This window comes from Solea solea, chromosome 3 (assembly GCF_958295425.1).
Source record: "Solea solea chromosome 3, fSolSol10.1, whole genome shotgun sequence".
Taxonomy (NCBI): Eukaryota; Metazoa; Chordata; class Actinopteri; order Pleuronectiformes; family Soleidae; genus Solea; species Solea solea.
This window is the reverse complement of record NC_081136.1, coordinates 22,222,933-22,328,562: the sequence shown is the minus strand read 5'-3', so window position 1 is coordinate 22,328,562 and position 105,630 is coordinate 22,222,933. Positions and strand designations below refer to the sequence as shown.

General features: G+C 39.6%; 5 protein-coding genes and 1 non-coding gene across 8 annotated transcripts; 1 reads left to right on the top strand and 5 right to left on the bottom strand.

The window, feature by feature from the left end:
- Positions 1–13,442: 13,442 nt before the first annotated feature.
- On the bottom strand, positions 13,443–57,951 carry LOC131456994 (ankyrin repeat and SOCS box protein 13-like). 2 transcript variants are annotated; one of them, XR_009239963.1, is made up of 7 exons: positions 57,815–57,951; positions 56,207–56,394; positions 55,778–55,934; positions 55,532–55,666; positions 54,644–54,835; positions 53,711–53,903; positions 13,443–13,514 (listed from the first exon to the last, which is right to left on the bottom strand). XR_009239963.1 is itself a non-coding variant. In XM_058625723.1 (6 exons), the coding sequence occupies exons 1-6, from the start codon at positions 57,855–57,857 to the stop codon at positions 53,776–53,778; spliced, it is 843 nt and encodes a 280-aa protein (XP_058481706.1). In that variant the 5' UTR covers positions 57,858–57,951; the 3' UTR covers positions 51,345–53,775. The 2 variants fall into 2 exon arrangements, 1 of the variants encoding a protein (XP_058481706.1); XM_058625723.1 differs by lacking the exon at positions 13,443–13,514 and having other exon boundaries at positions 51,345–53,903.
- Positions 57,952–58,046: 95 nt separating this feature from the next.
- asb13a.1 (ankyrin repeat and SOCS box containing 13a, tandem duplicate 1) lies at positions 58,047–65,950 on the bottom strand. Of its 2 annotated transcripts, none has more exons than XM_058625462.1 (6): positions 65,880–65,950; positions 63,836–64,023; positions 61,469–61,625; positions 61,258–61,392; positions 59,095–59,286; positions 58,047–59,014 (listed from the first exon to the last, which is right to left on the bottom strand). In XM_058625462.1, the coding sequence occupies exons 1-6, from the start codon at positions 65,944–65,946 to the stop codon at positions 58,857–58,859; spliced, it is 897 nt and encodes a 298-aa protein (XP_058481445.1). In that variant the 5' UTR covers positions 65,947–65,950; the 3' UTR covers positions 58,047–58,856. The 2 variants fall into 2 exon arrangements, with proteins under 2 accessions (XP_058481445.1, XP_058481446.1); XM_058625463.1 differs by having other exon boundaries at positions 59,106–59,286.
- A 419-nt stretch (positions 65,951–66,369) lies between these two features.
- LOC131456420 (rab GDP dissociation inhibitor beta-like) lies at positions 66,370–84,116 on the bottom strand. Its single transcript, XM_058624751.1, has 10 exons — positions 83,958–84,116; positions 79,747–79,854; positions 79,392–79,488; positions 77,671–77,805; positions 76,748–76,946; positions 76,519–76,650; positions 75,530–75,629; positions 74,459–74,630; positions 70,680–70,879; positions 66,370–67,743 (listed from the first exon to the last, which is right to left on the bottom strand). Exons 1-10 carry the CDS (start codon positions 84,000–84,002, stop codon positions 67,597–67,599), a joined length of 1,335 nt encoding a protein of 444 aa, XP_058480734.1. The 5' UTR covers positions 84,003–84,116; the 3' UTR covers positions 66,370–67,596.
- A 2,623-nt stretch (positions 84,117–86,739) lies between these two features.
- ankrd16 (ankyrin repeat domain 16) lies at positions 86,740–93,901 on the bottom strand. The gene is made up of 7 exons (XM_058624752.1): positions 93,368–93,901; positions 91,539–91,759; positions 91,367–91,409; positions 90,584–90,692; positions 90,332–90,493; positions 88,595–88,673; positions 86,740–87,142 (listed from the first exon to the last, which is right to left on the bottom strand). The coding sequence occupies exons 1-7, from the start codon at positions 93,706–93,708 to the stop codon at positions 86,979–86,981; spliced, it is 1,119 nt and encodes a 372-aa protein (XP_058480735.1). The 5' UTR covers positions 93,709–93,901; the 3' UTR covers positions 86,740–86,978.
- On the bottom strand, positions 93,211–93,297 carry trnay-gua (transfer RNA tyrosine (anticodon GUA)). Its single transcript is given in 2 exon segments — positions 93,211–93,246; positions 93,261–93,297. It is a non-coding gene; the product is annotated as a tRNA-Tyr (tRNA).
- A 245-nt stretch (positions 93,902–94,146) lies between the features above and the next one.
- glt8d2 (glycosyltransferase 8 domain containing 2) lies at positions 94,147–105,183 on the top strand. The gene is made up of 10 exons (XM_058623627.1): positions 94,147–94,999; positions 96,524–96,568; positions 97,454–97,546; positions 98,011–98,212; positions 99,035–99,152; positions 99,235–99,319; positions 99,587–99,699; positions 100,675–100,841; positions 101,475–101,587; positions 103,613–105,183. The coding sequence occupies exons 2-10, from the start codon at positions 96,550–96,552 to the stop codon at positions 103,789–103,791; spliced, it is 1,089 nt and encodes a 362-aa protein (XP_058479610.1). The 5' UTR covers positions 94,147–94,999; positions 96,524–96,549; the 3' UTR covers positions 103,792–105,183.
- The last annotated feature ends 447 nt before the right edge of the window (positions 105,184–105,630 follow it).

The following is a 105,630-nucleotide window of genomic DNA, read 5'->3' as shown; positions in this document are numbered from 1 at the left end:
CTGAGGCTCAAACAGACAAGGATTGTTTTGTATAAAAAAAAAATTCATCATCCTTTCACTTGATCCTCGGGCATGAGAGCATTTTTGGTTCAGGTCCGAAAATACAAATACAGCTGTTTTTATGATATTTGTTAACTTTTTAAAATTTAAAACCTATGTTTTTCCACGCTGCCTACTCTTGCCTTTACTTATGTAACAATTGCGTAACCGCAGAGATGATGAACCCACAGGGGCTGTATTAAAGTTTGCTGGGGAGTTCGTTGGCCTCACTTTCCCCTCACACTCACACTTAGCGGTAGCAGTAGCAGTAATGGCTTCCTGTGACAGTCTGCAGCAGCAGGAAGTTTAGTCTGGACCGTGTCACTCAAGTATCTGGACGGTTGCTGGGCTGCCTATAGGAGACTGTTTCTGCGTCAGTTTCATCAGATGGTGAATGTGTTTTTTAGTTCCTGCTGCCTCTGATGCACAATACAAGATAAAATATGTAGTTATACAGCACAGAAGGAAAGACAGGCTACCCGCTTTAATTCCTTACTACTCCTACCTCATAAACATACATAGTCACAATGTTTACAATTGAAAAGGTCTAGTTTGTAAGAATAAGTGACATGTAAGAGTATAGATTGTAAGAAATGGAGGACTTCTCTGCTGACCCCACCATTTCTTAAGCACATTGAACTATACGGCCTTCCCATACCAGAAAGGATGTTAATTTTCTTCCTCTACATATGTTAGACACTGGACCTTAATATTAGATTGATTAGATGAAATACATTGCTTTTTCAAACAAATCTTTGCACAGATCCCACTTCCACGAGTTATCTACAAAATCGGTCTGATATAACGTCACAAAAATGACACCGGGCACTGGGATGAAAATGTTTTTCATTGTCTATTGTCTATTTTACTGTGGCGGCCCATGTCTATTTCCAAAAAGAGTGCGAAAAGGCCAGACGTCATGCGTGGCCCTCACATGCACTGCTTTACCATGCTTGGGTTATGTAACTGGTGAGACACTCTTCAGTAATCTCTGTGGGGCAGGGTGCTCTGTTTTTACAGCCTGCTTGCTGATGCTCCCTGCCAAAGATACACACCCTCCTTTCACCAGCACTTCTTTAACACCAGGACTACATGTGCGTACAAGAGGATTCATCTGCACCTCATGAGTCAAAAGGTGAAGCTATGGCTCTCCTGCAGTCATGCATGCAAATACTGGTTTCCACTTACAGTTGAGCACCATTCACTTGTAAATGTTAAATGGTCTGTATTTATATAATGCTTTTTCTAGCCTTGATGACCACTCAAAGCTGCTTTACACTAGAGTTTTGCCATCCACACGACGACTCGCTCTACCACTGAGCCCCCGTCGCTCGTGCCTGTCATGTCATCACAGACAGTGGTGTTATTCAGCAGCTCGGCTGCACAACCTGTGGCTGTGGCGTGAGTAATGAAGTCTGGCAGAAAGAAGGGAGCATACCGTTCTCTGCTCACACTCCGCACACTTGTTTGCAAGGTGGTGTCTTCAATTGTCTCTGTCTGTCTGTTAAATGCAGAGAATGCAAACACACACATGCACAACATTCCTGATTTTTCTTCTTCCAGCAAATCAGTCATTTTGTTGTCATTCTTTCTTTTTTTTCTTCTTCAGTAATGTGGTTACACAATCATGAGCCAAGCTTTTATTGTGGCTTTACTTTATCAGGATATACTCAGCCTCATCATATTGTTTCTTTGATATTCAAATATTGTAAGGAAATATGACCTTTAATGTAGTCATGGGAAAAATTTAAAATAAAAAAGCAATAGCTATATATACATAAGAAATCTTGGCATTACTGTGGTCATGGAAGCCTGGTTTCTGAGAAAAAACTTTTTCACACAGTGGATAGGCTTTTTCATCAAAATACATTTTTTGTAAGTAATCCTTGAGGATGTGTCCAAGTAAAAAAAAACCATCATCTTTTCTTAGCCATGTTTTCAAAGCTGTAATGCATAATGTTAAAATGTAAACAATTACTTTAAAGTCAAGCCATTTCCAAATGAGGTCATACAATGCTGATTAAGCTCAATGCGACTCTGTTTCCCCACAGCGATACCAGTAGAGAGAGACATACACTGAGACCTGATTGACTTGATCGGCTTTGTGTGACCTCGTTTGATAACGGTTTGAATGTTGCAAACATTTGTTCCACGTTTACAAGTTACGAAATACAGCTTTAAAAACTGTCGGTACAATTCTTTGGTCAGATTCATTGGCTTTTTTTTGCAGAATGACTTCAAATGTATTTGTAGCTGCAGTATTTCAGTATTGTTGTGTGTGACGTGAGCATAAATACACCTCCATTTGGAGAGCACAAACACATCTTACCTCATCTGCTGGATTTAGCATTTCAAATGGCACCAGGTTGCATCACATTCAAAACTTCTCTCACTATTTTAATAGAGCCCTGTGCTTGTGTTCGGGTGGTGTTATAGTACAATAATCTCCCAGAGGGCAGGGTTGCAGGGTGATTAAAACACATGCCATTCCCATAGCCGCAAACTGTATGTCTGTTCATTGTTTATAAATGGACAAGTTGTCCTGTGTCGTTGTTCTGTCGCCAGGCAGGTCGTGATTCCCCTCTCCATTGTGTCTCTTATCCTCGCATCTCCCATCGTTCTGCTGTCTGCTTCTACACAAATGACCCGCTCTTGTTTCGGTCCTTGTTTTGCTGCAGTTTCTGCAGATAGTAGCTGCTCTGGGTGGAGATGCAGGTGAAACAAAGGTTTGTGTTTGTCCCATTTGATCATCAATCCAGACAAAAACAGCCCACACATTCTGCTGCTATGACAAATGTGTTATTTGGGTTGTTGTTGTTGTTGTTGTTCGGCACCGATGGATGGATAATCTCTGTCACGTTCCTTGTCTGACAGATGCACACAGTACACTTCTGAAAGAGACGGCTCTCAATTGACTCCAATGTAAACCCACTGACATTTAGACATAAAAGTATGAGGTTAGGGTAAGGGCCCAGAAAAGGACTGAGGTTAAAATAGATACAATTCCAAACATTCTTTTATGTTCCTAACCTTCTTTTATTAACATATAAGTGTTGTCTATATGAAGCACATTTGCACGCTGCCGACCACAGCCGTCAGGAGCAACCTGGAGTTAAGTGTCTCGTCCAAGGACACATACCGATGTGTAGACTAGCAGAGCCGGGAATCAAACCCACAACCTTCCAACCGTTGCAATGAAAGAAACACAGAAGGAAGTCATTTCGAACGTTGCCATGCGCACATAAGTTGAATTTGATTGTCGCTGAAGTGAGTCGATAAATTGATTCACCTCTAGTGCTTTTAGACCGAAGTCCAACTGAGTGGCGTCGTCCAGCAACCTTAGCTCAACCGAACTACATGGAGACATACTGTCTGCCCCTGCTTTACACTTCAAATACAGTACACTTTATATGTTACACTGAGACGCACTTCATCCAGTGAGTCAACAATATTAATAGATATATCAGTGCTCTCTGCAGGGTCTGCAGTCACTGGCCAACAGGCTGCCTGCTGCTATTATTGTCAGCAAGTGCACTGCAGACACCAGTCAGACACTGGCTGCCTGGTTACACTGCTTATTTCCTGTTTACAGACATGTGATTCCAAATTCCGATGCCAACATGCACACGGATATGAGAGCAAAACAGCAACGCTGTCTCCGATCGGCGTGTTTTGAGTTGCACTCCCAAACAACACATCAGCACATCAGGCGGTAGTCTAACTGCATAATAAAAATTAAAAAAAAAAAAAGTGGAAGAAACTGGAAGACCTATTTGTTTAACATTAACATTTTTTTGTGCAGCAACGTTTTGAGAGCAGTAGGAGAACAATAAGTAGTGCATGTTTAACACAACTCATTCACATTAAAAAGTTACAACTGTAAAGTGTCTTGAAATAATGCATGTTGTGATTTAATTTAATTGAATTCATATGAACAGCAGCATTAGTTTATCTCATTACTGGGTTATTACACACTTACTCGCTCTAGATCACCATATTGACCATAGCTTGCGACCCGTTCGGAACAAGGGCCTTTCCCTGTGTGGACATGGGTTTTCTCTGGGTTCTCCAGTTTTCTCCCACAGTCCAAAAATATGCAGAGGTTAATTGGACACTAAACTGACTATCGGTGTGAGAACGAATGCTCGATTGTCTTTCTGTGTTGACCCTACCTTGGACTGTCCGGGTGTACCCCGCCTTTCGCTTTATGTCAGCTGGTGATTAGTTCCAGGGGCCATGCGACCTTCACGTGGATGGATGGAGGATTTCCGTATCTCTTCATGTGAACTACTTGACCGGTGCTGAAAAAAACATACAATCACTCAGATTTCCATTCTCAGTGCATGGTGACAACATTTCAAAAGATGCCAACACTGCCATTAGTCCTCAACAGGGCAGTGTGTCCAATGTGTTATTTTTCAAAACGTATAGTTATTTTGCCAGCCATGGGCTATATACACAAAATGATGTTACATAAGTGTCAGATTCAAATGTTTAGCATTTTTCACAAACGCTGTGCAGGAATGCTCCAACTTCTATTAGCAGCATGGTAGCATGTTTCATAAGAGTTGTTTTTTAGTTTGCTCGTCAGGTGAGTGAGTGTAAAACTGGAAAGAACATGTTGACCTGGATACTCTGCAGTGTTAACATAGTAGCACAGTAGTGTAACATATACACTGAAAACATGTCCATTTTTTAGGGGAAAGGGGGTTGGTGACACTCATATGGGAAATGAATGTGCTCTGGATTGTACAGAGCTGTCACACAAGAATGTCAGGTCTGAGAGCCATTAGTGATGCCGACCGTGTAGGTCGGGGCCAGAGGTGAGGGGCCTTCCCCCCCATTAATCTGCTGCTTTTTAAGTTTCACCCCTCCATTACGGGTGAATTTGTTGCAGTGAGTCATTTGTGTTAAAGCCTGTTGAAGACTTGAAAGTGGGACTTCATCGTTTGTATGAGGCTGACCAAACACTTCAAGCAACTAATGCCTGTTTGCCCCTGAAAGTGGAAGATACAATCTTAGGAATAGCTTGAGCACTTAAATACGGGAACTAGGCCGAGGTGGCTGTGCACTTGAAATCCATCTATGTTGTGTGGATGTGGCCTCATTTGTGGATCCACGCCTTTGTGTTTACTTTTGTCTGGTTTTAAATGATGATTAGAGCCATCACAACGACTGAAAAACGGGCTTAATGTATACAGCAGGTTTTAAAAGCAGGCCGAGCGGAGGTCACGCTGAAGAGTCTTGTAGAGTACATTAAAGTATGTGTGACACATCAGTCTTTGATGTGGGATCAGTGTGACTCCTACTGAGTTACAAGCTACAGGGGGTCAGAGGGGAGAGCAACAGCTGCTCTTGTCATCAGGAGCTTTCTAGAACCAGCACTCTGCTTTGCAAGAGCACAGCGTGTGTACACTGTGCTGCTAACTACTTACATGCTCAGGTTTATTATAATGTGTGACTGGGGCAACCAGGTTATCTGACTAAGTTAACCACCAGATTAGTGTATCAGAGTTACATGAAATAGCTCCCACAAACCTAAAATATATAGAAGATCCTGATTCACAAAAAATGGACTAGGCAAAATCAGCATCCACCAGTCTACTGAGGTCCACTATGGTCTGCATGATATCGTCATCCTACAGACCCCATGCACATATTTGTGTTCATATGTGCATGCTTCAGTTTTAGCAATAAACTGGAATAAAGTAGAAAGGTTACACATGCATGTATTGTCAGTGATTTTAGTGTATTAACTTGCCAGGTGATAGTTAGAAGGCTAACTTTTAAACTGGTTTAAGTTTAGCTCTAATTTTTTGTTTGTTTGTTTTGTTTGTTTAGCTGCTACTACCGCCCTAATGTAATGACAGATACCATGTGCTAACCAGTTGTGGGTCCCTGCAGTTTTTTGGGAAATACTGCATTGAAAGTGAATTAAATCCTTCTTTTTTTTTTCTCTCGTTATTTCTTATTTACCACTAGTAGCAATTTGACCAATTTGTGCTTTACAATCTAAAACTAGTGCAACTTAACCCACTGTCACAACATGTGTGAAGTCACATGTTTGTATTGCTAATCTTTGCGTGAGCAATCCTTTTATATTACCTGAAGCGATGATGTGATTATAACACATCATCAAGACAGGATCAAGAGTCTTTGCCTTTTTTTCTCATGGGAAAAATGACACAAATTAACAAACACACACTCACGTGCACACACACAGACGTATACACACAGGCGTAGACACACGGCTTTAATCTTGACTCTATAGTCTCACCGTTGATGGATGATGTCATTCACCTGTGGTGTATTTGGGCGACAAAGGGTCTTTTGTGTCTGTGTGCACACACACACACACACTTTGCTTCCTGTGTGTAGCGCACGTGAGCAAAGCAGAATGAATTGAATGCACATATGGCGTTTATTTGCAGTGGGAAGCATGTCATTTGTCACGAGTTCGCCTTGTCGTTCATCAAGACCTGAGAACAGTAAGCTGCTGTGTTGTCACAATGTCACCTCTCTCTTATTAAAGTGCTTTAATGAGACAAACCTGGGTGAGTTAGGTCCAGATTGACAGGTTTCCATTCAGATGTTGGAAGAATTAGAATTTCTAAATGAGAAAACATGGCTGCACGATAACAGAGTCCTCCTCAGCTCAGATCAGTTCAACCTGGACCGTCAGGATGTGGTCCACCACTGTGAAAACACACGTACCAGAAAGCTGATGAGTACTTTGTTTATTTCTCTAAATGAAAACAGTAAACCATGTTTAATGAAGGGGTGCTGCAACAGGGTAGGAAAAGCAGGCAGTAGCCTTGGGCCTGGAGCTGAGAGGGGCCCCCCGAGAGCAGCTGATTACTTTAGTCCACGGCAGCGAGCAATTTTGTGAGAAACTCCATAAATCCTACAAAGTCACCATGTTTGGAAGCCACATGCCCACAGGCTTCCTGCTAAAGTTTTTGTCATTTCAGAACAGCAACAAACATAAACCATGAAGCCCGTTAAAGACCTCTCTATTCTCACAGAGTATACACACAAAAAATAGTGTCCATGTCAGTTACAAAATAACATATTCTATTGTACTGTCATACCTGGAGCATGTGCAGTGAAGTGGACAGTCTCCACTTTCACAAATATTAGGCTGCACATGGACGTCTGCATAGGGGACGGTGACACATCCCATTCCCCAAGTCCCTTTTGCCTGGTCCCTTGAAATGGCTTTGGTTCAATTATTAAAGTAAGATCATCAATTTAATACTTCCTACGTCATTAAATCTTCACATATAGTGTAGTGATGACCTCACCAAAACCCACGAGGTAGGGTGGAAGTTGCAGTAAAGCACTAATGGGGCTTTTCCATTATACAGTTCTAGCACTAATCGTCTCTACTGTACTCGCTTTGCTATCAGGCATGTTTTCCATTACTTCATAGTACCTCCTCAGCGTGAAGCTAAACACACCAGACTCGAAATTAAAACGTGCTTTTTCAAGTCTTTTTAACCGATCTATAGTTCAGCGTTGTTCCGTTTGATTCTTATGACTCTTCCAGTGATGACACTCTCTGCCGATCAGTGGCCTGCAGTCTGCTGTCATCACATTTTAGTATTAGCAGGTACCAATAAAAGCACCAGGTACCAGGCACTAGCCCTAATAGAAAAGCAGCAGCAGTAGAGTCAAGTCGATTCGGGGTGAGGAGTGCTTGAACTGTATAATGAAAAAGGGCCAATGGCAACTGTGTTGATTGCAAAAAGAACTTGGTTTGAAAGTCTATGGGAAACTGCTTTTCAACATCTCACTTGATTTGTAATGGCAACATGTTCCTGATAAGTTGAAGCTGGTGTGTTTACTCTCATTGTTGCCTGGGAAGTTTCACAATAAATATGAAAAAGTATGTTTTTTCCTAATAGGTGTAACCTACAGGAGACTAATGCATGGGACTCTAGTATGATGGGTCAGTGCTTATTATTGTTGATGTGATAAACAGACCATTAGCTTGTGTCTGGAGAGTTTTTCAATGTAGTTTTCGGAATAATTTTTCCAGGGTTTGTTCAAACTCCAATTGTTTTTCTCTCTGGTCCATTCACAGGCTCACAGGTCTAAGCAGGTGAGTCTAGGCAAGTCTCTGCGCTGTCCCAGTTTACACTTTACAGGAGGTGATTGTATCTGTTGTTGATGTTAGAGCAAAGGAAGAGAGGAAACACAAACATAGGTGTCATAAGGAAATAACACCTGCCTGATCGAACTGAGATATCACATTAATCAACAGCAGGTGCACTGATATGGCTGAGATTAGTCTGCAGTGAGAATGTGTGATTGCACGTACAACATGTGCAAACACAGAGACGAGCACGTTCACCTACTGATCAAAAACGAGAGCATTTACTTCACTTAGGGAAACTTTAATTTGCTATATAAACTAAATAATAATGAGAGGTTTCCCTTTCTTTTGAAAGTACTTGAAATATATATTTTGTATTATTACTTTAATATGGAATGGAGTAAATACACTCTATGTTAATAGTCCTTTGCTGACTCTCTGCCAGTAATCAACAGACTCTAGGGCTGTTGTAAAATTCATCTTTAAGAAACTATATATAATATAGTGGTGTTACAGGTCCAATCCATTCACAGTCATCACTGGTTGAAACGCGGCTCCGCTCCATGCATGGCGTATCTCTTTAATGTTGGCTATTAATTAATTATTTTAAGGTTTTGTACATATCTGCAATGTACAACTGTTAAAAATGTTACTTACTGTATAAGATCCTTTCTCTCACCTGGAACTAACATTCTTTTTTTTACCTCACACAAAAAAAGAGAGAACAAAGTAATATTTACATTAAAAATCTTCTACCTGCGGATGAATGGTCTCAAATAACGACCAATGGTCAATCAAGAAAATTCTTAGTCGGAGGCAGCTCTAATGGACACTTCTTTATATCTTCTGTTCTCTACTGTTTTTCACTTTAATTAGATGCTCCTGAGTCTGACACACATTTATCAATGGTCAGCCAGTCCTATGTTCAGCTATGTTGGACTGTTCATGTTTATGTGTAGTATTTAACTGCCCAGCAAAAAGTCTGCTACAGTTGACTAGTAGAGGTTTATTCCTTAACGATATATAGATACAGATATTTTGTTTGTATTTCATCTGAAAGCTCATGGATACAGAGGAATTATCCTCCCGTTTACAGTATGTTTGTATGCACAAGGCCATTTCTTCACATGTGTTCATGTTGGAGAAGTAAGCAGTGTCTAAGGTTGAAGTCTAGTTCACCAGCTGATAACAATGTGAGATCAGTGAATATGTTATTATTTATGATGTCTTCCTTTAATGGGCATGAGGTCGTGCTGGAGCTGTGTGACCTCATACTCCGCTGCCCTCTGAGCCCACCAACCTCCTCCCACGTGAGCTCCACTCACGTGGGAGCTTCAGATGAGCTGAGAGGTATGAGCTCATGTAAACTGCAGCTCCATCATACAATCTGTGTATGAGACACAGCTGGCACATAATGAGAGCTTATCCAAATACTGATAGGGAAAGACCACCTGCTTGGGGAGACTCTGAAAGACCAAGTGGATATTGTGTGCAACCCAACTAGTGCAAATGTTATCTGAAAGGTTGGTAAACAGGTGGTTTGATACCAAAGCATTAACATTTATATTACTACTACTACGACTTTGGTCCCCACTAAAGCATATTCCAGTATGTTGTTTGTGTGGGAGTGTGTTGGGCTCCTCCAATGGATACGCCCCCCCAGGGTTTCAGAGCATGTTGAATGTTGCTGGATTTGAGAGGATTTAAATTACTTTTTAAATTCTTCAAATGTAGCATGATAAGTAACACATTTTCCTGTGACACAATCAGAAGATTGCCTTAGTTCCAAATTGACCTAGCTTAATGAGAATTAAGCATCCCATAGTTCTGAATGTAACAAGTATGGAATTTGATTTACACATAATAGTGAAATGTTAGCACTCTTAGCTGTGGTCAAATGTTAAATGAATGCTTTTTTTCTTAATTAAAGCTGCCGTCGTGGTTGATTGTTGAATTTTACCCTCTACTCTTTCCTCTTTTCAGGTTTCTTTGTAGTGTAGTGTACGTTTTAATGATATTTTGAATATGAATATATGCACAAATAAATCAAAAAATAATGCCTACTTGTGCCTGTTAGTAGCAGAAACAGTGGATTTATATTATATAAAGCATCTTCAAGTGATACTAATTTGCATCATGTGCTACCAGTTTATAATATCCAATACCCATCAATAAAAACACATACAAATTCATTATTGTCAGTTTTGTAGGTTGAACAAAAAGCAGACAGAAGTTCAGTAGTTCTTAGCTATTTGAAAAGATATCATTGCTGGATGGAAACTGACCTGTGCTCTTATCTCACTGGGCCAATGGATAACAGGTTTCACAGCAGCAGAGCCAACAGAGAGCTGAGCCAAATAAGCCCACAGACTGTTACTGTGTGTTACAAACAAAAAGGTCGACTAACTGAAGAGGAAATTAGCACCAACACTTTACTCTATAAAGTTGGAAATCCACTGCACAGGCTGCATAATCAGTGTTACAACCGACTTTCACGTACTTTATCCCGTTAGTCACATTCACACTCAATGGTGTACCCGCCTGATGCTATCAGCCATTAGAAAAGCAGTGTCTGTCATGGCTGACTACATAACAGGAGAGCTAATGTGGCTAAAGTGATGGAGATGTGATGTCTGCCATTTTGGGTGTGCCTTTTCCAACCAAAGAAATCAGCAACTAAGGAAACAGTTTTGACCATGTGGAGAATGAGCTAAAGGCACAAATGTGGTTTGATTGGCTAGTGCTTGTTAGTATATTTAGGGTGATGATCTTATCAAATCCCCAAAACTAGACACTTAAATGGATCGTACACTCATGGAAACAAGTGTGCGTATGCATACAGATGGTGGTTTTATTACTTATTATGAATATTTCCACTGTAGGTGACATATAATGTACTAAGTCAACAGTGATTGCAGAAAGTCTGGACATTTTAATGTCTATCTGTCAGGATTTGGGACAAACTTGGAGTTGGGACATATTTTAAAATAACTTTCTTATGTCGTCTTTTCATACTTTTCACTGCATACTTGTTCTATTTAATGATTGTCTGAATGCCACTTTTCCCCATGCTCAGAGAAAACTAGCTCAAAGCTGCAGTCTTTCAACACAAATGTTAATTTAGATGACATCACTAGTATTACATCTAGCATATTTTGTTGTTGCCATAATCACATCACCATTGTTTTCGTGATTTGTAATAAGTAAATAATAAATGGGCTTTAGCTCCAGCCTACAACCATTGAGAATTCACAAATGATTTTGTCAAATAAATATCATCATACCTGTTGATGTTAGGTATTTTGTTTGCCTTTAGCTGAAGTGATTGGACACTGCAACATCACATTACTGCACATAACAACGTGCACACAAATTACTGTCTGACTAATTGTGCTCAGTACATTCTGTACTGATGTGAATAAGATGCATGTGCTGGAGTCATGGACACAATTAAAGGGGCTGAGGTGTCCACCACGTATTCACAATTACAGGCCTTGGGTCATAGCAGGTGTTCCGTATTCACAGCTGCACCTGCGGTGATGTCATTCCCTGGAGGTGTGGCTTTACTGAGGTTATCACACAGAACCGTGCAGCAACAGGTTTGACTTTGAGTCTGAGTTAGAGGAGAGACAACTGCTGTGGAACAGTGTGTACTGAGTAGTCTACTAACCCCAACCCGCAGTAACTGACACGTTTCTTGGCCCTAACCCTAACCTCATACTCAGACTTTTATTTACTGGAAGTGTGGTCATCATGAAGTTGCAGATAACAATAATGTTGTATACATTTTCCATCCATCCATCTTCTACCGCTTTATCCTGCACATCAGAGTCAGAGGGGGTGCTGTGCCAATCTCACCTGACATAGGGCGATAGGCGGGGTCACACCCTGGACAGTTCACCAGTCCATCACAGGGCCACATAGAGACAACAACAACCATCCACTCTCACACTCACACCTTATCCCCATATTGCATGTTTTTGGACTGTGGGAAGAAGACGGAGAATCTGGAGAAAACCCACGCACACATGGAGAACATGCAAACTCCATGCAGAAAGGTCCTTGTTCTGACCAGGTCGCAAACCCAGGTCTTCTTGCTGCAAAGGCAAGAGTGCTAACCATTACTGTATATATTTTCATTGTGTGTGTGTGTGCAGGTGAAGAAAATGTTTTTCTGCTCGAACCATTTTTGGAAATTAGAAATAAGCAGATGGTTGTACCTAGTGTACAGTAACAGGCCACTGCTGTGATAAATCCTACACTCAGCATCAAGTTTGTTTTTGGCCACTGGGTTCACAGCACACTGCTACTATTGATAGAGGCTGATACTTAAAGGAATGAAAAGTGTAACTGAAGCTCCATTATGAAGCCACATTCCTCACTGATCCAAGAGGAGATCTGCTCTGTGATTTCCACAGACAGGGCAGAAGGCCAAGCTAAGAGGGTTAGGTAGCTAAGTTGAGTTTTCAAACTCATTCCTTGACCTTGATCACATATTGTTGATTGTTGGTATAGGTATATTTATTTTTCTATCTAGAAACATCTATGTATATATATATACATATACACATACATGTATATATTATACGTATTTGGTGTTTTAATTACAGTAACACATTGTTATTTACTTAAGTTTAGATTTATGTCTCTGTTTTTAATATTAATAGATTTATTTTGCATCATAAATATGTTATTATTGAAATTCTGTCAAACATCACCATGAATATCTTAATTGTGATATCATGATGGAATATTGTGTTGTAATAGTATGCTCATATTGGCCACCCACTACTGAACAGTTGTTTTTCCCCACTTTTTTTCTCTAGACCCGCCCCCTGTTGACTAGACTACACCCTCATTGGCCCCCGGGTCATTTAAGTTTAACACTGGGTGGGATCAGGACGCAGTTAAAGACTGAACCTTGTGACTTAAATTCAACTATACTGTATCCTATTAAAATACCTACAGGTTGCAGCCCAATATGTGTAATGTTTTGTACATTTCCAATCTAGTTGAAGGACGCCCTCATTCATAGCATACAGTACGTTTCACTGAGACGACATTAGTGATGACTCTTGTCTATTAAGGCTCCCAGTAAGTAATGATAGTGTGACAGACTCCGCATGAGCAAGACCAGGACACTGGAACTGAAGCAGCTACATGAATAGACACAAAAAAGGTCCATTCTTCCCCTGTAAAACACCACAAAAAGAAAAAACTTGAAGGGTAACAGAGATTTTATTGCTGAAATGTGATCTCCCCACTCAACTGCTCATCCCAAAGAGGAGTGGGGGGCCCTTGTCATACAAACGCCAACTACAAGCCACCCAAGCAGCAGCGAGCCTGGAGTTCTCTTCGATCCACACAGATGTCACTGCTGTAAACAAAGCCAGCAGAGAGAGATATGAGCTCTTGAAAATCTTTCAAACCCTGTAATACAAGGAGCTCACGTGAAAACACTGTAAACTTTAGCGGAGGTTCACTCCGAAACACAGACCATACACAGACACCCTGTACTAGAGTGGCCCAGACACCATAACAGCAGTGTTGCTTCAGATCTCAAGGCACAGAAAACAGAGAGCTTATGCATTTTGCAGTATTTTAGAAATATATCCTTGTGTATGTGTATATGAACTTCAGTTGCTTACTCAATGCAAACAATACTCCTTCTCTTATTTCATTAAAAAAAACATTAAATCTTGTGAAATAATCTCGTTGTCAGCATGAGGAGTTTTGGTAGGCTTAGGGTAGAGCTGTTGCTCTTTCAAGTCACAGGGTGCCAGCTGAGGTAATCAGGCATCAGATCTGGATTCCTCTTGGGAACCTTCCACACAAGGTTTTACTGGTACAACAAACTAGGAGAAACCTTGGGGTAGACCTCAAACCTGGTGGATTACATGTCCAATCAGGCCCGGGAACACCTCTGAAATAGTAAAGGGAACTGGAGAGCATTGCTGGGGGAAGGGTTAGTTTGGAACACCATGCTTAGCTTGGTGGCACCAAGACACAACAAACAAATGAATTAATCAGTCAAGAGCGTGTTCAATTTTCAAAGATTTTACAATATGGTATTGTCAAAAAATGTTCACTGTGTAATTTAAACCCACGTGCATATAGCACCAAATCGCCTGAGAGGTAATGTGAGGAAGTACAGTGTTTACAACACAGATAACAAAGATAAGATATGGTTTATTACTCAAGCACCATATTGATTTGTGTAACCAGAAGTAACCATATTTGGAAGAACAGGGGTGGAGCATGAGAGCTTGTCCCCTGCACATCCACTTACACCTGCCACCACGCACCTGTTAAATGGGACTGCCTTCAAAAATGGATGTTTGGCTGTATTGAAGAGGACCCAAAACTAGTGCTTAAGACCATATATACTTAAATGTTTTCTGATATTTTATATTAAGTGAAAAGTAGATTTGCGTACAAACTGAGTTCTTTCTGCAACCAGCAAAGTCACCCTCTGATGGCATTTAAGAAAATACAGGTTTCAGACATTTCCGAATTGGCTTCACTTGGCGAACCCAGATAATTATTTTATTTTACAGTATATACATTTTTTATTCTTATTCGTTTCGTCAACAGACATATGGGTACCATTACCTCACCTCACAACAACTGCAAACCAAACCACCTTTACTGAGCAGCTAACTCACCAGCTCCCTACTCTCTCATAAAAAAACAATTGTTTCATCCACAAGCAAATCCACTAATGGAGCACGTGAAGCAAATCACACTTACTTTGCTCTAAAAATATAGACAAACTGGGCCCATGCACTCATTTTAACATCATCCAGTGTTTATTAATAACTGTCAATCCTTGGGAGTCATAACAATGTAATGCATAAGTCCCTTTCAGGTTTATATGACCTGGGTTCCCAGAGCACTGACACTAATGGAGTAGTAGGTTAAAAAAAAAAAACTCTCACAATGACTTTTTTTGTCTTGCCGGAAACAACCCTGGCTTTTGCACTTGCAAAGCTTTCATTTTAACCTTTACACTTCACATGTACACACACGCTCTCTGTGTTGATCCATGTGCCGAGGAAGCCTTTGATCGGGGTTTTAAAACAAAGGAAAGCCTGTTTTTGAAAGTCCACCACAGGACTCAATTAGCACTTTGGAGAGTGGAGTACATGGGTCAATGTGTGGCTCCCTCCCTTCCACAGTTTCCTGAGGAAAAGCTGAATTGAGTTGACTCTACACAGCAGTGGCCTGGGCCTTCTCCTCTCAACCCACAATTTTGACAATTTTGCTGTCAGCTGCTGCCTTTTGGTTCCTGGCTTTCAAGGCTTCAGACAGTTGTCTTCACTGCTTGTCCTCCAGTCTCACTCACGTGTGCTCCAATTTCCCACATGTTGTCCTGAAAATAGTCCACATTTGGCTGACTGAGGTGCTGAACTTTTGTCTGTCTCCACTGCCAAATGCTCCACATGTGTAAGCTCCACTCATGTCTCAGATGATGACTGTGCGGCCTGACTTTTATGTTCTTTATCCCTTATGTCATGACATTCGCTGGGTTTTGTCTTTACCCTGAGAAATCAAAACCTTACAGCAAACTCCCACATACAGTATGAGGTTGACATTTCTTCTTACTTCTCACTTTTCACACTGTCAATGATTTTGCAGTGGCAATGATAGCTGAACTGCATTGTCAGTCTGTTTCTTTGTATAGAAAAGTAAACTTTTCTCAACTTCTGCATGTAGCGTATGGCAGCCTCAGCAGATCCACTTGTGACCCATTTCACATAAGGTGGAGTACACCCTGGATATGTCGCCAATTCAACCTTTCACTATCATGGTCCAATTAACCTCTGCAGGTTTTTGGACTTGTGGGAGGAAACTGTAGAACCCGTGCACAGGGGGAGAACATACTAACTCCACACAGAAAGGCTCTCGGTCAAACTGGGATTCAAACTGGTGACCTTCTTGCTGTGAAACAAGGAAGAGTGCTAGCCACTACTCCACCATCAAATCACATTTACATTACATTACATGTCATTTAGCAGACGCTTTTATCCAAAGCGACTTACAATGGAATTGAGTACAATCAGCCAGGGGTGGAGTTGAACATGCGACCATTGCGACCACGATGTCTTTCGCACACAGGGTACCGGTCTTAAACACTGAGCCACTCCACCCCCGTTTACCCATTTAAGCTCAAACTGTTCTCCCTGCTGCCAATGTTGCGCGCACAAAACATGGACATCACCATCACATTAGCATCATTAGTAATTCTTGGTAAGAAGTAGCCAGGACAGACACTACTACAGTTTAAGGATGAGATTAATGAAAATTAAAATTCTTGAAGTCCTCCATGGCCCAAGTCCTCGTTGAGGTAGCTTTGAGCAAGGTACCCAATCCCCAATGCCCATTGTTAATTGGACAATCTAAATTGGCCCCAGACACGGGGTACCACATCCAGTGTACTCCTATTGCCTGTCCCAACCCAGGATAAATGGGAGGGCTTTGTCAGGAACTAAAAATCGTGCTGTGGACACCCCTAAAGACCAAAAGAAAGAAAATCATTTTTAATTTTTGGAATGAGGACATTCCATTTGAAGAGAGGGAAGAATGTGAGAAGAGATTTATTTTTTACAAGATTTGGTTCTGTTTTTGAAGATTCATGTTTAATTGGTATAATCTAATCTGGTTATTTGTTCTGTTGAATGGATTGAGAACAATGTTGTGTATTATTATTGTATTATTTTATGCTCATTGAATTGAAAACATTTTGTGGAATGTGCAGAATGTGTTGTCCGACAACAACAAGGGCCTTTAAAAAAAAAAACTGTCTTCAAATTTCCGTTCAGTAAATCGGGGAACAGGTAGAATTCCAGCATGAAAAAGTAATAAGTGAGGTATGTAGGGTTAATGGGTTCTTGGCAGCTCCTGTATGATGACGTTGACAAGATTTGTGAGTCGTCAGCATACTGTATGGTCATTTATTGTAGGGTCGGGAGTTTGTTGGTGATAAAATGAAATTGTGAGCGGACCATTTGTATATTGACACATAAAGCTTTGGGAATACAGGGTTGTAATAGGAAATATTACCGAGGTTAATGGTTTGAGTTCCCGTCATCAGCCAATTACGGTGGTGCCTGCCAGTCGGAAGCCGTCTTTCAGTCTTACTAGAGACTCCAATTTTAATCACGCTCAGTAAATTCACATCAAAAAGCATCAGTATCATGTATCTGAAAAGTGACACCATCTGGCTGACCCATTACCAGCACTGCAATCCCTATATAATTTGTAGGAGCAGTATAACATACTTTATTTGACAGTTTGACTGGCAGAGTGGGGGCACAGCGGTCAACAGCAAATGCCCAGCACATGGTTTTGCATCCACATAGTAAAGGGACATAAAGGCCGATGTGTAAATGAATATTACACAAACAGAATAAAGTCAGTTGGGAGCTTGTCAGTGTCCAACAAAGACTATTCACTGACAGGGTTATTACACAGCATGAGGTCCTCAAATGTTTCCTGAAGCTGGATACGTTTTCCAAAGCAGGAGCACAGAAGAAAGAATTAGGGACAAGGGCACTGGTTTTGTGTTTGTTTTTTATCAGAAACTGTGGTTTCAGATGAAAAACTGGCAGCTTTATAAGACCTTATATCCTGTTTATAAAAAAGGGAAAGGACTGTTGCTATAAACTAGAGCCAGACTGATTAATTGGTAGGGGCGATTGATTTCCATTTTTGGAAGGAATTGATTGATAACGAGGCTAAGAGCAATAAAACTTTTTTTTATTAATTTACTCCAGAAGTTTATTGGACACAATGTCATGTATATTTTTAATATTTAGTTTATACATTCTTTATTAAAAGTGCACTGCAGTGCTGACACAAAATGCAGATTGAAATGGCAGACCATTAATGTTGTTAAAGAACTATTTATTTAATAATTTTGTTATTATTGTCTTTTTTTGCTTTTGGCTTGTCTCTCTCTAGGAGTCCCTACAGTGGATCATTCATTAATGCTGCCTGTCCTTCCTGACGCAACCCTCCCATTTATCCAGACTTGGGACTAGGAGTACACTGGATGTGGTCCCCTGTAACTATGAGCAATGGGGAATGAATGGGTATCTTGCTCAAGGGTACCCCAGCCCTTGACCTGGCAGGGATTTGGGCAACCCTCTGGTTATAAGCCCCTTTCACTTGTCCATGGGCTGTCCTATTATCATTTTTATTATTATTATCAGGGATGATAATGTTACCTTGATTGGTTATTGTTTTTCAATGAGTGGTCGACCTCTACTATTAGGCAAGGGATGTTAGAACCAAATTATTCATCAAAGACAAAGTTTTGCTGAAACCCCAGTGACATGTTTACACTCTCAACGCCTGCTCTCTGCAGAACGTTGTGTTGCTCTCCTGTCTGCAGTGAGCTTCTCCAGATCCTCACGCTCTGTGTTGTTTTGATCTCTACTTTGTTGCTGCCTGTCATGTGTTTGGCAGCTCTAATCTGGCTAAGCTCAGCCTGAGATGTGTGTGTTTTCTGGGATTCTCTCTCTGTGTCCTTTCTTGCATCGCAGCAGGAGCGGGGGGTGGGGGTGGGGTTCCTTTCCTCTGCAGCTTGCAGTAAGCGTGAGTGTCCTTGCTGTGAGATCAGTAGGTCAATGTGACCTCTGCTCCGACCTGGACACGTGGCCTCCCCCTCTCCTCAGTGACCACACACATAAACGTGCAGGTATTTTTGGATCTGGCAACTCCTTTTATTCAGCCATGGTTCAGGAGAGGCCTTTGCCCCAAATTTAACCCTCTCCCCGCCTGCCTGCATTTGCTCCACTGATTCACAGGAATATAATGAAGGCCAATTACCTCTGATGAAGCCTTAACATGAAAGGGTAACACCTGCCAAACGAGACTTGAGGATAATAACAAGATACGGCAGAGGCAGGACTCAAAGTACTTTTATTTTAATGGTAGTGTTCCAAATGAAACAATAAAATTACATGTCGGGCCTAGTTTGGCACGTGTTTGTTGTCATAAGTGTTTGGGAAAAGCCAAAGAGAATTTTCCAAAGTGTGTTTTGTTATTTCATGTTGTTGTCTGGTGTCACCAGGACGACAAGAACCTGACATGGTAAATACATAACACTTTGCCATCTCATCTTGACGGAGCTTTCAACTGTGATGGTTTAAAGTTGAAAGTAATTCAAAATTTGCTTTAAATTTAAATTTAAATTACATTTGCACTTAAAGGTCCAGTGTTTAAGAATTAGTGACATCTAATGGTGAGAGTGCAGATTGCTTACCACACCCCTTCCCTATTACAACAGGGACATATGGTGGCCTTCGCATACCAGAAAGAGAGTTGTTAATTTTGGTTTGCATAGCAGGAAGAAAGCCAAAGTCTTTGGTTTGACTGCTCAGAGTGTTTATATAAACATGGCTGCACAAGATGACAGCCTCCATAAAGTAAGACCCTTGTCTAAAGTGAATGTGGAAGGAAGTCCACTGCAGCTGGGAGGATCAGGCCTCTTGTACTGGAACCTCCTGTGTGGGACCAGTCAGCTGCCAGGATCCACCTAGACTCTCTCACACATTATTCACTCAAGCATGCACACCTGCATCTCACATTCAAAGGCAGATAAATTACGCATCATACTAATAATGTTACACTGTTTCTTGAGGAGGAATAATAACATCATCAGCAACAACAACGAAACCCACCAAAAGTTACACACTGCAGCTTTAAGGCTTGGTATCAGAATGAGGTTTTAGTTAGTGTAGTTGTGTTGAAGTAAGGGTAAGTCCTCACGTCTATAGAAAGATGTGTTTCAGGTATTACTCATGTTGTGGGGACACAAATCTGTTTACACGGTCACATTATGGGGACTTCAAACAAGTATAGTGATGGTTAAGGTTTGGCAAGTCTCTAGGAAATGAATGTCTGCATTGACACTACATTGACTTATGTAGTGTCTTCTCAAGTCATAGAAACAAAACTGTGTGTGTGTGTGTGTGGGAGAGAGAGAGAGAGAGAGGGAGAGAGGTGATGTCACATGCCAGGGGGGAAAAAAACACTGCTTTATCTGATGAGCTTCATTACCTGGTACCACGTGTCTCCCTCTCTTGCTTCACTCTCCTCACTCCCACTGGAAACTGAGAACCATGCAGGGAGCTTAACTCCTCACACTAAATCCTCCCTTTGTGAGCAGCTGATGCAGGTGAGCCAGTGGTACCATTTGTCTGTCGTTGCTCAGATTGCGATCTGTCAAAAATGCCCAGGCAACAATGGCCTCCTTCACAGGTAGCTTGGAGAGGTGAGGAGAGAAGGCAGGTTACAGCTCAACTCTGGACAAAGCTGTGTGTTTTAAACAAGCACATTTTGGCTGAAAGAGCCTTTTTCTTTCTGTTTTCTTACCAAAATGAAGGCTACTTAACTTCTATGGCATTACAGCTATCATTTTATGTTTTTGTTGCACTCCTAGGAAAGCTGCATGTTTTTTTCCTTTTCTTTTTTTTTTACCTTCTACAGGTCAGGTCATGCAAACCTCTTTGTGGAAGGTACAGCTTCCTTTGTTTTCGCAATGATGACTATTTTTAAATGTTGCATAAGAACATAACTGTAATCAAGCAAAACACTATTTTAATGAATGACTTTTGCATTTTTCTGTCCAAGCAAGACAGAGTTTGTCCAAACCCAACCTGAGCCTGATGCAACCTGCTGATGTAAGCTTCACTGAGTTCCTGTTACCTGTCCCTGACACTTAACTGTTACCATGGTAACTGCTTATTTACCCTTAAAATTACCACGGTATACGTATGTATCCAAAAAAACTGGAAATAACTTTGGGGTGACCGGTGCCAATGTGCAAAAAGACTACAAAAGTGCTATATAAATACGGACCATTTAACTTTCTGGTTTGAGAAATGAAGCCTATAAGAAGTAGTAATTAGCCTCCAGGTGGTGACTGATGGTTGCATAAAGAACTCTACTTGAGTGGTCTATGGGAAAATGTTCTTCTTCTTCTCACTTCATTTATAACATAAATAAACATTTTCCTGAGGAGTTAATGTTCATAATCTCTAGTTTCAGGTCTTTAAGACATGATGGGGAAATCCAGTCATTGCAGAAACAATGAAGGCAGTAACAGTGTGAAAACAATAATATAACAATTTATATATACATAGACAAAAGGTGTATCATTATTTACAGCCTAATTTACACAACATTGCACAGTAGGAGTAGGAATATTGAAGTGATTATTGTGTGTCATTGGTGTCATGGTGTCATTATGGTCCCGACCCCAAAACAGAAGATCCATAGTACCAATGGTGATGCAGATACTATAATTAATGAAAACTAAGAAAATTCTGAAAACTAAAATTGAAAAAAACATTTACTGAAATAAAAATAAAAAATAAAAAATATATATATATATATATATATATAACTGCATTATGCACATTTTGCACTTCAGGCTAATTTAATTATATTTAATTATTATATTTGACTCAGAGATGGTCTGTTCTAATACACTTTAAAAAGGTCATAATACTTATTATGACCTTTTTGCATGTTACAAAAAAAACTAGAATTTGCTTATTTAAACCAACCCGCTCTAAAAGGCTTTGACAGGCTTTGAGAGGGATGCCATTCACCCTGTTGTAAGCTAAGCTAAGAACCATCAAAATGATCCTTATTTGAAGATGAAATTGTAAAGCTTTAAATTCAGTACACTGTGACCGCTGTGTCATTTTCACATTGTGATGGTTCACTAAAGCACATTTCTCTCAGGCTGTCTGAAAAAGACTTGTCTCTTGTCAAATAGAAATAGAATAGCATTTTTTAGTAACAGGAGTCACTATGTTGCATTTATCTTGCACCTGAACTGTGATCCAAACATCGTTTTCTTCTGCAGTGTTGTTTTTAAACACACCTCCCAAACCCCATTTATGTTGTGTTTCCACCAGCTCGCCCCGACTCACCTCCACTAGCATAGTACCTGAAAGGCATCACAAACCGTGTCGCTGTATTTCAGTCCAGTGACTGTGTCAGGCAGAGTCTGTGCTCCGGTCATGGAGGAAGTACTGAACAAATAGTTCGAATGAACTGATTCTAATGATTCAGTTGCACTGAAAACAACTGCTTTCATGTAGTCATGCAGTGATTACTCCGTCCACATTGTACTTTTTTTAATAGTGGAAACGCAACCTAAACCGTGCCGTGCCGGGGCGAGCCGGGACCATAGTGGAAAAGGGCTATTGGTTTGATTTCCACTCACATGAGACAGAACTAATACACCCTATCATACTCCACCCAACACACGCCCTCACCCTCCCCTTCCATCAGGTCCTTAGTTAGTGTAGCTTGGCACTCTGACAGACGGGGCTCATGCAACACTGAACAATGACTGGCGTCCGACAGGCTGTGGAGCTGTAATCACGGAAAAGAGTGATCCCAACAGGCATTCTGTGTGTGTGTGCATAAGCAGCTGCTTTTAGGCTACTGTGTGCGCGCTAACACGTGTTTTAACTCCATCCCATGTTGTTATATTTTCCCCCTGCAGCTCGTGGCTCCGTCTCACAGTAGCCAGCAATAACAGCAAACTGAAATCTCCAGCTGATAGTTTGTTAAAGTGATCCCTGGTGGCCCGGGGTGGAGGGCAGACAGCCGGCGCTCTGGTTGTGGATAAGCAACATGTTTCACAAATCCTTCAAAAGCCTCAGCAGGCGAGTTACATTTATTTTGCTCTAGCTGCTCTACAGACAGGTTCCTGTTGGCAATGAACTGTATTTGGATGGAGCGAGTATTAAATTTGTCATTACCGTGATCTCATTGGGCAACGGTGGTTCAGTGGTAGAGCGGATCGTCTTTCAACAGGAAGGTTGTGGGTTTGCGCCTTAAGAATGTTGAATGGGTATGAAAGATGTGTGGTAGCAATAAATTCTCTGCACATAGATGTGTAAAGTAGAGTAAAAAAGTGCTCTTTAAAAACTGACCATTTACCATGATTGTCATCTAACTCATGAGTATAGAGAACAACAATGTTCTTGAATGCATTTGTCTAACTTTTAGATACAAGATACTTTTAGATAGTTTTAGGTGTCAAATGAGTTCACACAATTCTCAGAATAGTGGTGTCTAAATCTTGTGTCACCCGGTGACATTCCCACGCTGCACACTGGAAATGATTTGCCTCAGGCAGAGGCAACAACAACATTGTACTAGTTAAGTGAGATGGTTGCAAGCAGGTTGGAGTATCACTAAAAAAACAAAAAAAAATCAACTGTTTGAACTGTTTGTCATTCAGCGATCTTATGGGATAAATGCTTCTTGCCTCCAACCACCCCTGCGCTCCCTCTGTATACACACCTTGTCATCTTCACTGGAGCATTAGATGCAAAGCTAATTCTGCAGGGGAAGACTTTGTGAGGAGGTTTTTGGCATAATTAACAAAGCAACACAATGTTGCTTGTACAAGTTAAATATAAACTGTATCAAATATTGTTTAAGTCACAGAAACTTCTCACATCCATCAAAGATCTGTATAAATGCTTTAATGTAGAGGAGGTGTGAAAACAGAACTGAAGTGTGTAAATGAAAAGAGGACAAAAAAGTCGTTCAGTGATGCAGTTTAATGTAACACTACTGTATCTGCAGCAATGATTTCAATCACTTCCTGCTTTTCTAGACAGTGTATGATTTCATTTGTACACTGCATAGCGGTTTGGAGTATAGTTCTGTGTGCAAGTACAAACAAAGGTTAAGAGGGATATGAAAGCTTGGATGTTCACGAGGAGTAGAGAGTGTCTGCTAAACACCAAGCATTTCCCACTGAACCCACTATATTGAATACTATAAATATCAAAATATCAGAAAATGAATTATTTAAATGTCCTACTCTGTTTGTGATGCATTATTCCTCATCTGGAATGAAAAGACTCCCAGCAGCTCGTAACAGCTCTGACACTGAAAAACTGACACTCAGTGCAAGAGCAGAGAAAGGTAACACCAACACAGGATATTAGTAAAAAACAGACGAGGGGAAGAAGAGACGTGAGAATGTTTTGCGTCATGTTTCAGTGAAGTAGGTCATTTTTTGATTTAATGGTACTTCTTTTGACTGCTCTGTCCAGTATTCGAGGCAATCAGTTTAACCATCTGGATGCTTTAACAGTGGGGGAGTAGTTGAGCTCATCTCTCCAAATGAGGATTTGTGTTTTGTTTATTACTGAGATGAATAAGGCAACTGGGTTGAACAAGTGCAGTAGGAAAAACAAAGAGGCTGAGGGGCAAGAGAAGGAGTGTGAAGAGAAAGAACAGAGCAGGGTTGTGGAAAGAAGAGGTCAAGCTAAGGTTTTATTATTTGTAAGGTACTTTTTTTAAGATTTAGAAGTAGATTATGCATCCAATATCAAGAGAACATAGCTTGTCTTTGTTTGTGTTTTTCATATGTTATCATGGCCCCTTGGTAACAGTTCTTGTGGAGCATCTATAAAAATATGTATTTGTAACAGGGCCCAGTTTATGCTTTGTTCTTCTCATTACATGTCATTTAGCAGACGCTTTTATCCAAAGCCACTTACAGTAAGTGCTTCAAGTAAGCCAAACTATAAAGTGCTACTCATATGTGCGATGTACAAGCAAGTGCTTTTGTGTGTGTGTGTGTGTCTCGTCGTCATCGTCTTAGTCGAGGTAGAGTCGAAAGAGATGTGTTTTTAGTTGGCAGCTGAAGATGTGGAGGCTTTCTGCTGACCGGATGTCGATGGGGTGCTTGTTCCACCATTTGGGAGCCAGGACAGTGAACAGTCGTGAGGTTGGCGAATGCCTCTGTGATCCTCTCAGTGAGGGGGCAGCAAGCCAGTTTGCCGATGCAGAGCGGAGTGGGCGGGCTGGGGTGTAGGTTTTGATGGATGTAGGCTGGATGTAGGCTGGACCGGATCCGTTTGTTGCATGGAACGCAAGCACTAGAGTCTTGAAGAGGATGCGAGCAGCTACAGGAAGCCAGTGAAGGGAGCAGAGGAGCGGTGTAGTGTGAGAGAATCTTGGTAAGTTGAAGACCAGTCGAGCTGCTGCATTCTGGATGAGCTGCAGAGGTCGTATGGCACGCGCAGGGAGACCGGCCAGGAGGGAGTTCCAGTAGTCCAAGCTTGAGATGACAAGAGCCTGGACCAGAACCTGTGCCGCCTTCTGGGTTAGAGGAGGTCGTATCCTTCTGATGTTGTGCAACATGTATCTGCAAGATCGAGCTGTTGCAGCAATGTTGGTGAGGGAGAGATGGTCATCCAGTTTCACACTCAGGTTCCTTGCAGTATGAGAGGAATAAAAATAAACTCGGTCTTGTCGAGATTGAGTTTCAGGTGATGGTCAGACATCCATTGAGAGATCCGTTATGCTACGTGTGTTTCGGACTGGGGAAAAGAGAGAATGAGTTGGGTATCATCAACATAACTGTGATAGGAAAAACCATGAGTGTGAATAACAGAACCAAGAGAGTGGAGAGGGCCCAGGACAGAACCCTGAGGGACCCCAGCAGTGAGAGGACAAAGTTCTGACACAGATCCTCTCCAGGTTACTCTGTATGTTCAGTTTCGAAGATAGGATGAGATACCCAGTTCCTGAAGGGAGTCTTTTGTCTGTAGTCTTTTCCAAAACTGACCCCCTCCATTGTTGTCTGCCTGTGTTGCATTCATTGTCATAGTGTAGCATGATGTCGTACCGGCAACGGACGACGTCACGCTATGCAGCCACAGGCTTTAGTGTTGGTGTAGTGATGGACTGGCGACCTGTCCAGTGTGTACCGTGCGTTTCGCCCTGTGCCAGCTGGGATTGGCTCCTGTGACCTGCGACCCTTATGTGGAGGATGTGGTCCACAATGGATCAATGATCTCCAGAACATTTTTTGTAGTTCATATATGACGAGTGCAGAAAGACATTTTGTGGGTGAGATGTGTCCACAAAAGCAGTAGAATCTCTGCAGGATATAGGCGGGGGGTGGAGCCTCAATCGAACAGGACACATGAGCTCACTCAAGCACTCACCAGAAATTATACTAGGTAGCTGGCACCCATACATCACACAACCTCTGTAGATTCTCAGGACCTTGAACGTGATTAGGTGGGCTGGCACTAGCTGGTTAGCATGCTGCTTTGAGTAGATAAAAAGTGGCAGAAACAGGGGAAAAAAACAAGAGTCTGGTTTTCCAGCACCAGCAGGGATGACAAGCAGGCAATGGCCTGTGGGTCCAAGGGTAGACATGTCCCCAGGCCCCCTGAAGACTGATTAAACAGACCATAGCAAGGGCAATTTTAGAACCTTAAATACTGGTACATGAACAAGATAACCCCAAATGAGGCCCCATACTACTAGCTTGTTGGTAAAAGCTTTATAGTTTCTACATGGGAATCTTTGAAACATGAAGCACACTTGCTTTAGGTAGGGGAGAGACAGTAGTAAGTGAAATTCTGTTGTTGAGCAATTTTTTAAAATGAATGTAGAGCCTTTTTAGTTTGGAAAGTCCATACTTGGTGAGTGAAGAAATAAAGTCTGAAGCTGAACTCACAATGTTTTCTCTGCTGTTTAAACTAACATTGGACTTGTAGCAATTCAATTCTTTCTTAATGTCCCTTGTGCTTGTGTACGATAAATGCCTCCTGCCCATCACTTTCCATCAAAGTTAGGAAACTTGTCTAAATGTCCTTCCTGCCCTCACACTTCTTTTTTCCCTCTCTGTCTGTCCCCCCCCCCCCCCCCCCCCCCTTCCACTGTTCACATGTTAAAGATGGAAAACAGCTGCCTACTGCTTGGATTTCCCAGCATTCCAAGTTTTTTTCTCTTTTCTTTTGGAAGACTCCACTGTCTGACAGGCCTCACCTGCAGATTTACACACTTTGCCGTCTGGGAGGAAACAATGACAGAACGCAGACAGATCCACTGCTGACCAGAGCCTTTGATCTGAGGTTTAGCACCTAATGCCTGACACACACACACACACGCACACATACGCATACATACTAATGCCTTTTATGAGTCTCATTTGTTACAGTAAGATGACTGAGAAGTAAGATGACTGTTTCAGTGACTGAGAAGGTCTGGCCTCATTTCTATCAGATGATGCACCAACATCACCAAATAGGTTCAATGTGAAAAAAAAAACATCACATAAAGCTCTGAAAGGACCACTGTGTTTTCCACAGCGGCGTAGTGTTTCCAGGGACTTGTTGCATAATTTGATTAAGTGAGTGCAATGGCAGTAGTATCCAGACTCCCCCTTTTTAAAAAAACATCAAACTAGCTGGCTGGATTATGTTCACTCCAAAATGTTTTCTCACACTAAAAAATGGTGATACTTGTTAGCAATACCAGTCGATAACTGCACTCTACCTCAGCGATTGCCAAAGTGTTGGCTGTGGCCCCCCTCGCGAACGGTGCCAGTACTGCAGATGGGCCGTGAAAGGTCTATTCATTCATCATCTACTGCTTTATCCTCCATATGAGGGTCGTGGGACACTGGAGCCAATCCCAGCTGACATGGGGCAAAAGGCAAAGTACACCCTGGACAGGTCGCCAGTCCATCGCAGGGCCACACAGAGACAAACAACCATTCACTCTCACATACACACCTATGGTCAATTTAACCTTTGCATGTCTTTGGACTGGGGAAGGAAGCCGGAGAACCTGGAGAACAGTAAAAGTAGCAGCCATCTTGGGATCCTGAACTTTGACGAAACCCAAGCACACACAGGGAGAACATGCAATCTCCTTGCAGAAAGACACTCGTTCCTTGAAACCAGGTCTTTTTGCAGGTACGACTACAACTTTAACACAGCATAAGATATGCAGTAGATACCAGCCTCCGAGAACACTTTTATTTGATTTAGTTTAGATTACTATAAGCTTTAAGGCCAATCTTTTACAAATAAAAACATTATAAACATTGTATGTTTATGAATGACTTATTTTCGCTCTCTCCTTTGACACCCCTGGGAAGTAGCAGGTTGGTGGTTGACAGTTGCTCTCCTCTGTATTTAATAATTCATCACTTCTTGTCTTTCCTCTCTCTTCTCCAATTCTTCTTCATTAGTGTCGTTAAGTGGCAAAGAAAAACTGAAGAATTGGTAAGAAAATAAGACGCAACAATAAAGACATTAAGGTTATAATAATCAAAACACGTATCACAACCTACATAAATTGGCTTAAATAATATATACATTTTTATCCACACATATTATTATTGGACAAACTTATTCAAATGTTAAAAATGTACAACTTTGATTCAAAACACTAAAAATACAATGCCATAACGTGACAATGCACCATACAATTACTAACTGACCTGCACTTGAGTAGGTCATTTTAGAACTCCATAATTGAATAATTGTAGAAAAGAAGATGCAACCATCTGATTTGGCGAGATGTTAAATGTCACTGGTTACCTCAGCCCCAACACTCTGACTTCCAGGAGGAGCCATTTGAAACCTGATGCTGGACATGGACTGAGGCAGTGAGACAAAGGAGGCTTTTCACAGCACGACTGGGCCCTTTCACATCTCCAGCTTCTGACCTCTGACCTCAGGTTAACAGCAGAGTTATAACAACACGACTCACACGAAGGTGCAACATGTGACCACGAGGATTTAGGGGGAATAAAATAAGTGTGTATGAATGTGGAGAACTGTGGAGTCGTTGATGTTTGAGAAAACATAACGTGAGAGTAATACAAAATGTGAGGTGAGGCATGTTTGGTTTTCTTGGATTCGATCAAAATGTGCTATAAACCGATGGCCAACATTTTAAAGACGCAGCAAATTTTCTATCAATTCCATTTTTTCTGGTTTGAAGCATAGCATTAGTTCTGTTTTACAAGACAGACCAATGAGTCTGGACCACACTTTGATATTCAAAAAGCTTTAAATGTCCTGTTTGACAGGTGTTGTTTAATCTTTAGCACTATTTTGTATGCCAGGCAACTTTCTTTAAGTTCAGTGTGTGTATGTTGTTTTTTTTAATTTTAAATCATTCCCAAAAAAGGATCGATAGTGAAGGTTTTAGTGACTATTTAGTGACGCAAATGTGCATGTGGAACATTTTGGTTGTTACACAGATGGCGCGACCAGAGATTATATGCGATTTGCATGGTGCTCAAAAATCTGGAGGGATGTTCGTCATCCTGAGGAGCATAAAACATGGTCAACATGGTCAAAGAAAGATAGATGCTGTGAAACTGAGCCGAGCCGCTGCTTCATAAATCAAAAAGTAATTACATGCATGTAAAGGCCTTCCAGACATATTTTTACTATGTGCAGCCACACTGTGCATGAAGATCTGCATGGCTTCCATTAATGATGAGGACTAATTTATAGACAATATGTGTACTGATTAATACCTCTAATGGTTACTGAGTGACAAGTTATGACGTGCAGTAGCATATTCATGGTGGAACTTCCCTCACCATATCAGTGGGCTATGATTATTACATTCATTTGCACCACAAACTCAGAGCTGGCTCATGAAATAAGCAGCATGGGACCTTGGGTGCATCATTTTACTAGTTATAGTTGGGAAAAAAACACATATTAAAACCTCCTCAGTTTCTCACAGTGTCAACACACTCCCCTATTTCACAAAGTAAAAGTCCAGATCACCACCAAAATCTAATTATTCCTTCCTTGGGCCATAACCGACATCCGCCCCTCCCATGCTGCTCACAACACACAGACAAACAAATGCAGCCAAAATCATATCACCATCATTTTCAGGGCTGGTCACACCCAGACGTGTGGCTAGAAATGATGGTGCTCATCACTAATGAAAACTAGACCTACTTAAAGGTCCAGTGTGTACATTTTTGTATAAATTGTATTATTTTATTTGGCAGAAATGAAAGCTAAATGAATTATACTTAATAATGCATGTACAATAATGTATATGAGTGTACTTCTTCTTTTTATCAGCAGCTCTACAGAGGTTGCCATGTCTTTACAATAGCCCACAATGGACAAACTTGGTATTTTGTGTTTTAATGCTTACTGTCTAAGTCTACATAGTTTCTACAACACACTTGGAAGGGAAGGATGAGGGATATTCAGCTGTAAAATGCAACTACATTTTACACACTCTACCTTTAAGTCTGCACTATTTTAAGCAAAAATCAGAGCCTGTGAGATAAAGAAGCATACGTATTATAAAAATATATACTGCAGACTTAAGCAGATGTAGATTTTATGAGGTAAGTCTTTTGTTAAGTGACAAAAATCAGTAGTTTTTCCCATACATATATATCTACCCAAGGATCAGGTTTTGTACTTGAAAACATGGCAATCCCTGAATTTCGGATCAAGCAGTTTTTCCAGCTAAATGGACAACTGTCATCAGAGCGCTCATATTAAAACCTCCTTTCTTAGCTACATTTGATCCTGCAAATCAAATCAAACTTTTTTTGTATAGCTATAACACATGTGCAAGAAAAACATGTAAAGCAGACAGGATTAAATTACTGCATCTGTAATGGACCAGAAGGATAAGAGCAATTTAAAATGAGCTTTTATTTCCCAAATAATTCCTCTTTGAAATTAGAGGAGATGTTTTATTATTAGATTATTTCATTCATTCAAAACAGACTGTATTTGTCTTTGCAGACAGTGACTTACTAACATTAGTGGCGGCTTTTTGAGGAGAAAAGGTTAAAAATTCCGTCCATTTTCTAAGTTGCTTTATCTTCCATCAGAGGGTCGCGGGGGTGCTGTGTCAATCTCAGCTGATGGGTGGGGTCAATTTAGAGTGACCAATTTACCTAATCCCCATATTGCATGTTTTTGGTCTGTGGGAGGAAGCCGGAATACCCGGAGAAAACCCCCACACAGATGGGGAGAACATGCAAACTCCATGCAGAAAGGCTCTTGTTCTAACCGGGGCTCGAACCCAGGCAAGAGTGCCAACCACTACACCAACCATGTGGCCTCTAAATTCTAAGAAACTAATATTAAAAATGTAAATATAGTCAATATTTTTGTAGCGTGGGTGTAAGTCTGGAGCAGAAGCAGAGGTATTTAGGCATTTTTTAACTGGACCCTGTTTATACTGCTGTGTTCAAATGGTGTCGTTAATAATGTTTACAAGACAAAATCCCTCGTCATATTCACGACCTGTAATCTCTAAGATTTCTGAAATCTCTAAATTTAGGATGTCCTGTAAACAACTTTGCAGTTACTTCGCAATTAGTTCCCCCGAGTTCCAAATGTATGCAGCGATAATAACGCAAGTAACAAACAGCTCAATATTGACAGAAAGTAGTTCAAAGCTTATATGCACATATTATGTCATGTCATGTCAGTATTTGAGTATTTTTTGGCCTTTGTTTTGGTCTGACATGCTGGGGCATCATTTTGAATCTTGCAACTTTAAGCACAGGTTCAAACAGGTACAACAGAGACAGTACATGTATCTACACTACACTAGGACACTTGGATTAAGGTGTATATGAAAGTGTTTTATAATTATCCATGTTTTGCTTTAATTATACTTAATCTGGTAAGGTTATCATACAGGTTGATTTATGTCTCAAGTCTAAACTTTGATCACATCAACATAAAGCATTCATGGTGATTTAACACAAAGCCGTTGGTCTGTGAAGGTGAATTCACATATGTGTTTACATAAAGCACATGGACAAACACGGCAGTGTGAGCCAGGCGAGCAGACGTTTGTTCTGCAGAGGGATTATATAATAACAAGAGCAACCAAAGGTGGATGATAAAAAAAATAAAATCCAGCATTTCAGAAGAGAGGTGTAATCCAGGTTCTTCTCCTTTAAAAACCATTAAGACCTCGCACTGCAGGCATGACACATTTGATCTGTGCTGGATTTCTTTTATCTAAAGCCTGCCCCACACTAGAGTACTTTCAAATCGGACTAGATTTTAAAAACGGGGCAGACCACCGACTTTGTAATCGATGTTCAATGTTTTAAAACAGAGACAAGACGATCCAGTCAGACGCAGGACCAAACACTTTGTTTTTAATTAAATTATTTCAGGGCGGAGATTCCAGGGCTTTCACAGACACTCGCATGATTTAACGTGACTTCAGAATAGAAACAGTCATGGGCTGTCAGTGTTGTCAGTTAATAGCTGTTATGAGAAGACAGAATTCAATGTAAACAGAGGGAATCTGAAGGGAAGATGGGTCTCCCAACAGAAATAAACAAATGAACTGCGATTGCTGAAGTTCAGTGGTAAATCTGGATTCATTAAAGTGTTAAAGTAACACAGGAAAGCAACTCTTACCCGTGTATCTTGATTCTGGTGATTCTAAATCAAATGAATGCAAAGAAAGTTAGATTGTATCCTGCTACACTGAAAGTCACTCATACCCCCAGCACATTGTTCTTATCAGGTCTAAAGTCATTTCTTAAGCCAGAAAACATCACATTCTCATGAAGACATGTTTTGATAAAGTAGCTACAACTCCCATTACACGGGATAAAACATCAATTGATTGATAAGGGTGGACCAACATGGGGTGCAGGGATGGGTGGGTTATAATATTTTTCGGTTGCTGTTTGCTTGTAACAGAAAGTGATGCCCTAATAATAAAAAAAAAGGAAGTTATGAACTTCACATTATAGTCCACATCTATTTACTATACATGCAGTATTCGGTCAAACAATGAGCATGAGCTGTTCATCAAAACGTGATTAAAACAAACAACAGATTGGCTCTAAATGTATTGTGATTAAATCATTAATGCCAACAGCCCTAAAACAAATGTAAGTTATTATTTAAATACAGTCATGAACTGACCTTCAAACGTCCTTCACATTGGGTGGACACCACAGAACATGAGTTATAGTGTCCGCGTCACTTCCAGCATGCAGGACGTCTTAAGCTTAAGCCCACACAATCCACCAGGATATACAGCGCATTCTGTTATTGATTTTAAATGTAATTAATCCAGTTAATCCACAAGAGACAACAGTGGAGGACATCCAGCAGCTTGTTATTTTCCTGTTTGTCAAGCTTTGTATGAGAAGAGACTGCGAGCATTGAAGAAACACTGGTCACAAGTGAGTTAGATGTGTCTGTTGCCCAATCATCCTACTGTACCGTGCCATTTTACTCCCTAAGTACCTTAAGGAATACTGTACGTACTGTTCCAAAACGAACCATTCCACTCGCTGGAAACACCCCTCTGTACACTCAATTATAATAACTTATATTGACATGAACATTAGAGCTTATGGTCTACATTAGTACAAAAACAACAGAAAAGGAGCCACATAGGTCATGAGCTATTTTCCTCCCACTGCTTTCCAGGTAGACCCCCCCCCCCCCACACACTTGACATCCTCAGTCTATTTAGGTTGGCAGCGGATGTCAGCTGCACCACGTTTGCAACTTTCTGACAAGCTGTTGACACTGTGACCTCCCCCCCCCCTCCCAAACCTCCCCGCCTCAATCCTGGCTTGCCTTTTAAGAATGTGTCCTTTGACCCTTTCGCTGCACAGCCTGAGGACAGCAGACCTGCCCGCCACCTGTGACACTCAGCTCCACTCACAGGAGACAAACTCGCGCCACCGCCAGAATATAAGTCGCTCAACAGTTCCATGGCGTGCGAACGTATTTCTGCTGAAACCGATCTGCTTGAAGGAGCCTGAAGAACTTTAACTTGTCTTGTAAAATATTTCATAGAGAGCTGAGCAATGTTTAATGCTTCCAGCTGATGAAATGTCCTTCAACTGTTCATTAAACTCTCACGAAAATGTGTATAAACCAGGTGCAAGGAAAATGGACTTGGGTGTGTATAACCAAGGTTTTTGAGCTCAGGTTAACCTGCTAAAAAGGTCATTTAAAGGTCGTTTGTGATGTCATGAACCTGCCAGAAAGAACCCACAATTCACTACAAACATACAGTTATATGAAGACAAGAGAACCGACACACATTGCAGAGTCATTTGATCGTGGAGTATCCAATGCCGATTTAAAACATTCACACTGGAGTGCGGCTTGGGCTGCATTTTTACTGTCGATAACAAAAGTTATCATTACATCCAAGAGGAAGCAACAACTAGACCCATGAACACACACACTGATACACACAAGCCACACACTTCATGAGTTATCAGCAGCACTAATGAGTGCAATAAAATGTCAGACTCACCATCAACAACCATCAGTTCCACTTAATTAACTCTTGTTGAAATGTAACCGCTGATAATTATTCCCATAATCCAAGCATGGTGATTTATTTTTTAGTTGTTGTGGAGGAAAAGGATGAACATTTTGTTGCGTTCAATGTCCTGTAATAATAACAGACCCCAGTTCTAAACAGAACCATTAGGGCAATCACTCAGTTTCTACCTATCTATAGAGCTACTACTAGTAGAGCTAAACCTGGGTTGCCAGGTATTGCATCTTTTGCTATAAATATTTGAAACTGCAAACTATTTATTATGTTTGGAACAAATGTGGGCTATTTGTTTTTTTTTTCTCATAGCCAGTGCTGTTTTGTTTGTTTACTACTTTGTCACTTAGTACCCAGGTAGCCTGGAAAAGGTATTAAGTGGGCATGGGCTTGAAGGTGGGCCAACATGGTTGGAAACCATGGACATGGATAATATGAGTGATTATCAGCCCAAATGTAACCCTTATGGGGCCCACGTGGACATGCTGGCTGGTTTAAGTTTCCTAATCCGGCTCCAATTTTCCTTGGTTACTCTAGTAAAGTCCAGCAATTTGGATCAGTTTTATTATTTTTGTCCGATATTCACAAACCACAACATGCCTCATATAGAGCTTAACAGAGTGTAACATCCAGTTTGATCCTTAACGCTGTTGAACCCCACAGCTACACTGAATTCCTAGACGTTGGACACTATGAATATAGTAAAACACGCTCCCACCCGCTCACACTCCATCTCATTTGTGTCTGTTTTCCCCTCTGATGGAAAATGTAGTCCATTCCCACCATACTTTCCTCTTTTTTCTTTTATAGTTTGGCTGCAACGATCCCAATATCTTTAACCACTGCGTCGATTACCTTAGCAGACGGCCATGCACTAACACGCTGCAGGGTCTCAACGCACAATCCAGACATTACCCAATATCCTGAGAGGGCTCAAGGGGGGTACATGCCGCTCATTTACACACATCCCAAAATCCACCGCGTGACCGGTCGACAGGTCTGCGGTTGGAGGTCACATGGGAGATTCATTAAGACAGTTATGAATGACACATATGGAACACACCACTTTATGCTCTGTAGGAGTAATTTAAAGGGGAAAAATCCACTGGCAGACGTGTACACTGTCACATATGTGGAAGTCACTGCATGTCTGGAACTTGTTTTTTGTGGTTAGAATTTAGTTTTCAGGGGCGACAAACTTACTCCAGCCAGAACGAGAATGTGACTTTATAAGACAGCGAGGGCCCGTCTCATGCAGGAGTGGAATGTCCTGGACAAAAACAAATTCATACAATGGGTTCTTGATCCTGACCTCATGAACTCCGTCAATAATGGTAAACGTAACGTTCCCACTGTAGAATGTTCCTTTAAAGAAATCCTCATTTGTGACAAAACAAAACTTTCAAAGTGGCTTCCCCCACTGTCATTTTGTTTCTAGCAATATTTTACTGTAGAAATGTGGAGAATTTGAAAGCTCAGTGATTCTGCTCAGTGTTCAATAACACAAAAAAAATGTACAGGATTGGTGATATTCAAAGGTAAAAAAAAAAAATAATAATTTAAGGCAGCAGTTCTGCAACAAAACAAAGTGATGAAAATACCTGTAAAAAAGTGTTTTTCAGGATTGTCTCTTCTGAATGTGGTGGGCCTATAAAGTATCTATCTAAAGTATCTAAAATACCTATAGTAGTAATTGTTGGAATTGAATATCTTTAAAACATCTGGTTATGTTTAGGTGGTAAATGCATCAGCAAAAATGTGGTTTAAACACTTTTATTTGTTAAAAAATATGTAAGAACGATTGTAACAGAATCATATTGGCATTGGTTGATACCCAAGGTTGTGATATCAGTACTGAACAAGAACAACTGATATTAGTTAGGGTAGACAAATGGGTCAGCCTTAGGGTAAAGGGCAAGTGTTAAAGGTTGAGGTTGACATCATATGTAATGTGATTAGGCTCCGTCATGCATCTTCCATAGGCAGGATTACTCCTGACAGGTTATACACATTTCCAACTGGAGTAAGTAAAAGAAAAACATGCAGATAACGTACCAGAGAGGATGTCACTGTCATCGAGTTCACCTGATTAGATTCACTCAAAAATAGATTAGAAATAGAAATAGGTTGTTTTTTAAAAAAAAAAAAAATATTATATTATTTGTAAAACTGGGCCACACAGTGTCATAGTAACACTGTTCCAGACATGGCCAGTGGTCATTTCTGGCTTCTTCCATTTGATTTTCATCAATTGATAAATTTTTAGCCGCTTCATGTGAACGTCCCTCATGATACACATTGGACCTTTGAATTTTTAATGGAAATTATCCTTTTAATGATCATCCCCAATAGTTTGCTTTGGGTTAGGTAATCATCCATCCATCTTCTACCGCTTTATCCTCCACATGAGGGTCGCGGGGGGGGGTGCTGTGCCAATCTCAGCTGACATAGGGCGACAGACGGGGTACACCTTGGGCATCACAGTGCCACATACTTAGAGACAAACAACCATTTACTCTCACACTCAGGGTCAATTTAGAGTGTCCAATTTTCCTAATGCCCATATTGCATGTTGTTGGACTGTGGGAGGAAAGCGGAGAACCCAGAGAAGACCCATGCACACACAGGCAAAGACCCTTGTTCTGACCGGGTCGTGAACCTGGGTCAAAATCATATTAAGACCAATATAATGTGTGTTTGTGCCAGGTATTAATCTTGTTGTGGGGACCTAAATCTGTTTACACAGTCCCATTATGGGAACAAAAAAAGTCCCCATTATGTCAATGATTACATTTGAAGCTGATTTCAAGTTGTTGTATGATTACGTTAAGGTTAAGGTTAGGGTGATCTGAAACCAAACTCTACTTATGCTGCAATCACATGAAATAAGATTTTAACCATTAAAAAAAAAATCATGTGTTAATAAGGAAACAAATAAAAGAAAAAGAATGTAATGCGAGAGTGCAGGTGCTCCCTTACCCTCCTCTTCCTCACACATGCTTCAGACACAGGTGTGAGCAAACATGGAGCAAGACTGCTGCTCACATACGTACATATCAATTTGTGCTAATTGTGTCTTTGAGCTGTAAGCTAATGCCTTACTCTGATTAATAGCTGTATAATTATCTGTTTTACAGCTCAAGCATTGTACAGGGTCCCCCAAACATTGACCTTTAACCCCTGACCCTGAGCTGATTGGAATTTGACCCTCAACCGTCCATCTTCCTCTGCCCCTCTATATTTGAACACACTGAGGAGGGTTCAATGCAGATCTGTCATCTCACAGTTGACACCATCTCTCCCCTCTGTCCTTGTCTTCTTCCTCTGTCAGTTAACAGTGGAGCCTAAATGACTGTGGCCAAAAATACAACTTTCCACAGGAAACGCTTACTCACACTTTTCCAGGCTGGCTGTGAACATTGGAAAAATCAGTGAGGGAGAAGAGGGCAGGGAAGGGGACAAGTGTGGGTCCTGGAGACTGTCCACACCGTCTCCATCACCATCACCAGTGCTTCCCTTCACAAATCCATTTAATGTACAATTCTTCTGAGGTACATGAGGTCAGTAGTGTGAGGTGGACACGGTAAGTGGGTTAGCAGCTGGTCCTGACATCAGCAGAGCTGCTCCTCTGTGTGTGTGTGTGTGTGTGTGTGTGTGTGTGTGTGTGTGTGTCTGTGGGGGGTATCTGCTTTTTATCTCATATTCCTACACACACACACACACACGCACACACACTCCTGGTGTAAATGCTGCATTTTAAATTTTGGGGGCGAGCCAAAGTGAATGTTATATTTGTACATTTTGTACGGAAGAGAAAGATTTGCATTAAACGTTATTTCATGTGTCGCCTCAACTTTTTTTTTTTTACTTTTATATGTTCCATAAAATTCATATAAATCTTCTTCAAGTAAACATAAATCTTTCATGAAGTATGTGGCAATATATGTGCTAGAAAAAAGAAATAAATAAATAATCATATACATATATATGTACATATATATACATACATATATACATATATACATATACATACATATACATATACATATATACGTATATATATATATATATAAATAATAAAAGAGATAATAAAGAAAATAGATAATGACATATTATATATGTACATATACTGTATAACATAAATACATACATATACATGATGTGCAGGATGACGGAAAACAAAGAGAAGAGAAAAACAAAGTTCTCAAATACTGAATTCAAAACAATCACTCGGTTGTGGTGAAATGTAACACTAATGAGCATGTTGTAAAGGGCCAGTGAGTAACATTAGGAAATTGGATATACTACCAATAAGTATATTTGATTACGCGAGTGTATAACTGCTTTAAAATAAAACATATTTGTTAGAATAAGCCTTTTATATATACTGTAGGTAAGGGTCATGCTTTGAGGAGGCCACCATCTTTCATCTACAGCAGCCCAAATCGACAAACCAGCCAACGTTTACTACACAAAAGATGATCTAGTCATCTGTGTTCAAACCGGGTTTGGTCAGGATTAGGATCCGCTATGTGCCACTTAATAATAATACAGGATCCTGGCAAATGTGTTGCACTGTGTTGTTGTTTGGTTGAACCCACTTTTCAGACATTTTCATGGAAACATGAGCCTCTTTTGAGAATTTCTTCATCATGTAAAATGTTAGTTCTTCAGAAATGAGGTTCTGGTCTCCATAAGGACTACTGACCCTGACAAGGTCTGTGTCCACGCACACACGCACACTCTTACATGTTTACCATTTATAACAATGTCCTGAATGCAATATTATTCACATCCATGATTATTCACTCACATTCTGCTTCACTGACACTGATGGTTTTTGCAACGTATTACAAAAACAGAGGACATCAGCGGCAATGTTTGAAAAACAGACAACACAACACATATACTGTATTATGTCGTGTGGTTTTATCCATGCTTTGGATTCTTTGTTGTGCTTACAATTCATGCGGAAACCACACTGGATATGAAGAGTCAGTTCACAGACAATGCAATTATCATATCATTTTCCACTTTCTTTTCTAGTTTTTACATTGAAATAGAACCATATTTGTGGTGCATGCGGACTTAAAGGTGCAGTGGGTACAATTTAGCAACATTCATTGGTTAAGTTTCATGTTGCAGCTAAATATCCCCCACCTGTGTGTTGTTGAACCTATGTAAAATATGTGTAGTTTGTCCTTTATGGTCCAAAATGTCCACCTTCGTAGAGCCAACCCTGCTGCTGATATAAATATAAATATAAAAGGTTCGATCTTGGGTAATGAAATGAAAAACAAATCATTAAAATCAGGTAATGAAGCACAATTATTTTACCTTTAATTTCTGCCAATTTACAATCATTTCAGTTACATTTTACACACTGGACCTTTAAAAAAGGGGGCTTTGTATGGGCACAAATAATCTAGAAATCTTTACCTTGTGTTTGCCAAAAACAACCTTAGTCTCAGTTATGTAAAAATAATGAAGTATCATGTTTGATGTATGGAATGCAGTTCAGCAACTCAGGCCTTATGCAAGTTAATGAGCACATTCTGACTCAACCAAGGCATTTACAATTGGAACATTCTTCCTCCTCCCAGACTCTCACAGGACTTACATACTTCTCTCCTGTGATTTAGTGCAAAGTGACAACATACTGCGCTGTCTCCGACAGTAACTGCATGTCTTTGCTCAGGTTATAAACATCTAAATAATACCTACGGACAGAAACTGGTTAAAAACATATGTTATTTTACAGCTGCTGTTCTGAACTTTAGCATAGACAGGGAGTACAATGCTGCTGTTGACACACTCATGACTCAAAATATTAGTGATTAAATCAATTTCAATTTCAACTAATTTCAAGTAATTTTTAAACATTTAACTAACAGTGAAAAATTGTCTTAGCTCACAATGGATAAAGAGCCTATCTTAAATTGTAAGCTAAATTAGCAAATGGTGTGAATATTTAGGCTATAATTAGATAACTCAATATATTTCACTCGGTTCTCTATAGCTACAAAATCAATGAATAAATTGCTTATTGTTAGTTAGTTAACTAATAAGCTTTACAAATAGCCTAGTATAAATATTTAGCTGAAATTGATAAATGGTTATCATAAAAGAAAGTAATGGTTAGTTCAAATATTCAGTTAAAACTCATAAACTGATAATAAATAAGCTAGTTAGCCAAAGGTATGAGCAACCTACATATTGGGGAAAAAGGTTTATATTTAGACCAATGTCAAATTGTTAAATAGTTCAATTCAGTTGGGTAAAAGTAACGTTATAACGCTTTTAGAATGAATTAGTTATTTTTGCCCACATGCCAATTAGTGATAGTGTTTTTGACCTCTGCATGGAACCCATTGTTAACACATTAGTGGACAAAACACACACAAGCCACACAAGTGCAGGAGCAGCACTTACAGTATCTGTGAGTGGACAGCAATGGGGATTGGGTGCCTTGCTCAAGGCCTCAACCCGCCCTTGGATTTGAACCAGGGACTTTCTGCTTAAAAGTGCAATTCCTTTCCTCTTGACAATAAGCTACCTCACAATAATGTTTCGACCTGGTTTTGAACTGGGGGACCTTCTACATTTAACTAAAAGTATAGGTGCCACTACTGAAAGGGCCCGGGCCCCTGTGGCCACACTCATGGGATTAATGCCAAAATCACTCAAAAACACAGAAAGGTTGTAACAGAGATTTTAAGCTGAAAGTATGATAATAATAAATATAATGATTTCTTTATAATGATCTGTTCTGGGAGCTGTTCTGTTCTTTGCACGCATTGGCCCACATTCCCATGAAGCCCTATTAATAAATGTTATTAAGCAGCATATTTGGAACCTGACATTCATCTGCGTGGGCTGAAGGATTCGATGGAGAAATAACAATGTGAACTGATGTTGATTTGTGCTTCTGGCTTCAAAATAGACGAGTACAAGCTGTTCATGCTCGTCACAGCTGGATTTGTAAAAGTCTCACAATAAACGAGAACGTTTTATTTATAGTGTGTGCATTTTTGACTCGCAGGGACTTATCTTTTATACTCCATAGGTTGTATAACACTTAAGTTATGCGACTACACTTTGAACTGCCACTTAACTATTTGGTATGTGATATTCTACAAATGCACAGGAGAACGTAAAGTGCGAGCAGACAGGTGCTCTGCAGTGTTCGGATGCTTGGTCCTTCACTGTTGAATGTGCAGGTTTGACAGAACGACAGGACACGATGTTCCCTGGTGTTGTTACCATAAGGTTACACAATGAAGTGACAGTGACAGGACGAGCAGAGGAGAAATATATGAGGTTAAGCGGCGTTTGTTTACAATACAGGCAGAAGTGAGGCTTCCCAAAAATGTTACAACGTTTTACATTAGTGAAATGCTTTATGCATGTATAAGCACATCATAACCTGATTACTTGTTTTTTTTACATGCATTTAAAAAGGGTCTGATCAGATTTATTTAATCAGAGTGAGAAAAATGGCAGGGTAAATGTGGATGTCCTGAAAAAGAATAATTATGTCATTGATGCATCACTAAGGGTTAGAGTTAGACTTTTAGGCTTTAGTACCTAAATTGCACTGTTGGTCTGTGTCCAGACCCAGAACCAAGCCTTCATTTGCCTTAAACTAGGTTTTTTTTAATTGCCAGTTGCAGGAAGTAGCAACCCCCAAACCCATAGTCATTGAAACAACTTTTCTCATCATCATCAGTAAAAAAACTGTTGGAAGTTGAGGAGAATGTCAGCCTCACTGTTTAAAAGCAAGGCAATGATGAAACATTTCAATTCAATGTGTATGGCCCTGTTCAGACCTGTCCTCAGTCATCTGATCACATGCGGAAACCCCTTAACTTAGTACCTTAGACTTAACCTGATCATCCCTGTTCCAGTGTCCATAGTATTATTTATTGTAGTATTGTTATTTTTATTGTTTGCATTTGTATATATATATATTCTAAGTAGAGCTATCCACATCTGCCATTATAATCAAAGGGAATCTCAGAGAATCTCAACACTGTAACACTGTAAAACATTTTCATCTCGAGCATTGGAGTGTCCAGTTTGAACAAAGCATTAAAGAACTGCTGGTCAGACGACTTCTGTTGAGGGGTCAGTCTGTAATTTGTCCGGACCGAGTGCATTCAATCAGCTCAGTATTGTGTACACGTGCCTCATGAAACCACCTTTGAATGTGGATTTTGTGATCTTATCCAAGGACACATTCAGGACACTGTGCTTAATGTAATAGACCAGACCAGAGCAGCACAAAATGTGAGCTGCAGGCCACAGGTTGGCCCAACGAGAGGTACAATTTCATCCACCAGATGTGAAAATAATGACATAAACTGAAATGTTTTATTATCCTAACATCAAAAACATTGTATACAGTAATGTAACTTTGTATTTAAGGAGACTTGGGACCATTACCATCTTAAAGGTACAGTATGCAGGATTTTTTTGGGTGTTATAAATCACTTGACTGTTCTCGTTTGACGTGAGATAGAACAACACTTCTGCACCTCCACAGACTCTGTTTACACACATTTGACTTTCACTGCACTGCATTAAAATTCATTTGGTGGACAAATCACTACTTCAGTACTGGCAACAACTGCCCACACTGTAAAAAAAAAAACAATCAATCAAGTCCCACAATCAATAAAATAAAGCATGTGTCAGTGTCAGCAGAGAGTTTCAGCTTTGCTTTGGCTCTAACAGTTAGAAATGCAACTCATTTTCCTGCAATCCTGCCTACTGCAGCTTTAACACAAATACACCATCATTTGATTGACATACTGTAAAAATAAGTACGCTAGAAAATAAAGTACTTTGTTACTGGATATTCCACTGACATTAAAAGACAACTGATAATCATGACATGTGAAAGACGGTGTATTATTGCCGCTTTCTTGGATGTAATATGAAGGGAGAAGTTCAAGAAATGAGGAAAACAGACGTCTGTGAAGCCACAAAAGGCCCATTTTGTGAATGGTAACTTGCAGGAAAACACAGCGGAGATGATGGTGAGAGACAGATGTGGACGATAAACACTGTAACTGTAATAATGTATTGATGACTGCAGTAAATTAAAGACTTCTGTATGCGGTTTCTTAATTGTTTACAGCAGGAGTCCAGCTCGAGGATCCCAGTCAGTCTGTCTGGTCTCCACCCTCATGTCTGCTCCCACGCTTACAGTCAAACTGCTGTGCTGCTCTCAGAGAGTTTTATTCACGTGTCTCAGGGCAGCACCCAGAGTTACAGAGAGAGAGAGTGCACGGACACTTCAAAGGTAGCTCGATAATGGAGACATCTGGTTGTATTTAGTGAAGGGATTCCCCTGTCGCAGAGCTGCAGTCGCTCCAGTGTGAATGAAGTCAGCAGACGCTCCTTCCCAGACGCTCTCCCTTTTCCCCCGTCTTTGTCTCTGCTGCAGTGACGCACGTCTCCTCAGTGGTCGCCCACTGGATCGCCCGCTCTTGTTTTTCAGGGACGTCCATTCTGCACTTCTGTGGAATGACCATCTAGTTCCCATTCGTCCTTGCTTTTTCATGGTAAAGCTGAATGAATAATCAGCTTGTCCCGTATCCTTGAGCAGGGAACTCCATGTCCTCGCCTGTCCTGTAGCCTGAGGGATTGTTTTCTTTCTCTTGCGGCCCCCAAAACTGAACGTAGAGGGAAATGATGTGTCTAGAACAGAGGTGTCCAGATGTTATCCCTGAGAGGGCCACTTTGTTATCCAGAGCCCCAGACATGTTCAATCCTTCATTGTCTGCCAATTTATTCTCCACATGCCATCGCGTAGTCCCCCCTAGACATGTTGTGGCCACAAAATATGTGCATCTGCAGCCACTAAATAAGAGCTCATCAATAAACATAAGTTTATGGCCACACACTAGCATCACACACAGTTTAAGATAGCAACAGGGTGAGGAAGCCACTACAGGTTACACTACAGGTTTTTGAGGGGATGAATGGATGTTTACTGTACGTGTCATAAAAATATGTACTCCCAAACTGTAGGACATGCAAAATTCCACTGGGCAGCCTGTGGCCAAGTGGAAAGGGAACTTGGCTTGTAACCGGAAGGTCGCCGGTTCAAGCCCCCACCAGGTCGAAAGGGCTGGGGTACCCCGGAGCAAGGTACCCAACCCCCATTGCTACTCAGTGTGGCAGCCCACTGCTCCTAATTCTAGGATTGGTCAAAATGCAGAGAATAATTTCCCTAAGGGGATTAATAAAGTATCTAAAATTGGGAAAAAAAAGGGAAATGTGAATAAATGGCACTGTAAATGCAAAAAAATTTGATGCACCAATAAATAATATTGACCACAAAAAATTTGTATCACTGGAGGAGGTCCACAATAATGGACATTGATATTACTCAGTGATGTGAAAGGTACATTGACTGGATACAGGTTTGAAATATACTATTAAAATGCAAATTTGCTGCAAAAAACCACATCTGGTGTGCAAAAACCTTCAGTACCGCTTAATCCTCCACATGAGGTTCCGCAGGGGATGATGGTGCCAACCCCAGCTGACATAGGGCGAAAGGCAGGGTAAAATGGAGTTCTTCATGGAGTTCTTCAAACTCCATGAAGAAAAGGCCCTTGTTCAGAATTCTCGCCTCCTGCACGTTTAGTGTTCTGAAAACTAACAAGAACTTGATCACACACAATAAAAAAAAAACAGCGATGTCTGCGTCACAGGTGAATTTCTATTCACAAGCTCCAGTGAAAGGCCGGAGGCAGCAAATGGCTTTCATCTTTTTCTTCTCCACATGGTTTCACTTCTGCCATGACTTTATGACGGGAGTGTAACAGCTGTCGTGTCGGGCACTTAACGTCTGTGGAAATCAGCTTTCCATGTTCAAAGTATCACTTCATTCACTCTGCAAAACTAACTCCTGGTGTACAGGTTCAGCCAGGATTCACACCTGAGAAGAAAAGAGCTAGAAAAGACTAAAAAAAGACTCCCAAAAATCACTGCCAATCACCAATTGGCAAAGAATTCTGTAATCAAGTCCTAATACAGAGATAAACACACAGAAATGTCTGGGCCAACTGGGATTAAAACACTACACCTTCCTGCTATTTGGTGACTGTGCCAACCACCACCCCCACTGTGTGGCCATGGCAACAACAAAACAAAGATGTATTGTTATTGTTAAAAAAGTTATCGCGATTACTTAAGTACTTTAATCCAAAGAGGATGACATGATGCGACAGTATTACATGAGATACCATCAAACCTTGAGTTTTTTTATTTTTTTTATTTTATAGTAATCTATTTTAAACCCTGGGTCAGGTATACTGCATAGTAAATTAATAGACTGCATTAAAAGAGACAATTGATGATCTTTTAGTGGTTATATAATTTATATCATTTATATGTGACTGCTCACTTTACATTATTATACAGTATAATAACAGTGTGAGTCCCATTTACATGGCAATGTAAAGTAATGACACATCACATTCACTCATTTTTATAATAACACATACAGTATGTCACTGTGCTCTGTCTTCTGAGCCCATCAAATCCACTCTCTCGATCTACTCCCCTCTTTTCCTCTCCCTCTCTTTAGATTCATAGTTGTTGTTATGATGGAGACGTTTCTCACGACACAGAAGGAGGTGCCGTTTCCTGACACATGAGAGAGTAAATCAGCGTGGACAAATTTACGAGCCACGACTGGAGAGTGACCACAGTGACAGGAGCTGCTTTTCTCTTTGTCCTCTGAGTCTGAACACAGCTAGAGCAGCTGAGAGTGAAAACAATGACGCTACAAGCAACTCATTCCTTTATCTATGGCGCCGCCTAGTGGCTCATAGAAGCAACTGATTTTACAGTTTCCTCAGCCTGAATTTACGATGCCATTGATAAAATCCACATTTTATTTCACACAAATGTCCCTGTGATGTGAAACTAACACACGATGGGATGGTAGTAGCCTAGTAGCTTTTCCAAGACAAGGTTATTTTCATGCTTTTCCAGCACCTTACTATGAATTAATATGAATAAACACATATTTAAAAAGGTTATTTCACACTTTCTATCACATTAAAAGAGATGGAATTTGGCTGTAAACAACCAAAATCATATTTTATAATAGTTCTCTTTCTTTGTTTCTTTCTTTCTTATTGTCTACAGTAATTCAATCAGTTTTCAAACATTGAAAACACAATATAAACAAGTATTTTCAAGGACAAATCTTTGGATTAACATTCATGATAAATGGCTTTTTAAACCCCTTGGTTCCCGAGATCAGCGGCTTTTAAGAATTCAAATGATAGTTGTTCTGTACATCTGTTAAAATCCCTTGAAAATCATTGTGTTAAAATGTTTGTGACTAAAATAATCCTTTGAATATGCACAACATAGTATTTTCTGCTGCCTGATGTCTCCGAGACATCTGAATTATCACCACCTTTATTATGGATCAATCAGTTTGAGTGTTTTTTGTCAATTATTAAAAAACATTATAATAAAAACTAGTAGTTGGGGCCCTACTCAGGATTGTATTGCTCTGCAAAAAATGTGGAAACCATACATCAGATTTGGACATATACAGTATATCTATCTATAAATTCCAGGAACGTCTGTCTGTCTGTCTGTCTGTCTCTGTGTCCGTGTGTTATTCGCATATCTCTCGATTTCAAACTTGACAGGTGTCTTGCTATGGGCACGAGTAAGTGCTCGGATAAGTTTGGATAAGTAATGCAAAAGATATATCGTTAACTATATCGCTAAAAGAAGCACACATTGGCTTTCGCCGCTCTAGTAGCTCAGTAGTAACAGTTACATTTTATTCAGTAAATCAACAATTCTGTACAGATAAATATTAACAACAGATACATCAGTGCATTAACCCTGACTTTATTCACTTTCAGAAAAACACTGCCAACACAGCAGCCACTCTGAAGCTCAGCATCCCTTTTTTTTTTGCAGCACAAGCCATTTTTCATCTTGGATAAGTGGACATACCCTGCATGCTTGCCCTCCTCGCTGCTTTTTTCCACTCTCTTGAAACCACTCATGTTTGGCAGAGGTTATTTTCAGCCACACCAACTGTATCAGGGTCAAACGTTTTATTTAAAAATGGTCTTAAAAGGAAAGAGGTCAAATCCATGCTCGAAAGCTTGTTGTTTACGGACTAAAATTAACTACACAGCATTTTTGTTTGGTCTTAAAAGTGGTGTAAAAAACATCAAACGTGTATTGATGGATGTTTGTTGATAAGAATGTACTGGCATGATTACAGCGTGCGGTGGAGGAGCAGCCTGAGCACGTTCATCTCAGAGAAGAGGGAGAGAGAGAGAGCCAGATGTGGGGAGTGAGGAGAAAGATGTGGAGGAAACAATGCTTTTGAAGGCTTTGTTAGGATTTGTCAGTAAACACAGAGCTGACAGGAGGCTACAGACTGTGACTGCCTGCTGGCAGCTGCACATTCAGGCAAGAGACAAGTTAGATAAGAATCCTGGAGCCTGACGTCAGTAAACTGCACATGGACAGGGTTTAAGTCCAGGACACACTCACCTCTAATCTCAATCTACAGTTTACAGTGTGCTCTGAAAGGACCAAATTAGTGATTTTGCACATGTCTAAAACACAACAGTCTCTTTCTTGCACATCATTTTGATGAGGTGCTACAATGTTTGGTAATTTTGTTATTTTCCAAAGTGCCTGTTGCCAGATGATGAGCTCTCATAATCCCTGCCATGTTAAAGCTTTGATGTGTGTAACTGTAACTGTATATCTCGCCCTGCCTACAGTATCATCCGTATCACTGTAGCAGGACATGTGTCATATTGGCAGATGCTTAAATTTGTGATATAGGCCTCGGTGTCAGACATGAAAAAGTTTTCTCAAGTTGTCTTTGTTGAAATCCTCTTCCTGTCCTACTGATAGGCATCAGTGACTGGTTGTCTGTGCCTATAACCCTCACAATACTGCAATAAACATGCATAATCATTGTATTTGACCATAACTGACTGATTTGCTGGCATACAACAGACCTGTGCAGTTTAATAGGATCATTTTTGTACAAGTGATTTGAATTTATTACTTGAATTTAAGTGAATGTTATATTATTCTATATACTGACATTAAATAAAGCACAAGCACAAATAATAATCAATGACATTTGCAACATCACGGCAAAATAAACAGTTATTAACTATATACAAAATGTGCACGTTGTTGGGCGTGTGAGGAGTCGGGTATATCTGTCATACTGTGCTCTCAGCTCTAAATTTATAAGGGAAGATCACAGCAACAACATTTGATTTCCTACAGAGATGTAGACATTTGAGTGAATAAAAATTCTTAAGAGTAACATTACATTGTTTGATTATGATAAAATTAAATGTAAAAAATGGTATGTGCAAAAGTTTGGGCACCCTTTTAATCACATTCATTTCAAGACCTGTAGGGATTTATAGCTGAGAGGTTGCAGCACAAAATTGCTTTGATTAGCTCGGGAGACCTTCAGTTACAAAGACAGGTGGAAACAACCATGAAAAAGGTAGTTTAACAGAGGTAATTGCTCACTGTGCTTGTCCTAGGTTCTTTTTTAGAGTGTGGCAACATGGGGGCATCTAAACAACTCTCCACTGACCTAAAAACTAAGATAATTCATGTACCCTTAATTAGGAGAAGGGTACAAGAAATGTCTCCACAGTCGGAAATGTAGTGCAGAAATGGAAGGCCACAAGAACATCTGGCTACTGATGGTGTAGTTGTTCATCGTTCCACAATCCAGCTTACTTTGCACAAGGAAAAGCTCATAGGAAGGGTGATGGCATTGGTCCGTCCATTCACTTTTACACGCTACGTTTTCTGTATCAACTTTCCTTACTTTGAAGCAAGCCATGTCTTCTCATTCCCACGTCTCTCTTCCGGTGAACAATCGATTTGATCAGCTCATTAGAGTGACGCTATGATCATGCTAAACGATTGCCGTATTAACTAGATTAGTTGCGCCTGCAGTCTGTGACTGTGACTGTCGGGAGAAAAAAACAAACAATGATCCACGAAGATTATTACATTCAACTACACATCAGAAAGACTACATCAACCATAGCCAGGCTTATTAAAAAGACGAAGGCTGCAGTGAACAATGCTTAGACACTCCTTTCTGGTGTTATAAGGCATTGATAAAATATGCCAAATAGAAGAAGCTGAACAATTTCCTTCTACGCGGTCTTCATCACATTCTTGTATTCGAAGTGCAACACAAGATACAAGACACTGAGGTTTTCTGATGATATACAATAGACTTCATTGGTTGGGTTATATCTGAAGGATGGAGGATGGGGAAGTAATCTCAGTAGGCCACCCCCACTTGAAATGTAAAGACATCTGCAAGAAGGACGTATCGACCCTGGGAATTGACATCTGTGTGTGGCAGCAGACTACAGAAGATCACGGTAAGTGGTGCCACACTGTACAGAGGAAAGAGAGGCTCCACCAGTCGGCCAGAGACAGGACGCCACTACGACCACTGCAACAGGGACAGGGGAGGTCAGCCCTGCACTGGCCTTCAGCTACACATGACCCTGCTCCAGACACAAACTAGGGCACATTATTCATGGTCTATCTTGACCAACAGTGGCCTACAAAAAATATTATTACTTCACATACCATCCAGGCCAAATGGAGCACAGCTGAAATTAAACTTTGCGATGAAGAAAGATGATGTATTATTGTTGAAGATCACTGGGCTAAAACGGCTTAAATTTACTGTATGTGTTTGGTCTGAGGAGAAACAGGGAAAGACTTCTTGGAAAAGTGCCTTATTGAACGTCCATGGGTATATTAAAGTTATGAAACCTTAAATGATCAGAGTAGGAGCTACGGAATAAACTTTGAACAGGGTTCCCACACCTTGGTGGATCTTTCATGGACTTTCCAGAACAAATTTCCTCAAATTTAATTTTTTAATTTGTGCTGACAGACACATTTCAACGGCAGAGAGAGACAATGTACAGTGCCCACAACCCTGTTGGTTCATACATACATCAAGCAATGCAGGGCACATGCAACAGTAGGTGGCGTCGTAACAAACAAGGGCACATCAGTGGCGGGACACATTTACCTAAATATCATCTTAACTTTTTTCTTGCACAACATTCAAGCACTTTCAATGATCCATGTCTATTTAGGGTGATATTCAAAAACTTTCAAGGGTCTTGGATTTTTTTATTCCATCCTTTCAAGGATTTCAAGGACCCGTGGGAACCCTGTATGAACTACACATACTGTAAATTACTTGTCACGCATATCTTCCTGCAAACACCAGTAGCTAACTAAACTCCCTGGGCAGCAGCGACAATGTAATCAGATTTAAAGAAGACAAAAGGTATAAATAGAGAGCCAGGAAACTGTCTGCTCTGAGCTTCAGTGTCTGTATAAAAACACCAGGCAGGAATGTGACATGAAGCCAAGTAGCATCTGGAGAACTTCACCCCCAGTGATGCTGTGACAACTTCCCTGACTGGCATTGCTCTTGATATTTAAAAAAGGTACAACATTCTGCTTCATAAGATGTCAGAAAACAATTAATACATTCAGCAGGTATATACAGACGAGTACTGGTAACACCCCTTCTCTGTGTGTGGTTGATTTGAGTAGACTCCGAAACCGCTGGACTCTGTATATTAATATGCTGCGTTCAAATGGGCCGTTCACAAGACAATCGTTGATCTTGAGTGAGAGAGGTGGGATACAACTTATACACCCACATTCACCCCGACGGTCAAGTTAAAGACTTCAACTTATCGAACATCAACCAGGATGTGTTTGGACAGTGGGAGGAAGCTGCTTTACCTGTAGAAGAAGAGCATGTAAATTTCACACCACGTTCCACAGTTGAAAAGGGATTCTAATCTGTGATCTTCTTGCTGTGGACCTACTAAAATGTCCTCACCATGATTTTGAGCCAAAATCTGTCCTCAGGACCGTATAAGGACACAGGCACATGCGCACACACAGACTTTTTTTAAATTTTTTTTATTTGAACTGCATGAGTTTACCGACTGACCTCATCATACGTCATCCATATCATGTCCATCCACATCTACAGCTTGTTCTTCAGTGTGTATACTACAGCAGCATGGAATATGACCACTCCTTTAAACAATGACATGACTCTGGTTAACTATGCTTTTTTTTAAGTGTCTCTCTTTGTTTGCGTTCCAAAGTGCCCAAAAAAGCTCTGCGATTTCTCTGAGCTCACGCACTCTAATATTAGAAGCACGCTGTTCTCTCCTGTTTATATTCATCTGAATGTCAGACGTTGATAAATGCTTTTTAAGACTTTTACAGATGCAATTTATTAGTTAACATTAAACGCTGGTTGATTGTTTGCCAACAAAATCAGGTTAGCCCCAAAAAAGTGACTGCTGCTGACGAACCGGAGCAGTGGTGAGAGCAAACAGTTAACAGTCAGTTATCTTCTATTATTGCACAGTACAACTTCAGAACTAAAACTAATAAATGAAACCCACCCAAGCTTAACTTTTTATGATGGCACCCCCTTTGAGCCTGATTTCAATTCTGTTGTTTAAGTCTTTTGCTTAACAGAGTCACGCAATATGACAATTTATGCTCTGTTGAAGGCTTTTCAGCCATCTCTATTGTAACCACTCACACCACATCTTCTTGCTTGATCTTTAACTATTATCATTGTATCCATTTATTTTAAAATTTTTTCTCTGGATATGATTAAAGAAGAGTTTTTGAATTTACTTTCATTGGTTTAGTTGAGAGCTGGTCGGAACTGCATGGAGTTTGCATGTTCTCCCCATGTGTGTGCAGGTTTTCTCCAAGTTCTCCGGCTTCCTCTCACAGTCCAAAAACATGCAATATGGGGACTAGATAAATTGGAGACTCTAAATTGACCGTAGGAGTGAGAGTGAATGGTTATTTGTCTCTATATGTGGCCCTGCCATGGACTGGTGATTTGTCCAGGGTGTACCCTGCCCTATGTCAGCTGAGATTGGCACAGCACCCCCCTGTGACCCTCCTGTGGAGGATAAAGTGGTAGAAAATGTATGGATGGTTTAGTTGAGCTACGCATTTGACTACTTGGGACTTGGGATCCAGTTGAACGTCACATGCTTGAACTCTTACTGGCATCATATTTTGGAGTTTTAGTCCAACTTTGATAAAATCAGTTAAATTCAATTTCAGTCTCACTGACATGTTTGGTTTTAGAAAGACTGACAGCATACAAGCTTTTTCTAAACTAATTTAAACTTACTGACTGTGATGGTGACGACCACCAACAGAATATGACATACTGTATGTACATGAGACAGAGCGTTCTCTGCGGCCCCCGCACTCTCTCTCAAACATATCAGTGACTGCAGTGACCTTCCCACATTCAAAACACTCTGCCTTCAATTTGTAAATCTAAGGACATTTTATCTGTGTGTGAAATTGTGTTTTTTTTTCCTGTGTTGGATTTTATGACATTTAAACATACAGTATGTAAAGTGTATTTGAGTAACCTGTAAAAGTGCTATATAAATATAAATGTATTATTCTTATTATTATTATTATTATAATAATAATAATAATAGGAAAATTGTACAGGTGCGCCATAAGAGAGTAAAGTGTCAAGCAATACTTTCATCTGTTAAAAAACATGTAATCTCTGTCACTCAACAAAGCTTTAAGGCTTTTTATTGCCAAAGTATATTCAACTACATTGCTTAGGTCACATTGGATTCCTCAGACTATGTTGAAAACTAAGTTCTACTTCAATCTTTCCATCACTCACTGCTTGTGGTGAACATCATTCTGAATCCGCATGAGCTGCACCGTAGCTGTCCAATTTATATGTTTTAAAAAACAAAACAAAAAAACAACCCAGTGATTGAGTGGTTTTACAACCTGAAGAGATCCTGTATCATATTTTTCCACTTCACACAGACAATACAACAAAGAGGAAGAATCAGGTTGTGAGAGAAAATGGCTGAAAGCATGTGGTGTGGCTTTTTACGAGTAGGGAAAAGCATCCAGCATGTTACTGTTAGAGCCAAAGGAAACATATAATATATTCTGGTGAGTCATGCAGAAATCATTTTAAAATGAGAATCGTGGGAATCGGTGCATTATTGGACTGATCTGGGCACAGAACTGAAGAAGTGTTCCAGTCCAGGTAATTGAAAACTGCACAGGCTAATAAATGCTTCATGTTGGCATGAAAGTAGATTCTTGAACCTAATTAGTATCACATTTGTTAGTGTGCATGTGAATCAAATGTATAAAGTTCTTACAGGCAGATATAGTGCACAAAGTTTAAGACTTGTGCTCTGTCTTTGAAATGTTGCTTTCAAGTCTTTCAAATAAAATCTGAGTGTTAAATAAGAAGCTTGTCAGAAGACAGTGTTTGACACTAACCTATTGTTAGCTCTGTCAACCTGCAGTCTTTCTTTGAGCGTCGTTCCTCCTCCTCCAGGAAGCTCTCACTGATAGCAGAGGAAGCTGATGATGAGTTTTGGTATCTCCAGCTGACCTATGACCTTAAGTGCACTGGTGCCCAGCCTCTTCCTCACTGCCAGCCTGCTGAGCTGCTGCAGACTCATGGGAGTGGCTGAAGATGGGAAACAACACATTGTTGATATTGATTACAGTACAGTAATTGATTAGGGCTGAACAAATAGTCAAAATTGTAATTTGAAACGACACAATTAGCAAATTGCAAACACTGATTGATCGATTTTTCAGTGTTCTGTGCTTGTTTAAAAAAAAATGCAGTATATAAATGTTAGAAGCAGTTCAAATCTTTAAGTTTCCATCCTTGTGTTAGATGGAATTTCATTTGGTAAAGCTCCATCTTGTTGGGCCGGGGTCCTCGTGACTTCAATTTTATCATGCGCCCCTTTTAATGTCAGTCCGAGCAGACCCTAAGTAAACCGATCTATGCAGACCTGCAGTTTGATTCCACACAGGCATTCCAGTCCAGTTGGTGGCATGCTCTTGTTTTCATCCAAAGACACAGCAAAGAAGCCGGTAAACACTGGTTTATATAGTCAAACTATTTTATACTCAAAATAGTCAAAATATAGTCAAAAAATTGGGTTTCAAAACTGGCAGTAGAAGTAGTCAGGATAATTATATTATACACACACATTTGGACACATTTTACATCATGAATTACAATGGGAAACTGCTCTATATATTTTTTGGAGGTGAAAAATTTGCCTTGCTTGCCACCTGCTGGTGCTACATTGGCACTGAACTAGAGTGCAAAACCAACTACACAAAACCTGGCTGCTTTAAGAAGAATAACCTGTGTTTAACATGCAGTGCTGACTTTTAAGAATCACCTACTCTCATAGAACTTGAGGCAGGTGGCGGAGGGAGATCCTGGTGTTGTGTAGTCCACTGGTTTCCTGTCCTGCTGATCTCTGGCGTGGATGTTGGCCCCGAACACCACCAGCGTCTCAATCATCCCCAGCTGCATGTTTTTAGCAGCGTGGTGCAGTGGAGTTTCATGGAACCTGGCAGAATTCACTTTAGCACCTGCATGTTATGGATAAGGATATGTCAGTAATTCAAGCTGAAATGTAAAGGTTTTAGTCTTAAACTGAATACACAGTATAATGGTAAAAGAAAAGTAACACCATCAGTGTTGTATTGGTTCCCTTGTAGGTAAGGCTACAACAAATAAAAAAATGTATTCATAATTAATCACCTACTAAATTAATCATCAACGATTTAAATGATCACTTAATTTATTTGGGTGTTTTATTAATTACAAATTAGTTCTTTGATTTCAGCTTCAAAAATATGAACATGTTCTAGTTTCTTTTGACAGTAAACTGAATATTTTTGTGGACAGAACAAGATATTTAAGGAACTTGTCATTTTAAGATTGGTAAGTAAATATTCACTATATTATAGCTTTGGCATGGTACTAAAATATGAATTACTATACACTAATGAAACAATTACATCTTAAAGATAGGAACTGTCGTTCATTTCATGTCGCACATCCATTTTTTAGTTTATTACATTTTTCTGTGTCAGTGAGAATAAAAATATCTTTTAACAGAGGGTTACAGATGGTTAAATAACAAAAGGCAGTAAACTTTACAGAATCATAAAAATATCAATAAATAAATAAAAAAATATACAGCACTATTTTAATATATAAAATATAATAAAACCTAGAAAAACTTCTGAGTACAAGCAAGTGACTGATCAAACTTCACTCACCTGCATTAAGCAGCACTTTAACGCAGTCTGTCTTCTTGTTCACACAAGCTACATGTAGCGGGGTGCCATAGTAAAGGTCGTACGCCTCCAAAGAAGCTCCTGTGGCAACCAGGAGCTTAACACAGTCCGAGTTACCTGGAATGAAGTTTTGTGGCTCATGAGAATTAACATCAGACAAGAGAAATAGTGAACATGATTCCATTGGACACTTCAACACTCTTGAGGTGAACTGAGGCACACACTCACCTCCCATGCAGGCCTCGTGGAGAGGTGAGGCTGTGCGTGAGGTGAGAGCGGGGTTGGCCTTGGCACCGTGATCCAGCAAGATTTTCACACACTCCAGACTTCCGGCTGAACTCGCTTCACACAGCGGAGTGCTGCCGTCCACATTCCTCGCATCCACCTGATACACATAGACACACTACTCATTCCCTCCATTTGTCACTTAAACCTAAAAACAAAATCACTTTAACGTCCTTCCACCGTCCCAATTTGTTTAGTTTTCTTATTTATCTGTTCACGGACTCTTAATGTAAGCTGGATAATTTTAATAAATGCATCTTATCGATCCACTAACTTTCCACTACCTCATGTGTAAAAAAACATTTCCTGTGTTAGGTTTGTTTGATTTTTAATCTTTTTTTCCAGACAAATGTTACATCAGGTAAAATTTACCTGGGCTCCCGCCTCCAGAAGCAGCCTCACACACTGGGCCTGGCCACGGACGCAGGCCTCGTGCAGGGGTGTGATGGAATCCACTGCCACCACATTGACTGAAGCGCCGCTTTGAATGAGGTGCTGCAGCTGGGAGACCTGGCCGAGGTAGGCCGCTTTGTGCACCTCTGTTCTCTCCGACCAGCTGCCTGCAGCAGAACACTCATACATATACTATACATGTATTTAAAACAAAAAATCAGCAGTATGACTGAAACTCTTGAACAATTTAACATTTCCTAATCAAAATCTCAATTTGAAATGTAATGGCAAAATGTCTTTAAACACCGTAACCAAATAGTTATGCGGTTTAAAGTTAAGTTGACAGATGTTTCTATGAATAGAGGTTATTATAATCCAATGATTAAATGACTATGAGTTTTTGTCATGATCTGGATTTACCTTTTGAGTATGATGACACTCCAAGACACATGAGCAACCCTGGTTGCTCATGTGCCTTCTCCATTTTTTGGGTTTTTTTGGGTAACAGAAATTATTTTCTCTCTTTCCTTTTTTAACATATTCACCTTGTTCTTGTGTTTTGATTTTTCAACACTCACTCAGGAGTGGTCTCCTGCTGCTTTGTTTCTATTCAGAGATAGTCTTCGTCTTATTTTGGTGGTTGTAACGATTTATTTTTTTAGTTACCGTTGCCTTTCTATCATTTCAAACCAGTTCGATCATTCTCCCCTGACCTCTTGTCTGTAAACACTACAGACAGTTGTGTGTGAACATTGCACTAGATCAGCAGCATTCTGAAATACTCCAGCTTCTGTCATGTGATTGACATATGAGTTATTTGAATTATAAAGCAGGTGTACCAGGCAAAGAGTTCAGTGGATGTATAATAACTCATTTAATCCTTGCAAGCCACTCAACACTTTTTTCTTTAAACTTAAAGTTTAAATATGTCTATTGTTTTAGAAAGAGAGAAAAGTGGACCGCAAATTAATAATAATGATATATATATATATATGTTAATATTATATATATATATTAATATCAATTTTATATATATTGACATTATATCATTATGTATGTATATATGTATATATATATATATATATATATACACACATACATTATATATATATATATATATATATATAAATATTTATACATAATGATATAATGTCAATCAGGGCAGTGTGACAGCGTGCACCCTGAAACTTGGCCATCATTCCTTTGATTAAATACACCTGTGATTTTTGTCAAAATGTCTGCGGTGCAGAAACAGTGCCACTCGGTGTAATGTTTACAACAGAAATGCCAAGAGGTTGTAGGTTTAAATATCTAATAAAATAAGGGAACCAGAATTAATTTTCAACAAAGCAAAAATAGCGTTTTGCTTTCTATAGTCTGCGTTGTCAAAACGGTCTATTAGAAAAGTCTTACAACAATGCTATGAGTGAAAATCCTCTTCAGCAGCAGAAAATTGAGAATAACACACGGGATAATAACTGACAACTATTTACACTGCCGCTCGCTGACACATTAGCTCGCCGGCAAACTGGGTCAAAATGTAAAAAAAAAAAAAACGGCCATGTTGTTCCTATTTCACGTACTTACCAATGTCCCCGATGAAATATGCGTGACTGTTTTCAATTTCCATCCTCCGCTGTGTCTTAAACACGTCGTATATTAGCCGTGCTAAAGCACACTGACGTTGGTAAACAACCACGTCCTGACAGCGTTTACACCACGTGCAGCCGGAGTCACGTGGTACACCTGACAGCCAAAGAGGATCTTGGGATTTGTAGGTTTTACAATGAAAAGGGAAACTGGACTCTCTTGAAAGGAATGCAACATTTATTATCAGAATTATAATTATAATATCAGAATAACCACTTTATATAATTAAACTGATATTGTTTTGATTAATATAATTTAAAGGAATAGTTAAGTTTTTTTGTTGGACTAAATTTAGAACATTTGACCCACAATAATTTTGAGCAGTCTGTCCAGTCTGTCCAACTTCTTTATGTTCAATTTGTCCCATATCATAATATTTATTATTTCACCTATACCCCCTTTGTACAATGTGATTTGAATAAGTGCTTGTTTGCATGTTTGTCTGTTTTTGCATGTTTTCATATTGTTACATTCCATATTTGATAGTTCACCTCAGTAAAGCTGAAAGAAACAAACCTCTCCCTGACGATAAGCAATCATTTTCATCGCCAACGTTCTGGTGTGAGAGATCCACAAGGTCCTAGTCGTGCCACTGACGCATTTGACAACCTCCAGTCGCTGAATAAAGCTGATGTAGTTTGCAGAACCTGACTTAAGCAAGTGTGCCGTCAGCACTGAGAAGCAGTTTGTAAACCTCTTACTCTCCCATACCAAAGAAAATCAGTGTTTTTAGCTCACAGGGCTGTTGGTGCGGAGGTGACTACAGACTTAAGCAGGCAATGATTTCAGTGAGAGGAAGCATCGACAGTATGTCTCAGTATGTCACTGACAGCACACTCAGCAAAGACAGCACTGATGAGGTGTCAGTACCTCAAACGACTACACTTCAAAAAACCTGAACTATCACTTTAAAAAAAATAAAATAAAATAAATCAAATGTTATAAAACACCAGTCTCTAATGCCAGTGAAGGAATCCACTCATGTGTTGCTCTGTGGTGATATGGGATGGTCACAGTACTGCAGGTAGCTGTGGATGCGGCGGGATACGGTCAGCTGACCTATGGCCTCTGAGGCTCTGGTGCCCAGCGTCTTCCTCACCGTGATCCTACACAGCTGCTGAAGACTCAGAGGGTGACCTGAGGAGTGGACAGAGGGTGTGATGATGAACAACGTCATCTTCTCTAACTGTCATTCAGACACAAACTTGAGAATTTACTTTGGTAATACAGAAGGCAGGAGTGTGAAGGGGTCGCAGGCATGGTGTAGTCCACAGGTTTTCTATCCACGTTGTCACTGGCTTGCACGTTGGCTCCAAACTCTATCAGCAGCTCGATCATGTCCACGCTGTCGATTTGCGCCGCATGGTGTAACGCTGTCTCGTGGAACTTCACTGAATTCACATTTGCACCTGCGAGAATTATACGAAGTATATGAAATTACGTGGATGCAGTTCTTCACTCTCTCATCACTGTGTAGATTCGTGTTCAAATATAAAGTTCTCTGTCCTCCGGATTGGCTAGAACTCTGCAGCCGGGATTTAGAACCTCACTAGCAAAACACAGATCTTGGCCACCTGTTGCGTTTAGAATTTGGAAGGTTTAGTGTGTAAGAATTAGTCATATCTAATGGTGAAACTGTAGATTCACAGACAACATCTCCATGTTTTTTGTAGATCCACCCTAACACAGTGTTATTTCCATAGATCATATATAAAAAAAAGGGACATATTTTTTGAAGCTAAATTGAAAATAAGAATGTAATACATAGGCAACTCAGCTGGTTTTAAAAAAGCTGTTTGAATAGAAGAAAATTGGAAAATTAGCTTTTTACTTTCACTTCCCACTTTATATATAACGTCAGTAAACATTCCCTGAGGATTTAATGGCCTCAATTGCTAGTTTGAGTCTTCATTCACAGGAAAATAGACAACATAGTGCGACACATGTGAATGGACACCGGTTCCATTGACAACACAGTACAACAAATCTTGAGGCTTTAAAATGGGAGTTGATTCTTATGTGTCAAACTCAAATGACCTGGGGGCAAATGAGCATCTAGTCTGGTCAAGAGTGGGCCGGTCTAGAGAAAAAAAGTGGAAAATACCAACTATTTAGTAGTAGGTGGGCAATATACGATATTCATTATAATATTAGACGGAATTGCAAAGTAAAAGTGCTTGTTTTGTTATAAAATGACGTATACTTCACAATAAAAACACATTTATGATGCAAAAAAACGGAGAAATAAATAATGACGAGGATAACTGTAATTAAAACAGCTTAAATATATGTAATTCAATGTTGAGAGTAATACATTTAATAAAGCAATGATTACAACCAAATGTCTTATTACTATTATAACAATAATATTTCTACATATACATATAGTCTTATATTCTGTCTATATTTCATCACCTCAGTGTTAGATGTGCCTCAGCACAGTGGTGGGCGGGCCGCATGTAATCGATTGGAGGGCCACATGTGGCCCCCGGGCCACCAGTTTGACACCCCTGGCCTAATTGTCTGTATTCTTTGACCTATTTTGCTCACATGCACATCCTTTTCTTGAGCACACAGTTACAGAACATCGACTCTGCTGTAGTTCTTTTCTTCTCTTGGATACAAAGAACAAAGGGCTGCTTTTACAGCCGTCAGTCTGTGCTGACGTTCACCACGCCCACAGTTAAGAAATACATCATTAAAGACACACAAGGACTCATTTCTACACACTAACAGACCAGAATGCAATGCAGCCAAATCATGTGATTGGAGTAACTAGTGCAGTTCCCTTGCAAAATCTGTTTTTGTGTGTGTTTTTCATAATTGTTGGTTTGGTGTGTTTGAGTGCTAATTGTTGCTATTACACAGCAAACGTTCAGAATATGGAAAATAACCTTAAAACATATCTTCACCTTAAAATGTAGTCATTAACGTTGTGGGGACTTGATTTTTGTCCCCACAAGGAAGACAAGTCCCCATAATGTGACTGTGTAAACAGTTTTAGGTCCCCACAACATTAGTAATACCCGCACACACACACCCACACACAGACAGACGTTCCTGGAACTTATAGATAGATGGAGTAGAATATAAAAACTGTTTTTTCCTATTCCTTGATAATTGGAAAATTAAAAATATCCCACTCCATTCAAGTAATCTTTTTTGTGTTTTTCAAGTTCATGTTTTTATGCCCCTATGAAGGATGTGACCAGCATTTCTATTTATGCTGTTGACATATTCCATACATGTACAATTGACATTGATAAAATGTTGTCAGGTGAGAGAATTCAAATTGGGGGGCCCTTAGTGGTCACAGAGTTCCTTAGCAATTGTTTAGTTTTTAGGAGTTGGGCTGGTTCTACTCAAAATGATCCTCTGACCTGCAATAAGCAGCTCCCTGACACAGTCCACACGTCCTTTAGCACATGCGATGTGGAGCGGTGGACCAAAGTGGACATCGTACGCCTCCAGCTGGGCACCGCTGGCTATCATCAACCTCGCCACCTCGACATTACCTGAGGGAAGTGAAAGGAGTTGTATTCACAGTGATATTAGAACATGACTGTCTGAACTGCCGCTCACGTGCGTTACCGTGGATGCAGGCTTCATGCAGTGGTGAGGCGGTCAGAGCTGTGAGGGACGGGTTAACGTTGGCTCCATGCTCCAGCAGCAGCTCGGCACACTCCAGGCTGCCGGAGCTACAGGCGTGACAGAGAGGGGTGCTGCCGTGGATGGTGCGTACATCCACCTTGAAGGAAATACTGTCATTTAGTGTTATAGTCAAGACTAACTGAGACCAAGACATGACCAAGACCAGAGAGGCCACATAAGAATTAGCATCAGCTCTAAAGATTCTGATATTAGGTGCTGATATTATCATTCTGCCTTGATTTGGTTGTCTTGAACAGAAACAGTCATTTTCTACCACGTTATCCTCCACATAAGGGTCGAGGGGGGAGCCTTATCAGCTGTTGTTGTGTAAGGCACGTCACCACCTAACATCAGGTGACAGTTCTGAGAAAGACGGAAGAGACACCCAAAACTGCTTAGAAAGGTAAAGGAAAACTAAGTTCAATCAGTGTTATATTGATTATAGTTGTGTTATTTACACCAATCCAGTGTCACTCTTGTTTTGTTTTTTTTAACCTCAGAGGGAAGTAAAATCACAAAAGCAGCCTACTATTAATTTGCACTTTGGTATTCAAAGGGAAGCACTAAGTGGAGTGATCGTGAACATATGAATTAAACCAGTTTAATGACTTTTTAAAAACTTAGAACAGATGTGCAAATGGTCAACGCCAAAATAAAACCAAAATCTGAGCTTAACACTATTTAGATATCTGAATATATCTAAAGATATCCAGATTTCTTTAATAGATTAAAATCCTTTTTCTCACTCCACACACTATATGAAACAAAAAAAGTCCCAAAAGGAAGAAACCTAAACTTATTTACATAATAAAACATAATATACATTTTTTGGCCTGTTTCTGGACATTTAAACAAATTACTTTTAAAATATGATTTATACTGTTCAATTTTCAAATTTAACATGCAAAATCTGATGTTTTCGATAGAGTACTAGGGTCACGATGAGAAAAAAAATATTTCACAGACTTTGAGAACAAAGTCATACATTTACGACAAATAAAGTCGTAATATTCTAACCTGTTGTTTTAGAAGAGGAGCGTTGTTAAAATGAGGGCTGTGGAGCATTTTGTGGAATTGTACTATAGGTTTCACAAACAAGGAGATACTTTTGGCACATCAGCATCACATTGTCAAAAGTATCAGGACTTTGAAAAGTAAATCGCTGCAACTGGTCCACTGCAGGGTTATCGGTGGATGCATCAGCGGGCCATTCAAAGGGGTTTCCTGCTTTCTCAAGAAACAATCCCACTGATACTCAATCAGTAAACCTGGAGAGACCCCAACACCTTATGCATCTTCTAAAAAAAACATTTTCGAATATTACGACTTTATTCTCGTAAATTTAGGACTTTAATCTCGTAAATGAAGACTTTATTCTCACGGCTTTAATCTCGTAAATTTACGACTTTATTCTCTCGTAAATGTACCACTTTATTCTCGTAAATTTAGGACTTTAATCTCGTAAATTAAGACTTTATTCTCGTAAATTTAGGACTTTAATCTCGTAAATTAAGACTTTATTCTCGTAAATTTAGGACTTTAATCTCGTAAATTAAGACTTTATTCTCAGGAGTTTAATCTCGTAAATTTACGATTTTATTCTCGTAAATTAAGACTTTATTCTCGTAAATGTACGACTTTAATCTTGTAAAATTACGACTTTAATCTCGTAAAATTATGACTTTAATCTAGTAAATTTACAACTTTAAGTCTTTTTCCTCAATGTGTCCCTAATACTCCGTCATAGATGTTCGCATACAAATTTTAACATGCAGTAAATTGTAAATAATATATTGAAAATGGGCAAAAACACTTACTCACAGGACACTTTCTGGCCCTTTTATGGTTAAAATAAGCAAAAAAAAAAGTCCAGGCAGACATTTTGAGCCTTAGGTGTCAACCCCTTCCCCACTGTTGAATAACTAATCTTTATAAATTGACTTAATTTGCATTGTGGTTACAAATTGCTTCTTATATACAGTTGTGCAATCCCCCACTCAAAAAACAAAAATACACCTAAATAATATGTGAAAAAAATTAATTTGAGACCCATCGAAGGCCTTCTTCCTTCTTATACCTGGTGAAAAACATATTTTTGAACTGGTTCATTGCTTGAACATTTGCTTTAGCGCCGTACTAACTCCACAGTTTCACATACATATCGAGACACAGAAGGTTCTTAATGTTGTACACACACAAAGATGTTTTCAATTGAACTCCCCCCCCCCCCCCCCATAAATGATATCCCCCACATCAAAAACTGATTTCTGGATATTACCAGAGAGCAGTTGTAGGTTTGATCCCCACCTGAGCTCCGGCCTCCAGCAGCAGCCGCGCACACGTCAGGTGACCCCGCAGACAGGCCTCATGGAGAGGAGTGATGTTGTCCACCGTTACCATGTTGACTGAGGCTCCGCCCTCAATCAGCTGCTTCAGCTGTAGCACTCTGCCCTGAGAGGCGGCCATGTGCAGGGCAGTGTGGTCTGCCCAGAAACCTTCTCACCAACAAAACTAAAGTTTAGGGTTGCAAAGGGCTGGAAAATCCCTGGTATCAAATTATTCCAAATTGGAAACTTTCCATGGGAATTAATGAGAATTAATTGGACATTTTGGATAATTTAAAGAAACAAATATGAACATGTTGTTATGTCATAAGCAGACATGCATGCAAAATGATACAATTAAAAAAACACGATGCAGAGTCATTTTTGAGTAGAACTATCACTGAACAACATGAATGAACTGTTCCCCTCAATGGAAACATAGCACATGTGCCTGTGGCGAAGGAATACAAAGGATTTTCAACTGTATTTGTATCAAATCTGATGGGTTTAGCCAAGATTATGATACAATATATTATAGTGTATATATATATATATGAACACCAACGCTCGTGTGCAGTGTCTGTCCCAGGTCTTTGTAGTGGACATTATTTACTGCTGTCTTTAATATGCCTATAGTCTTGAAATAACAATAGCAATACAAACCTTTTTCTTATGGACTGAGGACATTTTGTCCCAGCTTATTTTTGCTGGTAAAAAAAAAATAAATGTTGCTATATTATACTATTTCTTAATTTAGAAGTGATGTAGTTTTATATTTATATTAACTCGCCACTAAATACAATTGGGAATGCTGAGTCCTCTGTGTGTACAGTACCGTGTGTGTTTAGGATGAATGGAAATGAATGGAAGTCAATACAGAGTCTGTAAATGTGTGTGTCTTTCTGTGCATTTCTCTGTTTCTATGTGTTTCTATGCTAACGCTTGTTATGGTTAAGGTTAGGGATAATGCTTTGGTTTGGCGGTGCAAATGAAGGAGCTAATAAGAATAAGAACAACACACACAGACCTGTTGTGGGGACCTAAATCTGTTTACACAGTCACATTATCGGGACATCTCTTCCAAATGGGGACAAAAACAAGTCCCCGTAACGTAACATTTTTAAGTGGAGACATGTTGTATGGTTGGATGAGGTTAGGTTAAGGTTAAGGTTCTGGTTTTGACAGCAGTAGAAGCGAGATTATGCCATACATGTATTTCACGTACAAACTATTATTTAATGATTTGTAATGTAGTTCACTGATTAAAAGGCCTTCATATTTTGTAATACATCAGTGTCGTGTATTTTTCAATTTTAAAATACTGTCTTTGAAACAACACAGAGTGGATGATGTGGTGCTTGGTGCCCACTTCAATTTGCCTGGACTTAAAGATCACTCATATCAACACACTGAGCAAGTCACAAGCTTTCATCAACGCACTTGACTTATAGTAATTGATCTTGTCGAGACTTTGAATTTGTGTCTGTTTTCTATTGTTTCAAATGGTTTAGTGCTCTGGTGTCAACAACTTGACAAAGGCCACTTCCTTCCTCAAAGTGTTTGTAGCACATTTAAAATGAGAACTTATTGATCATGTCATAATTATTGGCTTCTGAGTATCTTAATTGATTAGGAAAATTATACAACTGCCCTAGGGTGGGAAAATATTTTTAGTATTTTGAATACAAAAATACAGAATTTGATTTTGATGTATCCTCTAGTTTATTTTGATGCAAATATTGGTTGGGTATTTCGGTATTTTATTTTAACATACAGGTATTTTTGCCCATGCGTGGCCATATAAACAATTACAACACATATTACACACGCGCAAAACATGTGCAAATACTACAATAGGAACTAAACAGTGTTGCTATAATGTCGTGTACTGTGTCGCTTCACTATTTGACGGGTTAAATGCGTATATCGTATGGGTTTGCATGAGTGTGTATATAAATACGTTTACTAATGTGACATTATGACACAACAGCACTGTAAGCAGGCAGCTGCAACTTTCGCTGACTCACCAATGTCGCAAAGAAACGAACGGCGAGCTGCAGTCACCTCCATGTTGGACTGCTGTAATGCCACCATACGTCGGCAGAGGGCGCGACCCGGAGAGGACGAGCACTGAAGGCCTTTGGTGTGTGACGGAGGAAAGACCGTAGGGGATTGTGGGAGCTGTAGTTTATCCGAGAACATGGTCAGTGCCGTTTGTCATACGTCATACTGTGGCGTCAAATATAGCATGTTTACGAATTGTCCTGCTGTTAAAGGATCTTGCATTGATACTTTATTATATTATATAATATTATATTATATAATTATATAAATATTATATATTTATTATATTGAATAAATTACTAAAATACATTATCAATTGAATATTATATACTGACTAAAGGAAATACATGGAATTGACAAAAGTAAATCTAAAAGTCACCTAACAATTAAGCAACATTTTACCATATTTACAAGCAATTTGTAACTAACGCATGCAACATTTAACAAACAGTAGACATTTTCATGTTATTTTATTTACTGTGTATTGTCACTCTCCTTCGAAAAGCACAAATATTTCGTAAGAAAACTTGGGTTTATGGTAGTCTAAAAATACCCAGATGTTTATAATCCATATTACCCTGCCTTACAGAAATATTGACACAACTTATATTGTGAAATATATCAATGACAAATATTGTATAAACGTATACTGTGAGTACAATTCCCCCCCATAGAATTTGCATTAAGCATATAATTAATCAGTTCGGATTGTTAAGAAGATCGAGTCCCTGTTCTCAAATTCCACCAAAACATACCAACAAATGTGACAGCAAAAGAGATCAAACATTTTTTTTTTACTTTTTTTTACTTTGCAGTACAGAAATCATTTGAGCCACAAGCTGAAAAGTTAGACATCACTGGACTCTCATCAATTCAATACTACTGCAGTACACATTTTGGTCCTTCTGAAGCAAATTACAGTCAAACAACTTCACCGCCCATCACTCCGCTCTCAATGCACCGGGTACTTCCATAATTTTTGCATAAGACAATAACTAATACATATCCACTTCTGCATTATAACAACTGAAGTTTTCGGGTAGTTTACAGTAAAATGTCAGGTTGTGCTGTGGATGAGACAAAATAGAGGGTCAAGACAATACGATACCAAGCTCTCACACATTCATAAACCCAATTGATTTTTACAAAATTTCACCATCAAAGTTAATGACTGTGGTGTCACGGCAGAGGCCTGGATGTGTTCACATCATAGTATCTGCAAGATACAGGATTTTATTCAGACGCACCAAGCCACTTTCTCTCACACCCAGATGAGGAAAACAAATAACTTAAATGCAGATAGTGTGGGTTCTTCCAAACACCTTTTACACAGTGACACAAATATTGGGTTTCCCCTCCCACATACATACCCACTCTGAAATATACTAGTAATTCTAAGTTATTTCATTTGGCATCTTTGGACTAAACATCATCTTAACATGATGAAGCCGTAAATACGTCAAGTTAAAAAATTTGATTTGACCTGGACCTAATTCAACAACACTATCTCATATTGCTTCTATATCAATTTCCTCAAAAAGGGGCTAATCATGTACTTGAATAATCAGCCAATACATGGATGTGTACATTTTTGTTTAAGATTTAAATTTCCTGTGGGATTTCCATTGTCTGCGGCGTTTTTGATAATCAGAATTGTTGTGCTGTGTTGCTTCATCTCTATTACGCGTCACCGAAGATGTCGTTTTTCTTGCGCTCCATCTCTCCAAAGTCAAAGTCTGAGCCCGTCATCCTGCAGTAGATGTCCTTGATGTCATCACAGGTGGTCTCAAAGTGAGTCGTGGCATCATATGAGCGGGAGATGAAAATCTAGTGGGGAGCAAAGGAAGTTGTTATTCATGCTACATTAAAACCTACGTAGCCCTGGAGGTGACAAAGACAGATTTTTTTTTTCTTTTTTTAAGCGCACACTTAACGTGTTACTTAACCCCTCTTTTGGTAGCTAACTCAGCTCAATGCTTGATTTTGAAAAATGCCAAGACGTGGACTGAGAGCTGAGTATGGGAGAGTGGAGATCAGTGCAGGGAGTTTGGTCTGGTAGTCTGCATATCTGACACAGAAGCAGTAGCTGGTGTTTGACCAGAGAGAGGCAGTAGATACTGTTTTTTGTCAAATGTATAACTTCAATACTTTACATTACATGACAATGTAAAGAACTGCACCTGGATCAGTAAATAACATTACTAGACACCATTGAAAAAGGTGGTTTAGGGTTTAATTATACTTCAAAGACGGTAGAACTGGAGCAACAAAGACTTTTGAGTGCAAATGAAGGCAGCATAACAGCTCAGTGATAAAACCCAAGTACCTTTCACAATAAAAGGTTTTTAAGTGGCAGTTGACTGTGGTACTGTATGTCTGGCTGGTTCTTAATGCATGGGGTGAACACAACATAGGCAGCACTAACCACAGCCCTGGTCAATCTTAAGGCCCATTTATACTGCATTTCACGTCCGTTTGTCCGTCTCAAATATATCTTCGTCACTACCCTACATACTGTACAACCTATCCTCCAACTCAACTAATATAGTGCCCCCAATAGTTGGAGAGATACGACACATGTATTTGTTGTGAGTGTTAGTGTGGTTATGGGCAAAAAAGACTTAGGCTAGGCAGTAAGTTACAGACAATGACAATAACACAATCGGTCGTAAACTCTATACACGACCAATAGGGCCGTTTCAATTGGACGACACGCTCTCTAGATACCTCTATGCATCTTTTGCATCGGTATAGAGTTTCCACAAATACTTTCATTAAAGGAGAGTGCCGAGTACCAAGTTACAGGCATCAACAAACATGGTGACGAAGCAAACATGACTCTTCTCACAACGCACCAGGAAGTGAAACCAAGGCAAGGATATGCCAGTAACCTCTGGCAGCATGTTTTAAATGTTGCACTGCAACTGTAGGTGTGCATAATCAAGGTGTGTCGCGCTTTGTAGAGTTGTCACGATACCAAAATGAGTTAACCACGATACTATACCAGACAAAGTATCACGGGTACCAATGCTGCGGCCTTTTTTGATTATTATTATTTTTTTGCAACTGCAATGTATTTGTACAAGTTATAAATACTTATTAATTCCTCATAATGTTGTTTGGTGCATGATAAACATATAATATATATGTATATATATATATATAAATAAATATATTATAAGTATATATATATTACATAATATATAATCATTCAGTTTCTTTTGCACATTAATTTATGTTTAACTAATATAAATAATCAACTTAGGATAACAAATCCAATGTCTTTTAAAAAAATCTATCTGACAATAATGCTTATTTTCCATCTTAATAAACCATACAAACAAAATAAAATAAACAGGAAGTGATTCCCTGTGAAAACTATATTTTTATGCCTTTTCTATGTGCTTTATACTTGGACGTCCTTTAACTCTTCATTCCTCAGCCTGTACACAGAGCATATAGCATAATATTAGCCAACACTAACCTGATATTCCGACATAAATCTGGGTGACGACACTGCATGTGTTTTATGAGGTTGGATGTGTTCCCTCCTTAGGCTCTTATAGCTTGGTGGCAGCGCCTGCACAGTGGATGGCCATCGTCTATTGCTTTACCGTCTGTGCCTCGTTTAAAGCCAAAATAGTTCCAAATGTGACTTTTAGAGTTTGTTTTTTTGAGCAAAGTTAGTGGTGCCACTGATGACACGGCAGACTCGCCGCTCGGGCCCGGTGCTTCTGCCATGGTGAGTGTGTTGTCTCGTGTTTGTGACTCTAAGCCGTGCACGCGTCTGGGCGAGACATAACTTTAGCTTGATGTTTGTTTTGAAACGAATTTCTATCTTCATGGATTTCGCGCTTGCCTTTAGAAACACATGAACAGCCAATCAGCAGAACCAGCGTGCAGAAACAGCCTATCATATCCCCAAACGTCACCAGTAACAGGCAAACAGCCAATCATTCAGCAGCTGTGTAGTTTGGTTGCAGTAGTTGCAATGTGGGTTTGTTTACAAGGGAGTAGCATGCAGTGAAAAGCCGGGAGGGCGGGAGGAGAGTAGAGGCGGCCGCAATCTAGCAAAAACTGGCACCGGTAGTATAGTAATCCACGGTAGTACAGTCGTGTAGAATTTCTAGTATAGTAGGAACCGTTACAATTTGGCACCGCGGGGTACCGTGAGTACAGTGCAACTCTAGTGCTTAGTAGATAAAACTCAAAGACGACTTTGTTTTGAAGTTTCCATCAATGTCCTCAATCAAACGAGACATAACAGACAACAAAGAGGGACATCCAGCAGCTCTTTTTTCCTGCTCAGTTTGTGGCTGTTTTCCTCATCAAGACGTCAAGCTTTGTATGACAATAGGAAGTACCATACCACTTTACTCTGGTACCCCAAGGGAAGGGTGCCAAAAATGAAATGGATGGGATTGGTTATTTTGGTACTATTCCTAAATGGAAACGCAAAGAAAATACATACCATACTGTAACACACACAGCTGTAACTAAACTGTATGTGAAGTCCAGAGAAATGGCACTTGTGCTGTTTAAAGGCTGGTTCAGACAAAGAATGGCAGCTGCACCGGTGGCTAAACAGGCAGACTATTGTGATAATACGGCATACTGTGGTGTTAAGCTGCTTTTACTGCACTAAAAGTTCCAAATCAATTAATAAATTTGAATCAGTATAAGTAAAACTTTTTAAAAGCAATTTATCTTATAACATTTGATCATTAACACAACATGGATGACACATTATGTTTCCTCCATACCTGGCTTTCAGTGCCTATGTCAGTGGGTTCATACAGGTCACCAACAGTGACAAACTTCTTCGTAATTGGCCCCAGCAGGTCCAGGCCTGGCTTGAGTTCAGCCTCAGGATCTTTGGTTTCCACTGTGGTGTTGACAATGGCGATGTATTTCCCCTTTGAGGCCACATTGTGAGCAGAGGAGACCATACACACGTAGATGTCTGGAAAGAAGAAAAGAGGAGAGTAAATGTCTGCTACTTTGACCATGAAGATGTTCAACTAGCTTGTCATCTGTGTCTAGATCTATTCAGTCATAGCTCAAGAAAGACATTGAAAAGATGAGCAAATTCAGTTACAAGCAGTGGATTAAACTTATTTACACTCACTTCTCTAAATTAAGAATAATTAAAAACAGTGATGTTGCATTATCCACATTAGCAGCTACCACATATCTACACATTTCCATGGCTACATCAAATAAGTAGTCAGAAAGATGTGTCAATAGAACAATTAGTATCAATATCAGTCTAGTGCAGGCCAAAATCACCAGAACCAGTACAGGAAAATTGTAAAAACCAATACTATCCATAAACCCAAAATAGGACATCAAGAGGCTTCAGTAAGCACAGGGAACATGCTGTACAGAGAAAAATGCCCAAGACCACTGTCATGTGATCATGATGGAAATGTGACCTGCAAAATTCGTCCATGCAGCTTGAGAATTATGTTTTTGAAATGTGTGGTTATCATAAGAGGTGGGCCACACAGCCACATGGTGGTTAGCGTTGTTGCCTTGTGACAAAAAGACCAGAGTTTGCAACCCAGTAGGAACAAGGGTCTATCCGCTTTGACTTTGCCTTTTTTCCTTGTGTGTGTATGGGTAATGGACACAAAATGACATGAAGATATCTCTATTACGTCGTTTTTCCACTTTACAATCCTGGCACGGCTCTACTATTTTCCAGGGTGGAGTCATCATAGCACGGCTGCATGAAACTGCAGTGACTTTGTTTTATACACGACACACACAAACTCGTGACTATTGACTTGTAAAGCAGTTGTTTTAGGTGTACTGACTCATTAGACTCAGTTAACAGAATCGTTCAGTGGTTCCTGCATGACCGGAGCACAGACTCCGTCTGACACAGTCACTGATCTGAAATAAGGCAGAAAGGGTTGTGATGCGGCTTGTCGCTCACAGCAGTGTCGTCACTGAATACAATAGACAGTTAAATATTGAGATTTTAGACATTTCCTTGGTAAATGTTGCCAATTAACACACCCTTTCAGGATTTTTAAAGGGGACATACTATACCCTATTTCTCCAAGTTAAAATAGTTCCCTGGTGTCCTAATGAACATGTCTGTGACATGCTTTGGTCAAAATACCATAAGGATGAAGCACCATAGCAGTTCAATAACCCTGCCAAAACCACCCCTTTCAGAACGCTTGGTTTTGTGCCTGGTCCCTTTACATGCAAATGAGACACAGGCAAACACACACCCACTTCTTCCAGGGGGTTTCTGATTTGTCCTTTTTACAGAACTCACTCAGCTCCTGTTCCCTCGGCTCCATTCCTCTCCTCCTCCCTCCACTAGTTCTCTGACAATATCAACATGGCAGCGTGTGCGGAAAACAGCGAGAGTGCCGTCACAGGAAGAGACGTCAGATACAAGGATCAAGCCGAACACTGCCGAACTGTAAATCAGTTAAAAAGACTTAGGGAAAGCACCGCTGATCGCCAGCGGCGAGCTGCATAAACTGCCGCTGTATGTAACTGTATCAGTCTGAGTGTGTGCTCCAGAGACCTCCGACAAGGATCAAGCCGAACACTGCCGAACTGTAAATCAGTAAAAAAGAATTAGGGACAGCACCGCTGATTGCCACTGGTGAGCTGCATAAACAGCTGCTGTATGTGACTGTATCAGACTGAGTCTGTGCTCCGGTCATGGAGGACGTACTGAACAAATATTTTTAATTAGGACGTGTCAGAATGGTCAGTTATGAGCTCTATTTTACCTTTTCTTAAAAATGTGTGTGTTTGTACGTCGGTGAAATACGGTCGCTGACTAAATACGGCGACCGCTGGCCGCAGTCTGATGCGAAGTGGTGCGAACACACGTTTGCTGACATTATCCGGCACATTAGCTTCATATATAAAATCCTCTGAGCCTGGAAGTTTGTGTAAAACACTGTGCTCCACTGTGCAGCTACGAACAGCACACTTGTCCCTCCACGTTGACATAATACCGCTCTTCCTCCCTCGCCTGCACTCTCGCATTTTATAGGGACAAGGTGGAGCTAAGGTGGAGCTCTCGAAGTAAACTTACTGGTGGGGTGGCAACATTCGCGGTGAAATGCGCATTCTGTCGTCACAATGCGCAGGGAATTCAACATCACGTGTTTTATCACCTATACTTACCCTAAGGGGGATCACGAAAAAAGGACTGAGTATTCTTTTTCCACACTTTGGCAACTGGTAGGGCCTCCAGAGTCCCAAATATAAGTATTAGAATGATTAAAAAGTTGATTTTGCATAATGTCCCCTTTAAGTCTTTTTAACTGATCTCATATGATTTCCAATCATATGACGTATGAGCAAAAGTTTTGCTACCACTAGATCAGCACCGTGTGGAGAGGAGGAAACATGGCTAATAGAGATCCGCACCCACTGCTAAACATCAATAATCCACCCACCATCCACCCGAAGCAAGCAGATCGTCTAGGTCAACCAATGTTGACAGATGAAAAATAATTATTTTGAGAATATTCACATTTCAGGTCTAGTCAATATGTTAACCTACTAATTATTTATATATTTCAACCGTGACCTGCCCGCAATTCATCCAAATTTTTTTTTCTTCCACACAATGCTCGGTGCCTGCAATTTGTAACTGCCAACTGCACATCTCTAATGGCTAATGACACTGAAATTACGGACATTCATAGTTCCAAGTGTTTCCTCAAGTGACAGCAACATGTCACCTTCTCGAGATTAATTTAAGTGGGGCACAGAAGAAACGCCACTGTTTTATTATTTATATATATTATTATTTCACATGAAGTTACCAGCTAATTGGGACTAGGTTTCTCATCACACTGCATATGCGCCCATTTGCGGTGGTCAAGAATGAGGGGGTTGAAGTATTTGCTTAGTATGCTTGAGCCCCGATAGCCACATCGAGAGAGAGAAAGCCTCTCACCAGACAATGTGGACATGAAGGTGTTTCTCAAGAAGAATTTTAATCTTCCTTGAATCAACTCTGCAATGCAACATCTTTGGTTCTCTTAAGAAAAGAGTTGTTAATTTGTTTACTTATTCTGTGGTTTATGTGGTCAATGTTTACATATTTGTGGTTTATGGCACAGACAGCAAGTTTGTTTCCTAAGCTTAAACCATCTCCACAATGGAGTTTAGTTCTGTTTATTTTTAACGCTGTGTTTGTGGGTTAAAAATCGTGACACTAAGTGAATCATAACTTTGGTGTATCGCTACGGGCCTACGTAGAGCCATATGTCAGTGTCTCCAAAGTCTCTAATAAGACCAGAAAACGTCACTAGCTTTGACTAGATTCGCTAAGTTAACAACGCTGTTGGCTGGCTGACGAGCGGGACAGAAAGTCAGACACTGTGGCAACATTAAAAGCGTAATTTTCTATATTCTACTCATTTGTTATTCTCGGGCAACACACCAGCCAATAGTAATGACCTTCAGGCAATAACGTTTTTGAGAAACTGATATAAAGACATAAGAAACTGTACTTAGTGATGGCATGTGTTCATTTCCCCTGTGTGCTCACCGTGCTTCCGGTGGACCTGACTCTGGGGGATGATGATCTGACAAGAGTTGGTATCATCAGTATTTGGAATGGGGTGGTCCAAGAGGCAGATGGCTCTGACCACCTGGCCCACTTTTTGGCAGCGATCAGGGGCATAACTGGGGTCGCAGATCAGTTGCTTGCACCGGGCCACCTGCAGCGTACAAAAACAGCCAACACACAGATGATTGTGCAGACATCTACCATTACAATAGGGCATGAGAAAGAATACATCATAAAACAAACTAGTCTGAAAAAAGCAGGTTAGGCAGTAGGCTGAGTCTACTTTCTGCATGATAAGATTCCATCTCATTCAAATCATAGTTCATAGCTCACAGCAGAGAAAGGAGGACATGATTATTAATTTCAACAATCCACATGTTTTTTTTCCTCTACAGACAATGAAACAAGCTGCAATGAACAATAGCAGTCACCGGTTTTGTTTCAATCTGTTTATTGCAATGTAAGATAGTGCAGATATGTTCCTTAGTTGGGTTTTTTTTCCAGCAGCAGTGCCACAAAAGCAAAGCCCATGTTTGCTCAAGTCAAATACTTTTAAACTGAATGGCAGGTTTTGGTGTTCATTTGTGCAAGTGTTAACATTTATGAATGGAAGTCTACAGGGGGACTTAATGATCGTACACTTAATGGTCCAAATCCTACGTTGCAGGTCTTTTTCAATAGCACATAATGCCAATTTTGTAAATAATGTTCCGAACGAGAGGAAAAGAGACAACACAGCATGGCTGTGATTAACTGCTGGTATTGTCCAACAAATGCCTGGTCACATCTGTAAATTTCCCGTTGCTAAATCGCAATATGACACCAGTCAAATTGCAAATCTTGAGGCGTGAAAACAGTGTTCAGAATCTTATGGGTGACATCACTGACTGCAACTTGGTTGTTAACCATTTGAAATCATACCTGTGACTGCTGTCATATACTTTCAGCTGAAGTGCATTGGTTTGTTTGCAGTCTTTGATTGATTAGATACCACACACAGACTTATAACTAAATGTCAGGATTCCAGTACACTAAGAATTAAAGTCTTACCTCTCCCTCAGACCTGACTCCAATCACCTTCCCATTCTCATACACAATCTCTTCAATGGGCTTGTTCAACATGTAGGTCCCACCATAGATGGCACTCAGCCTGGAAAGGAAACAAGGTGATGTTACTACCAACTATCAAAAGACATAAGCTTAATAAGCATTTGTCATTAACTGTCTGGACTATGGCAGCCCACCATTGTGCAATTTGTCCTGCCAGTTTATCAATTACCTACATGTTTTTCACTTCTTATAGTCACATAAGAAAATGTTTTGCTCTGTTGCTGTTGTCACTACCCGATGTGTACCAGAAACCCAATTTGTTCTGCAAATGTGTAACATGAAACTCCTTAATTTCTATCAGTTTTGGGGATTTTAAATAAAATGTTTAAGAATTTGTTCAAAAAACACTATTTCTACAACAATAGTTTACCAATAACATCAAGTCAACTATTCAACCAATGCAGTTAACTCTATAATTATTAATTATTCACAGCAGATAGTTTACTGACATAGGGCGATAGGCAGGGTACACCCTGGACAGTTTGCCAGTCCATCACAGGGATTCACTCTCACTTATCACCTAGAGTCAATTTAGAATGTTCAATTTACCTAATCCCCATATTGCATGTTTTTCGACTGTGGGAGGAAACCAAAGTCCAAACTGCATGGTTGTGAATGGCTGCGACCCAGTTGTACTGACGCGGGTTGCAAACCTTCTTGCTGCAAAGGCAAGAATGCTAACCACCACTACACCAACTGTGTGACCCTATGCTATTTTTTTTTTTGTTACATTTGTGTTTGGTTTACAATTATCCACCAAACCCATTGTCATATTGTTGAAATGGAGATTTACAAAGAATTAAATAAAGAAAATGCTCTGCTGTTGGAGCGCAAAGACTTCCTGGATAGCCTCGCCCGTGAAGTATTCCATACATAGTATATGACAAATATGACAATGTGTTCTACAAAGCTATATGTATTCCCCCTACCTGGCAAAGCCTTGGGGCAGTTCTCCCAGGCCGTAGAGTGGATAAAGGTATGGACTTTTGCCATATCTGGCCAGAGACTCACTGTAAAGCTTTATCCTGTTAATTGTGTCAATGCAGGGTTGATCCAGGTAACTGTGTGGAAAAAAGTTCAAAATTCTAACAACAGTACAATTCAACAAAGCATCACAATAAAAATGTATATTACAAAACTCAAACAAAATCCACTGACTCATCTGTGCGGTAGAGGGCAAGAGAGTGGCCTGTAAAGTCCATGACTTGCTGATCAAGGTTAAACTTCTGGAAAACAGCCCTCATGGTTGTCTTTTGGGGGTCGACGCCTTCCCTGGTTTTGGGGTCTTTCTCATCATAACCGCTGATGAAGGTAAGGAATTTTTTAAAACGCCGTTTCTCAAAAATCCCCATCAGACCTTTAAGGACAAAAGGTGTAGACTTTTGAGTGGGCCCAAGTGATATATTGACCTTTAAAACACCAGTAAATGATACATGCAGACAAACATTAAGAATGTTTAGAGTAGGGCTGCAAATGTAAATCTATTACCATCGCAATACCAACTTGTGCGATATACATATCACAAACGACTGCTAATACTGCAATACACGTTTCCCCGACATTCAGGCGTTTATAAACCAACGGCCTGCTGTGCAAAAAGTGTGCTTAGCTCCTAAACTTACACATGATCATTAATACAAACCGGCTCACTATTTCCTCAATCATTCATTTGGAGCAACGCTTCCCTTATTTCAGGTCAGCTTTTGTTTTATCGTGGCCCTCTGTTATTTTCCAGAATATAATTCTACAGAAGTAGAAGCAGAAGAAGCAGCTTCACTTCTGCTTCCATAGTAAAAAAACTCTGCACGTGTCTGCTCATCCCCTCGCCACCAGCCCTCTCATTCAGAATTAAATTTGTTTCCGAAGAGAATTTTTTTATCTTGATCATCTTAATTTGTTTTTTGTCCATATTTGTTATATTTGGATTTCATCTTCAGTTTAGTGTTTATCATTTTCTTTTAGTTGTATCCCATAATTTATCAAAAGTGATAAGTCATCACAATATTAAACAAATCATGTAATAATCTCAAATCGCATTAATTCCTAATATCATGCAGCCTCTTTATTTTCCAGTTACTTACTAGAATTCAGTGCCTCAAACTCAGTGGAGGGGACTTTGTGGATTTTTGCTCCCTTATACACATAGCTGCCCTCAATCACTTTGAAATCCAGGTAGCGAGTCACCTGTGTGATGAGCAACATGCGGACCAACTGACCTGGAAAGAGGAGATGCAAGTGTTATAATTTGTTACACACAAAACAAAATTACTCCATTAAGTAAGACATTTCAATTACTAATTAAATAATAAAAGTTTGAAATTAATCTATTATAATTGTGTCTGTTATATGTCTTTGTAAATGTTTCCACCTTTGACAGTATTTTGACATAAATATATGCCTTCAAATTAGGGCTGGGCGATATGGACTAAAAGTCATATCTCGATATTTTTTACCTGAATGGTGATACTCGATATATATCTAGATATTTTTTCTGTGATGTAATTGGGGTTTCCCCCAAAGCATTATACCGTATTAGATAAAATGTCAAACCCTTCAAAAAATAAAGAAACGGTCCATTATAAGTTTAAGCCATAAGCAAAATGTCAGAGGTCACTGAAATAAAATATTATATAGATATTTAACACAGCTTGTGGATATGATAATTAAATAATAATTATTATATTTTATTATCAATATTGACTACTTTGGGCTTCCATATGTCCAAAAATGACTGACAGTAATGGAAAATAAGTCATAACGCTATAGCAGTTTCCCAACCCTGCTCAAATGGTCAGCTTGTCATCAAGCTCTGCAGAAGCCTAATAACGAACTGTTTATCTCTATAGTGTGTGAACTATGAACCAGCTAGTTCCCGCCTCCTCAGCACGAGCTGAACGATAAATCTAACACACCAAGGCAGAACAGCCAATCATCAGCCGGTGACACTCAAAGCTGGTGTTGAGGCAACAACAGGAGAGTGAGGGGAGAGGAGGCATTCAGCGAGTGCAGAAACAGAGCGGCCAGAGAAACGGAGAGACTGTTGTGAGGCGTTTGTGCAAAACTGAGGAAAAACTGCAGTAAAAGTGTGGGTGTTTAACCCTCTCACCGCAAAAAGTAAGGGTGTTAAAACACCCACCTCCCCCCAGTGTGTGTGTGTGTGTGTGTGTAGGGACGCAGGGAGAAGGAGAGGAGAAATAGCCGCGAACTTGCGGCCCATGTATTGTCATTTTAACTAAAAATTTATTATATTGATACAAGCGATATTGTTCCGTGTTATCGCTCGTTTAGAAATATATCGATATAAGTATCGAGATATTGCCCAGCCCTACTTCCAATTATGGGTCGACTGACTTTTTCAGGGCAGATAACGATAATTACTAGTTATTATGCCAATAATTGATATTTGGAACTGAAATTTAGAATTTTACAAAAAAAAAATCTACAAATAACATGAGTTTCCCTGGGGTCAAAGTAAGAACAAATCAATACAAAGTCATAATAACCAACTGAGGAACTTACACTTGCATTCAAATAAAATGCCAATACCATGCCAATATCAATTATCAGCAAAATGCCTTACATTGGCTCTCTATAATCAGTCAGGCTGACAATTGGTCAACCCCTACTTCAATACTTATGATTATTGACCATTACGGCCCCACACATCTGTACATAACTGAGGGCTGATTTACCCTACTTAGAAAACAAAAATTAGATGACACTTTGCCCTTGTTATCAAAAGGTAAGAGGTTTGTGTTGCAAGCTAAAGCTGCATATGGTACCATGTGTAATCCAAGTATACCATTGGCCATGAGGAATTTGGGAATGAGGTCCACATTCCAATCCCGGCCTCTTCCCATTGACTCCTCAGGTAAGCTCTCGCCAAAGCGTTTGTAGAGCTGTGGGGAGAAACAGAACCAGACTTGACCAACCGGCTACAGCCAAGAATGTCGACTTCCACAAGAAGAGAATTCCATGAAAAATAATACATGCAATATAATCAATACAAGCATGTTCAAAGGGAAGTTCACCGACAACATATACAGTAAATTTAGATTACTTTATTCATCCCAATTTCTTCATGTCTAAATTCTAAACTTAAATGGTCTCACCCAGTGTCACAAAGTCAGACCACAGAGTATTAAAGGTCAGCTCACATCTTCCAACGGTGTGATGGATGCACTCTCGGCTCCATAGTAGGAGTTGCGGTCCATGTGCAGGACCTTCTTCCCATTCACAGCCATGATGCCTGATAAAATGCATTCCTGATGAGAAAAAAAAACAGAACAATCAAAAAGGTGAAAGTCAGCCTTGGAAACCGTAGTTGATCCCCTGACCTTCACTTGCATCAACACATAGGCTCATCTTGTTTTTGGTCACTGGAGGATTATCTTTTACTAATCCTTGTAACTCAATATAAAGACGGAAAGTTTTTTGGCCCATATCAGTAGTCAATATTGCTTTTTTCCTCCATCTTAATCAATACTACTGTTTAATGACAACACAAAAATTCCTTTACTTCAGTAACTATATGTTGAACAACCCTGTCTGTCCTTCCAATCTACTTTTAAGGCCACATTCGAAATAAATTTGAATTTCTAAAAAAAAAGTGACAGCCTCCAAGTTTTAATTTAATCTTAGAGTTCTAGCTATCACATTTTAGTGCAACGTGCACTATATACATTTGCGGTCCTCAATGTTGCGCATCTGTGTCAATAAGTGTTAATTTATTGCTGTAACGTGTCATGTTTGTGGCTACTGTGATCTAATGCCAGCATCGAAGCGTGGAAATAACAAACGCATGCACAGTATCACGCCGTATTTCACGCCACACATGACATTTTTCACGTTGAGAAGTGATAAAAAAATTTGTAATCTACAAATCGATAATGCAAAGACAGATTGCTCTGCGTAGTTCATTCATACAGCTGTCTTGAATAAGCAGCCTATTAGCAAATCAGAAAATAGCATTTCTTGTTGCTATTGTATTTCAATGTGAAATAAATAATACAAATGATGATTAACTGGGAGAACATAAGCAGTTAAATGCAACACTGTTGCAGGTCGACATAAATGAGATTAATGTCGACCTGCTGCTTATACAATACAGGTTTTGACACAGAGCTGCAGACAGCCTAGTCATCACTACCTCAGCCAGATGGTAGTGACCATGCTGACAAGGGAAAACAAACCAATTAGGCATAGTCAGGCAGAAATTAGCCCTTATAAAAGGTGACCAGGCAGTTCAATATTAACACTTAAGGCTCATAAAAAATCTGAGCAGAGTATGACAGGAGACAAAGTCCAGCAGAGGTTTGGATGAGTCTCTCAGCACTTTTTCCAAGTGTTTCAATGTCACGAGAATAAGCTGGTCTTTAATCCATTGGACTCACTGGAGCAAGAAATTCTCTGATACCCCCACTCAGAGTTCTCTCAGGTGGTGAGTCCATGGAAAAGTCAATGAATCCAACAGCTACCACGAATATTTAAAAATAAATAAAATACACATTTGTAGATTCCTCAATGGGAAGATTAGCTACTTTTGCCACCATATAATAGGTTATTTAACAAAATAATCTTATAAATAAAGTGTTATCAAAAATTTATTTTGAACATAATTTACTCACAGACCTATGTTGTAATAGTAATTGTTGTTTAACACTGTACCCTGCTATGTAGTATAAAACTAAAACTGGTGTTAGGCAGCAGATTAAACTTTTCCTTGTGCATGTGATTAGCTTTTAACCCGAGAAAGGAATGTGCCAACTTCAGAGGAATATGTTTACTAGTAGGTTATAGTCCTCCACATCGTTTCTTCTTTCTGAAGGCAAAAAGCACCTGCAATCTGGCATTATGTGAAGGATCATCTATTCTTTTTACACACAGGAGCTGAGTCTCAATCCAGGGTCTGGATCCTCTCAAGTCTGGGTATGTCACAGCACCACACCGCTGACTGTCCCAATTGCCACACGAATCATCGGCTCCTTTTTATGCGGTCGATGTTTGCCCATCGTTGAAGGATACATTTGTGTATCTTTCAAATCTTTGATCTGCACCAAATAAGCTGTTTTTAAAAAGGTGTGTGACATAACACAACTCTCTCTCTGTACCTCACTTCAGCTGTGACTACTATTTCACTCGAGTTAAACATTTGTTTCACATTTTAATCTTTCTGTTCAACAAGGCTTTTATTGTGAAATAGACAGGACCAGCAGATCTGTTGCTTCACACCGTTGCAGTGCCACAACTGTCAAAATAAAACTAATCAAATATAAAAAACCTTCAAAAGAAATGAAACACTGTACATATGAAAAATGTACAGTGTGCGGATCATTTTGAGGTTTGAGGTCATAGAAAAGCAAAAATACCAAAAATATTCACATTTAAGAGACTGATTATTAAATTAATTATTAATTGATTACCGTAAATTTCGGCCTATAAGCCGCTACTTGTTTCCTAATGGCCACCGGGGGGCAGTAAACGCAAAAGCGAGAGACACAGGGAAAGATTATGCACTGAAGATGAAGACTTCAGTGGCTTTAGTGGGCAAGATGAAGATAGCGACCAATGACTTTTCTGGTAGGGTAAAGTGTTTTCTTTTCTAACCAGGCGTGTTAGTCGTGTTGGTGCAGTGTTTATTTTCTAACCAGGCATGTTGATGCTGTGTCGGTGCTGTTTTATTTACTATACATGCAGGCATGTTCACCCCGTGTTTAAATTACGTTGTTTAAAAAAAAAAAAAAAAAACAACGAAAAACCTCCGTGTAGTGTCTTTCTATGTAAATATCTCATGTTACAACCATACGCAGCGTTGAATGTTGCGTCCGTGATCGCAACGCATCATTCAGTGCTAGTCAAGCGCACACACTCGCCATTCATAAAGTTGATGCATTCATTAACAAACTCCTTTGATAAGAGATTGAATCCTGGAATACTTCTTTCCACATCAAAATCTGAAAGGCATGAAGAGAAGAAACTATAATAGGGAATACTCCAACACAAAGTGAGCTAACGCAAGTAACAAGAAACGTGCACATTGTACCCTCAACTGCACTGTTATTAGTTTTTAATTCAGGCCTACCACAGTTCTGTGTACTCTGTTTAATTACTACACGTAGCACTGCTGGTAGTAGTGTAAAATATAAATGGGAAATGAGGTAAGGAATTTGCAAAAGGGAACTTATAATGAGACTCCACAGTGCATGCCTACTGACAGTGAGGGTAGGTCTTGCTTTACAGACCATTTGAAATGCTTTCAGTTCCTGAGACTTTGTGGAGCCACACCCAAATGTGAGCTAAATAGACACACTGCCCACCAAGTTTTACCAACCCCTTTTCTGCATGATGGCTTGTACTGTTTCCCTCTGCATGAACAGAGAGCTGACACGTAACACTTTTCTTCAGTGTCAGCTGTCTTATTATTAGAAGATAGATTTAAAAAAAAAACTTTGACGCTGAGTTGGGTTACTGCAAGCAATATTAACTTTAAAATGTCAAGTGTGGTTCCTCTGGATTGAACATTCAGAGGAATGCAGAACCTCATAGTTGACAGGAAGCTCCTTGGCTAGAAATGGTCCACTCCCACAGCCGTCACGGGATTTCGACGACAGGCTTGTGCCGTACACCTGTAGGTGACGTTGTTAATGCGGACACGGTTCATTTCCGGATAAACAAACCTTAAATTAGCGCGAATAGCCCATACAATGGAGAAGAGTTTCAGTGGGAGACGACAAGATAAAAGCCAACTTCTAAGTTCCATGACGTTCACTAAGTTTTGGTTTTGCACCAAATCGATTCATCTCCATGAATCCATTCGTTTTGCCTGCTTAACAAAACGAATTCGCTTATTTACTACAAATGACAGCCAGTCAGAGATGAAGTCAACAACTGGGTTAACGTGGAAAGTGTAGGGGGAAAAATCCAACGAAGCCGTAACACGTTTGCAAGCTAATTACTTAGCTTCGTTTAGCTCAGCTAACATTAGCGGACTTATCTTGCGCGTTGTAGTCATTTCTTGGCAGACAAAAGTTTCAACTTCCAAACGGTTAAGTAACTGTGTTGCCCGCCTACAAAGTCTATGGGATACCAACTTTACACAAAAAGACACGACGCTTGAACGTGCGATGTAAATTCCTCAATGTGAACCATTAATTATTTTTCAAAGTAGCTCTAGATAGCACAATGTTACAGTTACTTCTCTGCGTTCGCTGTTTCCGCTCAAACGCGGAGCTAAGCTAGCTACTTAGCGCTAGTCGGCTAATTAGGCCCAGTTAGCTCAAAGCGCAAGTATCATGTGCTAACTGTGATGGTCAACAGGTTGTGAAACACTTCAAGGGCTACGAAAAGTAACCGTTTGAGTCTTCCTCACCGTCAGCCCGGTGCCCAGAACGATGACGTCGTATTCTTCATCCATTTTTTCAAATCTTTTAGCCTATGCTCCAAATCGTCTGTAGCGAAAATGGAGATCTGCGGGAGTAGTAATGAGAGGGCGCTGCAGCTCAGCGTCAGGCGACTCGTGGGCGGGCTTCTGCGCTGTCAATCACTGTGGAGAGGAGGTGCAAGTATCTTCTTCTTCTTCTAATAATTTCCAGCAGGCTGTACACTGAAAGGCACAATGCTGCCTCCCCACAATTCAAAGCTCCAGTATGATAGTTATATTAAAAAGAAATGGCATTTTAACATCCAAAACAATTCCTCGTACTGCATCAATATTACCACTCAGGCTATAAAACAGGAACTGTAACAGCATTTTAGTCCCTTCCTCCCCCATTGTATTAGTGAGTGTCTGACTGATTAGATTAGATTTGGCTTTATTGATGCCACGGTGGGTGAATTCACTTGTTGCAGCAGCAAAATGGTCGGAGGTAGACAATTGAGAAATATCTCAAACATTGAGTGGTTGTTCTTTTGTTATTTAATAAAAGACATTTTGTTATCATCTCATTTTAACATTCAGGCCTGCTGAGATTGAAGATCGAAGCATTCACTCATGTCTTCATTTCACACACCTATACATATGCATACACACAGAGAGTCCAATTGTCACAGGATGTTGCTAATGTTTAATGCTTAGGTCTTAGTTTGTCAGCAAATGTACTCACAAGCAGTGCCGGCCCTTACCTTTATGGGGCCCTAAGGTGAATCTGATTTGGGGGGTTCCCCAAGGGCGTAGAATTGGATAGGGACACTAGGGACACGTCCCTACCAATATTCAGCCGCTACTGTGTAGTCACTATCAATACAACCGCTGTCCGTATTGTTTAGTCAATGATTATGGCACACAAAGGGCTAAATGTCGGTCTCTGCTAGAAGTCCCACCTACATGCAACCTGCTAGTTGGAGCGGACAAGAGGCAGTGCATGTTATCTGCAACTGCGAGTGTAAGTTGTCAACATGTTCGGCATTTGTTCTTCCTGGTTCATGTCAGCTAGACGGATTTTAATCAGTGGTGTCATTTACATTTGTGTTTGTTTGCGTGCGTGCGTGTGTGCTGTATAGGATTTGAAAGATGTCAAAGAAAATTAAAGTGGATATACAGTAAGAGACTTATTTAGGAGTCAAAGTGTAAGTTACTTCAAAGGTGTATAGGTAGAGGCTCAACAATACAGATATTGAATAAAAGAGAATATTTAATGCCAATGAGATACACTTTTTAAAAGTGAGTTTTAATTCTTATTTTCATGTATTTGTGAGCAACGGTTTAAAAACACAAATGAAGAAACTTTGTGGTGGAAATACAATAAGACCGCACATTCTAGATGATCATGTGATTTTATAATTATAAAATATAATTAATTAATATTAATATTTAGTAAAAGCCTTTTTGCTCAGGCAATAACTGTACCATCAAGCTCTATGATCATTGTATCCCTAATGTATCTGTTCATATGTCATGCATCAACATATTCGTGTAAGGTGAAGGACAGCAGAGAGAGTGGAGGAGATGGAGGAGTGGCCAGAGAAGGTAGAGGAAGAGGCTGGAGGAGGTAGAGAAGGTGAGGCTGGAGCAGATGAAGAAGGAGGCTTGTTTGATCAAGTTGAATTCCTTGTTAGGCTGTTTTTAGTCATCCCAGTTTCATCAGCTGAGGCTGAAAGAAGTTTCAGTGCTCTTAGGAGACTTAAAACATGGCTTAGAACCACATGACACAAGTAAGACTGAACAATCTTGCTGTGTGCCATGTCCATCAGGGAAAACTGGACAATACTGACCTGACCTGAATCTGCCAGCAGTTCATTTCTGTTACAGACCAGCGTAGGCATATGTTTGGCTCTTTCAAATAGGAACAACCAGTGGACACATAAAGCGGATGCTCAGAGGGGATTGTGCCTTTCACTGTCGCAGCTCCAAAACGTTGGAATGATCTGCCTCTGCACATAAGACAGGCCTCGTCCTTGTCTGTTTTTAAATCCCTTCTTAAAACCCACCTTTTCTCTTTGGTCTTTGACACTCCATGAGACGTTTGGTTTTTATTTATTTTACATATTTTAATTTGAATAGAATTTATTGGGTTTTTTTGTATGGCTGCTATTTCTTATTGTGTTTTTATGATTCTAATTTATTTTAAGCTGTTTTATCTAATTTTGAACCTTTTACTTATTATGCCTTTTATTTATTCTGTACAGAACTTTGGTCCATTGTGGTTTGTTTAAAGTGCTTAACAAATAAAGTTGGATTGGATTGGATTTATGTATTTCCGATGTTGTTGATGGACAGTTGCACTACAGCCCTACAGCCCAGTACTAAAGAGTAAAGATGAGAACTCTTTGAAGTTGCCTCCTTGTCTTTCATTAGTTGCTTTAACCTCCAACATCTGCATGACGTGAAATTATGATTGCTAAACGCCAACTATCACTTACTGCCTTGGAGCACTTTTGTGTCCCCACCAATCTCAAAATCAAACCTACTCCCTTGGGGCCCCCTACCACCATCTCAGAGTAGCTGTGCTTGACTATTATTGCATTAATTATAGTTGCGTTATTTACACAAAAGTCTTGTTTTTTTTAACCACAGAAGACAGTAAAATCACACAAATGGTCTAGTATTAATTTGCACTTTTGTATTCAAAGTGAAGCACTGAGTAGGGTTATACCAGTGGCGTGCATAGACATTTCATTTACTTACAACATGCAACTTCACCAATAAACGTTGGTAAATTTTACACACTGTACCTTTAATGATGTTGTCATTTTGAGGTTTGTAGAAACACAAGCTTTATGGACCAACTGATGAATTCATTGTGAGAATATTCAACAGATTAATATAACTGCTAGTTGCAGCCCCGTTTTTAATGTAACTAACATAAACTGATAGACTTGAGGTTATTTTCCTTATTTAAATAAACTGAAACGACTGCAGACACGCTCTATGTATGTCTCACGATAGCATCTTTTATGTTGCGTCCTCAAAGCCGCGTTGAAATACTCGCATCACATCCGGCTTCCTGGCGAGCTGCCGTGCGGATGTGCCAGGCGCGTCCTCTGAATCTACGAGTCCGAGCTGCAGAAGGACCTTGGCTGCTTCTGCGTGCTGCCCAATGCAGGCCATGTGAAGAGCTGAGAAAGGAAAACACATGGATATATGTTAACTGTAATATGTTAACTGACGCAGCATTACAAATACCATTTAATGACCGATATTTATTTAGTCAAGGTCATTCACTTATTGTTGTAGCTGAAAGCAAAGCTTCAAATTTTTCAGGATTTTTATGGCTGAATAAAAAATTCAATGCTGTTCTGTAGTGCAGTTTCATGTCTTATTACGAAGATTTCCACTTTTCTATAATGAACAGAGAACAAATGATATTGGGAGAGAAATACAAACTCAATAAAATGACATGTGTTGTCATTAAAGGTACAGTAGGGCAGGATTTTAAGTGTTTGTGATCAACATTTTCTTTTAGCATAATGTAAATCAAGTTTTCTGAGAGATGCTTGCTTGCTGGCCTCATCTTTCTCTTTCAGGCTTAAGGAGGTGGGGTCATCATTGAGGTGATGAGCTACACCTGGATCACTTCACTGTGTAGCCCACACACACCATCTGTGTGGGACTTGGCATAGCTGTCTGTTGTTTTTTTCATGCATCCATAGACACACACATACATGCTTATACCAACTGAATACTGACACTGATGCATAATTTCTCATTTTTGTATATAAATGGGTTACTTTTTTTTACTTTTTTACTCATCTCTCCTATTTTTATTGACTTTGTCTTACTTTAAGCTTTGCCTACCTGTAACAAGCTAAAACTATGGTTTGCATGAAATCCTAACTGCTCCTGCTCCTGGTGTGTGTTACCACTATGTATTCCGTTTGTGTTAAATACAGAAGTAGAATTCACTATCACGGATTAGTGTATAAATAAGAAATTCTCTGGTATTGTTAAATACCAGAGAATTGTTAAAGTAGTTATTGTTAAATGTTGGCCACTTTTCCGTCGTTTTAAGGTACATTAGTGTGAAATTGGCAAGATTTACAAGATAGTTTAAAGTATTCTAGCCAAGCCAAACTTGCTTTCCACTATTGGCAGATCTATTTTTTTAATTGCATTTAAATCAATTTAATTTAGCTTATTTCTAGTCGGACTGTGTCTGTAGTTATCTCCCATTAGATGGATAGCTCTATTATGTTTTGTCAGGACATTCCTCACTGGTTTCTACACACACATAAATAAAATAATGTTGTTTTAATGACAGTTGTGTCATTTTTAATATAATTGTCACTGTCAAATCAATTAAAACCAGACACACCATTGTCGTAAAGCAAACTTGCTTAGGTTTTAATTTTCTATTACTCACAAGGTAATATGGTCCCAAGTGGGTTTGTCTGGGGTTTCCATGGCCATGGCCTGCATAATTTGCTCACTTCAGGCCCATGCACACTTAGGACCCAGGAAGTGGGCCACCATGGAAATCACAGACAAACCTGCTTGGGACCCATATTGTCAGCCAGAATATAACCCTCATGGGGCCCAGATGAACATGTAAACCACTTAATGTTGCTTACCACTTCTTCCCTTTTTGTCCCGAGCATGAAGATCAGCTCCTAACTCCAGCAGTGTTTTAATAGTGGACACATGGCCTTCCTGAAAAACACAGGTGGAAATTTCATACTGTCATTTACCAGATATTATACTAGGTTCGGGGACATGTCCATACTTTAGTTGCACTGCTGCCACTTCTTTCAACTATTTATACACAGCAGTTCAGATTCCTCCTACAGTCCAAAAATACGCCAAGAAGATAAATGGACACTCAAGATTGACTGCAGATGTGACTATGAGAGTGAACGGTTGTTCATCTCTGTATGTTGACCCTGTGATGGACTGGTGATGGACTGGTGACCTATGTCAGCTGGATTTGACTCCATCTGATAATGAGTGAGAGCTAAAGTGTATCTGTCCACCTAAGAATACAGAATACCCCTGCGCTTTAGATCCCCCAAAACATAGAAGTTTGAAAACTCCAGGGCTACATTTTAGTCTGGATTAGAGTGTTCGAACCCAATCGAAGTGGAGAGAATATTGACTGAACCTGACACGTGTCCAGTCTGACCTGAACATGTTAGGAAAGTACTTTTATTTACTGCACTTTTTACGAGATGCTCTGTTCAGATTATCTGTCCGATTCAGTATTATGGCCCAGAACAATAATTTCTCAGGCTGCACTGCGTGACGTTCACTCATTCTTACGAGAGGCTAGTGTTTGTTTCTGATGTCTACAGATTTTCACATTAGTTACATAACTTTATCAGCCGCACTTATGAGTATAATAAAATTTGAATAGCCTGTGTGTTGCTTTCAATGTGCGAAATGGTAAACTCTGCTTCTAAACAGAAACACTAAATCAATCAATTAACAGGTTTCTACGTATTATCATTTTTTTTACTTGTTAAACATCTATTTACACCGTATTTTCGATGAAACAATTAAAAATAATGCCATTTGACCCTTCATCACCCTGCTTTACCATATATTTCTCAAAAATGTCTATGTACCAGATATCCATGCTCCATGTCTGCATAGGCAAAAATTTGAAAGAAATCTATTGGATTATTATTATATTACAATTATTACACAGTTACCGGCATTTACCTCTTGATCGGTTCACAAAAAGTTTAAGAACTGAATTTTACTTCTCAAAAAACAGCAGTTTGGTGGGCTAAGGGTCCCTCCCTGAATTTTACTGCATGTCAAGAAAAAACAAATAAAAACACATTTTTAAATAAACTTCTCTGTGTTATCCGCAGCCTTGCGGATTGATAATCATTTTCCCGCCTGAGAAGTATCGTCCTGCTCCTCACGTGTTGCCATTCTACCTTTACATCACAGTGAAAGTGCCCATTTTCTGTTGGAAAGTAATGAATGACAGACAGATTGAGAACGTTTATTTTCTCTTCATTAGTGGATTCATTTTTCTGTCATGGATTTGCATTGACTTGATTATCAAAAATAAGGAACAAAGTGTTTTTCTGTATCTGTTAAATAGGGAACACGTGTGGTATCTTTCAAATACAGAACAACCAGAAGCAGAACAATGACTTCACTAACCAAAATCTGCAAAAACTATGACTGCCGCTTTAAATAAAACGTCATTGCAATTCAGCTGAAGAGACATAATTCTGTAAAAGAAATTCTGAAAAATCTGAACAAACATTGCCAAGTCCACTTACTCCAGAGAAACAGAGAGTAAAAGTTAGTAACCCTGGGTAAAAGCACCACTGTCTGAGAATCAATAATCCTACCTTTGCAGCGTAATGCAGGGCAGTGAGCTGGATGTCAGTCGCTCTCTGGTTCACATCTACACTGAGGTCCTGCACCAGGAAGCGCAGCGCCTCCACCTGGCCAGTGACGGCAACTTGGTGCACCAGCTGAGCCCCAAGTTTGTCAGCTGCTGTTGGAGACGCCTGCGAGGCACACACACACACATCCTGTTGTGAGAGTGCAGGAATATAAAGTTTTCCATGGAAAGAGTATAGATGTGACATGTTCTCTACCTGGTGGTTTTCTAAAAGCAGCCTGGCCACAGAGATGTGACCATTCCTGACGGCATCCATCAGAGGAGTGACTCCACAGCTGTCTGTGCTGTCTGGCCTGTAGCCACAGCTGGAAGAGGATGTGGTGATCAGTCACACAAAGCAGCTCCACTGGACACCAGTAGTTAGACGTTAAAGATAGTTCAAGTTTTTATGAAAAGTGGCAGTATGAGGCCCTTACACATACGGTCGTCAGTGTCCTACATACATAAATCATTATATGACCTCAGTGGTGAAGATGTTATTGTGTAAGCCTTTTGTTAAGAGGATAAAAATCGTTTTTGCTGTTTGTTGCTGTCAGCTATGTTGAATCCGAAAATGTGCCTGCCTATTTTTTGTGGGTACAAGATGCAGGGGGCACACATACAGCAGTCATCGCTGACCATGTGTCAGAATATCATACAGTTAAAAATAGAAAAGTGGAACACACACATCCAGTAAAAACATTTAGAGGGGTCAAATCAATAATCTTTTTAAAAAGAAAACCTGGTCTATCCATTTAAAGCCTTAGCTTTGCCTTTATCAGTACAGGTAACTGTAGAAATGCAGCATCTGGATCACAGTTATATGATTACACTTTGTATAACTCCATTTCCATATTACTTTAGGCTTAGGCTTCAACCAGGGACATACAGTATATACAGTATAAACAAGTTGGAATTCTAAATATCTAAACTATGCACAAATTTAAGTGTGTATACATTTGTTTTGGGTCAGTCGCTCCCGTCCAACCTTGAACCTTACCTCTCCAGCAAGATCCTTACGACCTCCTCACAACCATGCATCGCTGGAATATCAACAGAACAAGAGCAGGAGTTAGTGCCTGACACGTTTAGTACCATAATCAAAGTGAACAATTCACAGCCAGAGATCTCTTTATAATCATGCATGTGAACTGTCCCTGGGAAAGCCTCACCTGCAGTGTGCAGTGGTGTCCTGCGCGTCTTGCTCTCAGTGCTCCAGACATCCGGAGCAAAAAGAAGGAGGTGCGTCACGACCAGAGGATCCCCCTCCCTGCATGCGATGTGGAACGAGTTCCAACCGTCCTTGTTTCTGAGCGCAGGGTCGGCTCCGTGACACAGCAGCTCCTGGATCACATCAAGGTTCCTCCGAGTGCAGGCCATCATCAGAGGAGTCCTGGGAGTTAAATGGACACACACTTGTCTCCAGGCTGCAACAATGAATGAATAACTAATTGGCATTTAATTTATGAGAATTGTAATAACTAACTAAACTGTGTTTGTATTTAAAAAAAATCGAAATGTTCCACTATTTCAAACTAACAGCTAACCGATCAATCAAGAAAATAACCAAGAGAATAATTGATAATGACAATAATCATCTATCCAAATAAAATCCCTGGAAGTTGGAAGTTACAGTGCCATACAATGTTTTGTTGTTGTTGTTTTTTTAAATACATTTGTTTAATAGTGATGCAAATATTTCAAGCATATTTGCATGATTTATGCTTTAAATATAATGCAATCAACAGCTTTTCCTTTTCAACAAAAATAAATAATAATGTGCAGTTCACACAGAGTAAAGAGGGTGAAATGGCTACCATTACATTTTGGTGGAAAATAAATAAACAACCTATGTACATAAAGTAGATACAACAGTGATTATTCCTATCTTTATCATAATAATTATGATAATAAAAATACCATATATTCAGTGCTAGATCCTTAAAATGATCCGTACAGCTTCCCAGGGCATGACTGACTTTAAACCATTTTCTCTCCAGAGGCTTCTGGGACAATACTTAAATGGAGATTATTGGTTCCTAAATGTTAAAACAGGCACTACCATGATTCAGAAGTACCGCCTGTTCCGTTTTTAATGTTTAGATGTCTTTTCTTTTTTAAATTTTATCCCTGTGAAGCACTTTGGGAAATGTTTAAGTATTTCAAAAAAAGGAAAAAAAAAAAAAAGTATCACTAAATAAATGTATTACTGATTTATCAATAATAATAACAAACGATAAAACAAAACCTACAAATTTGGATTATAGCGATTAGATTTTATTACTTGTTATTTTTTTACTGTTAATTTTTGTCACTGTTTCATAAAACAAGTGTTCCATGACCGTTCCAAAATAATAACTCTCCCCTTAAAAATGCTCCTAGCCATATTCGAACACGCCACCGCAGGGTTTCAGCACTAATCTACCAATTTAAACAGTACCAACACTAACAATAATATAATGTATTGTAATGTAAAAAACAAAACTGTGCTGTAAAAACGTGCAATGATATGAGGGCAACTTTTTTATATCTCGTGTTCCGACGTTAACTTTATTTCTTTATTTCTGTTCAATTATGCATTTATTCTGTTCTAGGATATTGATTCTTTGTAAATTTGAGTGGTCAAGTCGGGTTTTGGGGGTGGAGTGGCTCAGTGGTTAAGACCGGTACCCTGTGTGCGAAAAGACATCATGGTCGCAATGGTCGCAAATTCGACTCCATCCCTGGCTGATTGTACTCAATTCCATTGTAAGTCGCTTTGGATAAAAGCGTCTGCTAAATGAAATGTAATGTAATGTAATGTTTTCCCCCACGACTGAAAAAGAAACACATAAGAAAAATTTCTCCTTCGAGCCGGATTCGAACCAGCGACCTAAGGATATCAGCATTAACCGCTACAGTCCTCCGCTCTACCAACTGAGCTATCGAAGGTGAACTGCTGCCAACAGACAGGGGACACTGTCTTATAGGACACATACTATGTGTCATACGATAAGCTCACCAATCAGCTTTCTTCAGAGTGTCTACTTTAGCTCCTTCCTGGAGTAGATAGCTAACACATGCTAGGTGACCCATGGACGCAGCTTCGTGCAGCGGTCTCTTGTAGTCGTTGTTGCACACCTCCACGTCCGTGCCTACACGCTGCACCAGATACTCTACCATATCCAAGTGTCCGTTTCTGGCAGCGTAGTGCAACAAGGTGTCTCCAGAGCGGCCGAAGTGTTGACTCTTCACAGTCTGAGGAGTCGTCGAGCCGCCACCTACTGTCATGAGTTCTTCCAGAGAGCTCAAGTGGCCGTCCTGAACGAGCTTCACCAACACTCTCTTCGTGTTAGCGTCCATGATGGCCGGGCGGAGGTTAACAGGCTACAACTGGCTTCACCTACAGCACAGAGTGAACCCTCATAGTTTGTTCATTAGATGGTTAGTTAGTTCGACAAAGTGGTTCCTGAGCTGCTAAGAAGTGTTTTCATTGTAATTTCACATCCGAGCAGCAGGGGAAAAAAACTAGTAGACCACCCATAACCTTACACTGCGATGCTACTCTGTCATCAATGAGTGCAAAACGCAAAAACATTATTGTTATTATTATTATTATTATTGTTGTTGTTATTATTATTGATATTATCATTATTATTACAATAATAATAACAATAATAATCGTCATTATATTATCATATTGTCATCCAAAATACTCAATTAATGTTTGTTTACAGTATGTATAAGTGTGTTCGTCTATTATTAAAACTTAAAATTGTCTCTGTGTGATACTACGTGTACGCCTCTAAAATGTGTTATGTAAAACAAATGAAAACTGTCAAATACAAAACATTTTCAAGCACCACATTAACACCTCGTCAATATATCGTAACGTAGAAAAAAATGTTGCTTTCATTGCCCGCATCATCGCTTCTTTATATCGCTAGGTGTAGTCAAACATTACAAGTTGAGAAATTAAAAGATGGCTACTACGTAGTCGTTGCTGAACGTCATGTTTGTTGCAGTTGCTTAAAGGTTGAATGCATAAATCAGTAACTACAATACAAATATTTTTTTGGTTTATTGAACACAAAAAAAACATTTCTAAACGAAGTAAAACATTACTCCGGGCAAATAATACTCACAATTTACAAACTAAAAGTAAATGTGAAGGGATAGTCTTTCATTGTCCTTTTCGAAAGAGAGACACATCCTGGGCATTATGGGAAATGTAGTTTTTCTGATGGCATAGCATAGAGTTGATCCGATTTTTTTCACATAACCCAGCTAACCTAGTTATAGCAAAACATAAAAGTATAATTTTCAGGGATGATAATGGTGATTATCACAGATTTTTATTCTCACTCTGTGTATAAAATGACAAACCTGAGCAGCTATGATTGGTTAAGAGCTGACCGTGTTCCTGGCTGCATCTACATAACTGGAGCAGCTGGGTTACTAGGGTTAGTTTTCAGCACTGGTGGTCTTGATGAGTCACATCTGGAGGGAGGATAAAGGCAGAGGGATGTGGGGGAAGGAAAAGTGGAACCGTTGGCCAGAGTCAGTCTCAGTCAGTCAGTCCTCAGAGATTTTTCACCATGGACCATGAACATAAGAAGTGACACTGACCACAATCATCTGCCTCTTTATCCTGGTGAGTAACATATTTAATGTGTTACATGTCATACATCAAATGAAATGATTGAAAATGACATACCTTCTTATCTCTTCCTCCTAAAATGCATGTTTTCCATCACTGTATATAGTTTCCCATGTGTGTGTATACTGTATGTATTGTATGCTGTGTATTTGTGCAACTGTTGTGCATTTAAACAGCAGAACATTTTGTCCTGTTTGAGTATTTAACCTTTTACTATATATAAAAAAACTAGTGCAAAACACTACAAATGCATGATTTACAAGGCTGCAAGGCATCATCATTATTGTTCAGGGGATAAGTGTAAAGTTCTTTATGAAGCTAAACTAAATAAATGTTTTCTTCTCTGACTTTTGTCCTTTAAGATAATACTCAGAAAAGCTCAATTCTGATTTTTGTTTTGTGAGATAATGGGACATACACTTATTTCCTGGAAATGTACAAAATATGCAAAATACCATAGCCTTGACATGGAGATTTTCTTTTTTTGTTAATTGTATAGAATGCCAAGCCCCAACATTAAGTTAGCATTTAGCATTTTCTTAATTCCTAAGTCTGGCTGTGATTGTATTAATGATTAAAAGCCATATTAAATGCAAGATACAAATACATCCACTTTCATTTCTCTTGACTCATACATCAGTTGTTCAAACATGGGCCAGACACAGTGTGTAAGGCAGCATGTTCATCCCTCTGGAAGAATCGTATCTGAAGCTAATCACTTCCAGATGGCGCAGGCTGCTCCAAACAGGCACAAACAGAGTAACCAGTCGAAGTTTGGTTTGAATCTGCAGGAAACAGGGAATAAGAGGGTGTTTGTGTCACACATGATCACTAAACTTTAACCACTTAACAGTGAATGCACAAACATTGAGGTTAATGAAACCAACAGTCAAATCAGCGTTGGCCGCAATGAGGTGACAGAGGCGGAGGCGAAATCAGACAAAGTTGTTTACATTTTGATGTTGTTCTGTCATTTAATTGTGCAAGCACAAATCTCTTTCTGCAGTGCAGTGACGCAAAACTTTAAAAAAGTTGGAAGGGAACTAGATTCTTTATTTAAGCCCTGGCATCAGGGGGGAAGGAAGGGGTGGTGGAAGGGCCTCTGATAAAATGCAGCCACATGTGTCGTCCAGTGTCTCTTTTAGTTTTGGGCTTCAGAGTGGGTTGGACACACTGGCAGTTTTTCACAATTGGCATCGACCAGTTACAGATTTCATGGTATTTTTATATTTAAAATATAAAAGGAATCACAAAGGTCACGTAACAAACTTGCCTCTATGTGCGTGTGTGCGTGTGTACTTTGCACTTTGATATTTTGACCTTGAGAGGACATTTTGTCTGGGCTTTTCAGGGTTAAGACTTGGCTTTAAGGTGAGTGTTAGGATTGGGTTCAGGATAGGGTTAGGCCCTTAGTTGTGATGGTTAAGGTTAGGGGTTACCCACATTACAGTATAATAGTGTCTTCTCTTGTTTGTCAGTCATCCCATCTGTTTACCATCTCTGTGTGTGTGTGCGCAGATGCTGCTGGGAAATAAACACGAAACATGGCTCTCCTGAGGAAAAGTAAGTGAAAGCAACATTATGGAATTTGACTGTTTTATGGTCTTGTCTGACATCACTTTACAAGACATTTTTATGTTCATGTTCACACTGTTAGGAACACCACACACAGATGTGGTTTAACGCATTACGATTTAAGTAGTGATGGGCAAATTATGCTTTTGTGAAGCACTTGAGCCATTTGTTTCGAAAAATGGGTGAAGTGCAAGGCAGTCGTCAAATTAGGTAGGCTAGTTGGTGAACAGGAGGCTTTTAATTACACACACACAAATGCACGCACATACCTCAATAATGTTCTGAACCATCTTTGTGCTGGGAGTGCTGGGAAGATATGGCATAGGTGAGGGAGTGTGATGAGGTGTGATGAGGTAACCAGATGACAAGCTGTAAAGAGTTAAATTTCACCCACTTCCATCCAGGGCGTGAACAGCAGCAAAATACATGATGCAGGAGTTTACTTTCAAAATGAAACTGTGAAAACTGTGTGATAATAGAGATAGAATAGATCAACTGTTTTCATCATAAACATGGGGATAATGTAACTGGTAAAATATAAGTGTGAGGGAAAGTCATAACCCTTGGTCAGTCTTTTGCATTATTACATTTTATTGAAAGTCCAGTTGTTAGGAGAACTTGTTTCAAAGTTGGCTCCAAGAGAAAGCTATGTTCACTCCTTGCCTATATATATATATATATATATATATATATATATATATGTATATATCTATACATATATATGTATATATCTATACATATATATGTATATATCTATATCTATATCTATCTATATATGTATATATATATATATATATATATATATATATATATATACGCCAGCTGACGCCACAGACACCACAGTTATGACCTGCACCTCTCCCTGTGTTTCAGTCAACCGTGTCCTGCTGGTGCTGCTGGTCTTCATGTTGTTTCTGCTTGTGCACAATGCACTGTTCAGAGCCTCCTCACAGCCCAAACTCTCAGGTACATTTTCTTCCTTCCTTCCTTCCTTACATCATTTTACATTTTTTAACACATTTAGTAGGCTTTTTTTTTTTAAATCCCTATTTTTCAGCAATAGGTCTCTGAATTTACCTTTTAAAAGACATTTTATGCTTTTATCAATTTGACCTTGGTTTTTATACTGATTCTTATTTTATTGCTTTTACTTGATAAGATAGAAATGCTGAGTCAGCGATTCCCAGCTCGTTTTCCTTTTAAAAAAATAAAATAAAATTTGATTTCCTTATTGCTTTAATTTTCTTTGCCTTTTATTACCTATGTCCTGTTAAGCATTTTGTTCATGTCTTTTGAAAGTTGCTATTCAAATATAGTTGTTGTTATTTATGACCGTAATAAAGGCACTATCAATATCTCCGTAATGATGTAATATAATTTACACTATCATGCAGTTGACCTGTAACCCGCCGCTCCCCGATTCTTCTCAGATCACCGGAAGACGAGTGGAAGTGCAGCTCGAGGCCCTGCAGTGAGCGAGCCAGAGGCAGGCGATGTCATCCCGGTCATCATCTGTGCCTCAGAGGAGCGTATGGGTGGAACCATGGCAACAATCAACAGCATCTACAGCAACACGGATGCCAGTGTTTTCTTCTATATTGTCACTTTCCGCGATGCTGTGAGACTGGTAAGGTCAGTCATTTCTGATTCTTCACAGGGGCACATAAATAGGCCTTCACATTTTTCGATACACAAACTGGCTTTTATCAACATGAATTTAAGGCTGGGCAATAATATCTGTGACATGAGACAAGATATCATCCGGATATCGTCATATTTTGATAAGGTATCTGTGATGAATTTTCTTGTTTTAAAGGCTCTTGCATTGATAACCATCAATTATTTGTGAAATACACTAAATATTGTGAATGAAATATCATAAACATCGATAAGAAATACATGGAATTGACAAAAATGTATTTAAAAAAACTCACTTTATAACACTTCTTTAGTTAATAGTTATTTGTGTTATAGTGGAATTTGACAACATTGACGTCTCAAAAGAAAACATTTCATGAGTTCAGAGAAACAACCTGTTTGCAGCTTTATAAGCCCATATATCAGGATATAAACATATTCAGATATTATTTATAAGCCATATCCTACGGTGGCTGACAGGGGCAAACACACTGCAACGACCCAAAACACATGCAGGAGGAGAAACGAGCTACATATTCAGAAGCGAAAACACACACAAACCCCAAAACACGCAGGACAGAAAATGCCAGCAAGTCGAAATGCTGATCATAAATACTCCGGGGTTATAGGAGGATAACCTCTTAATAAAGGTCTTTTAATAAAGTAATTAATTAATTAATTAAGTAGTCCCCGAGCATCGTAACTATGAAACTCATCGCAACTATATTCATCCAAATGTGGACAGAACCCGACATCCCACTGTTATTCTTCACCCTGGTCACCTTTATGTCTTTTTTCATCTCATCTCGGCTGCAGGCAGTACATTGAGGAGACAGAACTGAGAGGCATCAGGTATAAGATACTGGAATTTAACCCCATGGTTCTTCGCGGAAAAGTGAAGCCAGATTCTTCTCGCCCTGATCTGCTGCATCCAGTGAGTGTGTGGGTTTCTGTTGTTCATGCAGCAGAGCCAATATTACGCGGCAATAGAATAAATGTGCTTTCTTACTTTGCAGCTCAACTTTGTGCGCTTTTACTTAGCGTTGCTTGACATCAACCATGAGAAGGTGATATACCTAGACGATGACGTCATTGTGCAGGGTATGTATGTGTGATTATTGGCTGAAGGGAATCCAATAATAATATTAGTTTATTTAGTTTTTACTCCAAAATGGAATGTGCAAAGTGTTTCACCAGAGAAACCTTAAAAATATAGAAGTAAACAGTTAGACACTCTTCAGAAAATAAAGTAAAAACAAAATTTGATCTTATCACCATTGTTGGAGCTGCCCGAAAATGACCTAGTTCCTTCCAGACTTCTCATATTCATACGATTTTTTATTTATTTTTCATTTGCATGTGTTCCAGGAGACGTTCAAGATCTGTTTAACATCCAACTGAAGCCTGGACATGCTGCTGCTTTCGCCACAGACTGTGACCTGCCCTCCACACATGAGATGGTGCGCAGCATCGGCATGCAGGTGAATATAATAGGTCAAACGACCTGTGACAACATGGCAGATCGCAATGAGCTCATGTGAGCTTTTACTTCTGTTCCTGTCCTGGAATTCAGGGACCATTTTGGGCTTGTTTAGACTGCAGCCAAATTCGGATTTTTAAGCATATCCAGATTGTATCTAGCTTAATTTTCTTGGCAGTCTGGACCGCTAAAAAACACATGAGATCCGCTGATCCAGACCACATACAGAGATGGTTTCGAATGTGATTCTGATCAGATTCTTCTGATCAGATCTTGTCGCTCAGACAGGATTTCAAATGACGCTTTACAGCTATACAGTTCCAGCGAGGCTCACCATCCGCTCGGCACGGCTCCACTCTACACAGTTTGGTTACTATAGTTACTATAGTACCTCCTCAACGTGGACGGAGTCATCATATCACAGCTGCATGAAACTCCTGTGACTGAATCATTAGACTCAGTTAATTAAAAAGATTTGTTCACAGAATCATTCAGTACTTCCTGCGTGACCGGAGCACAGACAGGTGTCCTCTGCGTCACTCGCAGTGTGACTCAAATGACAACAGCAACGATGGCGTAGATCTGGAGAGATGCTTCCTTGCAATCAGAAGAAAGTTTGATCTGATCTCTTGCTATATCTAATGTGAAGAGTTGGTCAAGAAGATCAGATTCTGATTGAATATGTTTACCACTGCATGTTCTTTGTCTGCTTCATCACCTTCGCTCTTGTCTCCTGTATCGGTTCACAAGGAAAAAACAAGTCTTTTTTGGTCCCCAATGGGAACAAACTTTTCAGGTTTTGGGCTTTTTTTTCCAAGTTAACACGTTATCACAATTTGGTTCAGGAACTGTGCCGAAGCCGTGTTTGTGGGAAAGGGCTATGTCATAATAATAGGATTTCACTGACAGCAGCTTTAAGACCTGCTTTCAGGGACTCGAACTAAAATACATCATCTCCTCTGAACTCACCCTCCAGACCACATACATGGGCTTCCTGGACTACAGGAAACAGGAAGTTAAAGACCTGGGCATTAACCCCAGAGACTGCTCCTTCAACCCTGGAGTGTTTGTGGCAGATATCAGCGAGTGGAAGAAACAAAAGATCACCAAACAGCTGGAGAGATGGATGGAGGAGAATTTCAGGTACGATCAGGTGTGAGGAGTTACTCCTAGAACTCCTACAGACAAACAGAACAACGAATTTGAATATTCCCCCATCTAGCTTATTTTGTAGTTCTATTTGACTTTTACAACGTTGTCGTTTAAGTGACTGGAAATTTCATTTGTTTTATTCCTCATTTCCCTTAATTTTTCACAAAATCATTTCATTTGTCAGCATATTTTAAGCACATTCCAAGAGTTTTTTTTTCCTATAGGGTTTAACAGTAGCTTGCATCCATGATCTTTTGGTATTATTTCAAGAGCAGGCTGTACACTGAGAGGTGTAATGCTGCAGTTCCAGCTTCCAGTTTATTCTGTAGTTTTCAGGGGGGATAATAGCAAAAAAAATGACTATTTTGCTTTACAAAGAAGCTACACTGCAGTACACTGAACTCCTGACCCTTGGATTGTTTAAGTGCAGTGTTTGGTCACTAGGTGTTGCTCACCACCCACAACCCTCAAACCCTCATGTAGAGGATAAAGTGGTAGAAGATGGACAAATGAATGAATCACTATTTAGGAAAATGTAAAGGACATTCCAAAAGCATAGATGTCTGTTAAACAAGACTTTTTTTAATAAAGGGGGGCCCCCCCTCTCTCCCTCTCTCTCATCAGACAGAACATATACAGCAGTGCCATGGCAGGAGGTGTGGCGACCCCACCCATGCTGATCGTTTTTCATGGCAAATATACAACACTGGATCCACTATGGCACGTCAGACACCTCGGTAAATTCACCTCACCTCACCACAGCATTTTGTCCAGACTTAGGAATAGTTACAGGCTGTTACCAGAACACCTGTGGGTTCTCAGGAATAAATAGGTTAAATTAAATTAAATTAAATTAAATTAAATTAAATTAAATTAGATTAAATTAAATTAAATTAAATTAAATTAAATTAAATTAAATTAAATTAAATTAAATTAAATTAAAGTTTCTTTTTAAATTAATATGGTTCAAGACCATTAAACCAATCAAATTATTTGATTCTAAATCACAAAAGAAGCCTCAACAAAAACAAAGTAACAGGTGAAATGAAATATAAATGGTTATGTATAATTAGATAAACATGCATCATGTCCTATGCGTCATTGAAATCAATCACAGCACAAAAAACAGAGATGCATAGTTTTCAGTCTTTTTTCGACAAAGGGCAGCAAACTACTATGAAGAAGAAATCCATACTTCTCTACGTGTCATGCAGATGTGAAGGATATTCTTCTTTCTTAAGGGGTGATGGATTGGTCAGATGCTTTAAGCCAAATGATGCTTTCAACCTAAATGAGTTGAAAACAATTTGCTTTGTTGTCAACATTTACTGACAATAAGCACATTTCCCTTTATGTATTACTTATTGCCAAGAGGGACAGGGGCATAAAATCGGCCTCAATCACATGTCACCTCCTGTTATCTTGTTATGCTATTATGATATCTGACTCCAGATGTGAAGGAAATGCAGAATTCTTTCATTTGTTCAATCCTGCGTGGCTTAGATTTGGTTACATTTCCAAATCAATATGATAATAATTGTGACAAGAAAAATTAAAATTTTAGAAAGCACTGCTATTGTGTGTACATTTTACTGTTACAAAGGGCTAAAGGGACCATTAGCTCCGGAAATCTTTGCATCATCAAATTTGGCCCTCATTAAAACAAAGTATATACAGTTACAAAAAACATGATAAAACATGAAAATAACAATTTGTACTGAACTGAATGTACTGTTTGAGACTGGACAAGTGACAGAACAGATAGAACTGAATGAAATAAAGTCAGAATCAGCAGTGAATGTCACAGCTGATTGCTGATGTGTTCATTTACTGTTGATGTGCTGAACGTGAACAAAGAACTCAGGTTAGTAAAATGTAGACCAGGGTTATCAATCAATCACTCAGTTATTGTATAGCAAGTTAGTACCCTTCAAAGACATTAACAAACATACACAAATTGTACATCATAATAAAAATGCATTGAAGAAGTGGGAGGATAAAAAATAAATAAATATTAAACATACAAATAAGAACTAACTGCAATCATGATGATAAACCAGTTATACATAAAAACTGTCCTAAAACCTAAAATCAATGTATTTTTTTGTACAAATGTATTTTAATAGCAAACAACGTAACAAAAAGAAAATAATAAAATCAAAGAGAAAATTAAATAAAATGTAGGGAATGTTTTTATTATTATTGTTCATATATATGTAAGTATTTATATATTTGAACCAATATTATTTTGCCATTTCATTTCATGAACGTATGAATGAATGGACAATAATATTTATTAAGGCCAGAGTGAGTGGTTTCACTTCCTGGTGCTCTCAGGTCCTCAGGTAAACAGTTTCAGTGTCTCTAAGCTTAAGAACTAATTGCTGCTTAATTAAAAGAAAAAATGGTTCTGCATCTCCCAATTTAATTGTAATGGGAAACTAAAGAATACACTGTCTTGGCCTGTGTAAAACCTGTATGTACTGCTGCGTTTCTTGGGCAGGACACTCTTGTTAATGAGCTTTTTTTTACCTTAATTAATTTTATTCATGGTTAAATAAAGGTTAAATCAAACAGTATATTACAATAAATAACACATTTACAATAGAGAAACAGCTAATTTACAATCATTTTACTAGCATTTACCAATGGCAAGTTGTGACATGAGAATGATTATTACTGGTCCATGTGGACATAGATAAAGCTATAATATAGCGGCAGGACTCCTGGGTTAATTTCAAAGAGCCTTCTTGTTTGTCCAGGCTGGAGTCCAGATGCCCGCTATCCCGAGAGTGTCCTGCAGGAGGCACACCTGCTGCACTGGAATGGCCCATTCAAACCTTGGAACTATCCTGCTGTTCACTTGGATCTGTGGGAGCGGTGGTTCATCCCAGACCCCTCCGGCAGCTTCTCTTTGGTACGACCCGATGGAGACAGCTGACATCTGTGGAACACACCATTTCTGAGCCAAGGGGGTGGGGTCGGCATGAAACATGTGATGTTGAGGACTAATAGGAGGGATGATGGGAAACACACAGTAAATGTCACTCCGAGGAATGTTCTTGAAAATGAAACATTTGTTGAACATTGTATGAGAGTGCCGAGTTCAGACTACACAATCTTTTTGGTCACTGTGTCAGATTAGGTGATTGCACTGCCTTAAATTCATGCCATGACTTGACCGACAAACGTCAGACTACACAGTGGTACTTGACGTGAACAATCACGATGTGGTGACATTGGAAGTAAAACATGAAACTCAAAGCGGAGCTATGCAGGATTTTTAACCAGATTTAACAGCTTTGGAACCATTGTGATGGTTAAATGTCTTGTTGTGGGGAGATTGGGGGCTGTCTCCACTACCCCACTGTCTGTTAGTGGAAAACCAGCCTTACTAGATCAGGGAGCTCAGTAGAGTCAAAGGCGAAAAAGCGACCAGACTTGCAAAGTTCCACTTTAAAGAAGACAAACAATGGCGTGTTTGTCTGATGATGACATCATAAGAACAGGGATGTGCTCTCTTAGCGCCACCAACTTCATCACTTCTCTGCTCCCTCATCATTTTGGTGTTTTTGCACACGTAGAGCAGGTAGATTTTTTTTCTTTATATATGATACATAATTCCAATCCATAGGATTAAATCAGTTTAAATCTGTGGTCTTTGCTGTTTGCTTTGTTGCCCTGTCCCCAAAGCTCTCCCTGTAAAGCAAAAACCCTCAGAGAAACCAAACAAGACAACAATTCCCATGGTCCTATGCTGCTTTCCACAACATGTGGTGATGGTGAGTTACTTTTGGTGGATATACATTTTCGGGGATCAATTCATGAAAAACTACAGTAGCCAGTTAGTTATTCAATCAAAGGTATGGATAACCCATCACTCGTCCATACCTTTGTTTTTGCCTTTAGACAATGGATTTGTTGAATACAGAAAATATCAGTGCAATGAAGAAATATCTTCTTTTCTTCTATGTTCTATGATGTATTATTTCCCGTCCCTCAACACCAGACCTGCTAATTGTATAATCAAGACAACAATTCCCATGGTCCCATGCTGCTTTCCAACATCATCAAACTAGTTTTTTGTTATAATGCTGACTGAGAGAAATCAGGCAGAAATTACATATAAAACCCTGCATCTGCTGGGTCAATTGTGCCTCGCCTCGGCATAAGCAATTCTTTGTTTTGATGACAGTTATCTGTCGAGTTAGTTATTAGAAGATGAATAGGTCTGAGGTAAAAGTACTTACAAGATATTTGTCTTTGGAAAATAGAAAATGTGTTTGCTTGGTAACTTGAAATAAATCCTTGGAATTCTTTTTTTGTCACACTTTCTAATCTTCAATGATGCATTTATTTTCCAAACATGGGGTTGCAATTTTGAACACTGGTCATAGCTTCTCTTCATTGGCTCCCTGTCCAAGTGAGATTTTGAGGTGCTTCTGTTGATTTATAAAATTGTAAATGGACTTGCCCCCTCCTATCTGACCTCATAAATTACATTCCATCTCTCAGCCTACAGAACACTGGGCTCCTGTTGTTCCCAAAGTTAATAAAAGGTCAGCAGGTCAATGGGCTTTTTTCTATTGTGCCCTCTTCCTGTGGCGTAACCTCCCTGCTGATATCAGACAACGTGATTCTCTCATGGTTTTAAATCTCACTTTTTTAGCTTAGTACTTAATTGATAGCATATTTGCCGACTCACTCATGTCGGATTTCTTATCTGACCAATATGGGTCCTGATCTCAGTCCTAATGACATTGCTTGACTTGACTTGACA

Excerpts from the sequence above, each read along its gene's own strand:
- LOC131456994 (XM_058625723.1), bottom strand. The coding sequence starts at position 57,857 with ATGGAAATTGAAAACAGTCACGCATATTTCATCGGGGACATTG. Across the intron at positions 56,395-57,814 it reads ATATTTCATCGGGGACATTG|GCAGCTGGTCGGAGAGAACA; the intron begins GTAAGTACGTGA and ends GTTCTGCTGCAG. Across the intron at positions 53,904-54,643 it reads CTGCCTCAAGTTCTATGAGA|CCACTCCCATGAGTCTGCAG; the intron begins GTAGGTGATTCT and ends TCCCATCTTCAG.
- asb13a.1 (XM_058625462.1), bottom strand. The coding sequence starts at position 65,946 with ATGGTGGCATTACAGCAGTCCAACATGGAGGTGACTGCAGCTCGCCGT. Across the intron at positions 61,393-61,468 it reads GCATGAAGCCTGCATCCACG|GTAATGTCGAGGTGGCGAGG; the intron begins GTAACGCACGTG and ends CACTTCCCTCAG. Across the intron at positions 59,015-59,094 it reads CTGCCTTCTGTATTACCAAA|GTCACCCTCTGAGTCTTCAG; the intron begins GTAAATTCTCAA and ends TCCACTCCTCAG.
- LOC131456420 (XM_058624751.1), bottom strand. The coding sequence starts at position 84,002 with ATGGATGAAGAATACGACGTCATCGTTCTGGGCACCGGGCTGACG. Across the intron at positions 79,855-83,957 it reads TTCTGGGCACCGGGCTGACG|GAATGCATTTTATCAGGCAT; the intron begins GTGAGGAAGACT and ends TTTTCTCATCAG. Across the intron at positions 77,806-79,391 it reads CAAATTCCTCATGGCCAATG|GTCAGTTGGTCCGCATGTTG; the intron begins GTATACTTGGAT and ends TCCTCTTTCCAG.
- ankrd16 (XM_058624752.1), bottom strand. The coding sequence starts at position 93,708 with ATGGACGCTAACACGAAGAGAGTGTTGGTGAAGCTCGTTCAGGACGGC. Across the intron at positions 91,410-91,538 it reads GACACCACTGCACACTGCAG|CGATGCATGGTTGTGAGGAG; the intron begins GTGAGGCTTTCC and ends TTGATATTCCAG. Across the intron at positions 88,674-90,331 it reads CCCTGCATTACGCTGCAAAG|GAAGGCCATGTGTCCACTAT; the intron begins GTAGGATTATTG and ends TGTGTTTTTCAG.
- glt8d2 (XM_058623627.1), top strand. Across the intron at positions 99,320-99,586 it reads CGATGACGTCATTGTGCAGG|GAGACGTTCAAGATCTGTTT; the intron begins GTATGTATGTGT and ends CATGTGTTCCAG. Across the intron at positions 100,842-101,474 it reads TGGATGGAGGAGAATTTCAG|ACAGAACATATACAGCAGTG; the intron begins GTACGATCAGGT and ends CTCTCTCATCAG.